The sequence below is a fragment of the Eubalaena glacialis genome, chromosome 10 (genome assembly GCF_028564815.1).
Source record: "Eubalaena glacialis isolate mEubGla1 chromosome 10, mEubGla1.1.hap2.+ XY, whole genome shotgun sequence".
Taxonomy (NCBI): Eukaryota; Metazoa; Chordata; class Mammalia; order Artiodactyla; family Balaenidae; genus Eubalaena; species Eubalaena glacialis.
This window is the reverse complement of record NC_083725.1, coordinates 112,424,717-112,563,859: the sequence shown is the minus strand read 5'-3', so window position 1 is coordinate 112,563,859 and position 139,143 is coordinate 112,424,717. Positions and strand designations below refer to the sequence as shown.

Genomic DNA, 139,143 nt, shown 5'->3' with positions numbered 1-139,143 from the left:
ACAGCCAGAGCCTTGATCTCACCATACCTGAAACCTACTAACCTTCAGTTGTACAAGCCGATAAGAATCTCCTCTTGGGCTTCCCTGGTGGTGCAGTAGTTAAGAATCCGCCTGCCAATGCAAGGGACACGGGTTCGAGCCCTGGTCTGGGAAGATCCCACATGCCGCAGAGCAACTAAGCCCGTGCGCTACAACTACTGAGCCTGCGTTCTAGAGCCTGCGAGCCACAACTACTGAGCCCACGTGCCACAACTACTGAAGCCCGCGCGCCTAGAGCCCGTGCTCCGCAACAAGAGAAGCCACCGCAATGAGAAGCCCGCACACTGCAACGAAGAGTAGGCCCTGCTCACCGCAACTACAGAAAGCCCACGCGCAGCAACGAAGACCCAACACAGCCAAAAATAAAATAAATAATTTTATAAAAATAAAAAAAAAAGGAATCTCCTCTTGCTTAAGTGAGTTCGAGTCTGGTTTGTGTCACTTGCACCTGCAGGCACTGAATAATGAAAGCGCTTCTCATGCAGGGCTAGGGGGAGGACCAAGAGAGACGCTGCGTGTGAGTGCTGCATAGACATTAGCTGCAAGGGGGTGCACAGAGACCGGCTGCCCTGGGAGAGGAAGTCCAAGGGCATGTTGTATTGCAGAACCTAGGCCTGGGGCCCGTGCATGGCAGGTACTTGATAAACATCTGCCCAATGGGATGGACGCTTTATGCTTTCATTTCCCGTTCAGTAATGCCCTGGTCTCTGCCAGATGCAAGGGGAAAGAGTAATCTGATCATCTGATTAAAGTAATATGGCCCCGCGTACCAGCAACTCCACGGCTTAAGCCACGGGGGGCAGATCTGTGTAGGTAAGAGGCTTACCTACACCCAAAGGGTGAAATAATCAGGCCAGCGGCGGAGCAATTAATTAGACATACGCTTACTAAGAGCCTACTGTGTGCCAGGCACTGCGCCAGGCTGAGGCAGCCGAGAAAGCCCCAAGGCCTTTGCTCCCACCAGGAAGCCTGCGAAGGTCTTTGAGGACAGGAGGAACATCCCTGACCCTTACCTGTGCCGTCTTCCACGTGCCTGGGCCAGTACAACAGGGGATGCCCTGATACCCATTGCTCACGCAATCCAACGAGCCCTCTCCCCTTCCTCATGTCCCAGGGGTGGGGTAACAGGGACTGAAAGCCACTATTTTGTGTGTGGTGTTTTTGAAATTATTATTTTTTGACCAGGTAATACAGTTCCATGGTTCAAAAATTAAAACAGTATAAAATGGCAGAGTCTGAGAAGTCAATCTTGTCCCCACCCCTGTCCTGTGCACCCCACTTTCCCGTCTCTAAGGGCAGCTACTTCTTTAGTTTCTTGGGTTCCCCTTCAGCAGTGGTTATAAGGCCAGCTGTAATCTGTTGTGTACTAGCTGTTAAATATTCTCATTATCACCTTGCCTTTCAGCATCATTATGATAAAGTACAAGCGGACACAAAATATATTTTCTCCGTTCCTTTCTTTCACTCAGAAGTTATGAACACACTGTTCTGAATGTTGCCCTTTTCGTTAAAAAATATCCCAGTGCCCTTTCCCTAGAGGTATAGAAAGCGTCCTCGTTCTTTTTTTTTTTTTTACAGCTGTATAGTATTCCTTTCAAAGATTATTTAACCAAACCCCTATACAGTGCATGTTTAATTTGTTTCCAATCTTTTGCTATATAATAAGCAACGGTGTAGGGAGTAGCCTCATATGTCATCCATGAACAGCTCTACCTATAGGATAAAATGTAGATTCAGGATTGCTGAGTCAAAGGGCAAATGCACTTGCAACTTTGAAAAATACTGCAAAGTTGCCTTTCGTAGGGAATGCGCCATATTGAATTCCCACCAGGAATATATGAAAGTCGTTTATTTTTTTAAGTGAATCAAATAAAATACTTTTCTTCCTAAAAACGAAAACATGCTCCTTGTGTGAAACTGGGAAAATGCAAACACAAAGCAGAAAGCAAAAATTATGTTTGCTCCAGCTGTGCAGAGATCTCTCCTTTCCACAGTCTGGTATATTTCCTTCAAGTCTTGCTTCGTACCCTGCATCCTATTCCATAATCTGATTTACTCACTGAACCAATATTTTGTGAACGGTTTCTCTTGTTGGTAAATATTTTTTTCTACCCTCGGAGAGGTGGTAGAGCTGAGATATTAAGCAAATGGACCCTGGTTCAAATCTTAGCCCTACCGCTTTCTAGCTCCACAGCATTGGGCAAGTTACCTAACTGTTCTCTACTTCCATCTCCTCATTTAAAACAGGGATCCTAAGAGCACCTACCTTATGGGGTTGCCCTAAGGATTGAGCGAGTCAGCACGTGTGAAATGCACAAGGAGGGTTTGGCACTGTAATAAAAGTGAGCTGATAACTGCATCATTTTTGACTGCATGGTATCCCCTTGGATAGAAGTAGCACCGCTTACTGAACAAGTTCCCTATTGTTGGACACCCAGGGTATTTCTGTTTTTCACTGTTCAGCTATGTGGCAATGATGCAGCTTTGTGGATACAGCTTTGCCTGGGTCCCTGGTTATCTTTGTGGAAGGAAGTGGGGGACCAGGTATGACCCACCTCTCATGGCTGCTCAGGTTCTGTCCCACTGTGCCCCCTTGGAGCTTCTGAGGGTTGATTTTCACATCTCTGCCCCTCTGGGTTTTCCTTCATGCAGGAATGAGAGGCAGCATCCAGGCTCCCTTTTTCCTCTCTTGGCCCCTCCACCTGGGTAACTCAAGTCACCTCTCTTGCCCAAGAGAACATCAGAGCCTTAAAACCATCTGTTAACCGATGAATGGATTTTTTAAATGTGATCTAGCCATACGATGGAGTCTTATTCAGCAATATAAAGCAACTGGTACACGTTACAACGAGGATGAACCTTGAAGCTATAAAGGTAAATGAAAGAAGCTGAACACATAAAGCCACGTACTATATGATTCCATTTACATAAAATGTCCAGAAGAGGCAAATCTGTAGCGACAGAAGGTAGATTAGTGATTGCCAGGGAGAGCTGATGGGGAGGGATTGCTAAGAGGTACAGGGTTTCTTTTTCGAGTGATGAAAACTTCCTGCAATCTGATATGGAATGCTTGCACAACCTTGTGAACGTACTAAAACCCAGTGAACTGTACACTTTAGAAGGAGGAATTTTCTCTAATAAATAAATAATAAAAGGCAATTGAGTAGAACTGGGCACAGGGAGCTGGAGGGAGACCCACAGGCTTAATACTGAGCAGAATAAAGTTTAATCTCTGTGTCATGGCCAGCAAGGCTTTCCCCAGTCCTCCTTGCACCTTAGAATCACCTGGGAAGCTTTATAATCCCAATGCCCTGGATGCACCCAGACCAAGGAAATCCAGTGAATCCCATGCACAGCCGGGACTCGGAACAGGTGCCCATGTGAGCTTGAAAAACAACAAAACAAACAAAGTGAAACATCTGGCCTGTCCGAGGAGGGCTCTGATACCCAGAGAGGTGAGTCAATTTTCTTGACAAGTCACAGGCTGCCTCACTTGGCAGACATATTACCTCTTGCATAAGAGCATGGGCTCTGGAGCCAGGTAGACCTGGGTTCAAATCCCAACTCTTACTATTTACCTAAACCTCCCTGAGTGCCGGTTTTCTCATCCACAGGCTAGTAGTATCTGTTCCTCAGGGATCAGACAGATGTCATATATGTAAGCACTTGTTTTGTGCAAGTATCTAGCAGTTTCCAGCGTGCTCTGAGAAAAGCAAGGGAGCATAACCCCTAACCCAATGCATTTGCCCTTTTATACGTTTAATAATCATAATAATTTAAAAATCTTGCTCATTCCAGGTGCTTTGTGGGAGAGGGGGTGTCTTGCCCCAGGTCTCTGACTGACCCCCGCGTTCTCTTCTTTGTGGATGGATGTGGGAGTACAAGGGGGAGAGGCAGCCTCTGCAGCTCTCATGGTGGTGGGCTTCTCTGTGGTGGTGGGCTTCTCTCCTCTTTGCTTCCACAGCACCTAGCACAAGGCTTGACACTTAATAGGGACTCAAGAAATATTGCCACAGAGGATAGTTCCTGGACAGAGCTGCCCCACTCCTGGTGGGTTTCACAAGGAGACTGCAGTCCCCCATGAGGCCACTAGGGGTCTCCATGCTCCACACAATGGCTCCTCTAGGGTCCCTCCAAGGGTTCCGCTGGTCTTGGCTAACTTGGGAGAAGGGTCCGCGCCGCTGAGCACAGGCTAGATGGCGACCCGCTTGGGATGCCATGCCCTGGCCTCCAGGATGCCACCCGTACCCCTTGATCCCTCCTGGGGTCAGATCACAGATGACGGTGAGGATCAGCTTCTGAAACTGTCCAGCACAACGTCAGTGTAAGAGGGAGGGGTCTCTGTTGGGAGTGGGGGTTGTTCATGGTGGTTGAACACCTACTATGCGCTAACTCTTTGTGCCAGCTCATTTTCTTTAATCCCCACAGCTGCCAGCCTGTGAAGCAGACGTCATTTTCTCCATTTTATAAATGAGGAAACTGCAGCTCAGAGAAATGAAGTGCCAGAGTCATTGATGGGTCTGGATTCTGGCTCTACCAGGCCTAGCTCCAGAGCCTGTGTGCTTTCCGGGGCCATCTGCCTCCCTCATCTCCCCTGGGGCACCTCATGCCTGGTTTCTGGAGGGACCGACTGTCCCCCACCTCACACAGTCAGTCACTCACACACACACACACACACACACATGGGACGGGCCCCCATCCGGAATCTCAGAGACTGGCCAAGATGTCTTAGCCCCTCACACCAGACAGGGTGAGCGTTGAGGATCTATTACAACAAGATCAGTTGCTCTAATCTAACCATCTCTCTATTTTTTTTTTTAAATTTTCTTCCCTCTGAATATACTTTGCATCAAGGGCTTGTCTTCTTGGTTCCTATGAGAACGCTGTGCTTTTCCTTAACTGCAGGTTCACTTATGTTTTATTTTTTTCCTGGTATTACAAAAGGAGTTTGTGCCATTGCAGAAAACACAGAGAAGCCAAGAGAACAGAAACTCCCCCATCCTGAAACTCCCCCCTCCCCCACGGAAGAATGTCCTTCCCCGGCACACCCTTTTCCCACCACAGCCCTGGAACCCCCCGTTGTGTCTGAGCTGGTTCCCCGAGAAAGAACGCCCAGGCTGACGGTCAGAGGCCGGGTCCTCATCCTGCCACTGGGCCCTGTGTGTCCTTGGGCAGGTGCCTGCCTGTCTTGGGGTGGGCACAGGGATGATCTCAAAGGGCCCTAACACTCAAAGACTCTGTCAGGAAGGGTTCAAAGCCCAGGGCAGCCCCAAGGCCCTCCTCTCATGCAGGACAAGTGAATCTGGGCCTGGGCTAAATGAGAGGGGGCTGTCAGGAGCTCCCGGTCACAAGGGGGGTCTCCTGGAATAATCTGGAGACCGTGGAAGGCAGAGTCAGGGAAGCCCCCATCCAGCTCCAGCATTGAGCAGATGGGCAACCTTCCCGAAGAAAGACCGCTGAGCCACTGTAAGGACCTGGGTGTCCTATCTCCTGATCAGGGCCAGCTTCACGGGGGTCTAACCTGTGCAGTGGCTCAGGGCCCCAAGCTTGGTTTAATGGTCTGCTGTCACCATCTTGAAATTCTTAATCATTTTTTAACAGAGGCCCCACATTTTCATTTGTACTGAGTTCTGCGAATTATGTAGCCTGCCCTGCTCCTAATAATAATACCTATTACTGATAAAAAGCTTGCTGTATGCCAGCTACTACTTGCTTCTCCTATTTATAATTCATCTGTCCCCCACAGCACCCAGGTGTAAATTGCCTCTCTTCGACTTGGTCAACCTGGATGATGATGTTTACTGGTTGCTAGGCATTTTATATATGCTGATACTCCTAAGGCTCTTAGCGGTGCCAGAGGTACTATTACCGTCCACGTTTGATACATGAGGCACTGAGACCCAGAGAGGTTAAGGAACTTGCCTGCGGTTGTAGAGCTAGTTGTGAGGGGTCACCTGCTGTTTGAATCCATGCTTGTAGCCCCTAGTCCTCCTGCCATGTTTATGGGGAGCCTGCTGAAAGCCCCTGCCCCTTCCTGCCTGGGTAACCAGGGGCCATCCCAGGAGCTCTGCAGCCCCGGCCCTGCCAGCTTCCATCCCAGCTGCGGTGAGTGCCCAGCGGTGCCCGGGTGGGTGAGCTGTCAGTTTCCATTCCCTCCGCCTCCTGATCCTCTGACAGCTGCTGCGCTCTGCCACCTCCTGTGCCCAGGTGCGCGATCTGCTCCCCCGCCCAGGCACAGAGCCGTGAGGCCAGGAAGTGTCACTTTCCATTTCTCTTCGCAGTGCTGAGTTCCCGTGCATTCTGGGCTGCAGCTGTGACTCCAGGGACCCTGGTCCGCCGGTGCCAGTTATCATTGACATGACAACCCAAGGGGAAGAGTCTGATGCGGCTGGAAATGGGGTGGACGGACCAGCACTCGGAGATGCTACTGGGATAAAGAAAGCAGGCCCATCAGTGAAGAATTCAGGGTGTGGGCGTATACGGTCCTGAGTTCAAGTCCCAGATCCGGCACTTACCAGCCATATGACCTTGGGCAAGTTACAGAAGTGAATTTCAGAGTCCCCTTCTGTAAAAAGACAGAAAGAACAGAGGCATCCCTGTTAAGAACTCAGACGTGACACACTGACGGGAATTCAAACCCCAACTCTAGCAGTTCTGAGTGATGGGAATTTGCACAAGTCACTTCACCTTTCTGAGCCTCGGTTTCCTTGTCTGCCAAGCAGAGATAATCCCTGTGGCAACCTCATGGAGTCCTGGGAGGCCAGAACCCTTTTCCCAGTGTCTGGGGCTTAATAAGTGTTCAGTAAGCCATTATTACGACCATGACCTCTCAGGGGCATTGTGAAGACCAGATGGGATTGCTGGGACGTCACAAGAGCTGGTGGCCTGCTGGAAGAGTCAGTGTCAGGCCAGGCCGGGGAAGGAAGAGGCCCAGGGCATCATTCCACAGCTGGGCTGCGAAGGAGACAGACTATGTCCCACACAGAGGCCAAACCCCAGGAATTTGTAGCCGAGGCCCTGGAGAGCTGACCGTGAGGCAGGTGACTGAGGGGCTAAGCCTGGTGTGGGGAACTTATTCAAGTTCAAGACTGTGGCCGTGGGGTGGGAGAGACAAACCAAGCCCACTTCAGCCTGGGCCACCTCCCCAGCCTCTCGACTACCCCTCCTTCCCCCAGCCCCCAGCCGACCCACTCTGTAAACCCTAAAGCTGGGCCTGAGACCCTGTATTTCTCACCGGCCCCCAAGCATGCCGTCACTGCTGGTTTGGGACCAGACTCGAGGAGCCAGGATCCAAAACATTATATAAACATAGGTCATGAAAATTAATAATAATGTGGGTGACTGAGTTATTATCTGGTCTGACTTTAGTAGACTACAGGGCCCTGTCTGAGAGACAATTCTCCCCAGAGGTCAAGGGGAACACCCCCTGAAGGTCAGAGGTCACGAGGATCTGAATTTGCTCCTAAGAGCAAAGAGACAGGGAGAGGGCCCCTTTCAGCTTGGTTAACGTGGACAATGGTTTCCAAACTCTGGGCTGCACACCACCTGGATCAGAGTTACCTGAGGATTCGAAAAAATACAGAGTCTGAGTCACGAAAAGACAAATACTGCATGATTCTACTTATATGAGGCATCTAAAGTAGTCAGATTCAAAGAAACAGAAAGAGGAATGGTGGTCACCAGGGGTTGGTTGGGGGTGTGTGTGTGTGAGCTGTTTAATGCCTGTTGAGTTTCAGATCTGTAAGATAAAAAAAGTTCTGGAGAGCTGTTTCACAACAATGTGAATTTACTTAACACTACTGAATGGTACCCTGAGAAATGGTCAAGACGGTAAATTTTATGTAGCGTGTTTTTTACCACAATTAAAAAAAAAAATTACTGATTTTGTCCCTGACTCCTGAGATCCTATTTAGATATAGCTGTGGTAGAGCTTAGCAATCTATTTTTTAAACTCTCCCCCAGGGATGGGGTGCACAGCCAGGCTTGGGGACCGCTGGAGGCGGGGAATCTATGTCCCCCGAATCTGCTCACCTCCCCCGCCTCGGCTACCCACCCTGATGATGAAAAGTCCCATATGCCCTCTCTCCCTGCCTCCTTCTGCCAAGCAGCTGCCCTGTGACCTTTCCAAATCACAAATCTGATCCTACACAGCTCCATTAAAACCGTTGCACGGCCTCCTGTTGCCCTTAGTACAAAATAGAAAAAAGCACAGCCTTCTCAGCAGAGTCAAGGAGTTAGGTGTGTTCATGGAGCATTACACCAAGAAGCCTTTGGAGCTATGGCAGAGGTTTGTGCAAGGGCCCTGGGGCACCAGGAGGCAGGGATTAATCCTGCTTCAGGGAGGGGGTGGCAGGAAAGTTTCTCAGAGAAGGAGGCACTGCGCTGGGCCTTGGAGGGTAAGCTGGTGTCTGTCAAGGACTGGGGTAAAGGGCCAGCTAGGCAAAAGCCAGGAGGGGAAGGCCCTGAGGGGATGGGATTGGGGGCGGGGGGAGCTGGGAGAACAGCGAAAGATGAGGGGGGAAGAGGTCTGTGAGGGGCTGAACAGGGAGAAGGTAAAAGTCCGTTCAGCTGGGACCCGGTGGGGGAGAGCTTCCAGGGCTGGCTCCACCCTGGCCTCCTGGAGCTGTCAGATGCCCAGCGTGGATCAGTTTACCAGCTTCAGGCCTAAGTGAGGCCTCACTGCTCCACACGCCCGTGGGGGCCTCCCTCTGAAAGGTGCTCTGCCTGGGAGGGGGCACAGCTCTGTTTGCTTGGAACTGCCACAGCGCCCCAACATTCCACTCACACCCCTAGCTCAGCTCACTTCCCAAGGGCCTGACCCTATCCTTTGGACCCTGTGTGTGTGTGTGTGTGTGTGTGTGTGTGTGTGTGTGTGTGTGAGTCTTTTCAGGGTCATGTGATCATGCAGTCTCTGTCTTTGCCTGTCTGTGCATCTGTGTACCTGTGGGTGTTTCTTTTTTTTTTTTTTAATAAATTTATTTATTTTATTTATTTATTTTTGGCTGCGTTGGGTCTTCGTTGCTTCACGCGGGCTTCTTCTAGTTGTGGTGCCCAGGCTTCTCATTGTGGTGGCTTCTCTCGTTGTGGAGCACGGGCTCTAGGCGCGTGGGCTTCAGTAGTTGCGGCACGTGGGCTCAGTAGCTGTGGCGCACGGGCTTAGTTGCTCCGCGGCATGTGGGATCTTCCCGGACCAGGGCTCGAACCCGTGTCCCCTGCATTGGCAGGAGGATTCTCAACCACTGCGCCACCAGGGAAGCCCCACCTGTGGGTGTTTCTTAAAACCTGGGTGTGCCACAGCGCGTACAGGTGTATGAATGTAACCCCTTCAGATTCTCAGTGAGGCCCCAGGGCCTTCCCACGATGAAAGAGGGGATTCTGGGGGCCCAGAATTATGGAGCCGGCATGAGGGAGCCGGGGGTGGGGTGTGGGGCGGTCTCCAGCCACCCCCAGATAAGCACACAACCCAAGTAAAAAGATAGAGACCGCTGTGCAAACACAGCATCAGGCTGGGCCCAGTTCCCCTCCGGTCCCCTCCATGTCCCCAGGGTCACCCCGAGCCCCACCATAGAGGAATTCAGGAGCGTGTGTTTCAGGAAGGGCCCTTTTCATGAGAGACCAAATAAACTGGTACTCCGGGGCTGGGACTGGGTCTCCCCTTCCATATCCCCCTTCTCCCCTGGGGAGGCCTCTCTCCTCTGACCCCACAACAGACACACGCAGTTTCTCTCTTGCAGCAGAAGCAAGGTCCCACCTGGGGCCTGGATGAGCAGGTCAGCCTTGCTTGGGGTCTCATGACACCAGCTGGAGGGACATGACAGCCGCCTCCGGGCTCACGTGAGGCTTCCGTCTTTTGGGAAGGAGATGGGAACAGAGATATCCCTCCCAGCGCTGGAAAAGATATCACATCCCATAATGGTCGGCAGGAAGGTTAATTGGACACGGTCGTAAGCTTGTTCCTGGGACAGGCATGCTAATAGCACTAAAACATCTGAAAACGCCCAGAGCCACACGGAGGAATGAATAGGCCTGGAGAGTCCAAGGTCACATTGAACAGCACCCAGGAGTGGAAAGAGCACTGGACCAGGAGTCTGAGCCCCCAGCTCCTCACCCTGGCTTGGCCACCAGCTCGCTGTGGCCCTCGGCAAGCTCCTGCCTCTCTGGACCTTGAGAAACATTGCTGTGTGCAAGGAGGGGTGGCCGGGCCACCTGACTGAAGCCTCGCTGTGGTCCCAGGAGTGGTATTGTTATCGTCAGCTCCGTTTGAGGGATGAAGAAGTTGAGGTTCCCTGAGGAGAGGTGACTTTTGCCAGAGCTGGCAGTGATGGGTCAGTACTGGACCCCGACTCCAAGCTGAGAGCCGTTCGTTACCCGGCTGGACTGGAAGCCCCATGAGTGTTCTCTGCCCAGGTAGACATTCCCTTGGTGTCCACTAGGAGGCGCCCCAGACTGCTCCTCCTGGTTGGCACCAGCACCTTCTTCCTCAGCCTGTGTGGTCTCCCCCCTCACCCACCCCGCCCAATGGGTGCTCTCTGAGCTGGGGGGGCGCTGGGCTGCCAGCTCCTGGGGCAAGGTCAGAAGGCACACTGGTCCTCCCTCTCCCTCCCAACCCACCCCCTATGGAGGAGCCTCCTTCCAAGGCTGAGGGAGAAAAGAGAGGAGTCTCAAACCCACAGGGCCCATTGGTTCCTTCCTTGGGTCCCTTGGGAGCCCCATGTGCCAGATTGGGGTCAGCTACAAGTGTCAGAGGCTCAGAGAGGGTTAGTAACTTGCTTGAGGCCACACAGCCAGGTTCGTCTGGTTCTAAATGCCGGAGCCCAGTCCTGGTTCAGGGGAGGCTCTGGGCAGGTGCACTGGACTCAGCCCTTCAGGTGGCCCACAGCAGGCAGGAAGGTCCTTGTCAGCTGGGCCTGTGAGCCCTGGTGGTGACAAAAGGGCTGAGCCTTCCCCAAAATGTCCCTCGGTCCGGGCAGACAGAGGCGGGCATGGAGGCTTGTGAAAGGGCAGGGGAGGCACTCAGCTGGCAGCTGGCGGGTATCCTTGACACTGGTGTCGGCATCTTTAACGGAAAGTGGGTGTGTAAGTGGGAGGTGGGAGCGGAGGGGGCGTGCATCGGGCTCAGGAGCCCCAGGTCACTCTGGCTTAGAATTCAGATTTGTCAGCGTATGGGAGTAATGAGGATGGTGCTGCCTGGGGAACTGGGGTGGGGAGAGGCCTTCGGAGATGGAGGTGAGAAGGCTGTCATTTGGGGAAGGGTGTTGAGCAACGGATCCAGTGTGAGTTGGTGCAGAGCTGACAGGAGGGGCTAGGCTGGGTGAGGGGAAGTGACAGTGACAGAGTGTGGGGCTGCAGGGCTCTACTCTCCCTGTTTGGCTTTCTGAAGCATGGATGCTTCTCTACCACCCAGGGCGGGTGGCCTGGATCAGCCAGGAAAAGCAGGAAGGAAGCCGAGTGTCTGGGGAGAGAGCCTCCTAGCCTCCCCAAAGTTACAGCCAGCTCCTGCCCTCTCACCCAGTCAGGGCATCCCAGCCAGGACCCTCCCCCAGAGCAGGCCTGAGTCAGTCCCCTCGCCAGCATGGAGACATCTAACCCCAGCCCGTTACTCAGGGCAGCAATGGTGGAGTCAGTGTCAGGCCCAGGGCTGGGCTCTGGCCTCGGGGGATGAAGATGAGCACAGTCCAGACCCCAGGACACGCGGCAAAGCTGGGGAGACACACGACCACCACATGCATCATGATGGGGCTGCTCCAGGTGTGGGAGCTCCGTCTCCCCCATAGACAGATGAATGAGAGGGGATGTCAGGCCAGAAGAGCCATCCTGGAAACTCCCAGCCCTTCCCCAGGCAGGTCACAGAACCTTTTCTCCCAGCCTGGGGCCCCTCCCTCCATCCGGGCAACATGTCCAGGGGCACCTGACTTGAACAGGCTATAAATAGAGGGATGACGGAAGGCTCCGGAAGCCCAAGGGAGGGCAGGAGAGAGGGATTCTGATTCTCTCCAGAGGGGCTCAGTGAGGCTGCAATGACAAGGCAACATTTCCGTGGTGAGTCTTCGGGGTTGAATAGGAGTCGCCCTGGCAGAGGAGGCCTGGGAGGAGGAATTCAGGCAGAGGCAACAATCTGGTTAAGCAAGAAATGGAGCAGGTGGGGGCTCAGAGTCCCTGGGCGAAGGCTGTAGGGGGTTGTGGCAGGTGAGGAAACCCAATGCCCAAGGGCCTTGAATGCCAGGGTAAGGGCTATGTTCTGGGAGCCGCATCTTGCTCTCAGAGTAGTTCTGGTTTTGTGATGGGGAGTCAAGAATAACACATGAGAACAAGCTGAGGGCAAGCCCAGGCTGCCTGGAACACAGTGCCAGAAAGTACATGGCCATCCTTCCCCAGTGGAATGGAAGAATGTTATGGTGTGCTAGAGACTGCTAACTACTCCCCCAGATCTGTGCTCCCTGTCTTCTTTGCCATAGTGCTCCTGATTTTTAGCTAGGCATATAACCATTTGAAATAAAGACATTTCCCAGCCTCCCTTATAGCTAGCTATGGTCGCGTGAATAAGCTCTACCACTGGGGTGTAAGAAATGTTATTTAAAGACAGAGGTTTGCACCCTTTCTGTCTCTTCTTCTTTCCACTGGCTGGAATATTCATATGATTGCTGGAGCTGGAGCAGCCACCTTGGATCACGAGGTAGACACCATGTGTTAAGGATGACCCAAGAGCAACCAGAAGGAAGTGATCTGGGTTCTGATGTTCGTGAAGCTGCCACATCAGTCCTAGACTAGATATGTCCAAATGTTGTTTACTTGGGAGAAAAGAGACTTCTATATTGTTTGACACTCTGTTTCTTTGAGCTTTTCTGTCTCATTCAGCAGAACGTAATTCTAAACAACACACAGGTCAGAAGTGAACCTTGAGATCCCTTATACCCAATTGTTCTACCACTGCAATAAATCCGTAAACAAAACAAAACAGAAAAGGAAAACCCCAGGGGTATTTATACCTGTTAAGCAGTAACAACAGGCACGGTACAATTCCGTTCCAGGTGTCAACCCTCATCCACTGGACCCTTTCCAGAGTCTCCCTTCCCTGTAGTTTCAATAAGATGCTTGGAAGCGCACTGCTTTTATTGCAGATAATATACAACATCCTGAGAAAGCCAGACTACCTGTTCTTCTGGATGCCATGACTCAGGGACCCCATCCACTGGCCTGAGAGTCACATGCTCAGAGAGGCACCAGAGGCTTGAGCCACTCACGGTTGGAGGAGTAAATACATGAGAGAAACTTTAGTTATAGCCCCCGTGGCATGCTTGGGTGGGTCCTTTTAACCCCTTTCCCAATAGACAGGGTTGTGTGGTCTTATCTCTGCCATGATGAAATGATAATGGTAAATAATGATGATAGTAAGTTGCCACTTAATGAAGCCCCTCTAGAGTTCAGCTCTGTCTGAGAGGACTGGTCAAGTGGCCTGTCCCCCTCAGCTGAGATGGAAAATACAGCCCTTGGCTAAGGATTTAATGGAGCCCTTTACGGAATAACCTCCTTACGTGACTGAGGCAGCAGTTGTTAAAGGCCTGGGCGCTGCTCTTATGGTCATGCCACTTACTGGATCCAGGCAGGAGCCCTGTTGAGAAGGGGAAGCAGCTTGGAAAATGTTTTCCTCCTCGCTACGCGGCTCAGGTTGTTCTGTCTCTGAGACTTCTGTTTGCGTTCAGTAGCGGCTTGTGAGGCTCCCAGAGCTTTCAGCCAGGCCACGCCTGCAGCGGGAGGCCGGGGTGGGCCATCAGGGGCTCTGCCAGGACAACCCGGGGCTGTCACTAGGGCCAAGCCTACCCCGCCTCCCTGCGAGGGGGTGTGGGTGGGGACTGCCTGGGCCATTCCTCATTATCCTGGCTGCTGGGGGAAGGTCCCTCCTGGTGGCCGGGATGCAGCTTCCCAACATGGGGGTGGACAGGGGGAAAGGGAGAGGTTCTTTGCACCAGCTATGGCAGGAGAAGGCAGGAGGCTGAGATTAAGAGGGGCTGGGATGAATGAATGCCTGGGTTTGATCCCGGCTCCACCAGCAGCTCTGGGATTCGCCCAGTGATTCATCCTCTCTGAGCCTCAGTTTCCTCATCTGGACAATGAGGAAATTCACAATACCTTCCTCTTTGGGCTGTCATGAGGATTAAATGAGTTAACACATGTCAAGTTTTAGGATGGGCGCACAGTGTATAAAACGGGCTGGAAGAATATCAGCTGCTAGTTTATTATTATGATTATTACTATTATATATTGCAAGAGAGAAGCTCAAACTCAATGAGCCCCCTCAGTGAAGGGACCTTCCGGTGAAGAATTTAACTCCTGAGGTGCTACCTTAGCACACACCTTGAAACATTACCTCTCACTTTGTAAAGCTGTCTAATTACTCCAGCCCAGCAGGGGAGAAGGTCTCATCCATCCAGCGAGGCGGAGGAGTGTAGTAGTAGTTTCCAGCACAGACTCTGAGGCCAGACCGCCTGGGTCTGAACCCAAGTTCTGTCCTTCCGGAACATTCCTTAACCCCTCTGTGCCCCCGTTTCCTCACCGGTGACACAGGATAATGAATCAGTGAGACAATAAGTGCCACATGAGCTGGGATAACAGCCGGCGCTGGTGGTATGGGGAGACCAGGAGCCAGTGCAGTAGGGGGGGTGGCTGCCCCAGCACCTCCCTCTGTGCCCCTGAGGGATGGTGCTCAGGAGCTCCAGCGTGGCCAAGAAGCAGTGTTTGTGTGTGTGTGTGTGTGCGTGCGTGTGTGTGTGAGAGAGAGAGCTGTACTCAGGGAAGTTGCCCAGAGGGGCCACACCTGCCTCAGGTGAAACAGGACATTCAGGCTACATCCAGATTTCCCACCCCGCTGGGGGGCCCACCCATGAGGGGCACAGGGTGGGTGCCTGCCCCTCTCTCCACCTCTAGGAGGCTGGCGTGTACTGCCCCATTCTGCAGATGAGGAACTGAGGCCCAGAGACCCAGAAACGCGGTGTCGATCCCAGCCTTGACCGACCCTGGAGGCCCCCACCCCGACCAGGACATCCCGGCCTCCCGGCTCCGGGGTGAAGCCACTGTCACCTCCCTGGGATACAGAGTGGGCCGGGCACACCTTCCTCGGCTGACTCTCTTCCTCCAGCTCCAACCTTCTACCCCAACTCACTTTTCTAGTCCCACCTGCTGGCTCCCCCTTTGTCTATTTCTTCCAAAGAGCAGTGACTTGTAGTTCACAGCAACTCTGTCCTGCAACTTTAAAGGCTCACAGAAGCAACAAGCAAGCCCTCCCCTTGTGGAACTTGTCTTGGAGCCTGGGAGGGGATCGTGGTCTGCAGCAGACACACTCTGCCCCTGGGGAACATGGGGGGACCTGTGCTGGAGCCAACCAGGAAGGCTTCCTGGAGGGGGTGGGCTTTGAAACAGTCTGTTGGGCACCCACTTGGTGCTACATGCTTTATTTGCATCATCTCATTTCAATTTCACAACTACATTACTTGGGAGATCCTATGATTGTCCCCATTTCTCAGATGAGGAAACACGCCCAGAGAGGTTTGCTGACTTGCCCAATGTCACACAGTTGTCAGGTGGAGAGTAGAAGCTGAGAACCCAGGGCTGTCTGATCTCCAAACCTGTGTCCCTAACACTCCAGCCGCTGTGTCCGACCCTCCCTCCCAGGCATCCCCATCATTAAGAAGGGCAGGGGGTGGGCAAGTAGCACTCTGCTCTGTCATGACTTGGGGGCCCAGCTGGCAGCTGCGGCAGGAAGGATCCCTCTAGGAGCCCAGTGCCCCCAGCCAGCCTCTTAGCAACGTCCCTGACCCACCCCCAGGGCGGTGAGGAGCAGGTGCTGGGTAAGAAACCCTGTCCTGGGGCTCATTTTCCTGCCTCTGCCGAGGGTGGGGGGCTTGGTGGGGAGGAGCCGGGTCCCCAGTGCCCAGGCTCTGCTGGCTAAATTTAGGTGCTGGGATACAGAAGGAACAAGGGTAAATAGGGACGTTGTGTTGATTTCCAGCTGCCTCTCCCGTCCCCTGAGCAGTCACACGCCACTCGGGAAGGAGGGAGGAGGCATGGGTGACACAGAGGGGAGGAGTGGATGGACGGTTGGGGCCAGAAGAGGTGGGGGGACCCACAGCCTTCGCTCCAGACTCGAAGGTTCAGGAAGCTGGGGCTGCTGCCCCAGGACCCTGCAGGGGGGGATCACGGGCAGGAGGTTTTCAGTCACATACCCCAACGGCTTCCTCCAATTCATATCATCCGTAAACGGCAAGTCCTGCCCTGAAAGTAGTGACCCTCTTGTCATTGGCAGTGCTCTGCCCGGGAGACGTCCGCTAAGTACTGATCACGCACAACATGCAGGAGGATTTCCGTGTATGTTCTCGGCAAGTCCTTCCAACAGGGCCATAAGGAAGGCATTGCAATCTCATCTCGCAGAGGAGGACACTGAGAAGTTAGCTGCCCAGGTTTGCACAGCTGAGACTTAGGGGTCCAGGTACGAACCAGGCAGGCTGGCTCCAGAGCCTGAGTTCTTAGCCACGGGCTACAAGCGATGCTGGTCCGCTACAGTGTGGTCAGTTATCACTCTGTGAAGCAGAGAAGGATTACCAAGAAGGCTATGCTGAGAAGGTAAGAAGGGAAGGCATTCTAGGCAGTAGGAACTGACTCTGCAAAGACTAAAAGGCAGTCTGGGGAGTTCCCTGGTGGTCCAGTGGTTAGGACTCCACGCTTTCATTGCTGAGGGCCCGGGTTCGATCCCTGGTCGGGGAACTAAGATCCTGCAAGCTACGTGGGCAGCCACAAAAAAGAAAAAAGAAAAAAAGAAAAGGCGGTCTGTGCATCCCGACGAGCACAGGCTGGTGAGGAAGGAAGCACGAGGCTTCTGTGTTGGATCGGTAATAACTGTTGCTGTATCTTTACAACTATTAAAACCAGACCTGAGTCACCCAGTTCAAAAGCAGGCAAAGGAATTGAATAAGCATTTCTCCAAAGAAGATCGGCAAATGGCTAACAAGCACACGAAAGATTTTCGACACCATTCGTCGTCAGGGAAATGCAAAGTGAAACCACAGTGAGATCCACTTCACACCCACTAGGATGGCTAGAGTCAAAAAGTCAGACAATAACAAATGCTGCTGAGGATGCGAAGAAATCGGAACCCCTGTGCATTGCTGGTGCCAGTGCAAAAAAATGACGCAGCCTCTTCGGAAAACCGTTTGGCAATTCCTCAAAAAGTTAGATATGGATTACCATAGGACCCTGCAATTCCACGCATAGGTATATACCCAAGAGAACTGAAAACATATGTCCACAAAAAATTGTACACGAATGTTCACAGCTGCATTATTCATAAGAGCCAAAAAAGTGCAAACAATCCAAATGCCTATCAGCTGATAAATGGATATCAACATGGTGTATCCATGTGATGGAATGTTATTCAACCTTTAAAAAGGGTGAAATTCTGGCACATGGTACAACATAAATGATCCTTGAAGACATTATGCTAAGTGAAAGATCCAGACACAAAGCCCACACACATGATTACATTTATATGAAATATCCAGAATAGGCAAATTTATAGAAACAGAAAGTAGATTAGTGATTTCCAGGGGCTCGGGGTCGGGGAGGATAGGAAGTGACTGCTAAGGGGGCAGGGTTTCTTTGGAGGGTGATGTTCTAGAATAAGATGGTGGTTGTAGATGAACAACTTTATGAATATACTAAAAACTACTGAATTGTACACTTGAAAAGGATGGACTTTATGGTATGTGAATTATATCTCAATAAAACAACCCAGATCTGTCTCTAATATTTGCAAGAGCATAAATGGAGACACACATACCATATGCCTAAATATTTAAAAATCAAGCAAACAAGCTATCAAATAAAACATGTTCCCTTCTCTTACCTTGACAAATATACCTCCATAGTGGCAAAATTGAAGAGTATGTATAAAGCTAAGTTTCATATATGCTTGAAAGCTGGCGTGTTTGGGTATTCTGTTGATAGAACAGCTCTGTTTGAACAAGTGATAAAATAAAGACATACATAATTCATAAATTATAATAGGTTTATTCCACAAAAATGTTCATGCCTTCATTTCAACAAAAATACTAATTTGCTTTCTACTGAAAGGAGTCATCTGAAAAGACTAAAGAAATAAAATATGTTTTCACCAAAATGATAAATTATAGTAAATGTAAAAATTTAACAATATTTTTCAAAAAAGATATTTATTGAAATCAAAAGGCAGAATACAAATTCTAATTAAGAAAACATTGAAAATCAAATCTGAATTTTTATTAATCTCTTGAAATCTTAATTAAATGTTACAAAACATTTTTGAAAAAATAATGTTCTTAGCAATTCTAGTGTTCAATGCCCATCTAGCTGGTAATGTAAAGAAATGGTATCACACTCCATGCACATTACATCTAAATTTATATGTACAGATTTAGGAGTAATAGAAATTGTTTAAACATTGCAAGATAAATGTTCCTCAGCCACCACGGGCATCGTTGTGGATATTGCATTAATTCACAAGAACTGCTGGAACCAAGAGTTAGTACATGAAGAAGAACCAGAAAATGACTCTCGACCCCTAGTCTGAGGGTGGGACTGAGGGAAATTGCAGACCTTCCCTGGGTCTCCCATTCCTGCAGGTTCATTCTCAAGAATGTTTCCATGCGGCTGGTACCCATTCTGCATGGTTTTTTAAACTATGGCCTCAGAGGCACAGAACATCTAAGCCAGGAGAGACCTGAGGGATGCTTCAAAAGCTAGCCCAACGCTTGTCCCTTCTGGCTTTTCCCTCACCCTTCCACACCCCACACCTCCTTGTGGCACAGTGTGGCTTTTCAAGCCCCAGGGCTGGCCCTCGCTTATCCCCCAGCCTCCTCTCTCTCCTCTGCCCCTCACGCTGTTGTTCTGAAACCCCCTCGCTGCCCAGCCAGCAGGCCTCTGCCATGCGGGTCCCACGCCCGGGAACACTCCTTCTCCTCTCTCTTCTCTGGCAGTGGCTCTCACGTTCCCCTGGCCCCGCTCCTCTTACCTAGAGGATAAGCCCTTAGAGGGCAGGAACCTGCTGCCTGGCTCAGGGTTCCCTCCCCGAACAGGGCCTTGGCCAAGTTGGCTGAGCAAGGAAGCGCCACCCTAAAGCGCTAGGAGAGGGGCAGGGCCCGGTTTCCTGCATAGCCTTTTCCTCTGTGCTGATATCTCTGAGAACAAGTGGTTTCCTCCCAGAGGGCTCTGGGGCCAGGTGGGTGGCACCTCGTGGTCCTCTCATGATCTGGGTCGCTGAGGCCAGAGGCCCTGGGGGCAGACTCCTCATTGCCTGGTCCACCGTGAGCTCTCTGAGTCCCTCCCTCCCAGGTCCCCTCTTTCAGCCTCCCCTGACTTCCAGCCCTCACCCCAGCCCTCAGCTCCCCAAGCTCAGCACAGTTGCACATGACAGCTGAGATTCAGGGAAACTCCAGGCCACCCTGTCTAGCAAGACCACCCTCTCTCCCCATACTGTTCTTTGGCCAAAAGACAAAATGATCAAGCTGGTTTCCTCAGCCTGAAGGTGTGAGGTGAGGAGAACAGAAAGTGTGCACTGGAGCTCACAGACCCAGGGCAAACTCCAGCCTCATCACCTGCCAGCTGTGTGACCCATTCTGACCTCAGTTTTCCTCATCTATAAAATGGGAACAGTTACAGTTCTACTTCATAGTGTTGCTGTAAGGATTAAATGAGATAATGCTTCATATAGAGGGTATAGCAAGTCCTCAGTATGTGGGGTTGTGATGATGATGATGATGATATGACAATTATTATTATTATCATAAATTTATATAAACTTGATCCTTACTAGTCACTCACTCAGTCAGTCAACAGGCATGTAGTAGTGCCACCAGGCACAGGGTCCAAATATCCTACAGTGGCCTAGAGCAATGGAGACATCCACAGACAGATTTAAGTCTGCATCTGTGAGAAACACATTTGGGCACAAGTCAAAGAAAACCTAAAAACTGTGGCTGAAACATTTCAGGGCTTCCTCTTGTCACATAACAAGGAATCTAGAGGTAAGCTGCCCAGGGCTGGCCTCATGATGTCTTCTACCATCCTTAGATGTTGGTTTTCAAACTCATGGTGCCACAGTGGCTGCCATACCTCCAGGCATCATGTCTGGGTTCCTCGCAAGAAAAAGGGAGGTTGGGACTTCCCTCGTGGCACAGTAGTTAAGAATCCACACGCCAATGCAGGGGACACGGGTTTGAGCCCTGGTCCGGGAAGATCCCACGCGCTGCAGAGCAAGTAAGCCTGTGTGCCACAACTACTAAGCCTGTGCTTTAGAGCCCGCGAGCCACAACTACTGAAGCCCGCATGCCTAGAGCACGTGCTCCACAAGAGAAGCCACCAGGATGAGAATCCTGCACACTGCAACTAAGAGTAGCCCCTGCTCGCCACAACTAGAGAAAGCCCGCACGCGGCAACGAAGACCCAATGCAGCCATAAATAAATAAATAAATAAATTTATATTAGAAAAAGAAAAAGGGAGGTTGGACTAAAAAGGAACCCTACCAGCCCAGTCTGCCCCTTATTGAAAAAAAGCAAACACTCTCCTGAAATTCCCACAATCAACTTCTGTTTATGCCTCATTGGTCAGCCATAGACTCAGGGGAAGCTGGGAAATTGGGGAACATGATTAGCTCAGATAATCCCTGATCCATCAATGAGTATAGGGGACAAGGCAACCCCGAAAAAAACTGGAGTGTGGTTAGCAAGGCGGGGGGGGATGGGTATTAGGTGGGCAGTCAGCAGCGTTTGCCACAAGTCACATGATGGAGGGGGCTTGAAGCTCATCCTCCCACATGTGTATATTAGGGCACCAGGATTTAGAGGGGGAAGTGACTTGCCAAAGGTCACACAACAAAGCAAGGGAGTACTGAAACCCAGGCCTTCGAAGCGCACAGGCAGAACTCTTTCCACTGTCCCCCCTGGCCAACATGATATGACTTCATTGACAAGCCCCCATTAGAGGACTCAGGAGCTGGTGACCCCAAGGCTCTGGCACCCAGAATCGTTCTGGAGGAGGAGAGACATGGGCCATAGTGGGAGATGAAGGAGGCCTTCCCTACTGTCCCCATCCCCCAGGGGCAGGGCAGGCTGCTCGGGGTGGCTAGCTAACAGGCAGTTAATTACCCTTGTCACCCACTGTTTTCTGGGTGAGACAGCCATATAATCTGACTGTCAGCTGGAGAGAGGGCGGCCCCCTCCTCCACCCCCTGCTGAGGCTGACACTTGGCAGGCAGGGGGTGGCAGGGCAGCCAGTGAGGGAGGCGGTGATGGGGGGCCAGCTGGTAGGCAGATAGACAAGTGAGAGAAGACAGTGGGGCTAGGGGCAGAGCAAGGATGCCAGGCTCCACAGCACCATCAGGATGGGTAAACTGAGGCAAGACCGAGGCTACACTCCTGCCCCAGGGTTAGGGTGAGCTAATGTGTAGGACTTCTCTTGTGGCTGGGTCTCCAGGCTCCTTGGGAGACGTCCCTGGGAGGCCCTGATGGGGGCCACCCAACTCCAAATGGGGGCGGAGGGCAGGGCAGAGGATGCTTCAAGTTGGAGGAAGCAAAGGAGGGCACGAAAGGCATCCCAGGCAGAGGGGACAGCATGAACAAAGGCATGGGGGACTGCCAGACTGTCAGGGTCCGTTTTGCTGCAACTCCCAGTGAGGGGCAGCTAGAGGCACATGGTGGGGGTGGGGACAACTTATGCAGTAACTGCTGCGAGGGGGTGAAACCCGCCAACAACCATGGGGTCCTCTTTGCACTCCCATTTCATAGGTGAAGGGGCTGAGGCTCAGAAGTCACACAGCTAGTCAGCGGCAGAACAGAGATTCAAGCTCAGATCTGCCTCCCTCCTGAGTCTGCGCTCTTAGCCTCCACATGGCTCGGCTGCCTGCAGTTGGAAGGGAGGATGAGGGGCCAATAGCAGAGCCTGGACTTTGAGAACAGGGAGCCATTGAAGGTCTGAGCAAGAGGAAGGTGATATGGTCCCATTTGTATTTAAGAGGATCCTTGTTTGTCTTTCTAGACACCGCCCCCAAAGTCCATATTCTTGATTTTCCTCCTGTTTCCTACATGGAGATGGAGAGTGGTGGTTAAGTGCGCGGGATCCAGAGCCAAACTGCCTGGGTTCAAATCCTCTCTCTGCGATACGCCAACTGTGTGACCTCAGGCAAGCTATCCAAACTTTCTGTCCCTCAGTTTCTTCATCCATAAAATGGGTATCCTAAGAGTACCTACTTCATAGTTTTGGTGTGGAGATTGAAATTGTTATCTAAAAAGTCTTTTAACAATGCCAGGCAGGTAGCTAACACTCCATAAAAGTCAGCTACTGTTAGTTGAGTGCGCTGTCTGATTCTACATCTGTTTGTTAACGAGTCCCATCTCCCCTTGCTACGCTGTAAGCTCCAGTAGCTTAGTACCCTGTCACTCTTTGTATTCATTTCCCAGAGCTGCTGTAACAAAGTACCACAAACTGGGTGCCTTACAAACACAATAATGTATTGTCTCACAGTTCTGAAAGCCAGAAGTCTGAAGTCAAGATGTCAGCAGGGCCCTGGTGCCCCTGAAATCTGTGGGGGAGAATCCCCTCTTGCCTTTTCCTAGCTTCCAGTGTTGCCAGCAATACTGGTGTCCCTATGCATGCAGATGCATCTCTCCAATCCCTGCCTCTGTTGTCACATGGTGTTCTCTTCTTGTGTCTGTGTCTTCACACTGCCATCTTCCCTCTTCTTATAAAGACACCAACAGTCATATTGAATTAAGGGCCACCCTACTTCAGTGTGACCTCCTCTTAACTTGATTACATCTGCAATGACCCTATTTCCAAATAAGGTCATATTCTGAAGTCCTGGGGGTTAAGAACTTCAAAGTATCCTCTGCGGGGACACAGTTCAACCCATAACACTCATCAAAGCATCCCCAGCACCTGGTCCTAGAGAGGTAAGTGGGATGGACAATAAAAATGAATAAATGTGGTCTTCTGATTGTGAGCCCCCAGGGGTAGGACTCAGCATCCCCATCTCCATGTTCCTAGGACCCGGGGCAGAGGAACCTTTCCTGGAGGGCCTTAGATGGATTTTAATTTAGATGCTTCTTGGGGAATTTTCCCAGCCAGCTGGGTGACCAAGCCACCTGTGACAACAGTCCTCTGGGGCCAGGAGGGGTAGGGGTGGGCCAGGAAGGGTTTCTGCCCCTCAGAAGGGCAGGCCTGACTGCTGAGCCCAGAAAAGCTGACAGTGTGCTCAGCACTGCTGTCACTCAGCACAGACGGGGCAATCCCCGGGGAGGTGCCAGCTGGGGGTGAATGATGTCTCAGTGACGTTGCTAATCTGGGGGCCCAAGCTGCCCATGAGTCAGGCAGTGACTGGGCTGAGTAACTGGGTAACTGATGCTGAGTCAGGGGACAGTGGGCTCCCCCTGCTTGGATGAAGAGGCAGGGCCCACCTCTCAGGCCCCCTGCCCAGCAGCCCCTGGCCCCCTTGCCCCCTGCCCGTCCTGCTGTTCTACAAGACTCCAGCATCCAAGGGACAGCCAGCCAGGCTGAGCCCAGAGGCCTGGAAGGGGAAGGAGGACCGAGGCAGCAGCTGTAAAGGTCAGCCCTTGGGGCCAGGAATATCCACGATGCAAATGTGGAATTTACACTCCTGAGTGCCCGCTGGCCAGCCTGCCGGCCTGTCTGTATGCCAGCCAGCAGCCTGGGCAGCACGGGCACAACAGATGTCCTGGGCAGTGCCCAGAACCGGGTAGCTCTGGGATTCCCCACTGCTGCGGGCACCTCCCCAAGGAGGGCCCTGGGGTATGGTGAGGGGAGGGGCCTCAGCAGGGCCCGGGCAGGGCTGCTCTGGTTGCTGGGGTGGGGTGCATCCTGCTGGACCCTGGCTGTCTGCCTGGGATTTCCACCACCAGTTCTACTGGCTCCACAGGTGAGAGGTCCTGGGGGCCAGACAAGAACAACTGGACCCCAACCAGCCCTCCTTTCTGCTTCTCTGGCTTCCCTCAGATTCTGTCCAGGGCCAATTCCGTTCCATGAGACTTTACTGACCTTCCTGGGCAGAATCGTGGAGCCCTGCTATAGGCCAGGGCCTTTCCTTTAAACCTGCTAATATCCTGTTATTATCATCCTGCTGTCCCAGGAGAGGAAACGGAGGTTCAGAGAAGAAAGTCCCCTTGGCAAGATCAGACACGCATGGAATTGCGGGGCTGGGACTCAGACCCGGGTCTTCATCATCTCCGACATGCAGGGAGCAGGTTTCTACGCTTTACTCGGCCCCCACCACTCCTGGCCACTTAGCCCAGAAGACCTGAAAAGATGTCCTCCTCACCCTGCACCAGGCACCGAGAGTCTGTGCCTGTGTCACACTCAGCTGTGCGGTACGCAGTGCTCTGCAGTGAGCACTGGGCCAGGAGTCCTGGGTTCAGGACCCGATCTGCGTTGGCTTGCTGAGTGACCTCGAGACCTTCACCTAGCCTCTCTGAGCCTCGGACTCAGCAGTGACCCAAGGGCAATGGTCAGAGATCTTTCTAAGTCGGCCCCCTGCCCGCTCCTCTGTGTGTCTGGAACCCCCCAGGGCTGAAGCGACCTTTTTCTCTCTTTGCTCTTCCAGCTCCCACCCGCCCCAGCCGCAACCAGTGCAGAGCTTGACACCCCGTGGGTGCTTGATAATAGCTCATCCTTGCCTGAGTGACACACCTGTCACTCTGAGTCCCCTGGGAGGCTGTCCACAGCCTCCTCGGAAGGCTTCCAGGCAGAACACTTCTCAGGGTTCAATCTTCGTTTGCAAACTTACTCATTCTCCCTCCCTTTCTCTTTCTCTCTCTCTCTCTTTCTCTTTCTCTCTCTCTCCCCAGCCCTCACGCACATACGCACATGCGCACACACATGCACACCCCTGCCCCGGGGAGCCCTTCTCCACCGTCCGTCATGTCACGTCACATCGCACTTAGCCACTGGACCATCAGAGCCTCTAATCCTATTGACACTGCCCCACCGTGCTGGACAGGCCAGCCCAGAGTTCAGAGCTGTTCTTGGGCCTTTGGGGCTTGAGAGGGGGGAGCAGGAGAAAAAGGCCTTAGTAGTGAAGGCCTCACAGTCTCCCCAGAGCCGCCTGGTGCGTGGTATAAGGGGAACCGCCCCTCCTGGGCAGCTGGAGTCTCCTCAGCCTTCTTGGGACGGAGGCCAGCCTGGAAGAGGGGGCAGATCAAGGAGGCACTTGACGCTTGCTTGCAGGAGGTGTGGGTGAGGTGAGACCGGGAGGCAGAGGGCCCAGGGCCACACAGTGAGGTGGACTCCTGACCCCTGGCTCAGTGCCTTCCCTCCCCCACCTCTGGGCCTGCCGGGGAGAATCCAGAAACATTCACCAGCTGGTTGTGGGTTGTGCCAGAGAGAGGGCGTGGACTCAGGGAGCAGAGGGGCCAGGCCTGAGGGACCCAGCGCTCAATGTGGACAGGCCGCTGAGGCTGTGGGTTGCCTGGGGAGGGTAGGAGGGGAGGGCTCTGGAAAGACAGAGGCCTGGGGGAGCCGCCCGCAGAAGATGCTGCTGCGAAACGTACCCCCGTGGGTGCCACGGGAGCTAGTATTGGCTCTGCCCTCCGGGGATGCCAACCTGCCTGGAGCTGAGGACCAGCAGAGCCCACCTCCTGCTGGGCCTCTGCCCCCGAAGGGCAGCGCTGGGGCTCTGGGAGCCCTTCTCAGGGAGGCCCCGTCCCCAGCCAGCGCTGTGGGGAACCAGGTCTTGTCCATCACCTACTCCTGGGGAGGAACATCCACGGGTGGGCCCAGAGCCCAGGTGGGGCTGGGGAGGGCAAGGAGCGGGTGGTCCTCACCCTGGGGAATCTTCAGCAGCCCAGCACTGGATGGCAGCCAGAAATGAGGAAGGAGCATGAGCTCCAGGCAGACAATCTGAGTTCAAATCTCTCCTCTGCCTCTTCAAGGCTGTGGGATCTTAGGGAAATACCTAACCTCTCTGGGCTTCAGTTTTCTCCCGTATAAAATGGGATAACTGCTATCAGCTTCCAATGGTTCTTTGTGAGAATGAACATAACATCACATGCAACACATGCTTGGCACGGTGCCTTCCTGCTCAGTAAACAGCCACCGGTATATTTGCTGTTCTATTTATTTATTTATTTATATAAATTAATTTATTTATTTATATAAATTAATTTATTTTTGGCTGCGTTGGGTCTTCGTTGCTGCGCGCGGGCTTCCTCTAGTTGCGGCGAGCGGGGGCTGCTCTTCGATGCAGTGCAGGTGCTTCTCATTGCAGTGGCTTCTCTTGTTGTGGAGCACGGGCTCTAGGCACGTGGGCTTCAGTAGTTGTAGCACACGGGCTCAGTAGTTGTGGTGCATGGGCTCTAGAGCACAGGCTCAGTAGTTGTGGCGCATGGGCTTAGTTGCTCCACGGCATGTGGGATCTTCCCGGACCAGGGATCGAACCCGTGTCCCCTGCATTGGCAGGCGGATTCTTAACCACTGCGCCACCAGGGAAGTCCCATAATTGCTGTTTTAAAATTTCTAACCACAGTGACGTATCGTTATTCAAATATCTGATTGGCAAAGCTCACAGAGTTTGATAAAACACTGTGCTGGCAAAACTATGGGAGAACAGGCAAATGCAGACACGGCTGGCGGGAGGGTAGCATGACGCAGCCCTGGTGAGGGCAATTTCACTCCCTCCTTTCCTTTATGGCTGCTCGTAGCCACGTCCCACTCAGCTATTCCACTCGTTGGAATTTCTCTATAGGTTCACTAGTACACATTTGAAGTGGCATACGTACATGGTTATTTATTACAATATTTAATATAATTACCCAACACTGCAAACAAGCTAAACATGCCAGTAGGAGATCAGTTAAATAACTTGTGGCCCCTCCATACAATGAAGTAATATGCAGCCATAAAGCAAGAATGGGGAACGGTTTTTCAACTGACATACAACAATAACCAAGAGATAGTTTTAAGGGAAGAAAGCCAGGTACAGAGCAGGATGTGTATGCATTTTAAAAGCAGAGCAAATGAGAACAGGTATGAAGGTGATGGTTGATACATAGAATAGAATATCTCTGGAAGAACACACGGGAGCTGGCAACAGTGCTCCTCTCTGGAAAGGGGACCTGGGTGGCCGGGTGGGAGTAGAGGAATGACCTTCCGCTGTATGTCTCTTTTGAATTTTTTTTTAATTGGGGGGGTAGTTGCTTTACAACGTTGTGTTAGTTTCTGCTGTACAACGAAGTAAATCAGCTATATGTCCTTTTGAATTTTGAATCATGTGAATGCATTACCCATTCAAAATACAAAGGTAAATTATTAAAAAAATTTTTTTGTAATTTCTTTTTAAATATCCGTTTTAAAAATTAGACTTTCCTGGCTGAGACTGAGCTTTAGATGTGCTTTTGGCTCCATGTTTCCAGGGGTGGGAACCTCAGAAGCTGGGCCCAGGGGTCTGGGCAGTGAGGTGGGACCCCCAGGAGTTGGGTGGGCCAGGCCTGTGACCTCAAGTCCACCCCAAAGGCAGGAAAATGTTGGGACCAAGGAGCTACATTGGCACCTGCTCAGCCATGGCCCCAAAGTTGGTGTAAAGCCCAAGGGGACAGGTCGGCCCTCATTATATTCTGCCCACATCTGGCTGAGGCTGGCACAGAGCGGGCATGCTGAGGGGGCAGTGGGTGGATGTGATAGGTACGAGAGGGTTCTGGGGTTGAGGTCACCACTACTGCCCCTCATGTGCAGAAACAATGAACATGCCACATCTTCCCAACAGCCATTGTCAAATGCCCATCCCTTCCCCTGGGGATTCTGGCCCTGCTGGCACCCGAAGTGTTCAGAATCCCATCAGGGGAAGGCTCCTCCCACTCACCAAGCACCTGCCGTGTCCCTGTGCCAGGTGCTTTCGCTCGTCGTGGGACAGGCCTGGGGCAGCCAGGACCGCTGCTTCACCTGCCCACACTCCCTGCGGGGTGTGCCATGCTGTCACCTGCCCCCTGGCAAGTGCACACCTGGGGCTGGCCCTGTCTCCAGCCTCCCTGGCCAGACCCCCGGCCCACTCCCAGTGTCTAGTCAGCCCTGATGCCCGAGCGCCTGTGGCCCCCGGGCGTGACAGCATCACAGACACCCAGGCAGGGCGGGCAGCAGAAGCTGTGCTGCCAGGAGACCGTCTCCCTGGATTCTGACTCTTTGAGGCGGCAGCGATGTGGAGGAGGGAGGGTGCCGCCCACCCCCTCCCAGAGCGGGGGATGGTTGGTGCTGGGCTCTCAGAGATGGGGGGTGGGCCCTCCACCAGGACTGGTCACTGGGGGCTGCCTTGTGTACGGAGAAACCCCTTCCCAGTCTGTTAGTGGTGGGACCAGAGCAGAGAGGGACTGAGGGTAGGTGGCTCCCTAGGGACAAGGGCCTCAGGTGATGGCTTTTCCAGCATTGCCAACACCAGAGGGTCTTCGCTGGACTCCACAAATGGAGGAGGGATTGCCGTACACTTATCTCTACAGGTGGTTATAGACCTACTGTGTCAGGGCTTTCACCTACATCATGATTAAACCTCATGAAAAGCTGGGATGAATATTCCCATTTTGCAGAAACTGAGGCTCAGAGGGATGGTGACTTACCTGCCCCCAAAGCCCCTGATCTCTTTTCTGCCTCCCCACCACTGTCTCTTCCCACCGTGCCTCTGGAGGGGCTTGTACGTCCTGGGTCAGCTCAGATACACAGGCCAGGGGCATTGGAGCCGGGTAGAACCTACAGGAATGAGCACTCCGGGAAGAGGGCACAGCCCACTCAAAAGTATCTAGAGGTGGGACCGTTCAGAAAGCGGACAAGAAGTGCGAGATGTGAGCTTGGTCTCGACAGTGTGGAGGATGAGCGTGGGGAATGGAGGGAGGCTGGGAGGCTAGTCAAGAAGGATGGAGTTCGAAAGCCAGGAGAGAAGCGTTGGGGCACCATGGGAGGTTTCTGATTGGGGGACAGGCACGATGAGAAGTGTCTTTCTAGAAGATGATTCCTAGAGGAGGTGATCAGGGCACCAGTGGGGCACCAACTCAGGAAGAGAGGCCCTGGGGCGGGTGCAGTGACAAGCAGAACATGGGAGTTGAAGGAGAGGCTTCTGGAGTAAGGATCCTTGGACTGAAGCCCAGTTGTACTGCTCACCAGCTGTGTGACCTTGGGTCAGTTACTTAACCCCTCTGGGCCTAAGCCATCTCATCTATAAAATGGGGCTGGTGGTAACACACCTCTTAGAGCTGTTGTGAAGACAAAGTCAATTAAAACATGTCCAGCACTCAGAGCAGAGCCTGCTAGAGCATAGTAAGCACCAAGTCTCAGCTGTTATTTGTTATTACTGTCACCCTGGTACTCAGCCCTAACTAAGCTACGTGACATGTCGGCTCTCTGTTCCTGCTCTGGGGGGAAGCAGATGGGAAGACATGAAGCCCAGTGCGAAAGGAGGAACTGCCCTCACTGCAGACCGTGGTGTCCCTGACCCAGATCTATGTGGCCCCCACTGTTTTCAGATGCCTGGTGAAGGTGACCAGACAGGCAAGGACTGGCCCTGCCACACTCTGTCCCTGCCCCAGTTCCAAGTGGATGGGGGGACTTTATACCAGCTTCCCTGGACAGGGGTCCTGTGCCCACCTACCAGTGCTCCAAGGCAGGCTCCAGTGTCCCCCCCTGCAAGGCTAGAGAAATGGGGGGAGGGTGATGTCTGCGCAGAGGGCCGGCAGGCACGCCCAGGAGGCTCGAATGAGGCGTGTGACGGCCACAGAGGCTGCCTCGGGGTCAAGGATATGGGAGGCCAGGGACGAGGTGGGCCTGGCGTGACGGCTGCAGCAGTCGCGGTCATCAGCCCTTCGCTGGCGGTTGCTGGGGTGAGCAAGCGTGCTCCGAGTCCTCCGGCTGTGATAACTCTAAGCCGCTCATTACCTCTCCCGGGCTGCCAAGGGTCCCTGCCTTCCTAACCCCCATTCCACCCTTCTTCCACCCCTCACATCTGTGCAACAGCTGGGCTCCGAGACAGCCCGTTCTCAGCAGGCCCAGCACCATCTGTTCCCCCTGGGGAGTAGGCTCCGCAGAGGCTGTGCCAGGGTGCTTGTGCCCCTGGAAAGGCAGGGCGGAGCTGAGGTTCGCCTGGCCTGGTGTTGGGGCCTCTGAGCCTCGCTCTCTTCCCCACAAATGGGCCAGGGGTCCAGGCTGGGGGCTCAGGAGGCTGGGGTCTGTCTCTGGCCCCTGATGGACATTCAATGGCTCGTTTCCCTGACACTTGAACCTCAGGGTCTCCATCTGCACATGGAATGGCTGTTCAGCTCCCTCCCGGCTTCTCCAGCCAACTGGACCTACTGTGTGAAGGTGTTTTCCCGACATGTTTTTCTTGGGGCTCCTGTGTGTGTTGGGGTCCAGTAGAGGACACTGAACTGCTGACTCCTTTGGGGTGTGGATGGGGTACAGTGGAGAGGGAGGAGGGCAGAGGCACCTGTTAGCTCCACCCAACCCCAGGCTGCTCTCCAACTTTGGGGTCCTCAATCCCCTCAGTACCCTCCTGCCTGGATCACATGACTTGTTCTCCACGGCTGCCCCTTCCCAGAACTGGGAGGAGCCATCAGCACCCTCAGGGATAACAATAGCAACTGAGGCTTATGGAGAACCCACCCTGCACCCTTTGAGGGCTTTACACCAGGTGGTCTCACAGGTGGGGTGTTCTCATCCTGAGGCACAAAGGGCCCCAGAAGTTCACACAGCTAGCACGTGGCAGCTCTGGGGTGTGAACCACGACTTGTGTGACTCTGGAGCCCCCTCACTGAGCCATAGAGCCACACGTGACCCAGCGCAGGCTCTGGAAGCAGGGGCTCCCCTTCTCAAGTGGGAACTCAGTGAGGCTGTCCCATTAGACTTCATACCCACCTGGCACTGAGGGGACACTCAGCAACTGTTCGGTATAGGAAGGAATCCTCAGCAAACTGCTTAAAGCAGAACGGCTCTGGCCGAAGCAAAGATAGGGTCCCGTCGGAAAATTGAATATGGGCTTCTCTCCCTGCCTCTCCTTTTCAGAGAGTAAAACTGAAGTTGAGAGAAGGGAGGGACTGACCGGGGTCACCCATCATATTGGAGGCAGAGTCAATACTAGACCCAGGTGGTGGGACTGCCCCAGCGGAGCGAGGAAGAGACTCAGGGCTCTCTCGCCTCCCAGAGGGGGATGGCCTCGCTCCCCGCTCCCCGGGCCCTTTCTCGGGCTGAGCCAGAGAAGAGGGCTGGAGACCCAGCCTGGGCCCCGTTCTCTGAGCACCTCCACTAATGGGCGTAAAGGGCTCCGTGGGTGTATCAGGCTTCCCGGGCTCCCACCAGCCAACGCCCTGTGTGGTACCCTCCATGACTCACTCCAGGGACAGCCCATGTGTGTGTGTAGTTCAGGGCCACTTCATTCCCCACTGTTGACACACCCGTCTCCCTTATTCCATCAGCAAACACTGGGCCTAGAGAGACAGTCTAATTGGCTGGCAGTGTCCTACTCCCAGCTCCCCTCCTTGTCTAAACACACAGCCCTGTTTGTCCTGTCTGCCCAGCCACCAGGACCTCACTGTCGCCCAGATCCCTGCTCCGTCAGCGACTCACCCCCCTCTTGCTCCCACAGAATCCCTGCCAGAGCAGGAGAGGCCCATGGAAAACTCTTAGGACAACCCCTAACCGCCTACCCAAGCAACACCGCCTCCACTTTGACAGATGAAACAACCCAAGAGGGAAGGGAGTGGCTCGAGGTCACAGCGCAGGAGGACAGGGCCAGCTTCTAACCGCTCACTATCGTTTGAGCTCCGTCTCTGTGTCTTTGCAAGTGCTGGTCCTTTTGCCAGGAAAGTCCTTCCTCGGTGTGGCCTCAGCCCACCAAATGAATGACAACCTCATTGGCATCTCCACATCACCCCCCCATGCTACCTCCATTACAGCCAGTAATGCCTACTACCTTCTAGATCACCCTGCAAGTTCCCGAAGGCCAAGACCTGGGTGATTCATCTCCAGGCCCCCAGTCCCAGCCCAGGGCACCCAGAGTGAGGCCCTGATAAAGGATTGGCATTGGAGAATCAGCGGGCTTGAGTCAGAACAGGTTCTCAGTCCTGGTCCAGCCTGGCCCGTCCTTGGCCCGTCTAGCCCCCGTGCCGGCTCCCCTGGCCACGGCTATTCCAGGAGACCTTTTGTGCACTGCTCCCTGGTTCCAGGATCCCAGCGGGCTTTTCAGACCACGTCTGCCTCGCTTCCCCAAGCCTGGGCCCAACCTGGGCAGAGCCTTCTATGGGCTGTTGTGGGTGAGTCATGGGCAGACTGTAAACAACTCTACAGAGCACTGGCTGTACCACCAAGGCCCTGGCACTCGTCCTAGCCTTGCCGGGGGGATCTAAAAGAAGCCATGGCTGGCTCCCACGCACCCACTATGGAAAGGAGAGGGTGGAATAGAAACAGGGGAAGCTTCCAGATTTGCATATCAACCTGTGCACAGTGGTCTGCAAAGCAGCCCCACCCAGGAGGGGATTAAACAGAACCTGGGGGATGGGAGGGGGCAGTTAATCAGGAAGGGACATGCCTGCTGGGAGGTTAAGTTTTTTGAGCACCTACTATGTGACAGGTATAGCTGCAGCGCTGGGAATATTGTAGTGAACGAAACAAGACCCCATGCTTTGGGGAACAGGAAAAGCAGAGCAGGGTGAGGGAGGGTGTGGGGTGGTCGCCTTATTCATCATTTGAAAGATATTGTAGAAAAATGAAATCTTGGAGTGTTTTCCAGTCCCTTGACAGATGTGGAAACTGAGGCCCAGGAGGGCTAGGGATTTGCCTGAGATTGCCCAGGAAGACAGGGCAGAGGCAGACCCCAAGACACTGTGTGTGGGCTCAGAGGTGAGGTTGACCCCAATGTGGTCCATGCAGGGCCTCATTTCTATGTCCTGGGGGGTGGGGGCTGGATGAGCCCAGGACCCCTCTCCTCCGCCCCTTGCGGGAGGGGCTCCAGGGCACTCAGCAGCAGCAGAGGCTCCTGGGTGAAACCAGGCTCTGAAGTCACTCCGCGGTGTGTTCCCACCAGCCTCCTCCATCTCCCCATCTGTAAATGGCCAGCTCTGACTCCGTGCTCCTGAATGGCCTCCCCAGGACCGAAAAAGATGCTTCTTCACTCCCCGGGCAGCAGCCAGCTAAGGCTGCCAGGACGGTCTAGCGTCTGAAAACTCTCCTACCTCCACTGCAGCCCGGGCCCGGAGCTCTAGGAACGCTGAGTGACTCCATTTCCCCAGCTTCAACAGTCTTGGCTGCTGCAGGGTCAGACCGCAAGCATTGACATTTCAGAGGCTCGCGCTCTGCTAAGTGAACATTAGACACAGCTTACTTAGCTGCTGAAATCTGTGGCTGCCTCCTACATGCTGTTTGATAAGCTTTTATTGTCACCTCCCTCTGGTGCTGCATCCCTGGGACCTGGGGCAGTTTGTTTGCCCGGAGCCAGGAGGTCGGGGGGCAGGGCAGTGGATGGTGCAGAGCCCTGGCTGGGAGCCACTGCCCAGCTGTGTTACCTTGAGCACAAGGCTTGCCCCTTCTGGTCTGGAAATGGCTCTCCATAATGTGACCCAACTTCTCTGTCCAGCAGCCCTTTCACCGGTCCACTCCTGGGTGTGGTCCCAAGCTTGGGACAAAGCCACCTACTCTTGGGTCACTAAGCCAGCTCCCCACTCTCAGCCATAACCCCTGACCCAAACTATTTGTCATTCCAGGACCCTTGCATCTCTTCCAGGCAGAGCCTCCTAAGATCCCTTCTCCAATGCTGCCCTTCCCTTTTCTGAGCCCCCAGCATGCCCTGTCCAGGCTTACTCTGGACAGTGTCCTGGACCACTGTGCATGTGGGTGCTCCGTGGGGCTGGGGCTGGGTCTTATCAACACCTGGACACCCTGCACAGGCCTGGGACATGGTTGATCTCTACAGATGTTCATTCAGTCCTTCAGTTATTCAACAGACAGCTCTTGGGGCAAACTGTGGACCCTGCTCCATGCTGGGTAATGGGATATGGATATTAGAGGTTAATAAGGCACAGCCTTACCCTCAGTCTGCTGAGGAGAAACACAACTACATAGCAGGTGATTAGAGCCCTAGTGGAGAAGAGCCCAGAGAGAAGCGGGAACACATATCAGGGCTACTTGATCCTGGGAAAACCAGGGAAGGCTCCCTGGAGGAGGCAACATCTAAACTATGACTCAAAGGATCAGTAGGAGTTAGCCAGGTGGAGGGAAGGGTTCCAGGAAGAGGGAACAGCCCAGACAGAGTCTGGAGTGTAAAGGAAGCATGGTTTATTCTGGAAACTCTCAGTAGTCGGGCTAGCCCCCTGATTCTCTGGCTCTTTCCCACTCCTCTAATAAAGAAAGGGAGATCATTCTCTCCCACTGGATGAGTTTCCCAAACTCCTATCCCTGCCTGAACAGACCGAGGACTCCCAAGAGGCTGGCCATTTGCCACATGCCCCCTGATCTGCCAGTCACTTCTCCAGTCTGAGCCTCAGTTGCCTCATCTGTTAAATGGCGGGGGGGGGGGGAGGGGGCGGGCCCTCAGGCCCACATAGTTAATATTTTGAGACACCCAAAGGAGAAGAGAGCAGGCTCAGTCCTTTCCCTGCCTGGCCAGGGGGTGCAGCCTGGGTTGGGGCCTGGGTCCACAGCGGTGGGATGTGGGGAGATCGTGCCCACCAGTCTGAGGCCAGGCTGTGGACCCCTGTCTCAGGAGTCTCTCTTTCTGGGCCCCCCTCCCTCCCAGCCACTTTGGATGGGGATTAAAAAAAAGAAACGAAAGAAATTGTCCTCCTACCACCTGGCATGCGTGCCCACGATGAGAAATGCCTCTCTGCTGAGCCCTCGCTACCACTCAGCCCTACCTGTCGTGATCTTCTGGCTGCCCGCCCCCTGCCTGACTGGGCAAGGGGTGGAAAAGGCATCCCTCACGGTGGGCTGGGGACTCGGAGCCTAGGTGTCGGGGTGAGGAGGACAGAGGGGGGAGAGGGGAGCCCTAGGACCAGCTTGACACCGGTCATTCTTCCCTTCCTGGTTTATAGGGAGAGTGTGGGGAGGGAGTGGAGTCCACGACCAGCAGACACACCGAGCCTGGCTCAATTCCCGGAAAGCCTGGGCCCCCATGAAGGGCTTAAAAAGCTTACGGAATCAGACTGGCAGAGTCGGGGGGGGACATCAGAAATGGTCTCATCCAATAAATGGGAAACCTGAGGCCCAGAGAGAGGCCAGGGCTTCTCCAAGGCAGCACAGCAAGTTAAAGGAGGCAGAGTCAGGACTAGAACTTGGGGCTTCTGAGTCCTGTCCCAGGGCTGGGACCAGCGGTGGGGATGGAAAGCAGGGTCACCTTGAGGGCTGTGACAAAGCCAGGCCAGGCTGCTGCAGGGTCAGGATCCAAGCCTGACCATGGCTTCTATACCTCCCCTATGCTGAAAAGGTTTGTCCATAGGTGGGCTGGGTTCCTGTCCCACCAACTGGGGTGCAATAGGAGGGAGATAAGGAATTGGTGCCTGGATCTTCCGAGAAGCCAAACTTCCAGACCTTTTGACATTCCAGAATTACAGAAATGCTGGAAGGAACCTTCTGGATCACCTATGGATGAGGGAACTGAGGCCCAGGGAGGGGAAGACTGTCCCAAAGCCCAGACCCCAGTGAGTGGCCAATGCCCGTCTTCTGACTTCTAGGCCAGCCTCTCCTGGTATATCAGTGGTTAAGAGGCCAGGCTGTGGATGGCGTGTGACAGACCTGGGCTCGAATGCCTGCTCTGCCGCTCACTGGCTATACGACCTCCCTTCACTCCCTAGTCTCTCTGAGCCTCAGTTTCTCCATCTGTAAACTGGGGATAGCAGTACTGACCACATAGGGTGCTCTAAGGATTTAATGCAATGACACGAGCCCCACAAGGGTAGCCTTGGCCTCACTCACCACTGTGTTCCCAGCACCCAGAACGATACCTGACCCACAGCAGGCCCTCGGTAAAAGGGAACAGGTATCATCACTGTGTGCCATGCTACTTCTGGCTGACACCTTCAACTCCCAAGTCCCCTGAAGGAAAGTGGAGGAATCTGGCTGTTGCAGAGGGAAGCAGCCAGCATCCTAGAAAGAATGGCAGTGCATCCTTAGGCAAGTCCCATGCTCTTTCTGTTTGGTTTCTCCCCACAGTACAGGGTGGGCATTGCCAAGTGATGACTGAAGTCCTCCGGGTCCAGGAACTGTTCCCGGACCTTGTGCCACGGCCTTGCCTAAGGGCACTGACCCTTACCCTCTGGGGTACCTGGAGGGGGCGCCGAGGGGCAGGGCTGGACACGAGGGATGGGAATGAGGCAGTGGCCAGTCTGCGAGGCTCCTGGGAGCCTGGGCTCTATTAGGCTGCCTGCTTGCAGGACACATGAGTGATCAGGGAAGCCAGGCATCAGCCCGGCCTGAGAGCCAAGCTGATGGTGGATGCTGCCTGGTTCGTTAAGGGGGTGAGGGGCAGGGCTAGGGCCTTGCTGAGCACTTCATCGGCTCCCACTCCCACGTCAGCCTTACCACCACCTGGCACTTAGCAGCTCCCTTCCCACCAGGCATTTGGGAACGTAAGGAACATTGGGGATCTCATAACAGACTACAGAGCCCATTCTGGTGATTAGCACTCGCTCCGTGCAGGGTGAGGGTGTCTACCTCCAGATTACAGGGGGTTGGGAGGATGAGTGAAATTCCAGGAGCAGGAGGCCCCAGCTGGGAATGGCAGAGCAGGTCCCCGTGCCAGGGCTGTGAGCCCCCGCCTAGGGATGCCAGCTCCCATCCCAAGGTCTTTCCCTGGTGCGTTACCCCCATGAATCCTTCTATCCCCTCCCTCCATACATACATACACACACACACAGACACACACACACACACACACGCACACACAACACGCCCTCAGCAGAACCCCCCGCATCACAGCCTCAGAGGAGGGGCTAGCCAGTGGGCTATTTTCTAGGGGTCCCGAAGGCCCACATCTGGAAGTCTGCAAGTCTAGAAAGCTCTGGGCTCTGGAGACAGAAAGCAACGTTCTGTCCTGACCCTTTGGAGGAAATGGCCTCCAGGGGCCAGGGAGGAAAAACAGGAAGGGCCAGTCTGGGCAGGAAGTTCTGGGGGTGGTGCCAGGCCAGAGGAAGAGGCGCCAGGGAGTGGCCAGTGTGGCCCTGGCTGAGGGCTGAGTTAGGGACTGTCATGGGCTGCGCTGGCGGGGGGGTCTGTCCCCAGTTGGCCGCTGCCCACCTGAGAGCCACGTCAGGGCCCCCAGCTCACGTGGTGGGAGCTGGCCACAGGATGGGGGGTGGAGTCCTCTGTCAGCAGGGGGACACAGACCTGACAGCTGCCCTCTTCTCCCCACTCCTTGGCATGCAGGGGGCCAGAGCAAACTCCCCTCCCCTCAGTCACACCTTCACTCTTCATCCACTGAGCCCTCCTGTGTGCCAGTCAACAACTCTTACCATTGCCCCTAATTCACAGATGAGAAAACTGAGGCATGGGGACAAGAAAACACTTGTCCAGGTTTACACAGCAAGTGAGTCATGGAAGAGAATTCAAACGCTGGCTGCCTGATTGCACAGCCCTTGCTGGAAACGGGAATGCTTAGGAAGAGACCCTCTCCTGGGGGAAACAGGGCAGTAAACACCTAAAATTCAGTGGAGTTGGGGAGCCCTAGGAGCCGGGAGGTTGGCAGCTGACCTGGGCCCGGGGCGGGAAGGCTCTCTGCCGCAGATCCCTTCGCCAACTACCACCCGCTGCTCGAGGGGGACTATTTCTCACGATCTCCTCTCCTCACACCCACCCCTGCCTCCCCCACCCTCACTCTCAGCTGTGACCTTGTTTCCCACTCCCCGAAGACAATCCAGCCTCTCAGAAGTGCTTCCAGATCCACAGGGGCACATCCACCCCCACCAGCATCTGTACCCACTCGCCCGGCCTCCCAAGTCCTGGGAGACACGACTACCCACGCTCCCACCGCCACTGCCACTGGGAGCCCAGCCTCTGCTCTGCTCAAGGACATCACTCCAGCAAGTCTCCCCACCCTGCAAGCTCGCTCTCCCTTGCTCCCGCATCATCAGTTTTGCCCTCTCCACCAGATCTTTCCCATTGGTGAACAAACTCGCTGTTCTTCCTCCCATCTTTTATTTTTTTGTCATTTATTTTTATTTTTTTTTAACATCTTTATTGGAGTATAATTGCTTTACAATGGTCTGTTAGTTTCTGCTTTATAACAAAGTGAATCAGTAATACATATACATACGTTCCCATATCTCTTCCCTCTTGCGTCTCCCTCCCTCCCACCTTCCCTATCCCACCCCTCTAGGTGGTCACAAAGCACCGAGCTGATCTCCCTGTGCTATGCGGCTGCTTCCCACTAGCTATCTATTTTTACGTTTGGTAGTGTATATATGTCCATGCCACTCTCTCACTTTGTCACAGCTTACCCCATCTTAAACAAACCTGTCTTGATCCCACTCCTGCCCCCCCCCGGCCAGCTACCACCATTCCCCTGCTCCCCTCTGCAGGGGAACCCTTCAGAGTTGTCCGTATCCACTATCATCCGTGTCTCTCTTCCTGTTTCTCTCAAAGCCACCCCAATCTGGCCTTCCCGCACTCCACTGCATCGGAAGTGCTCCGGTCCAGATCGCCAGTGACCTCCCCATGGCAAAATCCAGGGGTCAGTTCAGTGTGGCGGCACTGGCGCTCCCCGCAGCACTGGACGGTTGGGCACCACTCCCCCCGCTGTTGTGCTCCCCTGGTTTTTTCCAACTTCTCCGGACCGTTCTTCCTTGGTCTCCTCTGCTGGTTCTTTCTCTTCTCCCAGACCTTGGTACCCCAAGCCCAGCCTCCAGTCCTGGTCTCTCTCAGTACTCACTCCCCTGGGCCATCCTACCCATCTCACTGCTTTACACCAACCATCTCTATGCCGATGACTCCCAAACCCATCCCTCCAGCCTGGACCTCAAATGCCCAACTGTCTCTTGGACAACCCCCCGCTCCCCCACCGGCAGAGACAGCTTGAATCTGTCAGGTGCCAGTCCTATTCTCACTCATGCAACTTGCTTTAACACACACATTCTGCATGGGGGCACCATCTCCCCTAAGAGGGCGAAAATTGCTTTTTTGTGGGGCGGGGGACAAAAACTCTTAGCAATTGCAATGGGGGACTATTTCTCACGATCTCCTCTCCTCACACTTAGCTATTGCAATGGTTTGTGACTCTCCAAAGGGCCAAAGTACATAAACGTATATACCGCACAGCTGTGGAATTAAAATTTCATAGGGAGGGGGTGATTAGACGAAAAAAGTCTAAAAAGGCTCCTTGGGGGTGGGTGATAATTTTTAAAAAGGCTGAGAAGCAGTGTTGCTCTAACACAGATTTCTCATTCCAGTGGATGGCAAGCCCCTCCTTCCATCGCTCAGGCCAAAACCTTGGAAGGGATGTTGGCTGTTCCCTTTTTGTCACAACCCACATCCAATCCATCAGGAAATCCGGTTGCTTCTGCCTTCAAAATAGATCCAGAATCCAACCACTTCCCTCCCTGCTACCCCCACAGAATCTACCCTGGTCTGAGCTGCCTCATTTCTCGCCTGGATTATTTCTCGTCTCCCTGCCCCTGCTCCCTTGACACACAGCCAGAGCGATCCTTTTACAATGTAAGTCAGCGCATGTCCCTCTTCACCAGACACTGCAGAAGCTTCCCATCTCCCAAAGTTCTCACAGTGGTCCTCCCTCCCCACTCCCCGTTCCTCTCCTGAGCCCTCTGCTATTCCTCTCTCCCTCACTCACTTTGCTCCAGCCCCACAAGCCTCCTAGCAAAGCCTCCAGGCACAGTCCCACCTCAGGGCCTTTACACTAGCTGTACCCGATCCCTGGTACACTGTTACCCAGACAGCCACAACCCTCACCTCTCTCAGGCCTTTGCTCAGATGCAACCTTGTCAACTAGGCCTGCCCTGACCACCCTGTCTTAAGGTTGCAATCCGTCCCCAGCGTTCCAGATCACCCTTACTTCTCCAGACCCTTCATTTTTCCACAGCACACATCACCTTATAGCATACTATGACATTTACTTGCTCTGCTTATTGCTGATTGCCCATCTCCCCCTGCTGGATGCCAGCTCCCCAGGGGGCTCTCTGTTTGGTCACTGCTGTCCACTAGCATGAGACGAGGGCTGGCACACAGTAGGAGTGTCTGATACCCCCTGGACACCCACCCCAGGAGGGTTTCGGACTTCTCCCCCACCGGGCTCCATCACATCTCCCACCTTTGCACTTGTTCGCTTTCTCTGAAATGTACCCTCCCCTACACCCATACACACACACACACACACACACACACACACACCCAGACACTTCATCTCTTGTTAGGTCAGGAAGGGCCCTGCCTGCCAGGCAGGGAGTGAGCTTTTCCCCAAGAGCAATGGGAATTCATGGAAGGGATTTGAGCTTCATGGTCACATATGTGCTTTGATGCCCATAGATGGTAGGTGGGAGGGGAACCAGCTGGAGGCGGAGGAGGGGACCCAGGGAGGAAGCTGGTGAGAGGCGAGAGGACCCGCTGGCAGTGGATGAGGGACAGCGGGGAGGCCAAGGAGGACTGGAGAGGAAGCCAGGGGCAGGGAAAGGCCAGGCTTTGCCACCAATTCGGGGTGGGAGGAACACAGCTGAGGTGTCTGATTTACAGGGTTGGATGGGGTGACGAGCTGGCCAGGCACAGGGAATGGGCAGGGATCACACTTCGCAGGGGAAAGGAGGTTTATAGAACAAGCTTCTCTCTCCCCCAGCTCCAGCCTCCATGCCGTTTCACTGGGGCATCTTGTACCCCAACACTTCTGGCCATCAAGGGGGCAGCCCATGGGGATTTGGAGAAGGATGGGGTTTCCCCAGAGGAATCCAGACCTTGGACCTGGGATGGCAGGGAGGGCCCCACAAAGGGGGCTTTTTCAGAACACAGGCCTGAAGCCCGTGCCCCTAAATTTACAGGAGAACGTCCGGCCGAAAAGTCCACACTTGCCTCACTTTCTGCCTGGCCTTGTTTGAACAGAAAGACAAATAGGACAGGCAGTGGCCTTTGTGACATCACAGGGACTCCTGAGCTCTCAGCCCAGGGTGTGGAGGATAGCAGAGGACAGAGGGCATCTCCTGGTCAGACACAGCTGTCCGACAGAGCATCTCCTTGGAGGAGCCAGATATTCAAAACCATCTCATCTCACATCCTCACGTTGCAGATGGGGAAACTGAGGCCCAGAGGGAGAAGCGAGCTGTTGTAGGGTACATCTGGTTTTCCCAGGGGGAAACTGAGGCTTCCTGGAGAGAAGGACTTACTGCTCTGATGCAGATAGACTAATAATATCGACATATATATATATATATATATATAACTCATTTCTTCCTGAGAGTTCAGAGTGGGGCATATCTGTGATCTCATTTGTCCACAAGACATCCCACTGGGATGGGTTGCAGGGCCACTTCGTGCAGATGTTGCGAAAATGCTCCGTCACTGCCCTCCCCTCCATAACCTTCCTTTTCTTCTTCAGCCTCTATTATTTCCTTTCTTCTCCCATCCAATTTAATTCAGCAAAGATTTAAGAGGCCCCCCACTTGGTGCAAGGACTGGGCATTTGAGAAGCTTCTGGATTTCCCCAGGGCCAAAGTCATTACTCTGTTTTCTGTGGTCTCAGAGCACTTTGTTCAAACCTGCATCTGTACACATGTCATCCTCTTTCTATAGATCAACAGTCCTGGAGGGCGGGCTTGGTCTTATTCAAGCTTGCTTTCTCCCATAATGTCTAGGCCAGGGCCTGGCATTCGGGAGCCTGGAGACATTCTTGCCCAGGGCATGCTTGCCCGAAGCATCTCTCCATTAGTGTACTTGTCCCACTGAATGCCAGTTACCCAGGGGATGAGCCCAGATAGGGGTTGTGAATATGCAGTACCTAGCATACAGTAGCATAATGTCGGCTGAACGGATCAATTAAAAAATGAAAGAAGGAAGATGAAGATGGATAGGAATGGGCTATCCTTGCCTTTAAAGAGCTCCCCATCTGTTCCATGGGTGGGGAAGGTGGGTAGAGAGCAGGACTGGAGAGGTGTACAAACACTATTAAAGTAGACAATTCCATCAGAGTAGAGATGAAGAAGTACCGTGGGCCTACAGAGGAGGAGAATCACCTGGAAGAATCAGGGACGGCTCCCTGGAGGAAGTGGAATTTGAGATGGGACTTGAAGGGTGGAAACACAGGGCAGAAACTCAGGAACAGTTTTTAGCTGAAGGCAGGGCACTGGGCAAGACAAGGAGGGCAATGTCCTCAGACGGGGGGTACTCTGTCAGGCAAAGTTGCTCGTACCTGACTCCACAGGCAGTGGGGAGCCATCGAAGTCCTCGGGGCCAGAGGTCAGCATGATCAGATGACCAGAAAATCAGTGAGGAGGACCCTGGACTGGAATGGAGGAGGCAGGCAACGGGTCAGGAGCCACTGCTGAGGCGGGGGGTGAGAGGGTGAGTGTCTGACTTAGGCAGGCAGCCACCAAGTTTGCAATGAGGGTGTGAGAGGCTCCACAGAGAAAGGGTCTGAAGGATCTGGAAGCCCATTAGATGTGAGGGCAGAGCAGGTGAGGCTCTGGGGAACTGATCTGGAGTTTGGGAGAGTGATGGGGCCTTAACAGGCATGGTGTGATCCCAGGGAGGGGCTGCTTCCCAAGGAGGTAATGAGTTCACTCCACCTGGGTGGAGATGCTTCATTAGGAAGGCAGATGCCAGCTTGGGAGGGAGGTCAGGGCCCCAGAGACAGAGCTGGGAGTTGGGCTGAAGCAAAAGCCCAGGCCCTGGGAGTGGATGAGCTCATGCAGGAGAGAGTGTGGCGTAAGAAAGAAAATGGGGCTGAGAACAGAGCCTTGGAGGACTCTCACAGTTGTGGGAGGACGGCAGCAGGAAGAGAAGGGAGCCAGAAGGAAACGGAGCCGCCAGAGAGATGGGGGTGGCTCCCCCATCTTCTCCCTCTTTTCCAGGGCTGCCCCACCTCTGCTCCCCCCCTTACCTCTCAAGAGTGGGGGCCGGAGGGACCCTGGTGCCTGCCCAGCCTCCGGAAGGCTCCAAGGTGAAAGGCAGTCAAGCCAGCGATTGGAGTGCTTGGGCTCTAGAACTGGTCGGAGCCAGGGAGGTGGGGGAGGGGGGAATGCCCCCTCCCTCACCCTTCCTGGCTCTGTGACCTCAGACGTGCGCCACACCCCCTCTGTTCCTCAGCCTCTTCGCCTTCCCGAGGGGATCACAACAGGACTTCTTCATCGGGCTGCTGTGACTATTAAGTGGGATAATGCGTGTTATGCACTTGGCACTTGGGCCTGGCAGGCCCTCAGAGCTCAATAAATGGTGGCTGCTGCTATTATGATTATTACAGGGCCGGGATTGGATTCTGGCGCTCGGTCTGGCCGGGCCAAGGAGCCCAGCAGCCCCCGGAGCCTTTAGCGAGGAAGGGAGCCTTTAGCGAGGAAGGGAGCCTGGCAACGTTAACTTTCCCAGCTCCCGGAGTGCTGAGGCCCCTCCTGTTACCCTCCCAAGCGCAGAGCCAGGCATCGTGGAACTGGGGCAGTCACAGCTCTCTGGGCGCGGATAACCCTTTCACCTGCTGAGAAAGGGGACCCCACACCCACTGCAGTCTTCAACTCCAGATGGGGCGCGGGGTTGGGGGCTTCAGACCCCGGGCGGGCGTATCGTGTCCCCAGCTCGGTGCACCCGCGCCTCCGGCGCCTCCTCCTTCGGGGCGGACGCGGACGCCGGACGCCTCCTCTCCCGTACGCGGTAATCCACCAGCTCACGCGGGCTCCGCGGCGCCCCCTCCGCGCACGCGCATCCCCGCCTCGGCCCCCGCCCGGCCCGAGACTCAGCTCCGGGCGCTCTGGGTGGGTCCGTCCAAGTTGAGGAGAAGGACAGCCGCGCTGGGGGCGCCCGTCGCGGGGGCTGATGGCCCCGATCCTGATGCCTCGTCCCCCGCCCCCCACGGATTCCGCAGCGGGGGCCCACCCCAAGCGCGCCTTCTGCGCAGCCCTGCAGGAACCGGAGCGCGGAGGGGCGGGTGGCGCCGGCTGTGCTGGGGCTTGCAGAGCGGGCGAAGGTCTTGAGTCGGTGGGTGCCGGCTCCTGTCCCCTCACACACCGAGACCTGTACCTGAGACTTTCCAAAGCCTCATTTTCCCCTTCTCAGCTTCAGGCTAAGGGATCTTTTACTGGACCCTGGAAACAGGTTAATCGATCCCTTGGGCCGCGTGCCCGTCTATGCAGCCTCAGTAGGGAAGGAAGAAGAGGCGTGTTCCGCCGCCGGAGTCTGGGGGATACTTACTCCGACCCCATCCTTATCTGGACCGGGTGGGGGCTCCCTGGGAGGAGCGGGGCTTGACTGAACTGGCCCCTCTACCATTGGGGCTCGGGTCTGGGGTCCCGCCACTGCAGGCAGAGCCGTCTAACGCTGGGTAGCCCCCATTAACTAGGCCACTGCTGGGGGTGGGCGGTGGCGGCTGGAGCTGACCGGCTTGGGTCTCTGGGGGAGGTGGCCCCAAGGGCCAGGGCTTTGAACAAACCACAGAAGGTTTCTGCAATATCAAAAGAGCTCTTAGTCACTAATCTATGGGGGGGAGGGGGCCGTTGGTGAAAGAGCCTCTGCTTGGTTCCCATCAGCGGAGGATCAAAAAGCATTTGGTCAAAAAACCTTTAAATACCTTGAAAGGCAGGTGAAGCGTGTTCAGTAGGCTCCAGGAGGTATTGAAATGTTAGTCTGAGCTGCCGGCAAGCTGGCTCCAGCCACAGCGAGTGCTGGGGGAGGGGGCTGCTGAGGCAGGAGGGAGACATGGTGGAGATAGACCACCAGCCCTCTCCCACCATGACCCAGGAATCACTGTGGGGAGGGTGAGTAGGGCAGAGAACTGGGCTCAGACTGTCAGAGCTGGAAGAGACCTTGTAAATCTCTGGGTCAGGGTTTTTGTTTGTTTTGGGGGGTTTTTTTTTGCCAAGCTGCGCTGCACGTGGGATCTGAGTTCCCCCGACCAGGGACACAATCCGTGCCCCCTGCAGTGGGAACACAGAGTCTTAACCACGGGACTGCCAGGGAAATTATGGGTCTGGGATTTTTATCTGGAACCTGTAGGACTCTCACCCAATTATGGACAGAATGTTGTGTGTGTATTTGAATATGTGTTTTTCTAGGGAAGAGAGGTTCATGGAGTTCATTAGATTCCCAGAGGAGTCCAAGGCCAAATTAAGACTAAAAATCAACATCCTTGTTGTACAGACTGGTAAACTGAGGCTTGGAAGGATGGAATCACTTACCTCAGGTCACTCAGCTTGTAATCGGCAAGCCAAGGTGCTTCCACAATGCACCCTGATAAGGGCATCTCACTAGCCCCCATGGCTCTGTGTGTCTCAGGGGCCCAGAGTTGCCTGAAACTGAGGTAGGGGTGTCTCAAAACAGAGGCCTAAGGCCAAGATTCTGACTGAGGGTGGGGCTGTGACCAGCAGGGACTGGCAAGGAGAAAGGGCACTAGCTTTCCTCTTTTGGGATGACGGGGGTTTAAGCTGCTGAGCCAAGCCCTCAAGGGTGTCAGGGTGACCATGGAGAGAGAGAGAGAGACTCAGAGCCAGAATCTGGAAGGGGAGGAGGTTACAGGGAGAAAGGATGTGGGTGGGGTTGGGAGTGGGGAAGGGGTTTCTGGCAAGAGAATGTTTCTGGCCCTACGACATGACCCGAGGATGTGGAATGGGGACCCAGGGCTATGAGAGGTCAGTTTGGAGCAGGGTCTTTGGTCCCTGGGGTCACCTCCCAGGGAACTAAGAAAAACACCTAGCCCTTGCCTTGCCGTCTCCCCAGTGTATTCTCACAGACCCATGTGGTGCAACTGTTAGCCCTAGTTTATGGATGAGAAAAGTGAGGCCCAGAGGTGTCAAGTAACTGGCCGAGGCCAAACAGCTAGGTAGTGGCAGAGGCAGGACCAGAATTTAAGTCTAGGATTCTTCCCTGGATGCTGTGGGCCAGACCCTGCCTCTCTAGTATCAGGCGTCCAAAGCAGGACCCAGCAGAAGTGTGGGCCCTGGGTAGACCTCTGAGACTCAGGGGTTACTGGGTCTCCACTGTGAGGAGGTGGGCAGAGAGAGGGCTGCAGCTGCCTTCTAGGGGTTTGCCGTTGCGTCCTTTCTGGGGAGATAATGTCTGTTAATGTTGTGCTTTTACCTTGTCCAGACTCTTGTCCTCTGTAGATGAGGAAGGGGAAGCCTGGGGCGGGGGTAGCTGCGGGGCTGGAGACAGGGTGGCGGAACAGGTTGCTCCTGGTCTGGCCCATCGGCAGGCTCTGCTGTTGCCCTGCACAGCTGCCTTCTTGCCCATCTCTGAGCCTGCCCCTCCTACGTCAGGAGGATGCTGAGCCTCAGTGTCTTGCTACATGGATGGTGGCGAGGAGAGAGGTGTGTTTGTTCCGTCACGTGAGCTGCACAAACAGCTTCCTCAGCATTTTATTAATAATTCAGCCCATGGCCAAGAAAGCGGGGTAGGGGGCACAGGAGCTGTGGGGAGATAGCAGCACTGGAGACCATGGCAGGTGGAGGCCAGAGGGGAACCCAGGAGCCCTGCCTCCTGCCGTGACCTAGCAACAGAGCCAGGTGGCCTCAGGGGCCCTGTTTAGGAGAGTGCAGGCCTGGCATCTGCTTCTGTGGGACAGAACGTCCCTCCCTGCTTCGCATCCCTCCCAAAGCCGACCCAGGACACCTGGACCCTGAAGACAGCACCAGATCAGAAGCAGGCCTGAGGGGTCCACGGCAAGCACTGTGATAGTCCTTGGAGAAACAGGTGCTGCCAGCATTTCCTGCCACGACATGGAACCCAGGACACAGGGGCCAGCAGTGGCAGAGAATGAGAGTGGGATGGGAAGGGGAGAGGCCAAATCCCCAGGCCCTCATCTGCGAGGGACCGGGCAGAACAGGGGTGATTCACACACTCTGATCTCCTTTCTCAGAGGACCTGCTCACTCCCCCAGGCTTCATTTCCTGCTTGTGCCCAGCCCTCCGTGAGTGCTCAGAGGACAGGAGCTCACAGTTGGCTTGGCTCTCTATGATGCTTCAGCAGGAGAGAATGGCCTTCAAATTCAGGAGAATGGTTCAAGGTTAGACATCTAGAAGAACTTCCCTGACAGGCAAAACATGGGAATGGGGAGTATGTGGTGTCCCTGTTAAGGATAAACAAATGACAGTAATGGCATTCAAAATCGATCAAGAGTAAGTTCTGTGCTCCAAGTACAGAACTTGGGGTGGGGGGAGGGATGAACTATTTGCTCTTCACTAGGGCAGTGAGAGAGGCAGCTGGGGGTGGGAGCAGGAACAAGGCAAACCTGGAGACCCTGGAGTCCCAGCCTGTTGGCTTGGCTTTCTGGGGTTTGCCAAAAAGGGGTGTGTGGATAGTGCCTGAATTCTTGGCTGCACGTGGATGAGACTGGCTGCGGGGTGTGTGAAACATAATGGCCCTTGACCAGGGGATGAGGAGCTGAGATTTCTGGCCACTGAGGAATTATGGGCTAGAACCTACAGTTGACTTTTTTCCTTCCCTTTTTAATTAGAACATTCAATCCAAGGAAATCTGTCCTCCACCGGAACAGTCTTCATGGAGGTTTGCTTGGGGGAATTTCCTTGACTGTTTCTCAACCAGAAAAGCTGTGGGTGGAGGTGAATGTGTGTGTGTGTGTGTGTAAGAGGCTCCATGTGAGTTCAAGGAGATGGTTTGTGTGTGTCAGTGTGTTGGGGGAGACTTGAGATGGAGGCTTGCCCCTGTGGATGCTGTGGGAAGGTGGAGGTGTGGCTGGGTGTGAGCTGAGCAGTATAGAGTCTGTTTCTCGAGGTGACAGTAGGAATCCTTGACTCTGGAAAGCCTGGTTCACCTGTGAACTGCATTCTCAGTGGAGGGGAGGGGAGGATGCTGTGGCAGGCCCAGGGATTTTGCCCTCCTGCTTATTCCCTTCAGTTCAGGGTAGGGGCATGCCCCGTATTGTGTGATGCTTCAGCGTCCGTATCTCGTTGTGTAGGAGGTGTATTTGTGTGCCTGTGTGTGTGTGTGTGTGGGGGGTATACCTGAAACCAGTTCCAGGCTTTTAAAAGCCCTGGGATATGGGCCCCTTCTCCTCCCTGCCCCAGAATCAAACAGTTCCAATTCTGTAGAGAAAGGAGAATTAGGGTTCACCTGATTTGGACTGTGCTGAGCTGACAGAGGGGCAGAGAGGGCCAAGTGAGCCCCAGGGTTGGAAGGGGAAGGAGGCCTTTCCTTCTTACCCCTTGAAGTTCTGGGGTCAAGGAAAAGGAGAGGGGCACTGGAGGAGTGGATCGAGAGAAGCAGGGGCAGAGGCTGAAAGGTCTGTTTTCTTCTATTGTGCGGCTGGGTTAAGTGGAGAGGGTCACTAGGCCTAGTCCCTCATATAGAGGGTGGAGCTCCTAGACTCCAGCTGTGCGCAAGCTCTGGGGATGGCCAGAGTGGTGGACCCAGGTTCAGCGCTGGCAAAAATCCACTCCTTGTTTTTACACACGCCAGCTCCCCTGCCCGGGACGCCGCGCTGTCGAGTCCCGAGCTGACGCCCTGCAGCCGCTACCGAGCGGAAAACCCGGAGTGGATCTCCACGCTTTTTGGAACGGAGTCAAAGGGCACCTCGGAGGAGGTGGCCGGCTCCGCCGCCCTGCGGGGTTCGAAGCCGCTGCCATCAGGGGCGCACCGGCGGGGTGGGTCGATCGGTGCGGCGGGACCCGCAGGCCCAAAGAGCCCAGCCGGCGGGCTCCGTGCCCTCCCTGCGGGGGCTGAGGGCGGGGCGCGGGGCGGCGGTGGTGCCCTCGGGGCGGCGGCGGGCGCGGGCTGCAGTGCGGCGCGCGGCCGGCAGCGGGCAGCAGGCGGTGGCAGAGGCGCTCGACAGCGGGCGGGCGGCGCCGGCGGTGCCCCGGGCGCGCTCACACACGAGCTCACACACACATACACACAGCCTCGTACACACTCACACACGCTCCGGCGCGCACACGCGGCGCACAGGCCGGAGGGAGGAGGCTCGGCGCGGCTCGGCGGCGGCTGCAGCGTGCTCGGCGGGCGGGCGGGAGGGCTGGCGGGCGGCCCCCGCTCCCCGGCTCGGCGGCTCGGTGCAGCCCGCGCGGCCCCCGCCCTCGGACCCGCCCCCGGGGGTCGCCCGGCCCCATGCCCTGCAGCGGCGGCGGAGCAACGCGCGGCCGCGGGCGGCTCTGAAGAGCCCGGAGGGAGCCGGCGACGAGGGGACCATGTACCGGGACCCGGAGGCGGCCAGCCCAGGTAAGCGCGGCCCCGCGCGGGCTGGGGCGCCCCGAACCGGCGGACAGGACGGCGGCAGCTCCGGGAGCCGTCTCGGAGCCCCAGCCCGGGGCTGCTGTCCGCCGGAGCCGCACGGACTCCCCCCACCCAGGGTCACCCCACACCGGGGGCGCGGGCTTGAGCGGCAGCAGCTCGGACCCCGGCCCCCCGCAGTCCGGGCACTGCCAAGCTAGATGCCGGGCGCCGGCTTTGCAGTGTCCCCACAAGGACCTCCCCCCCACCCCCAGCAGCCCAAGGACAACGTGTGTGGCGGAGCGAGGAGCCGCTGCCCCCGCAGTGCCCTCAGAGGCACCCCCGGGTCCCCAGCACCAGTGCCTCCCGGGTGCCAGTGCTAGGGGACCCCAGAACAAGGATCCCGGGCAGCTTTCGGCCAAGGTTGTGGGCACCGGGAAGCAGAGTGACATCGGTGGTGCCAACTGTGAATTGAGAGGGTGCCAGGGGGCAAGTGGGAATCTGGTGCAGCAGCAGCGGAGAGGGGCTTCTAGGGGGTGGTGAGTCGCAGGAGCGTTGAGGAGGGAGGCAGGGGTACCTGAAGGGAAAGAGAGCACAGATTGGTGAGAATAGGGGTACCAGGGGAATGTTCTCCTGGGCTTGGGGAGGGGGGAAGCAAAGAACCCCAAACTCACTCCAGTCCTGTCAGGGGTGGCAGGGGGAGGGGCCGTGCTGCTTTGCATTTCTCCTGAGCCCAAGCCGGGGAGTGGCCTGGGAGCCCACGTCTGCCTGGCATCCTGGAAGCCAAGCCAAGGAATCTTTCCACCTTCCTCAGGAAATTGCTCTGCCATTTCCTCCTTGGCTCCGGACGCCTCCTCACACAGCTCCCACCTGTAGGCAGGTCGCCTGCAGCTCCTGCCCAGTCTCAGTCTCAGCTCCCACCTGGGGTGCCCCAGCCCGGACCCAGCACCCGCAGTCTGCCAGTTCTGGCAGCAGGGTCTCCGCTTCTGGGTTTCTGTCTAATGCTGAAAGCATGACACCTCAGCCTGAGGACTTGCTCCCGGACGAAGAGCCTCTAGGCTTACTCCTGCTAACCTCTGGGGGCTGGGGGTCCTGGGGGAAAGGATAGCTCTAAGGCCCTCCACAAAAGGGGCCTAGAGCCCCAAGGCTTTTGAGGGCAGTCCAGTGGGCGCCGGCTTTGCCCACTCTTGCCCCGGCCCCACATCTGCTCTTTCCCTCTAGGGGCAGCCTCAGCCTGTCCCTGCCTCCATTCTTACCCTCATCAAGTCATGGCAGCCCGAGCCCACTGAGGAGGACCTCCTGGGTGCCAGGCATTGCACTCATTCAGTGCTTGCGTATATGGGTGAAAGAGACTCAGTCTCCCTCTCTGGAACCTCATGCCCATCTATGAATGTCCTCTAGGTAATGGCGGAAGGGACATTGCCTTTGGAGACCCCTCCCTTCATCTCTCTGGACCCAGGTCACCTACCCTGGCATCTTTCCCCAAGAGACTGCCAGCTTCCAGCACTTGGACCAAAGACAGAGGTGTTCTCTTGCTTGGATCACCCTCTCAGAAGCCAATAGCTTAGTTCAGAGACCAGCTCCAGGGTATGAAGATGGAAGGGGGGATGCAGTGAGGACACTCCCCTCCCCCTGCCCTGCCAGGCTGGCAGCCTCCCCTTTCCTGTTAGGCCAGTGACCTGGGGCCCTGCCCTCGTCCCCTCTCCCTCCCTCCTTTTTCCTCCCACGCCTGGGCACCATGACATCACCACTCCTCCAAGGACCTCTGCCCTCTCTATGGAGGCCAACTTGATGTGCTTGGCATCTTCTGGGCAAAGGGCCTGGAACCCAGTGCTGCCCCTGGTGTGTTGGCGGCCCCCAGACTTTTCCCTCTCCCCCTTGAATGGGCCTTGCTGTCTGGGCTGGAGACCTGTCTTGCCCACTCTGGTTGCAGGACCCACTAGTCCTGTGGCAGGGGCAATTCTGACCGGGAAACAGACCAGCCTTACGTTTACTTCTCTCTGATGTGGACACTGGGCTGGATGGGGTCAGACATAGGCTGCAGAGGGCAGAATTTGCTTTTGATCCTAGTCCCCTGGGGATCTCTGAGGGACCAGGGGGTTGGGGGCCTCAATCTGGCCTCTGTGCCCCCTGGCATCCCTGCCCACCTCCTATAATCCCTACAGCTCCAAGCCAGACTTCCCACCACCACCCCTCTGCCCCAGCTCACCCCAGGCTCCCCAGACCCTGCTCCCCCGGGCAGGGTATGTGTCCCCCAAGGCAGGCACCAGGTGGGAGTAAAATATGCAAATTAATTCCCGTGTGATTCAGGCCCATCCCTCTGGTCCCCCAAAGGCCAGTACCATTTACATACTCATCCCCTCATCCCACTGCCTGGAACACCTGTGGCCCAATCCTTTAAAAAAAATCTTAATCTCCTGTCCTCTTGTTCCAGGATGGTTCCAGAAGGTCCCTGTGTACCCCCTCCTTCAGCCCATGCACTCTGCAAGTCCCCACAGGGCTCAGCCTGCTGCTAAGACCCTTATCCTGACAGGGGACAGGAGCAGTTCCCTCCCCTTGTGGGCCCCTAGCCTCCAGGCAATTCTCTTCCTGATCTTTTGTGGCTGAAGCAAGGGACTGTGGGGAAAAGCCACAGCCCAGTGAAGAACGAAGACAGCCCCCCGCCCTCGCTTCTGCTCCAAACTCTGCCTCGCCTCCCCCCAGCCATGCCTGCAATCTCCCCTCTGTCCCCTCCAATAGACATGCGGCCCTCTCCCGGCCCTCAGCCTCCATCCTCTGTCCATCCCAAAGCTGGCCTGGCCAGGCCTCCCTGTGTCCCTGTCCCCCGGCAGGGCAGGGCCTCGGCAGGCCCGCAGGGGTCAGTGTTGCAGTGGGCAGGCAGGACGGCAGCAGGGAGAGAGGGAGGGAGAGGTGACCTTGCGGGTGAGCAAGGCCAGAGAGGCAAAGTCTGGGCTGGTGCAGCAGCTCTGGGAGAGGGTTCAGGTCCTGAGGGCTGCCAGCCCGGCCCCCAGCCCTCTATGAACTTGTCCTTGGGGATAGCAGTACTTGAAGGCTTCTCTGTCTGTCCCACCTGTTAGTGGGCTCTGCCCCCTACAGCAACTCTTCCAGGCAGGTCATTCCTAGGGAGTGTGGGGGACCCTCTGCATGGGCCAGGGGGCCTTGGCACAGAGGGTCTTCTCTCTCAAGGCAGGAGGATCCACACGATTGTCCAGGCCAACCCTCCACCCACTGGGCACAAGTGAGGGACAGAGGCTGTTGGGTGGCGTGTGGCGCAGGAATCGGGGCTGAAAGGGCAGATCAGCGGTGTACGCTGTGAGGGCCATCAAGTTTAGGGACAGGGGCTGGGGTGTGGGGCTGTCCAAGGAGACCTGACTGACCATTTCACTGACAAACCCTCCCCCCACCCCCAGCTACCCGATCTGCACGGGCCCAGACCTCCCTGGCCTGCCTCCTGGGCTTGGCTCACAGTCTGGGACTGAAGATCAAGTGACCTCCCAGCGGGCCATGGCTGTGAGGGGGACTTGGGGCAGAACAGGTCCAAAATGCAGGGCTGGACGTATGACTTCTGCGGGGTTTGGGTCAGGGTAGCCAGTGCCCCCAAGCTGTAGCATTTCCAGGGAGACAGGACTGCCCCCTACCCCTTGGCCTTGGATCATGCTGTTCAGTGGCCTTGTGGGGACAGCTTGACCGATAGGCTGGGTGCTCAGGACTGGGGGATGGTGGAGAGGGAGAGAGCCTCAAAGCGCCTCCTGGTTGGGGAAGAGGGGCTAGAGCAGGCTGGACTGCGGTGGGAGCCCACAGGCCAGCAGGTGACAGGTGAGGGACAGCTGGAAGGCAGAGGAACAGGTGGGTGTCAGGCGAACAAAGACAGGCCCCGCACAGCTGGGCCCTGCCCCTGGCTGACCCCAAGCTCAGGCCCAAGGGGCACTGCAGGCAACATAGAGTGACAGTGGAGGACTGTCCCCTTCTTACCCCCTCCAGCCCTGCCTGAGGGACCAGCAGAGGAAGAGTGTGTGGTCCCCCCCTTCCCACTCCTCCTTTCCCCACCCGCGCTCCCCGCCCACCCACCCCCATTCTCTCAGGGGCTTTGAATCTTTATTGAATCTGATGGACCATTCTCAATAACTGCTTCCCGCAGGGGAGTGAGGCTGGGAACAGCAGGGAGAGGAGTGGTAAGGGGGGCCTCGTGGTGTGGGGGGGGGGGCCTCGGGGTCGGGGGACGTGCGGGAGGCCCAGTCCTGAGCAGAGGACTCTTGGCTGGAAGAGGAGCTGGCTGCCCAGGCTCCTCGGAGGCACGGAGGCATCTCAGGTGGGTGCGGGCAGCCCTGCGTGGAGCCGGCGCCCTGTCCCCTGGGCAGTGCCGGGCAGGTGGCACATGCCGCCAGTAAGGTCAGCGCTCTCTGTTGGGGCGGTCACTGGTCTGGCCAGGTGCCAGAGCCAGCCTGTGCCAGGCCAGCCCGGGTGCCCACCTGCCTTGCCAGGAGACCCCAGCCAGTGGTACCAGGTGGACCTTGCCAGTTCTGTGGACGTGGATGTCCCTGACCTTCCGGGCAGCAGGGGCAGCCTTGCTGGGCCCTGTCCAACTTGTGTCTGGAGGGCAGGACTTCGGTCTCACCCAGCAGAATTCCCCAGGGGTTGGAATGGAGTTGGCAGGCAGCATGGGACCTGTGGAAGGGGCTGGACGGCGCCCAGAGCCTGTGCCTGGAACTCTGGACCCAGCTGGTCAGAAAGTGGGCTGGCACGTTGGGCCTGCCCTGGGGGGCTCTGCAGCTTCTGCCTGGAGGAGCCCCTTGGAAGAGTTGTGTCGCCTGTGAGGCTGGGCTGGGAGCCTACCGGTATGGTGAGCTGGGACATTTGGGGAGTTGACATATCCGAGGGATTGAGTGTGTCGGGCTGCAGCACCCAGGGAGCGGGAGGGCGGGGCCGGTGCACAGAAGCGCTGCGCTGCGTGTGTACCTGTGTGTGCACGGGTGGCAGCTGGACGGCCGTAATAGCTGTGCTCGTCTGAGCTCCATGCCCGCTGTCAACAGCAGCTAATGAGTGGATTTGTAGCGAGGTGCATCGAGGTGCCCAGGGAGCTGTGACGGAAAGCGTTTGGGGAGGGCAGCTCCCCTGGCCCTGTACCCAGCCAGGCGGGGCCTGTGCCCTCGAGGGGCCCTGCCTGCCCCCTGCCACACCCTCCCACCTGCCAGCTTGGCCGCCTCCGAGGACTCCATCTGCTGGGAGCAGGGCCTCACCTGGCTGTGTGGCGTGCACGGGCGTGGATGGTGGGTGGGGGTGGGGTGGAGCTTTGGCCTGTACAGATACAGGCATGACCACAATAGCGTGTGGGTCTGTCCATGTGTGTGTGTGTGTGTGTAACTGGGCATGCATATGTGTTTGTCTGATTCAGTGTGTGTGTGTGTGTGTGTGTGTGTGTGTGTGTGTGTATGCACCCCTTCCCAGAGCCCTAAGAGAACTGCCCACCCAACCTCAATCTTGGTACTGGCCCTCTGTCTTCGATGCCCTTCCTGGAGTGCAGGAAGTTGGAGTTCTCCAGCTGGCTCGGGGAGAAAAGGAGGTGACCCTTTCTGTCCATCGGAGGAGACAGGCGGGAGAGGTCTGAGCCCCAGCTGGGAGTTGCTGGTTGCATCAGAGAAAGGGGAGAACTTTGGGCCTAGAGAACCCCAAAACCCCAGCCCTGTGGTTCTAGAGCCCTCAGGAGCCCCCCAAATGAGAGAGGTGTGGTGCCAAGGGGTCTGTCCTAGCAGGTCCGTCTCACAGTGCTGGCTGGCGAAGCGAGCACCCTGCTTCCAGCCAGGCGGGGTGGCGGGTGTGGGAGGCCCCGAGGGGTGCCTGCTTGAGGCCCTCCACGAGGGGAGCAGAGGAGAGAGCTGTGTGGCTAATGTGTCCAATTAAATTACTTCAAACCCTGCCGTGGCAGATGCTCCCGGCGGGGCCCTGGGTACAAATTGGATCCGTCTCATTACCACGGGGTGGTGTCAGTGGGGCCGGAGAGTGGTGGCCAGCTCAACCAGTGCCCGGCAGGCCCTCTCCTGCTCTGCCCAACCTGGGCCTGCCATGAAACCCTCGAGCACTCGCTCACTCCAGCCTCCCTCAGGTTCCTCAGGTCCACCGGGTCCAGATATTGGGGCTCCCTTGCCATCCCAACCCCAGTCCCTGGCAGCCCAAGGGCCCCTCTGAGCCCTCACTTTCTTTCTACAGGAAAATGGGAGTCCCCTGCTTTATAGGGGGCTCAGCCTAAGGAAGCCCCTCTTAGGTCACCCAACATACCCTGTTTCCTCCCCTCATAATAACAATAGGACAATAATAGCAAGTTCTTATTTGTGGAGCACGCAGTATGTGCTGCGCACTTTACATCCGCAAAGCAGGGGATGACTTGCTTAAGCTAGGCCTCTGGGGTCAAACAGCTTCTGGCAGAGACATTTGCGGCTGTGTCCCTGAAGCAAGTTACTCACCACCCTGGCCTCAGTTTCCTCCTCTGTTAAATGGGTATGATGATGGTTCTTACCTCCCATGGGGTTGGAGGATGAGATAAGGCAGAAAACATCTTTAGCAGAAAGCCCTGCACCTAGTAAACACTCAGTCAACGACAGCTGTTATCAACATCACGCTGCAGCGAGTGATTGATGTGTGGGACGAGGGTTCTGGAAGCTCCGAGGAGGACAGGCCTGCCTCAGCCCTGGTGGAGGAGGCCTGGGGAGGGCTTCACCGAGGCAGTGTCTGTCAGTTACCATCAAAACAGCAAAGAGGTGTGGAGCGTTCCATAGGTGCCACGACGTACGTTAGCTCGTCCATCCTCAGACCACCCTGGGATGGGGGCACTTGCAGTTAGAAGTTGATTTGGGATTCCAGCCACACCACCAGACCCAGGAGCATGAGCGTTGAGTCCGGGGCTTTGGGTCTTGAAGGAAGAATAAGAGCTTGCCATGTGAGCAGGCAGGGAGGAGGCATTCTGCGTGGTGGGGACAGCACATGCAATGGCCTGGAGGTGTGACAGGTCTTGGCCAGTCGAGGCAGCAGTGAGTGTCTGAGCGTGGGGGGCTGGAAGGAAGGCCTTTGGGGGGCAATAGCAGGAGTTGAGGGTTGGGAAAGGTGGGCTGGGCCAGATTATGAAGGTCCTGGCATTCTGAAATAGGAAAGCTGGAATTTTTTTTTTTTTTTTTTTTTTTTTTAAATTAGGGCAATGGTGGGCCATGGATGGCTTTCAAGCATATCTCTATAAAGAACTTTAACTCGGTGGCAGTGTGGAGGGTGGGAAGCCTGGAGACAGGCCCATATCTGGAGCTGGAGGCCCAGCCATTAACATATCTGTTCCCACCTCTGCCCAGACCCTCCTCAGTCCCTCACCTGCACAGGGCTGTGTCCAAAGCACCCATACCAAGTGGTCTGGGGCCCTGGCCTTTGAAAGCTTGTGGTGGGTAATGGGCAGTCAAGGGGACAGCCTGGCGCAGGTGGGCACAGATTTCCCCTCCCCACCGGGGGCTTACCTAGGGGGCTGGGGTATCAGAGAAAGCCTCCCAGGGAGAAATGTAGAGCCAAGGTGGACAGGCCCAGGGCTCAGCGAACGCGGTTAAGGTTCCTGAGAATCGCTTCCGCGCCCCCTGCCCCCACCGTGGGCATCAGGGCCCAGCCCTGGAGGAGCCGCACAGCTCAAGTTCCAGCTGCCAGGCCTAAGCTCCAGAGCCCCGCCAGAGCCAACCTGTCTCCACAGCAACTAGGCAGGCCGCCCCCCTCCCTGTGCCCACGGCCCCTGGCACAGGGGCCCATTCACAGCAGGGCCTGGGTACATCTTCCCACTTCCCTAGGGGGCCATCCCAGAGCAAACGCTCTCACACCCAGGCACTGGCAGCATGCGAGCATGTTTGCATTTTGGTTCGTGTGCACACATGATGTGTATGTGTGCCCTGCAGCAGGAAGCAGGGGGGTGGGGATGGTCTATGTTTTCTAACCACCTTAGCTGGGGATTTATTCCCCTGCGGGAGAGGGTCCAGCAGGCACCAAAGAGCTAGGCTGAACTATGGGCTCCTGACTCAGGGATCACGGTAAGGAAGGCAGCCCAGAGAAGACATAGTTAGGAGGATTTGCCGGTAAGGGAAAGCAGCAAAGGAGAATCTCTTAGCCGTGCCTGGTGGGTCCATAGACCGTCTGGTTCTTCATATACATCTTTCATTTAATCTTCACAGCAGTCCCTCAGGGAAATATCATTACCACTGTTGTACAGATAAGGAAACTGAGGCCCAGAGAGGTGGAGTGTCTCACCAGGTCACTCAGTAGAGCAGGGATGAGATTGCAAGTCAGCCTCACTCCCAAAGCTAGGTCTTAACCACTGGGTGACACTGTCCAGTGCCTCCCTTATCCCACTAGGATCTGAGCCAGGCTGTCTCTCGGCCCATCACTCGGAAGGGAGGGCTGGGAATCAGTATTGGCCCCAGCGCCTGCTTTAGCGCTCGGTGTCCCCTAAAGCTTTGTTCTCAGGTCCCTGGAGCGGGGCGGAGCCTCCTTCCCACCCTGTCTCCTCTCCCTCTCTCCAGGCCCCGTGGAAGGATCCTCTCACTCAAGGGGAGGCACCCCTTACTCCCTGCTTGGCACCTGCCAGCCCTGGAGGAGCCTGATGAATCGGCTGTGTGTGTACCCCCCCCGCCACAGAACCCCATTCCTCCCTCTCCAGCCCCCGCCTGGTTAGGGAGGTGCGAAGGGAGCGATTTCACAGCCTGTCAGCTGAGGCCTAAAAATACCCAGAACTCTGAGATGCTTGGGCAGAGGGAGGAGAGAGCAGGGACCAGGGATGGGGTTGTAGGGGGTGCAATGGTAACTTGGGCAGAGAAGCCCTCTCGGCACCACAGTCCTGCTCGGGAGTGATGGGCAGACCCACTGTCCCCTGGTCCCCCGTCTGGCTCCATATCTGGCAATGCAAAGGGGAGCTGGCATCTCTAGGGTCTTGAGAGCTCAGCTCTGGCACTCAGACCTAAGGGAGGGCTTAGTCTCAGACGGGAACCATGGACCTCGGGCCCCCAGAGCCTCCGATCGATGCCTTTTTCTCCCTCTCCACCCCCGGATTGGCTGGCATCTCTGGGCTGTGGGAGCCAGGCTGGGCGTGTGCCTGCTTCCTTCCTGGAGAAGGTGCCCGCTTCTGTTAGAGGAGAGGTGTGAGGAAGGCAGCGTGGATGGGGGTGCCGGCAGGTGCGGGATGTGACGTGTGAGCCACCCAGGCACTGGGGGGGGCAGATGAGAAGGGGCGTGGCGGCCCACATCACTACCACGTGGCCATGTGCTGCAGCCTGGCACACGGCTTCCACGAGCCAGCCCAGAAAAGGGGGCCGTCCGTGTGTATGCGTGCATGTGGGCCTGCCGGAGCTGGCCTGTTCTTGCGGACATGGATGGCCGTGTGTGGCTATTCCAGACAGAATCTGGGTGGAAGCACAGGAGCGGGCGTGGAAGCATGAGCAGACGCATGTCGTGTCATGCAGACACATGATGGTGTGTGTGCTTCCCATGTGGAAATATGACGGCATGTGTGCCTGTGCAGAGGGACATAGGCAGATCTCTCTGGGGCACCAAGCAGGGGCTGAGAGAGTCATTAGGGAAATAATGCAGAGTAGCAGCCAGAGCAGGGGCTCTGCATCAAAAGCAATGGGGTGCGAATCCCAGATCGGCCACGTATTGATTAGCTTTGTGGCCTTGGGCAAGTTACTTAACCTTTCATTGCCTCATTTCCCCATCTGTAAAATGGAGACAATAATAGCTCCTACTTCAGAGGGCTGCTGGGAGGGTTCGCTGAGTTAACGCCCATACACTGCCTGGAACCATGCCTGTCACAGAGTTAGCACCGTGCATACTAGCTCTTGTTATCTGGTCCTACCCTTTGATGATATAGGTGGGAGCACCAGGCCAGAGAGGGCAAGTGACATGCCCAAGGTCACACAGTATGTTAGGGGCAGAGCCAGGACTAGAATCCAGACTTCAGCACCTTAAGACAGGGCTTGTTCAAGTCTAAGACCTCCTTTGGGCCACAAGAAGCCTCCATACCACAGAACTGTAACCCCCTTGGCATTTGGGGCCTAGATTCTGCCAGGGCTGGGCTGGGATCTTGGGAACTCTGGGATCTGAGCATCTTCAGATAATGCTGGCGTAGAGGGGTCCTCAAAGCAGTGGCCAGCCGCCTGAGTTAGAACCAGGCCACTGGTTAGTCTGCGGACTTTGCCAATTACTCAACCCTCCTGAGTCTCAGTTTCTTCCTTATAAGAGAATAACAGTAATACATACTTTATAGGGTTATCGTGGGGATTAAATGAGATCTGCATGTAACGTCTTAAGTGGTGGGAACCCTGTACCTAGTAAGTGCTCAATAATGTTAGCTGCAATTATAACCCTTGCAGAACCCTTCCACCCAGTGCTCCATAAATGGTGACTTCCTTTGCTTCCCTTCCAGCCCCTGGCAACCCTCACTGCCTTCTGCCTGCCACCCCACACTCCACAGAGCTTAGACTGATCAGGGACTGACTTGCTGGCGACCAAGACCTGTCTTGTCTCCTGTTATTGGCTTTGCCCAGGAGGGAACAGGACCCACCACTGCAACTTAGCCCCGATCCCTTTTCACCTGGCCTTATCACTCACTTGCTCTATGACCTTGGACAAGCACTCTTTCCTCTCTAGGCCTTGATCCTCCCTCTGGAAAGTGGAGGGGCTAGACCACACAGCCCCAGAGCCCCTTGGTCATGTTGTTTTGTGACCCAGGATGGTCCTGGCTTAGCCTGCTGGAGGGGGTGGCAGGTTGGCAGGAAGGAAAGTCGGCTGGCTGCCTTGGGTGAGTGGAGCATCTGGGGCCTGAGCCGGCTGGTGGCCTGCCATCATGCCCGCCCACACCTGTGGCTGCGTAGGAGGGCGTGCAGGCCCGACTGGCTGGGCACTGACATTGGGGGAGGCTCAAGGACAATGATGTAGAGAGAGCCCTTCTTGGGGGCCTGGGAGCTGCCACTCCAGCTGTCCTCCCCGGCTCTCCTCCCCTTCTCCCCAGGGATTTCCTTTAGCAATTCCTCCTTCCCCTTTCTGGAGTCTCCCAGTATCTCCCCGTCTCTACCTCTTCCACTTCTGTAATCTTGACCGTTTTCCAGGGTGCCTTCTTTCCTCCTTCTGCAGAAGGGAGATCTCTCCCTCCTCTTCTGTCTTCCTGCTTCCTGAGATGCCTCCTTTTTCCTCCCTATGACGTGTCCCCATTTCTCTGGATCCTCCCGCCCCCCCCTGCTGCTGCTGAGCCTAGGTCTCTCTCTTACTCTGCACGGCACGTCTAGGCTCCTTTCAGCTTCTTGTCCCCTGGCTCTCTTCCACTTCAGAGTCCCTCCCCCGTCAGCATCCCCACCTCCCTTCTTCCCATTCCTTGGAGCCTCTTACTCCACCAGCAGTCCCCCTGCCCTCAAAAGTTTCCTGGTCTCCTTCAAATGATGGGGCCGATCCAGGCAGTTTCTGTGGCTGGTGCTGCTACCGAGTACCTCAACAACCCCCCACCCCTGTGAGTTGAGTAAAGGGGTCAGCCCAGGGCCCAGGGACTGGCAATCTTGCCTCCTAATTAGCAGGAGGTAATTGCCTGGAAAAAAATTTCATTTAGAATGAGACTTCGAGACTCCAAGTTAGAGCTGAGCCAACTGATGGCCCCTAGGGAGCAGGAGAAGGGAAGCAGCTCAGGTCAGGGCCTCAGGAAGCCTGACCTGAGATGAAAGCCCTTAAGACCCCCTTTCTGGCTTGCCTGCAGGACCCCAGCCTTGAAGAATGAGGGAGAGAGAGCACTGGGCTGGGAGTCCAACCATCTTCATCTGACTTCTGGCTCCACTACTCATTGTGTGACTTGGGACAAAACTTATTCCTTTGAGCCTTAGTTCTTTCTCTCCTGTAAAATCAAAGGAGGGCCTCAGTGCCATGAGGGCTGATTCGGACAGTGGCTATGAAAGCAATTTGCAGGCTGCAAAGTGCTGTGGGAGTGTGAGGTGCTACTCTCTTCCTCCATGTGGCTCTCAGCTGAGACATGAGGATCGTGGAGTGGTGGGGTAGTCTTGGAAACACCTAAGTGGCACTGAGGCTTCCCGAAGAACATGGAAGGATGGTGAGGTAGACCCAGCTGAGCTGCAAGATTAAGGGCAGACAGATGTGGTTTCCCATGGCAGTCTCAGTACTTGCACCACCCTGAGTGGTCACCTCACCTCCCTGAACTCCACTTTCCTGATCTGTAGGATGCTGATCATGATGCTTTCCTGGGGGAGGGAGGTTTGGTAAGGCTAAATGAGTTAATGTTCACAGAGCTCTTAGTACAGTGCTTGGCCTACAGTACGTGCTCAATATTTGCTATTAGCTATATCTACTGTAATTAAAGGCTATTATCTTTACTCCATGCCTGGATCCAGAGAAGCTGATTTGGGGTGTTGTCTTCAGGTGGTTTTGTTTTGCTGTTTGTTTTTGGAAGAGGAGAATTTCTACACCCAGTGAGGCTAACCAAGCAGATCTGCTTCTCAAAGTGCCCCTACCTGTGGGGTGGGAGGAGAGGAGTGGGCTGCAACTGTGGGCTTCTCCCCCAACCCACGCTTCTTCCTAGGCAAGAGCTGTGGGCAAGTGTCTTATGTGGGTGGGTGTGAGGTAGAGAGCCTCTACCCTGGTGGAGGGGTATTACAGGTTTTTGTGTTCATCTCGTTAGGACTGGCCCAGCAGCGGGAGAAAAGGTTGTGTTTGTTTAAACAGGTCTACCCCACCCACCTTGGAGGAGGGAACAGGAAGTTTCACCTGGTAGGGTCCAGCAATGTGGGTTGAGTCTTTGCTGTGAATGGGGCAGCATGGCACCCCAGGGTGGCTGGAAAACAGTCAGACAGCCTGGAGCTTTTGGGTGTTGGGCAGCACTGCAAGCTCAGAGCTCCAGATTGCCCCGGGAGGGGTGAGGGGGCGGCGAGGGCCCGACCGTCTGCCTCTCCTTCCCCACACGCCCAGCGCCACCGCTGGGGACCTTCTGTGTTCCTGCTCTGAGCGCAGTACCCGCGCCAGCCGCCAGGAGGCAGTGCGGCGGGGTCCCCTGAGGGAATGGGATGCGGCATTTACATTAGCGGGGAAACTCTTTTTGTCTGGAGTAGGGCTGCTGACTGGGGTTCTTGGTATCTGCGGACCTCATCCAAGAAAGGGGGCTCTTGAGGTCGGGCTGCTCACTGCTGTGGCTTCAGCTTCGGACTTAACAGGGAGTGATTAGCAGAGTAAGGTAGGACCGCTACGCTACAGTCCTGAAAAAGGTTCTGGTTTCCTGAATTCCGCTCGACCGGGGCAATGCACGGGGTGGCCTGGAGGAGGGGGCAGTCTCGGGACTGAGTTCTGTTTCAGCACCAAGGACAGAGGCCGTGGGCCTATCGTTGTTTCAGCACCGCGGACAGAGTTCAGAGCAGCGGGCTCTGTGGATCCATCCAAATATTTGTGGTGCAAAAATTACCCCCAGAATATGGAAGAATGGCACCTCCAAGAGGGAGTCTCAGACACCTTATATTCTAACGAGGAGACTTGGGGCCAGGCAATTGAGTTAGTTGACTAAGGTCACACAGCCACAGTGACAGTGGGTGGCAGAACTGGGTTCAGATCCACAGTGGTCTCTCTCCATCCACCTCTCCCACACCTGGATTCGCACTGGTTATATCCCTCCTTCCTGACCATCTCTGAGAGCAGCTTCACATTATGTTGCATCCCCAAGAGCCCTTGAGCTGGTGAAGATTAAGTGGACCCCCTCCGCCACCAAAAGCTCAAGTCAAGAATCTGAATCCCAGGATAGACGATTCCTAGCCCCTGTGGCTTTCATGGCTCCAAGCTTCAGGTGGGAGGGCATCAGGGCAGGACAGGTGCCCTGTCCTGTAAGGAAGCCTATGACTTGGGGAGGTAGTGTTGAGTCATCAGCATGAAGAACTCTTAAGTGCTCTGAGATCCTCAGATAAAATACAGCACACCGTTCCAACCCCAGCTTCTTTGCAGCCGTGTATTATTAATAACAATAAGATGCTGATTTAGGCCAAGGCACAACAATGCATTATTCATAAGAGTAACTAGTGGTCAAGGCCTGCACTTAATCATCACACGTCCCTGATCCTGCCCCCGCTCCACACTCCTGGTGGAGAGACCCTCCAACTGAGCTCCTCCTTTTCCTGGGCTCCTGCTGCCCTGATGGACATGATCGTTTTCATGGCTGCCAAGGCAGCTCATCAGCTTTGGGATCAGGGTGGGTGGCATGTTCCGGGCTATCTTCTGGCTGGACACCCTTCAGTCTGGACTCCCTGCTCAGAGCTGGCACCTGGCCCTGTCTGTCCTGAATGGCTTTGACCCTGATGACTTCCATACTCAGCAGCTCTCTGGTGTCTACAGATGAGACCTATTACCCCGCACCCCCTCTTTTGAGGCTGAAGACTGAAGCCAGATGCACCAGGCTTCCCTAAGCCAGGAATTGTGGGAGTTTTTGGGGGGGGTGGCTGTGGTGAGAGAAGGGGCTCACCGGGCAGAAGATACCCCCATCACCTCCATTAAATATGACGATGGATTTAAAACCCTCGGTAGACTCTGGAGCACTTTGTAAACTGTTCTGCACTGAACAAACTTGAGCCATTATTACCAAGGCCACGCTCTCTGCTGGAAGAGAGAGCAGAGGTAGAGAAGGTGTGGATGAGGCCCTCGTAGCTCACCAGGCCCAGCTCCCTGATGAGGAGTCGGAGTTGCTTGTGGATCCTGACATGTCCCCGTCCAATTTCTTGCTGGAACGGCTCCTGGCCCATCCGGATAATCCTTCATTTGCTGTTTACTCACTTGGCATCTCCTCTGAATTCTAAACCGTCTGCATCCAGGCGGCCTCTGCAGCCCCTGCCAGCACACTCTCCCTAGCTCACTCACACATTATCTGTTTTTATTACAGTCAAAGTTGAGGAGGCTTGCTCTCACTAAGCCCCTATTTTCAGTTACTTGTAACTTTCCGAAACAATTCCCCTCAGGCCTCCTCTTTTGCCAGCCTTGTTCCCGCCCCAGGTGAGGCCGCCACTGCTTTCTGAAGGAAACTCGGAGAGACTGTCCGGAGGGCATGGGGGCAGGGCCAAAGCTCAGTTCTCCTGGGAAATGAGTGCCAGGCTCTCTTTCCTCTCCTTTGTCTTCTTTCTTTCTACCCGCCCATCTCATTTTGTTTTTCCTATTGCAAGGAAGGAGCTGCCCCCGTTCCCAAGGTGGGTGGCCTGGAGTGGGGAGTTTTAGGGTGAAGAGAGGGCAGAAAATTCGGCATGACACGAGGCCTGGAGCTTTGCCTGGCTGTCTGGGGTTCAGAGTTTAGTTCATTGGTTTTCTGTTGCTTTCTCCCACACTCTGCCTTTTTCTGGCTTTCTTGTGTGTGTTGGATCGAGAAGAGGAAGGGAGGTGGGATAGGCACCAAAAATGTTCCCTTCCCATGCCCAAATAGCCCTGGGGCTGATAGGCTCTGCCCTTGCCCTCCCACCTTCCCCCATTTCCATCTGCTCTCCGTGCACGCCGCGGAGGGGTGCTTCCTGTGGAAACCTGTGACTCCAGCTTTCTCTGTTTTCCACCTCGAACGTCATCCTGCAGCCACCGAAGGATGGTGGGGGGAGGCGCTGGGGCATGATGCACTGTCGTGCAGAATCAGGTGGGAGGAGGCAGGACCAGGATGGGAATGTGATCCGCAGCATCACTGCTTTATCTCTGGAATAGTGGTTGCACCCTAGTCCACACCAGAGGCACGGCCCTGGGAAAGTCCTCAGGTACCCCACCCGCCTCTTCTTCCTGCTCCTGCCCGGCCCCAGGCACCCAACCCCCAACCCGTTCTGAGACTTTGAGAACATCTGAGCATCTGTTTAATGAGGCTGCTTTACTGAGGCCAAGGGCTGGGGCAGTGGAGGTGGGAAGGAGCCGTGGCAAAGGTGTGTGGGTAAGAGGGGTCGCTGAAGTTGCTTGGGGAAGTTCGTGGGGAAGTGGAAGCCCTTTCCCTGGCTGCTCTTTGTTTTGTTTTCACTCCATTTCTTTCTTCCCTTCCGTCTATCCTCGGAGCAACTTATTTTAAGGCTTAGCTCCCGTGGGGCACAGAGTTGAGGTCTTCCAGACTCCAGGCTCAATCCTGGCTTTGTCTCTCTTCTGCTGTGTGGGCAAGTGTTGACCCCTTCTGAGCCTCAGTTTCCTTCTTTGTAAAATGAGGATAAGAGGATTTACCTTCAGAGGGTGCTAAAAACTGTGAACATGATTCAGTGCTGAGCGTACGTTAGTTACTATGACTAAAGGCACTTGGTGAGGAAAGCAAGGGCCTGGGATCTGAGGATGACTCCAGGACGTTAGGAGGGTCTGGGGGTGATGGGACAACTTTGGACGGGCTAGATGTGGGGAGTGTGTGTGTCACCATCTGAGAGTGTCAGAGCAAGTGAATTCTGGGGAAAAGAGCCTATGTGCCCAGATCTCCAGCATGTCCGATGGCTCCTCTATATCGTGTCCTGGGCTATGGGCTGTGGGAGACACCGAGCAATGAGGAGAACCTCTTGGCCCTGCTTGGAGGACAGGCCTACTCCCAAGAAAAGGAGGCTGGACAGAAGGCAGTTCATTCAAGTTTGGAGACTGCTGTGAGCACGTGTCATCAGGGAGGGCTTCCTGGAGGAGGAAGGCTCACATGGACCTTGAATAATTTCATGCATTTGTTTAGCACATATTTATCCAGCCTCTCCTATGTACCAGACCTTGGGCTACAGAGATGAGTGATCTGGGGGTCTCAGCCCTCCAAGTGTTCCCAGTGGGGAAAGACATACAAAATGCTAATTATTAATCCACAGTGATGAATTGTCATAGTTACGGGGGCAACAGAAAGGAATGTGGGAGGGAATGAAGACCATCTTTGTCTAGGGATCTTGAGAATAGAAAGAAGAGAATAGAAGGTAGAGAATAGAAAGAAGGGCATTCCAGGCAGAGGGAAGAGCTTATGTGAAGTCTCAAGTGTGAAAGAGGTTGGCCTTCTTGAAAGAAGGAGGGAAGTGGGGTGTGGCTGGGTCACGCAGTGTAGCATGTTACAGAGTGCTGTCACGTGCTTCAGCTCAGAGGGGGACAGCCATAGCAGGGTCAAGGACGAGTTCAAGTTGCCTTAATTCTCCACACCTGTTTTTTCCTCTGCGAAATGGGGATAGTAATGGTAAAGTTTGCAGAGATCACATGAGATGGTGCCTATAGACTTCCTGGCACAGTGTCTGCCACAAAAGGCACGTGCTCAATGAATGTTAGCTATTATTTGATCCTGACAACACCCCAGCAGGGGAGGTCAGGGGTTCTTATCATCATTTGAAGGTAAAACACTGAGGCCCAGAATGGGACTCGCCCTGGGTCACTGGCCAGGAGCAGAGGTGGGACTTGAACCCAAGTCATTTGCAAGTCTACTGCCTGTCCCACTGCTCTGCTCCAGAGGACAGATGTGCATGGGGAGAGAATTCAGGCCAGAGGAAGTGCATGAACATTTAGACCTTGTGGACAGCAGAGTGGTCTAGGCATCTGTTCGTGACCCTGACCGTGACCGTGGGTGTGTGTGCATGTTTGTGTGTGAGTGTGAGCATGGGTGTCCATTCAAGGGGTGAGTCAGCATGGCTTGTGTGTGTGTGTGTGTGTGTGTGCGCGTGCGTGTGTGTTTATATGCGGGAGGCGGGCATAGGCGTCTGTGCCAAGGGTGAGTCTCCGTGGCTCGTGTATGTGTATGTGAGCCATGGGTGTCCACGTCTCTGGCCTGTAGGTGTGTGCCTGCTCCCCCCTCCCCTCCTGTTCCACCCTGGGCAGCTGGTGAGCTTGCCCTCAGAAGTCCATTCCCTCTCCAGCAACTCCTCAGGGCATCTCAGCAGCCAGCGGCCCTGTTTGATTCTGTTCATCTATAAATCATGGCTTGCTGAGGAGATGAGAAGGAGTTGGGAGTGGGGACAGAGCCCTGGCAAGGGACGGGGTCAGGTCTGCAGTTCACACCTGAAGCCTAGCCTGGCTTCCAACTGTTGCACACCCTCACCCCCCAGCCCCATGCCTCAGCCCTCCCCATTCCTTGCCATAGGTGTTCACTGATGCTTGCTGTTGGTTAAGCCCTGGGCCAGGTCCTGGGGCAGGGATCAGGGGTGCACAAGATCGAATAAGACGTGACCCCTGGCTTCCGCTATCCTGTGGGGAAAACTAAATGTGTATTCAGTATTTCATTCAACACTCATTGAGGGCCAACTCCATGCCTCAGATGTCTCTAATGCAGGGTTTGACGTGGTAATGCTACGGTAATAGCTAGCATTTATTGCCTACTTATTCCGTGTCAGGCACTGTGCTAAGTGCATTCTTTGTGCTAATTCCTTTAAACCTCACAGTAGTCCTATGGGGCCTGTACTATCCCTGTTTACAGATGGGGAGACCAAGGCAAACAGAGATGAGGTCTTCCAAGATGAGCTTGGAAGAATAAGAATCCGAATTGCCTGACAGTCTGGCTCCAGAGCCCTGGCACTTAGTCACTGTACCTTAAAACAAAGGTGTAGGCACAGTGTGATGGGAGCTCTGTGAAATTAATTCCCACTGGGGAGATTATGGAAGGCTTCCTGGAGGAGGTGCTTTTCATCTGGGTCTAGAAAAATCAGGACTTGTCAGGCAAAGATGGGCATGGGGGAAGACCAGAAGGGATCCTGGTGTGTGTGTGTGTGTGTGTGTTTAAAAGAGAGAGGCTCTCAAACTCTGTCACTGCAGCCCGTCCCATCTCTTCTCTCCCATCTCCCATCTTGTTTGGGTGACAAGTGAGATAACGTATGCAAGCACTGGGCATTCAACAAATATTTACTGAGCACCTCCTGTGGGTTTGCCTGTCACAGAGGTTATCGGAATGAACAAAGCAGATACAGCCCCTACCTTCATAGTCTGGTACACAGTAGGCACTTAATAAATGGTAGCCTCTATTACTAGAGGCTTGGGATTCCTCCTCATTCGTTCAACAAGCATTTATTGAGCACCTGCTGTATGCCTGGCTCTGTCCTTGGTGCTGGGAAGACAGCAGTGAACACGAGATTGAGCCCTGCCCTCATGGAGCTGACGTTCTAGAAGCGAAGGCTGTGTGTGGGCGTCTTGTCCACCTTCAAAGGGGGGCCACCTCCTCAAGCACACAGGTTTGATTCACCTTGAGAGCTCCCGGTGGGGTGGCATGGTCAGGACCATGGGCTCTGCCCACAGCACCTGGCAAAGCCCACAGGACTCTACTGGATTGTCATTAATCCTGGGCTCTAATCGGTTGACATGGCCACCAAAGGCCTGGGCAGAGGGGCAGAGACATGCCTGAGTTTACATCTCACGTCCTGGCACCCCTGGGACTGGACCCCAGAGGCCTAGCTCTCCTTGTTCCTGGTTCACCCAGCCTCCCAGGTCTCCCGATGTCATCTGTCTGCCCTTGTCTGTGTCTCATCCCTGGGACCCAGATGTCTCCTCTGCCCAAGGATAGGTTGTGGAACTCAGCTCTGTCAAAAGGCTGACTAGGGCTGCAATATTTTCTTTCTCCAAATGTTAATATGCTGACGCTAAGGGGACTTGAAACCATGTATGTCATCGGAGGAAGGGTTAGAAGGGCTGGGGCAGCTTTGCCTGGAGAAGACTGGAAGGGGACATGAGAGCTGTCAGCAAGGATTTGGAGGCCTGTCATGTGGCAGCGGGAGCCGGCTTGTTCCCAGCAGCTCCAGAGGACAAGCTTAGGACCTCGGGGGGAAGTTCCAGGGAGACAGATTGAGTTCAGCTCAAGACACAGCAGCCGTAGCTACCAATGCCCATGTGTGGAGGGTCCGCATCCTGCAGAAGCAGCTCTCTGCCCCTGCCAGGGCTGCCCAGGGCGTTCGTTCATTGGTGAGGCCTGTCTTCCAAGGTCCCTTGCAGCCCGAGACACAGTGACTCCGTGCGCTGGGAATGGTTTCACCCTGGCTGGCAGGCAAGAACAGGCTTGCCTCCCTTGACGGCAATATCGCGTGCAGGCCGAGGACATCGTGTCACTTTTGTTCACAGCATCAATGCAATTTTCACTGGCAAGCATTTGTTTTACCCTGGATTCAAGGGCTGTCCAAGGGTGGCTTGGTGTGGGGGGCAGGGAATCTTTGGGGGAGGGGTCAGCTGCCTGGAAGATGACAGCATCCATTCATGCTGCAGGGGTTCCTAGGGTCACTGATCCAGGAGGGTTCAACTTTCCTTAGTAACACATCCCTTTCCTCAAATGGAACTTTCTGTGGGAGCCCAAGATGTGAAACAGGGAAACCATGCTGCTTTGGTTGAACAGGGCTTGAGGGGACACAGCCTCATCTAATCAGCATCCATCTCTGTGGCCCCTGAGAAATTCCTGGGAACCCTAGGTGTTCCAAAGAACACACCTGGAAAACCACTGACCACTCGCCTCTGTAGTGGATGTGATGTCAAGACAAAGAGTGTAGACTGTGAGTCAGACTGCCTGGGTTCGAACCCTGGCTCCACCGCCTACTAGCTGAATGACCTTGGACAGAGTACTTGACCCCTCCGTACCTCAGTTTCCCCATCTGTAAGATGGGGACGATCTTAATGCTCACCTCAGTTATTGTTGTGAAGACGAATTTGCTGCTGCATGTGGAACACCTAGAACACCTGCTCCTCATCCGAGTGAGGAAGGATCAGCTCTCCACACATGAAGGCACCGATTCCAAGAGGTCGAGTGCCTTGCTCGTGGCCACACAGCTGGTTAGTGGCCAGAATAAGGCCTCAGCCTCATTCTCCTAGACTCCAAGCCCAGGGCTCATTCTCCATGCCCGCAGAATACTAATTGCTTAAGATGGGCATTCCCTGGGTCTCTGGGGACCATTCAGAGGGACCACTGGCTTTGGGGATTGACAGCCTCTGTCCTCAGGGGCTCTCCAGCCTAGAGCAGGGGTTGAGGAGCAGGTTTTGATAAGGACCTTGTTTGGCAAAGAGAGGAAGAGGCTCCAGGGAGGTAATTCCTTGGAGAATTGCCCCATGGCCGGAGATACTTGGGGGAGGGTGCATGCAGAAAGGGCACGAGGGCAGAGGAATCATCTGGACTCTGACCTCCTGCCACAGCTCCCAGCTCGTGAGCTCGCTGACTCCACCTCTGATCCTGCCCCTCCCCTGCTCGAAAACCTTCCATGGCTCCTACGGCCTACAAACGCGGGAAGCCCCTTGGTCTGGAAGACAAAGCCCCTCGCCATCAGGCCCTGCGCTCATTCCCAGCCTGGTCTTCGCCACTTCACTCCCCATAACCTAGTCCAACTCCTCAAGCAACATGCCTGACCCTTCTTCCCCTCTCATGCCTTTGCTCTTGCCGTTCCCTCTGCCCAGATTGTCCTATCCTCACCTCACATCCCTCTCCCAGACCACACTGAATACCACCTCCTCAGGAAAGCCTTCCCAGATAGCTCCCTAGTCCAGCAACCACTTCTTCATCTGTGTTTCCAGAGCCCTCTGTACACCTGAGAGGGAACTAACCCAACAACCTTAATAATAATCCGTATCTACTGAGTACTACCACGGGGTGGGTGCCATTATTATCTTCACTTTATTTTTTTTTTTAATGTAGGGTTTTTTATTTATTTATTTTTATAAATTTATTTATATTTTATTTATTTATTTTTGGCTGCGTTGGGTCTCCGTTGCTGCGTGTGGGCTTCCTCTAGCTGCGGCGAGCGGGGGGTCGGGGATGGGGAGCTACTCTTCGTTGTGGTGCGGGGGCTTCTCACTGCGGTGGCTTCTCTTGTTGCGGAGCACGGGCTCTAGGCGTGCGAGCTTCAGTAGTTGTGGCTTTCGGGCTCTAGAGCGCAGGCTCAGTAGTTGTGGCGCACGGGCTTAGCTGCTCCGCGGCATGTGGGATCTTCCCGGACCAGGGCTCGAACCTGTGTCCTCTGCACTGGCAGGCGGAGTTTTAACCACTGCGCCACCAGGGAAGTCCCTATTTTTTTATTTTTTCATTTTTGGCCGTGCCGCGCGGCATGCAGGATCTTAGTTCCCCACCCAGGGATCAAACCCGTGCCCCCTGCAGTGGAAGCTTCTTAACCACTGGACCGCCAGGGAAATCCCCTATCTTCACTTTATAAAGGAGAAAGTGGAGACACTGAGAGGTTAAGACACTTATTCAAGGCCACACAGCTATTGAGAAGCAGAGGCTGTAGTCACACAATTACAGGTCTTCTCTCAGGTATTTTGGGTGTTTTCTTGAGCCTCAGCCTGGGTGCTCTGCCACTCCCTGGTTCTAGGACACCTGGCGTGCTAAGAAATAATTAGCTGAATTCTCACCTGTTCCCTGTGCCTCATGGTAGGTTCTTAATAGACAGTGGCTGAAGAAAGCTCAGCCCAAGAATGGAATTTACTTTATTTAAAAGTGAGTTCAACAAAGGAAGGTCTGCTCCCCCAGCCCACATAGCGCCCCACCCCCCAGACCCTCCCCGTGGGGCAGGGGCAGCTTCCATGAAGAGAGCTGGAAAAAGCGCCGGCCCCATTCTCGGAAGGTATGTTCGCACACCTCTTCACCACAGGCCTGGGTCTGGGGGCCCTGGTGGTGTGCCCTGTGGTATTATGCACCGCCCCACCCCCAGAAGCCTGGAGGTTAAAGATGGAGGCCTCCCATGTGGCCTGAGAACTGTGACAGATGTGGCCCCTCCAGCCTTGCAAAGCTGTGCTCCTCCACCCAAGGGAAGGAAAGGCAGGACAAGTTCCTCGGTGTCTGTGGACTGTCCAGATCAGAGCTCCCTGGTGCTGCGGGCCCTGAGGTTGACAGTGAACTGGTGCAGTGGCTTCGTGGGGACCGAGGCTGTGGACCTGGGATGGGAGGAAGCTTAGTTGGCCTGGCAGGTGCCCAGCAAGGGTGGCTTTTTCCCACAGCTCGGAGGCTCCGGAGGTTGGGGAGGGAGGGGTGGGGCCCAAGCAGGATTCTGGGGAGAGCGGGCAGCAGACCGGCTGCCCAGGGCACTGGAGTAGTGGTGGGAGGCGGCCCGAGGGCCCTGAGAACAGGGGATGACCGCCTGGCCCTCCTTCATGAGGCCCCGCAGCAAAGCATGAGACACCGGACGCCCAGAAGCTAAAACCGCAGGAACCAGGACCGGACAGATCTTGTCAACTCTTAATTACCACCATCGCCGAAACCGAAAAGCCTAAGCAGGCTCCTCTGTAAATAAACAGCGTCTCCTTGACTTTAAGACGCATCCCCGCGTACACATATTTACAGAGCACGTGTGATCTATGCCGGTCTCTGTCGACTCACTCCCCCACATGACAACTTCTGGTCAAGTTTTGCCTTCCTTACATTTGCTTTGGGCTCGTGTTTACAGCCACCTGTGAGGAGGGAGGGAGGAGGTTTAATCCGCATTTACAGGGGGAGAAAACTGAGCTGTTAGGTGACTAAAGCCACACAGCTAGCAAGTGGTGGGATTTGCACAGAAACGCAGGGTTTTGCTCCCAGGGCAAGTCCATAAAGGTTTCCACTCCTAAAGCATAGGACCCCTGAGCTGTTAGAATGGAAGCTGTGGGGCAGCCCCTGGGAACATTTAGGACATTGCCAGCCAACAAAGGCGGGGCTGAGCCGATGGGGTGGGAGGACTGGAGGCGAGCTCAGGGGCTAGGGCATGGGAGGACGGGGTGTGCAGAGGCCAGTTGGGTGGACTTGCAGCCCAAGAAAAGCTGAGCTAAAGGGGATGAGGATGGGTCAGAAGGTTCCAGAGATTCCCTCTTTGACTATACATGTAGCTGTTGAGTCTTGGGCAACACTTAAGAGGGTCTGTCGGTGCCTGTGGGGCAGATGTCCTCAGAGGGACTATGGGAACTAACGCTTTGGGCAAATTCGGCTGGAGTTGTGGCTCCGGGTATGTGGGGGGGGTGGTGGTGGAAGCATGCCACGCAGAAGCGGTGGCTCTTTTAGAGGCATTTGAAAGCCCAGTGGGTGAGGCCTGGCTAGTCCAAGGGCACACTTGGCCTCTCCCTTCGAGGGTGTGAAGTTTGGGGGATGGTGAGGATCCCATGCAGGGCTCGTGCAGTGAGGGACTGGGAGAGACCTGCCGGAGACTCCCATTTTACAGATGAGGAAAGTGAGATGCAGAGAGAGGAAGAGACTTCCCAAGGTCAGCCAGCAAGGCAGAGCTGGGAGTAGAACTTGGGGCGCAGAGCTCCCAGTGTGGGTAGGGTGGTTGTTCTGGGGGGCTCTGGGCTGAGGGAGGGTAGCTGGCTCTGGCCAGTGAGGGTCTGACTTGTGTGTGTCCTCTCCAGGGGCGCCCACCCGCGATGTCCTGCTGGTCTCTGCCATCATCACCGTCAGCCTTAGCGTCACTGTCGTCCTCTGCGGCCTCTGCCACTGGTGTCAGCGCAAACTGGTGAGGCTCCCAAGGGCCCTGGGGACGGGGCCTGGCCCTGCGCCCCACCCCACCCTCAATTACAGGCTCGTGAACGCTCTCAAGGGCGCGCGCAGATGACCCACTTCCCCACATCGGCACACTTCCGTGGAAACTCACACCACACGCACGCACGCGCAGACTGAGAATCGAGGCCCCCTCCCACATAGCGCCGAGCGCCCCCTCCCCTCCGCCCGCGGCCCCCAGCACAGGGCTGGGCGTGGCCGAGCCGGGTCCCTGTCCAATGAGGAGGCTCCGTCTGACCCGCGCCCCACCCCCCCACCCCCGCCCCGCTCCCGCACATCCATCCTGGTTCTGGGGGTTTGTACAAGCACAAACGGCTTCTTTTCATTTTTAACAAGGGCTGGGAAATTAACGAGCAGGATTAGGCCATCAGTAAGTAACGAGACCATCAGGAGGGACATTCATCACCGGAGGGCGCCGGGAGGAGGAGCCGGGCTGAGCCGCCCTCCCTGCGCCCCGGCAGCTCCCGGAGTAGGGCTGAGCCTCGAGAACCCTACTCATCCCCCATCCTGCTGCCCCAGCTTAGAAGTGCGATGGGGACTTTGGGGACTGCAGGGGGGACCCCCGAAGGTGGGCCCAGAGGTGTCCCAGGTGTGGGGCCTTTCCGGGCTTAGGTGAAGAAGGGTCCCTGGCAGGCACCTTCCATGCCCCAGATTGAGAATGGTGGGAGTGAGGGCAGGGTGCCACATCTGGGAGCCCCATTCTCTCCCTGCCCGGCCACAGAGGGGTGGGGGGCGCGGTGGGGGGAAGGGCTGTGGCCATGGGTGCTGTGTAGGCGGGGGCTCAGTGCCTTAGTCCTAAAGAAGAGAAGGGGCAGATGCTCCTGGGGAGGGCCCAAGAGGCCCATAACCCAACGTGCTTCCTTCAGGAAAGGCAAACCCCGGGAAATGGGAGTGTGATTCTTCATCCCGGGATGTTCAGCTTCAGGCAGCTCCTTTCCCTGGAGAGGAGCCGGGGAGAAGGCCAGCCCTGCCCCAAGTGTGAGTGTGTGCGAGTGTGTGTGTGACTCGGGCCCACTCCTTGCATGCAGGTGCCAGACTGGCTGCCCTGCATTGTTCCTGGATTTCCTGTCTCTATGTCTGTCTCAGAATTTCAGGGGAGGTGGAGGAGGGGGCTTGGCCACGTGCTTGTGTGTGTGAATGTCCTCAGAGGCTTGGGAGTGGCTGAGCATGCACTGCAGCCCTGTGCGTCTCGTTGCAGGCCCGTTCGGCTGTCTGTCTGCCTGTATTTGAAGGCAGGGGAGGGTTGTATGAACAGGCGCTGCTGGTGACCTTGAGTGGGGGTCTTTTGTGCTAAGGGTGTCGACTTTGAGGGCATTGGTACAGTGTGTGTGTGTGTGTGTGTGTGTGTGTGTGTGTCTGTTCAGCCCTGTATGGTGGGATGTGGATCATCTCATCAGATCCCCACGTAAGTGCTGCAGTGTGTGTGTGTGTGTGTGTGTGTGTTTCTCTGTGTTTGTTGAGAGCCCTGCCCCCACTCACCTGGAGACAGGAGTTCAGAGCTGACAGCTTTTGTAGCAGGTGGGGGGCTGTCAGTGCAGTAAGTGCCTTGGGAAGCTGAGAACTGCAGAACCTTCCCTGGCCCAGCCCCTCCTCCCAGCCTCCAGCCAGAACTTCCTCAGGGGTCCAGACCACAGTATGTCCCTCTTGACTTGCTCCTCTGAGCTGCTGATAGAACGTTACTTTGCCTAGGACCCCCCCCCCCAATCCTGCCACCCACTTCCAACCCCTGGTCTCAGAAGCCAGGGGGCTTTTTGTCCAGGCTGTCTCCATGCTCCATGGAAGGGGCTTTAAAATGCTCCCCCTGCACGGTTGCTGGGCTCTCCTTGCCTGCCTGTCCCCTCAACAGCAGTGACGTGACACCTGACAGCTCAGATCCCATTTCCAAACATTAATAACTTCCTTAATCTCCAACTGGCTTTTTCCGGATCAGCCTGGCCAACCCCCTCCCTGATAAGCAGGCTTGGGGGATTGGGCTCCTTTGGAGCTGTTTTATGTCTCCTGGACCCCACCTGGGGTTCCTATCGTTGCCCCATTAACTTCCCCCTGAACCCCCAAGGCAAGTCCTGCCCTGGTTTCTGTCCCCCATGTGCCCCAGCTCCTCTGCAAAGGGGTCCTTGCAGCTGGAGGGGAAGCCTCTCTGAGCTTTGGAAGGAAGAGGGACAGGCAGAAGCTCCCAGAACACCCTGGGTGAACCAGGTGCCGGGCCTTGGGGAAGGGGCAACGGACCAGCCTTCGAAGAGGGTGCTGACCAGAGCAAGTTTCCTGAAGACTAGGAAGAAAGAGGAGAAGGGGTGAGGGGTGGGATGGGGGGTGCGGGGGGGCTCGCAGCAGGGGCTCCCTGCCCCACGCTGCCGCTGCCGCAACTACTGGAGAACGGGGGGCGGGGCTCCTCCCTGAGGGTCCTGCCCAAGAAGGGCCCTTGGCCACCAGGGAGGGGCTCCAGGCTCCTGATCTTCCCAGTTGGAACTAGGAATTGTTTGGGATTTGAACTTCTGGGTAATGATGGGAGGGACCGGAGTTGAGCTGAGAGAGGGCAGCTTTTGTGGACCCAGGGGATCCAGCAGCTCTGTTTTTTAACTCTTAAAGTTCTGGCTCAGAGGCAACGGCCTGAGGCTTGGACCCCTGGGTGGGTGGGGCTTCCAGTTAATGGATTTGGGGAACTGCCGGGTACCAGGTTCCACACCAAGTACCAGAGCCCATTCAGTCCCTGCCATTGGGGACTACGTTCCCAGGGGTGGGGGCTGAAGTAGGTAAGCAGAGTAATAATAATAATAATATCTGTGATGAGAAGCTTGAAGGGTGAGGGACCCAGGGCTGATCCAGTGACATCACACCACTTCAGACAGGAGGGGAAAGGGAGGCTGGAGAGGGCAAGGGACATGAGCAAGGTGACATGGAGAATGTGGGGCACTGCTGGGACAGGACCCTGGCACCCCTGAGACATAGGGGTACTGGAGGTGGCATGAGGGCCCTCCCCCCACCTCCGCCCCCTTCCTGGGAGCTCCGCTGTTGTTCTCCCTAAACAGGCGGCTCCAGTCCCCGGAAGGGGCTGCAGCTGGCAGGAGCATCGGGGAATGCGGCTGTGCGGCTTTTATTTTGTTTTAGGGAGGATGCAATAATTGACTGTTGTGGCTGTGGTCTTGGCTCACATGACGGGATGTTGGAGAAATGTGTGCCTGCGTGTGCGTGTGCGTGTGCGTGTGCGTGTGTGTGTGTGTGTGTGTGTGTCCCCGACCCCACTCGGCTGGGCAGGGGCAGGCCAGTGCCCAGTGGGTGACAGCTTCGGCCCCTGCACAGCCCCGCTCCCCCGCCCAGGCCCGTGGCCCCTGAGTGTGCGTGAGGACACTTGGTGGCAGCCAGGAATGTTAATGGTGCCGGGCTCTGCGTGAGCTAAATTTAGAAACCCAAACCGAAAAGGTGAATGGTGCTCACCTTCCTGGCAGCAGGCCCTGTCACCGCTACAGCCCTTCCTCTAGCCAGGGGACCTGGCACGCCCACCCCGTCATCCTGCCCTGCCCCTCCCTCCCCTCGAGCTGGTTGAGGAAGAGCCAGGCTGCCCCGGCCCCAGCGTCAGTGGGCAGCCTCGCTTCCCAAGGCTGCCTTCCTGTGAAGGAGCGTGCTCAGGCCCTGCCCTGCCTCACGGGCCCAAGGCAGAAGGGACCCCAGGGAGCCCCCAGACAGTGACGGATATGGCCCCTGCAGGACTGGGCACGGGCCCTCTCCCCGCCCCTGCCACTCACGTCACTGGCCACTGCCAACCTTGCCCTGCAGGATGCCACCCCACCATCTGGGGGCAGTGACGTGGCCAGTGGGACTTGGCCAGGCGCCTGAGAGCCGTCTGTCCACGGCAGAGGGAGATATGCTTCTGGGAGCCGAGCCAGAGCCCCAGGAGACAGGCAGATGGGAGGGACCTCATCCCTAGGGGTCAGGGATGGGGTGCAGGTCAAGAGGGCGGGCCAAGTCCTAGAGCCTGATGGGGCCCAGGAGTTGCCCACCAGGGATCAGGGGTTGATAGGGCTGCCACCCCAAGGTGGTGACACCCTCACACATTGGCCCCAGGCCTTGTTGCCGAGGCTGGGCTCCAGTGTACTCCCCTCCCCCCAGGGCCCCGTTCTGGGGGGGCAGGGAGAGTCCAGCCCTGTCTCCCAGGAGTGACCCTGGTGCTGTCTCCACAGGGCAAACGCTACAAGAACTCCTTGGAGACGGTGGGCACGCCAGACTCAGGGCGTGGGCGCAGTGAGAAGAAGGCCATCAAGTAGGTGCTAGGCTTCGAGTTTGGGGTGGGGCACGCAGGCAGCCCAAGTGGGAGGACCACCCCCCCAGATCTGGCCACACACACATTCAGTTTCCCTCTCACAACCTAGTGCCTTGCTCTCTCCCCAGCCCAGTCCCGTACACGCACTCCCAGCACCCCAGGGGGGCCCAGGGCTCCGCCTTTTCTGCCTGTGCCTCCCAGACCCTCACAGTGTTCCAGGGCGCCCAGCCCCGTGTTCTGGCTGCTCTCGCTCCCAGCACCGTCTGCCTCTTCCCTCAACCCCGGGTGCTGCTTCCTCCTTCCAACCCTCACATCACACACACGCGCTGTCCCCAAGCCCCGCCTAACTCCCCTGCACCTCCAAGCTCCTCCCCCAGCCCTGGGGCTGGGGTGGTGGCGGTTCAGACTCTTTCCTCAGACCCCACCAATGTTCTGAGGGTAACCTGGAAGAAGGACGGACAAAAACCCTGGGGACCCCAGCAGGACCCAGTGTTGGTCTGCTCAGGGAAAGCAAAACGATGGGGAGAGACTCTCCCCTCCCCTGTCACGCCCGGTCCCCCCTGCACATCTTGCTGCCTCTGGCTCGCCCCGGTTTCCTCATTTGGCTCTGAGATCCGTCTTCAAGTCGGCAGATCTGCCTTGCACTGCAGACCACCTGCAGACCCCTGCTGAGGGTCACTGGGAGACAGTGGGAGAAGGTTCTCACCTGGTTGGGGGCTCTGGGAACAGGGCTGTAGGGGTGGGGCTCTCCCTAGAGGGCTCTGTACCCTTTGGCCAGTGGCCTGGCCCTTTCCTCTCTGCTTCTTGGCCTAGGCCTTCACGGGGAGGCTGCTGGATGCCCCTCCATCTTAGCCTGCCAGCCAAGGGCTCCGCCTGGAAGCAGGGCCTCCCCCAGCCCTCCCTGCCCCACCCTTCCTCCTTCAACTCAAGGCCCCAGCAGCGCCTGCCCACGCCTTCCCTCCTGCCCTTCCCCTGGTCCATCTTCCTCTCTTCCTACTTCCCTCCTTCCTCTCCCCTTCTCCTGAGGGCTCCCTCCCTGCCCCTCCTCGGCCCCCCTCCTCTTTTTTCATCTCTTGCTCTGACCCTTTGGGGCCTTCGCAGAAGCTGTGGGTGTGTGTCTGTTGGGGGGCGGGTAAGTGAAGGGGTGGGCCAGGCCGAGGTTGGGCTTGGGAGGAGGCTGCGGGGAGCCTTTGAAGCTGGGTTTGGTTGCACGCTCTCCAGTCTTCAAAGCCTGAAGAGAGCTGGCAGGTCTCAGGGGCTGTTGCAGAGCCCAGGCCCCAGGCTTTCTGAAGAGGGGAGGGACCACATGGCGGGAGCACGGGGCCAGCCCGGCACCTGCCACCTCCAGGCCAGGCCTCTAACCGAGTTTGCAGCCACGGTCTGGGCCAGAGAGCCTGTCTCTGCCAGCTGACCATCAGCTTCCTGCATAAGGCTGTGTGTGTACTAGATAGACCTAAAAAGGGCCCACAAGAGAAGTGGAGAGGGGGCAGTGGGGCGGGGAGCAGGCTCTGCAGGCTCTCTAAGGCAAAGTGAGGGCAACAGTGGGTCGTCCCCTGCCTCTCTGTGGCCCTGCAGTCCCTGCCCCCTCCCACCCTGCTGAGCTCTCAGACCCTCTGCCCCGAGGGAAGGAAGCCACCTTTCTTGTCTACATGCCCCCAGGTTCCTAGGCCTTTGCCTCTTGCCTGGGCCCAAAGCCAGTCGAGTGGCAGGAAGCAGGGTTTACCTGCTGCACAATCTCCCTCTGGGCTTAGGACCTCCTCCAAAAGGATCGTGTTATCAAGGATTCTGGGAAGCTGCATTCTTTAATAGTGTTTCTCAAACTGTGTTCCTCAGAGCACTTGTGCCCCATAAAAGATTAATAGTGATCCCATGAATCAAGGGTTCCATGGCCAACTAAGTTTGGGAAACACTGATATTCATTGGCACATTAAAGGCTCTGAGAAGTCCTGCAGTACAGGAATCAGTGTTTCATAAACTTCTTTAATTAAAGATCCTCTTTTCTGGTACTGCAGCACACAACCCAAGGGACCCTGGAGCTCCTTGGAGCACAGGGTGGGAGACCAGCCTGGCAGTGATGACCCTGGGTGGATCTTTCTCTCCAGGACCTAGGGTTGGATGGCCCTCGATTTTGGAGATCTGGAGGGAGCAGGGGGAGAGAGGCCTTCCAACTGCTCCATCTCTCTGTTACACTAGGGGAGGGGGCCAAAGGATGTCTCTGGTGGGAATAGGGAATAGGCTCTTCTGTGGAGGGAGCATCCCCAGGGAGACCCCCCCCCAGTAGGGTTCCATCCCAGTGGACTGTTCTGCCTCTCCCACCTCCAGCGCCCACTGCCCCTGTGAGCTGGCTCAGGGCTTTGGCCTTGGACCCTGTGCACAGAGTCTCCTGTGAGATGTTTCCAAGGTGCTCGCTGGACTGGCAGAGACTGACCACACCAGGGAGGCCCAAGGGGGCCCTGCGCACCCTCAGGCCAGGGCCACTCTCTCCTCCTGGCCTGGGGGGACGGCTCAGCTTCTCTCCCTCTTTCTCTCCTTTGTTCCCGAGTCTAAGGCTGAGAACCAAGGTTGAGGTCAAACTCTGGGGGTGGCGTGGGGGAGAAGCAGGTCCCCCAAGAACACGTTTCCTCCATCCTCAGGGGGTGTGCCTCCCGACACCGCCCTCCCCCCAGCAGGGCTCTCACCTCGGCCTTGAGCAGTGGCATGGCCTCAGCACACGCCAGGCCCACCCCTGACGCTCCTCCCCGAGCCCCTTCCCGTAGACGCATTCCTGAGGGCTCAGGCGTGGCTCCTTTCTGGAATGTTCCTTTGGCCTGGGAGTTGCCCTCCTCTCCCTGTGCTCCCAGTTCTGCTCTTCGGGGTCCCAGGAGCCTGACGAGCTGGTGAAGCCCCTGGTCCTCAACTCCTGGGGTGTCCAGGCCATGCCTTCTGCTGAGGCTTCTGTTGCCCTCCTCCAGTGGAGGTCCCTGCCTTCTCTGTGCTTCTAGCATACCTGCTTCTTCGGTAGGACGTGTCTCAGAACAGGAGGGGGTGGGGAGGCTGGGGTACACGTTCCCTTCCAGACCCAGCAGCTCCAGTTTGGAAAGGGACAGGGGCAGGCCAGGTACATGCCAAGGGCTGGAGGCTGAGTCTGCCCATCAGTCCCCCCAGAGAAGGGCAGGCTTCCTCTGCACAGGCCCAGGCCTCCACGTGAAGGGCCCTTCCGTGACCTGCCGACAGCCACCAGGTCAGAGGCCTGGAGACGCTTCCCTTTGCTGGTGTGACCCAGCCACCACTTTTGCAATGAGCAGAGAGTGCCTTCAGTTCAGCTGAGATCTGGCCAATCTCCTGTGAAGGCTGCATCCCAGGCTTTCCCGAGGCCGGGAGAGAACAGAGGAGGCCGGGGGACCTCAGGCCAGTGGGAGGAGGAGAGACTGGCAGGGAGCTGGGCCTGTCCCAAGAGTGGCTCCGTTAGGTAGCTGGAAGGGGAGAGAACTTCCGGTCTTCCAGAACTGGGGCCTCAACCCCGGCATGGGAGAGTGGATGGCTCAGCGGCTACAGCCAGCCTTCGGGTTCGACAGGCAGGGAGACTGAGGCCCAGCACGTGGGCAGCAGGGTCTGATCTACCTTTCAGCAATCTCCAGCCGGATGCCAGCACCCTGTCCTCCTCCCACTACCCACGCCATCGCCATCCCACCCCAGGCCGTGTCCCCGGCCCCCCCTCCCCCTCCCCTCCTCTCTCACCATCTTTCTCTCTCCCACCAGCTTCCCGGTGCGAGGCTCCAGTCTGCTCGCCTGCAGCTCGCCTCCTTGCACGCGGCTTCTCCCGCCCTGGAGCGTGTGCGGGTGTGTGTGTGCGCGTGCGCCCGTGCGTGTGCCACCCGCCTCTCTTCCCCTCACAGGAGCCGACCCCGGCCCGCCCCACCCTCCGTGCCCCGGGCCCGGCCCCTCTGCCCACACAGGACTTGCGGTTCTTGTTTCTTCTTGTATCTCCCTGTTTTCTCCCCTCTCTCTCTGCCCCTCCAGTGATCTAGACAGAGACTTTTGGAATAACAATGAGAGCACAGTGCAGCAGAAATGGAGCTCCTACCCTCCCAAGGAGTTTATTCTAAACATTTCACCCTACGCCCCTTATGGCGACCCACGACTGTCCCTCAAGTGAGTGACTTTACCTGGTTTGATCATATGTACCGAGTATCCGAGTATCCGCGCACGCCCTCCGTCCCCCCATCCCACCCGGCCCCTCACTTCTCCTGCTCCTCCCCCCCTCCCCACCCGCGCACCCCATGGGCAGGCTGACCATGGAGACGAGCAACCCCTCCTGACCCCCCTCGCCTGCCTGCCCCTCCCCTGTCCCCTCCCCCAGGGCTAGCCACCAGGAGCACCCCGTCCGCGGCCACACCCGGGCCCCCAGCTGGTCCCCGTGGCCCCCGGCCCCCTCTGTGCAGTCAGGATGGGGTTGCCCGTTTTTGGTCCCTCCCTCTCGGTGTGGCTCGCTTCCTCCTCCCTGCTGTGTGCTGCTGCCCTGGCTGCTCTGGCGGTGGTCGGTGGTCGGTGGTCGTGGCGGTGGTGGCGGTGATGGTGGTGATGAACTCTGACTAACTCGGCTTTCTCTCTCTCCCTGCCTTGGGGCCTCCTGGCCTGGACAGCCCGCTCTTCCTCCGTCGTTAACCCTTCGTTGTCCTGTGGGATAGACTTGGAGGTGGCTGTCCTCCCCCCACCCCCGCCGCCCCAGCCCCAGGCGGTGGGGAGGGGCCCCCCTCCACTGTCGTGGTGCGTTGTTCTCCGACCCCAGCCCGCCCGGTCCCCTCTCTCCTCTCTGCAGGCTCCGCTGGTGACGCATCTGCAGTGCTGATGTCTCTCTCTCTCTCTCTCTCTCTGTCGTCTCTTGTCCGTCTGTCTCTCTCCTCCTCCTCTCTCACTGTCTCTTTCTTCCTTTTATCTGTCGTTGTTTTTCCCCCTCTTACCGCCCCATCCCCACCCCCACGTGTGGCCTGCCCTCTGTCCCCCCACCGCCACCCCCGGTGCCCCTCTGGACCGGCTGCCTCGTGGTGCCTCCAGTGGCACCCTCCTGGCTGGCGCCAAAGTGGCCGCCGCTGCGGGGCTGGCAGTGGAGCGGGAAGGCCGGCTGGGGGAGAAGCCGGCGCCGGTGCTGCCACCCGGAGAGGACGCCTTGAGAAGCGGCGGCGCTGCCCCCAGCGAGCCGGGCAGCGGTGGCAAGGCGGGGAGAGGCCGCTGGCGGATGGTGCAGAGCCACCTGGCCGCCGGGAAGCTCAACTTGTCCAAGTGAGTGATGGCCCCACGGCCGCCAGAGCCGTGAGCTCAGGCCTGCCCCCGCCAGTGTGGACATCAGGACCCCTGGCATGCCCGCTGCTGCCCCCAGAGGTGCCGTCCTCGGCCCCTGGCTCATCCCATCCCTTCACTAGACTCCCATCATCCTTGCCATCGGGCACGACTAACTCAGCCATGCACTGTGCATCTCAGCCTCCGGCTGCTGCCCCATCAGTTTCTTTCTTTGCCAGTGACCAGGTCATTCCATTTTCTGCCCCCAGGGCAGCTTCATTTCAGTCCTTGGGTCATCCCATCCTCTTTGATTGGCCGCCCCATCTCAGCCTCCATGGGCATCAGGCTGCAGTTGTTAGCCATTGGACCATCCATCCCTGGGGAGCTGGCCCACTCTCAGCCTGTTTTCTGCCACTCATCTGCCACCGGGCTTTCCCTCTTGCAGCCAGCAGATGGCTCTAGACCCAGGGGTTAAGCCATTTCATTTTGACTATCAGGCGACTCCATTGGCTTGTCCCAGTCTTGCTTGCACCATGACACCATCTGTTCCACAAGCCAACCCTGAGCAGCCGGGATGTCCCCATTGGCTCATCCTCATCTCGGCCATCCCCATTGGCTGTCCCAGTCTTGGTCAGTGAGCGGTCCCACTCTCAGCTGTTGGGATTGTGTGTTCTTGGAGGTTGGGTTGTTGAGCCCTAGCTAACTTCTCTTTTCTGATGAAGGTGGTCTGGACATCAGACAGAAGAGCCGTTTCCTTTTTAATAACTATCTGAGCTGGCCAAACAGTCAGTCCCTCCCTGGGAGCAGCAGACATAGGGTTGGCTCCTGTTCTCAGCAGACAGTATGTTCTCCCCTCCCACCATGGGGCAGCCTTATTCTCATCTTGGCTCTTAGAACCTTCCATTTCCCCACAGCTGAGCCTTCCGGGCTCTAAATCCTTTGAACTATGACCGTTCTCACCCATTGGGATATAGGTTCCATTTTCAGCTTTTAGAACTGCCTCGTTCCCAGCTAATGGAGCAGCCTCTCAATTAGAAGGCCAATAGCCCTGACCCCTTCTTAGCGGTCGGGCTGGTTCTCTTTAGAAAGCCTGTGGTTCCTGCCATTGGGACCACCTAGGGCCACCATGCTGAGACCTCATTTGCTTTGGCCTGAGGGAGCATGAGCGGATTTCTCCCCGATACTGAGCCTCCGGAGAACCCCAGAAGGAAGCCCCACACCCACTCAGAGAGCCAGGCCCGGTGCCCCACCCACGCCAAGTTGCTTTGGTCATAGACTCCAGGCTGGCTGAGGCCTTCGCGCCATCCACTGGCTCCAGGCCTGGAGCCACCGATTTTACTTTCCTGTGACAGAGAGGTTGTAAGTTGGACTAATTTGGGATGTGACAGAAAACCAAAATGAGGTCAAGCACGGAGGAGGAGGCGGCCGCCCAAGTGCCGTCCACCCCCTTCCTCGGCCTGGCCCCCGGGAGCTGTGGGCCTCCCTGGCCAGCCGGGCCTGCGCCTGCCCCTGGTGGTCGCCCTGATTCCAGGCCTGAGGCAGGCAAGGCTGCTGCTCCTTCCGAGACCCCAGCTAAAGCCCTGTTTTGCTCTTCTCTCTTTCTTCCTTCCTTCCTTCTTTCCTTCTTTTCTTTTCTTTCCTTCTTTCTTACTTTCCCTTTCTTTCTTTTCTTTCTTTCTTTCTTTCTTTCTTTCTTTCTTTCTTTCTTTCTTTCTTTCTTTCTTTCTTTCTTTCTTTCTTTCTTTCTTTCTTTCTTTCTTTCTTTCTTTCTTTCTTTCTTTCTTTCTTTCTTTCTTTCTTTCTTTCTTTCTTTCTTTCTTTCTTTCTTTCTTTCTCTCGTTACTATTCTCTGACTTTCTCTCCCTCTTTTGCTCTCACTCTTCTTCTCTCTTTCTCTCTCTCAGCCCACAGGGGCAGCCTAACTGTTGTCCTTTTGATTCCCAGGATAGGCTCAGGGGGTGAGCCAGGCTGAGGTCTGGTTGCAGTGGTGAAAGTGGCTCCAAGGGCCCTGGGGCCTCCCTCGGGCAGCTCGGGGGTACCACAGCTACCCTGTGGCTCTAGACCAGGAGGTGGCAAGCTATCGCTATAAAAGGCCTGATAGGGAAGAGGCTTTGTAAGTCACATAGTCTCTTTTATGACTACTCAAGCCCACCCTTGTAGCCCCAAAGCAGCCACAGACAGGATGTAAATTAATGACAATGGCTGTATTCCAGTAAAACTTTATTTACAAAAACAAGTGGCGGGCCAGATTCGGCCCACAGGCCATAGCTTGCCAACCCCTGCCCTAGACAACTGGAATGGAAGATGGAGGGAAGGAACAGAAGAAGTGGAGGTTGGGCCCTCTGAGGCTGTGGCCCTGCATGCACTGAAATCTCTGGCCAGGAGACAAAGCAGACAGGTTGCCTGGGGAGGCCAGGGATCTCTGACTCCTTCTGTGTCCACCTCCTGAGACATTTGCAGCTTCCACTGGCAAGGGAGCATGCTTCCCTGGGCCTGACCTCATTGGTCCCCATGGCAACCCTGTGATGGCGGCAACTCAGGAATTTTTACCCCGTTTTACAGAAGAGGAAACTGAGAGGTGGACTCCCTTTTCCAAAGTCCCACAGTTAAGAAGCGGCAGAGATGGGCTTTGAACCCTGGGTCTCTCTGACCCCAGACCACCTCTGATGAGCCATGTCCTGTCTCCTGTCTGTCCTTGCCCTGTTCCCAGTGTGTTTCAGAGATGCTGGTGGCCCATGAGGCAGGTGCCATCTTACAGGTGCACAGAGGACAGGATAATTACCCTGTTCTTTGTCAGAACTGTGGTAAAGTGGCCAGCCAAGTGGTTTCCTGCGTCCCCTCCTCTGACTGGGAGTCATTCCCAAGATCCCGGGAATTGACCCTAAACCTCAGAAACAAGGAACCCCAGAAGGAGGGCAAAGATCTCCGCTAGAGCCTGAACCCTGAGTCAGTGCCAGCCACAGGGCAGAGGTCCGGGAGCCCGAGGACACGCCCCAGCGTCTGAGGACAAAGCATGAGAATCGTTGGCTTCCGCTGACTCACCACGCATTACTAGGCCAGCTCTGCACTGGCCTGGATTTCCTCGCGTCTCCAAAGGCCAGTAGTACTTAGAACGCAGAGGCAGACTTTCCCGGGGTCCCCCAGTGAGACGGCGGGAGGGGGTGGCCCAGCGCCCTCCACCCCCTCCCAGTCCAACATGACAGGCAGCCGCAGGGCCCTGGGACCTGCCTTCACCACGCAGCCTCCGCAGCTCCCGCGGCCCACCCAGACCAGCTCAGAGGCCGGCTCAGACAGGAGGTATCGGGCACTAGCTGAGCCAGGGCCAGGGCGGGGGGCTGCTGGGCGGGACCGGCCTGGGGGCCTCAGGGAGGGCGCGGGGCTCCGCGGCCGCCTGGCTGAGGGGGTGGCGGCGACGACGGCAGTGGCGACAACTCCGATGGAGGCGCGGCGAGGTCCGGCAGAGCGCGCCCCGTACTGGGGCCTCCTCGTCCTGGCCCTAGGCTTCTTTCTCCTCCACTGTGATCCCTTCACCTGCTTCTCCTTTCTCTCCTCTCCTCCACCCGGCCCAAGTTTCGAGGACTCCACTCTGTCCACGACCACTACCCTTGAGTCTATCCCCAGTTCCACGGGAGAGCCGAAATGCCAGCGACCCCGCACTCTGATGCGGCAGCAGAGCCTGCAGCAGCCGCTGAGCCAGCACCAGCGGGGCCGGCAGACCAGCCAGCCCGCCACCAGCCAGAGCCTGGGCCAGCTGCAGGCCCACGTGGCCTCGGTGCCAGGCCCCAGCTCTCGGGCCTACGGCCGGGGCCAGGCTCGGCAGGGCTCCTCGGCCGGCTCCAAGTACCGGCCGGCCGGCGGCCGCAGCCGCTCCAACCCAGGCAGCTGGGACCACGTGGTGGGGCAGATTCGAAACCGAGGCTTGGACATGAAATCCTTCCTGTAAGTCCCCCCCTTGAGTGGCCCGGCCACCCCCCTCCCCGACCCAGCCTCTTTCCTCCCTGTCTCCTTGGGAGTGGCTGGCCCAGAACGACTCTTAGCCCTCCATCTCCGAGGCAGGGTGCCCAGCAGACTCCACTGCCCCCTCCCCAGCCTCCTGTGGCTTGCGGCTCGTGCCTAAAGCCCCCCGTGGAAGGACTTGTATCTGAGCCACCCCTCTGAGGACCCCAGCCCCGCTCGGTGCCCCCAGGGCTTGGAGAAGTTCCTCCCTAAAAGTCAGTGGAGACACTAGGGGATGCTGCTGAGGTCCCCGCATCTGTCTCTCCCCTTCCCAGCCAGTCCCAGGCTCTCCTGGCCTCCCTCCGCTCCCTGTTCTCCTGTGACCTCTCTCCTCCTCTCCTCCCAAACCTGGCCTCCTTCACTCCAGTTTCCGTCTTCCCTGTAACCCAACTCTGCTCACCTTCCTGCTGCCACTTCCTCCCTCCCTCCCACTTCCCCTGTCCCTGCTGTGGGCCCTGTCCTCTGCCTCTCCTACCTTCTGTAGCCACCTGCCCTCCAGCTCCCTCCCTGGCTCCCGCCATGACCCATTCCCTGAGGACAAACCTCCGATGTTCCCCCAAGCTTTAGAAAATGTTTCTGAATCAGAGCCCTCTTTCACGTGTACAGGTCAGAGAAGTAACAAGACACCATCGGTGTCTGGCCTTAGCCATTCCCTTCTGCTGTGTGTGTGTGTCCCCCGACGCCCCCCACCGTGCGCCCCGCTTGCCCCGCCCTCACTGGTAGAGCCCTGCCCAGGGTGCCCTCTCCCTAGTGTCCCTCTGGGCATCTACACTCACTCTCAGAGCCCAGGACAGGCCTGGGCTTCAGTCCCTGACGTCACCTCCTTCCTCTGGCCTAACGTGACCTTCCTTCCAGGCTCTGGGGATTATTCTCATCACCCAGGTCTTTCCTGGGAGCACTTTTCACGGAGCAGGAGACCAGCACACTAAGCCTGGGAGAGGAGAAAGGGAGGAGGAAGGGGAAGGCCAAGGTCAAGGCCCAGCTCATTGGCAAGATGTGGGGATTCTGAAGGCAAACAAGTCCTCAGAGCATCCTGCCTCTCTGGCTGAGACCCCAGCCCGAAAGCGTGGTCGGGAGTGCTGCCCCTTGAAGGAGCACCGCAATGGAAGACACCCCACTGCGCCAGCTTCCCATACCCATGCAAGTGGCCTATGGCCCTGGCCAGGCAGGACATGCTGCCTGTGACTCTACTTGGCAAAACCGGGCAGCGCATCTGTTGGGGCTTTCCCCCACCCAAGGACCCTTGGGAATCCAGCTGGATGCCTGCATGAGACAAGATGCCCAGCAGAGCCTCCTGGCCTCCAGCTGGCGGTTTGTTCTGGGACGGATGCCGTGGCACCAGCGTGGATTAGGAGAGTGGTGGGAATTGGTTCTGCTGTGGCTTGAACAGAGCTGAGAACCAGCCAGAAGCCTGCAACCCTCTGCTCCTCCTGACTGCAGGCTGCTCTCTGCACAGCCATCCCCCTGCCTTGCATTCTAGCAGCCATCACATGGGGGCAAGGGCTATGCTTGGGCTCTGGGAAGAAAAGAACCAGCTGCAGGAAAGCCCCAGGGTACCCACTCTTCCCCGCCTCTCTAGCTGGCGAAGATTTGATGAACATCACTCATGTGCCAGCATCTTTGTCTGCGCTTCTTCTGCCCACCACAGCTTTTGTGCCCCTCACCTGCTGGCCACCTCCAGAGCTCACCTCATCCCCCTACCTCTTCCACCTGTAGTCCCTCACAGCATGGGTCAGCAAACTTTTTCTGTAAAGGACCAGATTATAAACAATTTAGGCTCTGAGGGACACATGTGGTCTCAATCACATTTTTTTTTAAACAATCCTTTAAAAATGTACAAACCATTCTTAGCTTGTGGGCTGTACAAAAACAGGCCACCAGCTGTAGTTTGCCGGCCCCTGACCCCTGCCTTACAGTTTAGCTGGCGTGCTTCTGACGCCCTTCTCTTGCCCCAAATGCTGGTGGCCCAGGTAGAGAGTCGGGGTGAGAAGGCTAACCAGGCCCCCCCCAAGATCCCACCCCCCCCTTGCAGGGAGAGGCATTCCTCCTGCTTCGTGGATGTGACTCCTCCCAACACCACTAGCTTCTCCCCCAAATCTCCACCTCTTGCCCTTCATTCTCGCCCCTGTGCCCCGTGATGCCACGGAGAACGACAAATCGGGAACTTATACAGAGGAGCCGTTTTGTTTTTAAGAAGAGAAAAAGGAGTATCCGAAAAATGCATTAACCCGGGAAAAACATGTTGTTTTCGTCGGGTTTGCCTTCCTCCAGCACAACCAGCTCCCAAGCAGCCAAATGGAATTTTACCAACTCTGAAACAGTACCGGTGGGCAGGGAACAAAGAAAATGAGGATTCGTCCTGAGGGAAGGTGGGGGAGTTGTTTCCCAAAAGTTAGATGCCACTGCAAGTGTCAGCCTGGAGCAACCGTGCCCAGGACAAAGATGCAAAGACAAAGAAGGCAGCATCCACCTAGCTTCGGCCCCTCCTTGGACCCCACGGCCATCTCCCATTTTCCAAGACCCCCGGACCCCCGCCCCTCCCCTCGGTTGTCATTTCTCACTGGTAGAGTTCCCTTTTTGACAACCTCTCTGGAAAACAGCCATAGCTAGCGGTTCCTCTCTGAACCTTGTCCTCTTGGATGGTGGTTGAAGTCATAGACTTCCTAACCCAGGATCTCCCACCCTCCAGACCTTCCATCAGGCTTACCATCTTTTCCTTGGCCCTTCCTGAGACATGCTTTCATGTCTGCACCATCCAAGAATCCCTCTCCCCTTGTTCAGATGAGAGCTCAACACTGGAGGAGCTTAGCAAAGCACCCAGAAGACACCCACGAACTCAGATGGTTTTGAGAGGCAGAGGGTCACTTTTCACCCCCGGAAAGTGCAGGCAACCCCGCAGTTGCCCAGCGATTCTCCGAGAGAGCCTCACACTAAAGATGTCTCACCTTGACCTCTGGCCGCACACTGCTGCCCACATGGCGACCCTTTGTCCACCTGGACTGAGCCTCCCTCAGAGCAGGATCCCTCCAGCCTCCTCCAGACTGTCCTCACCGCAGACACAGGCTACCTCGAGTCCTGCCGGGACGTCTCCAGACCTTGCCAGCTTCCTGCACTTTCTCTCTTTCTGCCTTTGCCTTTCGATGACTTCTGGACTGCTTCTCTAAGGAGAGGCCCCTGAACTGGCCCCAGAAGCCTCGGTGGTTACTCCCCGGATCTCCAGGAAGGGGGACGCAGGAGAAGGCCCGCGACGGCCAGCACGCCATATGCCAGAAGAGACTCGCATTCTCCTCCAATGGGCCGTGTGTCCAGGGACCTGGGGGAGGGAGCTCCTGAGAGCCCTCCTGGCATCAAGCACACCTGGCTGACCAGAGGACCCAGAGATGTCTTTATGAGGGGCTTAACTGGGTGCAGTGCCCACTGGATTTCCATACCTTCTGAGAACCTCCCGCCTGGGAGCCCAAACCCACGCGCGCGGTCCCCAAGCAAGATGGCAGCACAGCCCTCCCTCTTCTCCCAGGGGCCCAGATGGTCTGAGCGAGTAGCCTCTGGCCTTTGTTCAGCCGGAGGTGAATCAACCTTGGAAAGGGACCGTGTCCCAGGGCCTGGGCTCCACTCCCCCCAGCCTTCCCCATGTGTTTCCTTGGGACGTCCCGGTCACACGCCATCTCGCAGGCCTCTGCCCAGCCCCTTCCCCGTGGCTAGCTGGGTCTCAGGCCGTGGACACCTCCCCTCTGTCCCCCGCCTCCTCCTGCTCTGCTCTACAACTGTTGACAGTGCTGAAGTTTGGTTTCTCTTCTGCAGGGCCAGTTTCTTACGCTTTTTTCTTCTCTCTCTTTGTCTCTGTCTCTGTCTCTGTCTCTCTCTCCTTCCCCTCCCCGCCCCCGCCCCTGGGGCCTCCTCCTTTCACCCTGGCTGGTGGGCTGCCCACCCCTGGCAGGGAAGGCCGGATGGTGGTGCTATCCTTGGTCTTAGGGCTTTCGGAACAGGATGACTTTGCCAATATCCCTGACCTGCAAAACCCAGGAACCCAGCAGAACCAGAACGCTCAGGGGGACAAGAGGTACGAGCACAGGCGAGGGCCTGCGGCGGCGGCGGCAGAGAAGGAGGCGTGGAGAGGCCACCAGCCTCGACCGCCGGTCGCTGGACGAGGCGGCGGCGCCTTCAGCGGATGCTGGAGCAGGACAGCCCCCTCCCCAGCCGGTGCCCTCACACATGCCACCCTGGGGGTGTCCCTCAGATCTGAGGCCCGTGTGGCTGTCCTGGGACCATTCTGGATCAAGCCTGCTCCCCGGGCATGCCTGCCCTCGCCCGGAGCAAGCCAGCCTTTCTGCCCCATCTTCCCGCTTGGCTCCCCTCTGCTGCACCCTCATCTTTCATCTCTGCCCCACCCCGACCCGGAAATCCCAGTTTCTCCGGTGGTTGGTGGGCGGCGGGGATGTTAGGGAAGGGGCGCCAGCCTGTTCTCCCTCATCCCCGCCACCTCAACCTCCCTCTTGCCTGGAGGTCCCGCTGGGGTGATGGTCACACACACCCCCCCCCTGCAGAGATGTGATACGGCTGCTCTCGGCTGATGGAAGAGGAGCCCCTGGTGGGGAGGGTCTGGGGCCTGGGAGAGGCCTGGTTGACCAGAAAGGCAGCCCCTGAGCCCGAGGTACCAGGAGGAGGAAATGGGATAGGGGGTGGGGGGTGAGAGCAGCCGGCAGGTGCTGGTCAGGCCCTCTGTCACCGGGAGCCCTGCTGCTGGCCCTCAGGAGTAGCCTGTGTGGCCACAGCACAGGCTGAGCCGAGGCCTGGGCATTCAACCATCCGTGGCCCTGGCCATCCGGAATGCAGGGAGGCATCTTCTGATGCCCCCGTTAGAAGCGCTCTCACGGGGAAGGGGATGGGGAAAGATCAGAGGTCCCAGGGTTCAGGCAGCATCACTAAGGTGGGATGATCCTGCACCTGGTCTGGCCGCTCTTTCCCACTTGGCCTTGGGCTGGGCCAGCCACACACCTGTAGTCGTGGGAGGAGGGCTCATCACCTTGGTCAGGTGTACTTTTCATCAGAAAAGGCCTACAGGAGAGTGTGGCCTGGCAGCCAGGCTGCCTCCTTGTAGCTCTGCTACCAGAGCCTCGTTCTGCAACCTTGGGCAAGTCACAGCCCTTCTCTGGGCCTCTGCTTCCTCACCTGTCGAATGAAGGATTGGACAGGGTGACCCCTTCGAGCTCAGACATGCTAAGCCTCTAATGAGGGAGCAGACCCTCGGACTGGGGCACTTGGCAGAGGCTGTCAGCCAGGCGGAGACCCTGACACTTGCTTATTAAGAGGCCTGAAGGTGCAGGAAGGGACTGTCCCGGGCTGCTGCCAGGGGCCTGTGTGTTAGGGAAGGACAGGCCGAGTTAGCTGACTTGCCTGTCCCTCTGGTGGCTTCTGGAAACCAACTCTCTTATTTTCTTCCCATCCCGAGTTCACAGTTGCATGTCTATGGTGGACAAAACCAGAAGTCCCCAGAGAGTGGGAGGGGAGAGTGGGGCCAGCTCTTTCACTCAGTGGTACAGATGGTGTCACACCCTGAGCCCAAGTCCTGGGGTGCGGGAGGAACGGAGTCTGCCACCTCCAACCCACTGGAGCCACCGGGGTCCTGGCTTCCTGAGCTCAGGGCTCAGAGCTGGGCTGCAGGCGGGCCAGAGGGCCATGGGGAGAGGGCCAGGGGCCGTGGGCCAGAGGCTGCAGGAGCAGAGCTGGAGCCCTCTGAAAACCTGCTAAGGACCCCCTTGTCGAGAAAGGTGTGAAGCGTGAGGGAGCAGATGCAGGCTGGAAACGAGATTTCACATCACCCATGTGTTAATTAACTGGCTCCATTTTCACCCACAGCCTATTTTTACCTCCTTGCCACTTAGGTCTCACTCCATATTTTAACACACTCACCCCTTCTGATCATTACATCAGTCGTCCCCTGCCTTCCTGGGAAAGGTGGGTGTGGAGCTGGAGGCCCTGCGCCCACGCCCCAACCCAGCCTGACTTTCCCAGTGGACACAGGCCATTCCCACCCGGTCACGCCCACCCCATCCTGGAAGCTCATTTCTCGTGGCTCTTGGGGGGGTTCCCAGGCAATCGGCCACTGCAAGGGTGCTTCCTGCCCGGCACTCTCCCCATCCCCAAGCTTGGCATTAGCACCACCCACAAGGTGCTTTAGGGCTCCACCCCTCTAGGTTCCTGGCTGCATGAATCTTGGAATGATGGGCTTGGGTCAGCTGTCCCTTCCTCCTCAGCTTCTGCCTCCAGACCCAGGGTCTGCCCTTCGGCCCCAGTGCCCCTTTCTCCACCCAGCTGACCCCTTGGCCGGATGTCACCGGGGTAACGGGTGGGTGGCCCTTGGCTGTTGTTGGGGAGGACATTCTGCCCCCTGAGGTCTATTAGCAGCAGGCTCCTTGGAGACAGGAGGGCCCTGCGAGGAGGAGTGGCCACTCCAGGTCCCAAGCAAGGTGGGGTGCATCTAGCAAGTCGCTGCCCCCCACTCCCAGGGTCCTTGGTGGCCCTGAAGTCCCGCATCCAGGATCCCTCAAGCCCCTGGGCCTCAGCGCCGGGGCCCCAAGAACTTCAGAATGCTGCTGGGCCCAGGAGGGAGGGAAGGAGGCCAAGGCCGCCCCTGGCTCCCACGCCCTGCTGTGCCCGTTCCACCTCACCCATGCTGCCCTGCACCCATGCGCACCTCATGCTCTCAGCCACCCTCTCACCCTCGCTCCTTGGGATCCGAATGGTTTCCCCCATGGCCCCACCCCCACCGGAGTCGGGGGCGGGGCAGGGCGGGACCTGGCCACCCCCATGCTGCCCTGGCTCCGAAGCCACCATGTTTCTTCTGTCCCGGTGTGTGTCCCCCGCCTCCTCTCTGCCTGTCCTCTCGGCAGCCTTGCTCCTCCTTGTCCCCTCGTCCACCCTGCAGCCTCTTCACTCGCCTCCGACTAACCTTTCTCAGCCTCTCTCTCTCTCCCTCCCCATCTCCTTCCTCCCATCTGCTCCTCACAGGGATGTCCCTGGGCCAGTGACGGGCCCTCTGCCTCTCCCTCTGCCTCTGTGCTCCTGTCTCTCTGTCTCTTTCTGTCCTGTGATCTCCGATAGCTTCAGTGGCGCTGACCATCTCTTCCCAGGCTGCTTCGCAGCTGTGCTGATGCTGTGGTGTGGCCAAAATAACTCCGACTTTCTCATACCTTCAGCAGTCAATCTCGGCTCTCTCCTCCTCTCCCACTCTATTTTTAACCTGACTTTACCTCTCCAGCTATTTCGGTCTCCTCCTCCTCCCCGTGCCTGTCTGTGTGAGCACATGTCCGTGTGTGTATATGTGCGCGTGCTGTGCTCTGGCCGCACCTCTGGGAGGGCGCCCCGCGCGTCCCGGCTGGGGTGGGGCGTTTCTGTGTCGTCCGGGCCAGGCCAGGCCCTCACAGCAGGTGCGCCGTGCCTCTGATTCTCAGAGTGTCTGTCCCTGAAACCGCTCCCTGCTTTTTTGTTTCAGCGTTTCCCAATTCACACGCGCACCTTGGCATGCTGGGGCCTCCCTGAACGTGTGTCCTCTCAGGATCTAAGTGTGCACATCGCTGTATGTCTGTCATCTTGCTGCTCTGGTTGACCTGCCTGCTTGCCCCTGCCATTCTCTCCCTGTTGCCCTGGGTGTCTGTCAGGCTTGTGTGCACGCGCGCGCGTGTGTGTGTGTGTGTGTGTGTGTGTGCGCGCGCGCGCCCGTACACCCTGCTGTTGGGTCCTGGTGTCTCTCCTCCAGGGCCTGGCATATCCTGTGCATGTCTGTCTGCCTGTCGTAGTCAACCGTGTGCTGGCGGCTGGTCCATTCCGAGGGGCCATGGCTTGTGTCCAGCCTGTGTGTGTCTCTGAGTCTGTGGCTCTGGTACTCTCGAAGCTGTTCTATTGTAGCCCATCCCGAGCCCTGTGCTCCCCATCACCCCGTCTTCCTCGCTGCCTGCCCCCATCTCTCCTCCTCATGGGATGTTCCAGCCTGGTCCCTGGGCAGGCTTTTAATGCCCCCTTCCTGAACCCCAGCTAGACGGAGACTGGGCTCACCGCCCAGCCTCTGGGCCAGAGAGCCCAGCTGGCCGGGGGCAGCGTGGAGCCGGGGTGCAGACAGGGCCTGGAGTGGAGCCGTCAGATCTGGGGTTTTTCGGTGGGACCCTGTCTTTCTCTGACCCTGGGCGAGAGCCTTATCAAATGTGTAGTCCTCAGAGTGGGAGAAGGGTCGGGTTTGGGCAAGGGGGTGTAGATTTGCCCTGTCCAATCGGTGGCTATTTAAATCTAAATTAGTTTAAGTCAAACAAACGTGAAAATTCAGTTCTCAGTCATACTGGCCACATTTCAAATGCTCAATAACCATGGGTGGACATAGGAAGTTCTATTGGACAGAGCTGTGCGGACAGTGGTCCTGAGCTCACCTGGTCAGTCTTGTGTCTAAAGGGCACCTGTGTTCCCTCTGAGCCTGAACAAACAGGTGGGGCCTCCAGGAAACAGGTGCTCTGGGCGTGTTTGCCTAGGGTAATGACGCGGAGAGAGGACACGCCGTCTTGGGAGCCTCCCCGCCGGCCTCCCAGGCTGGGGCAAGCAGGGATGGATGGAGCCTCTGGGGAGGGAGGATGCTCAAGGACCACCATGCAAGCAGGGGCTGAAGGGTGGGGGATTTTCTGGGGAACAGGAGGAGTGGGAACACTGGCCGAAAAAGCACCTGCCAGGGGAAGTCAAAGCCGGATCACCCTGGGGCAGAGGCGAGGGGGACGGCCCTGCTCCCATGGACAAAAGCGTAGTTCCTGCTGGCCCGCAGGAGGTGGCAGCTACTTGGGTCTCAGAAGGTTCTGCTGCCACCCAGACCCGTGGCGCCCAGCCCAGCCCACCTCTAGGTCCATGCTCACTCGGATTCCTCCTGCCCCCAGGTTGCCTACCGGAGGGAAGGCAGTGAACACAGCCCCAGTGCCGGGCCAGACGCCCCACGATGAGTCTGACCGCCGGACCGAGCCTCGCTCCTCCGTCTCAGATCTCGTCAACTCCCTCACCAGTGAGATGCTCATGGTGAGAAGGGCAGGAGGCCCGGGGCAGGGGGAGGGGCAGGTGTGGAGATTGGTGACAGCGTGGGGGTCATGCAGGGGAACCAGCATGGTCATCTGTCAAGAGAGACTAAGAATTCCCATCCTCCTCCAGTCTCTGGATTGAGCAGGGGCCCAAGAAACCTGCTATGAGATCCTAGAAGGAAAGGCTAGTGGAGCGAGGACTTGGGGGCGGAAGGTGTCCCCTCTCTTGGAGTGGCATCCCACTGAGTAGCGGTCTCCGGTGGCGCTCCCAGTGGAGCGGGTCTCATCTCCCCATCCCAGGGACCATCCCCAATCCCCATGGCTGGGGGGCCAGCTGAGGCCCAAAGAGAACAGGAGAGCAGAACTCCTCTGGTCCTAGTCCCTGTGAGGGGACAGCTGTGCTGGGGTTCTCCTGTCCACACCCCAGCCTCCCGGGATCCCTGTCTTATGGATCTGAGGTGTTTTCACCACGGGAGAGGTTGTGGCTTCACATGGCGCCCCCTGGTGGCAGCAGTGAGTCACAGCCATTTGCCTCATCTGTACTTTCCAAAGAGCTCCTGGAGGGACCAAGGCCCCAGGGCGAGCGAGCACACTGTGATTTGGCAGCTGGAGATTTCAGGCGGGAGTCAGTCACAGGCTTGGCAGCCCAGAGTTTCCAGGAAGGCTTGGCGAGGACGTGAGGGTGGGAACCCGGTGCCTGCTAGGTTCCTACTGGGACCTGGGGCCCCCTTCCTCTTCCCCCTTCCCTCCTCCCAGTCTCCCCCCTTCCGCCCAAAGAGAGAGGGAAGGGGGCTCGGTGGGCTCTCAGGCCCTCACCAGACCTGACATCATTCAATTCAGAGGCCCCTTGCCCACTCCTCTGACACCACAGCCCCCAGCCTCCCCCGGGGCCCCCGGAGCCCCCAGGCCCCACCCTCCTGCCATTCAGGGCTCGGCCGGCTCTAACCATCCATCCGCATTCCTCTTTTCTAGCCCAGCGCCTCTCAACTTGTGATAGGCACACGAATCACTGGGGGATCTTGTTAAAATGCATATTCCCAGTCAGCAAGCCTGCTACGGGCCCCCAAATCTGCGTTTCTCTCGGATGCACATAAGAGCATCAGATTTTCCATGTTCCAGATCTGGTCTCCCTTGGGCCCCCCCACCTCTCCCCTTCTCCCTGCCCCCTGGGCCCTGAGTGCCTGGTCCTCCACCACCTCCTCTCTGTCTTCCCCCGTCCATGTAGATCAGCCCGGCCATCCTCTCCTCTGGACGGGCCGTCGCCACAGTCCATCCTGCGTCCCTGTGCAGCCTCTTAATTGGCTACAGCTTCCCGGTAGCCAGGTTCCCAGAAGGGACGGCCCTTTCCCAGCCAGCTTGCCTACCCATTGCTGCCCCCGGGGAGGAGCCAAGAGCTGCAGGCAGAAGGAGGAAGTGCAGGCCCCAGCGCCCTCTCATGTGCTCAGCAGATGCTCAGAGGTGGGCAGGCAGGGTCTAATTGCCTAGCCCTAGGCCAAAGCTGGGTCACTGGCATTAATAGTGATGATGAAGATGAACAGGGCAGAAGTAAACCATCGGCTGATCTCCCTGCCCCAGGCGTGGAGAAACGAGTCAGGCACCCGCAGCCTTACAGACAAAGGGACTGAGGGGACGAGGTCAGAGAGGAGGCTGGGCCGCATCCGCATCTGAGTTACTCCTGCCCTGCTTACTTCTGCCAGAGCTGGGGCTCAGGCAGCACCTCCTCCAGCCCTTGGTGGGGGTGGCTAGCCTGGTTGCCATGGAAACAGATCCAGGCCCTGCCCCAGCTGGTTAATTAAGGCTCAGGGCTGTGGTTTGGGAAAGCTGGGGGTGGGCACAGAGCCACTGCCCACTTCTGAGGTGAAGTCCACTGGCCCAGCTTGGGCCTCTCACCCCAGACTACCTTGTTTGGGAACCAAGATCCAAGTGACAAGCCTCAGGTGAGGCTGGGGCCACCTGGGCTCCAGTCACCAGGGTCTCCACCCCAATTTTAGAAGGAATGTGGAGGGGCAAGTGGTCGTGGCAGGGACTGCATGCCCAGGCTCTCAGTCCATGGCCAGCAGTGGCAGGGGCCAGGCCACAGAGCAGGACCATGAAAGTGATGTAGACCCCCCCCCCTTAACATTCCCTGGAACCCCGTAACATAGGTCTGTCTCATGGTCCCATTCTACAGATGTAAAAACTGAGGTTAAAAGGGAGTGGGGCTGGTAAGAGGAGAAGGAAGGAATTCCAGGGGAAAACTGGATCTGGATCGGGAAGCCAGATTCTCAGCGGGCCTGGGTGGAGCTTGCAGGGCTGCCTGGATCCCGCCAAGGGGCAGGTCTTGAGGGACACGCTTCCACTGTGAGAAGAGCAAGGGAGGCAGCTCAGACCCCCTTCCACCTCTAGGCAGGACCAGGGGTGTGGCTAGTGAAGCCCCAGATCTGAGTGTGAGAGTGAGGGCAGCTGGAAGGGCACTCATGGTGGCTGGGCGCTGACTTGGGTTCGAACTCCGGGCTCATCTCTTAGTCACAGGCGACTTGAGGCAGTAATCTCTCTGTGCCCCCAACCAAGTTGGAGCACGGTAGTGCCTGCCTCATCAGGATGTTGTAGGGAGTAGAGGAGGGCAAAGCATACAGTACAAGGAGCATGGTAGTTACTACTGTTAGTGTGATTTGCATGCTCCTCGCCTAGGGCAGTTGAGTCCTCACTTACAGGAGGAAGTCTCAAAATTTCCTGGGATGTGGGCCCGTTTTGGTGGAAAGAGTGGGCTTTCAAGTCAGAGAGAGTCCATACTGCTGTGCCATCTTGGACGTATGACTTAACCTCTCTGAGCCAGTCTCCTCAGCTAGAGACCGGTGATAACTGCCTCTCCCGGCTGTTGTCAGGCTGTTGTCAACTCTTCCGCCGCGGTTGGTGCACACTATACACATTCTTATCATCTGTATTAGTTAGTATTTCAGAGCCTGGGGTCACCTTTCCAGGATGAAGGGGGAGGGCACAGAGAAGTCTCCTGCGGGGGAAGGATGGAAAGCAAACCGGTACCAGCAGTTTTGTCATAAATATGGTACCCTGAGTCCTATCCTGGCTCTTACCCAATCACCTCAGGAGCTTTTTTTTTTTTTTTTTTTAATTTTTATTGGAGTATAGTTGATTTACAATGTTGTGTTAGTTTCAGGTGTACAGCAAAGTGAATCAGTTGTATGTATACATATCTCCACTCTTTTTTAGCTTCTTTTCCCATATAGGTCATTACAGAGTACTGAGTAGAGTTCCCTGTGCTAAACGGTAGGTCCTTATTAGTTATCTATTAACCACCAGGTGGCTGGGGGATGGGCAAGATTCTAAAACCTAACCAGGTGTCCCCAACGAGCAACCACAGCTAGAAACACTTGGCTGGGAGACCCTCCACCCAATTACTTCCTATTTTTTCAACATCCTCCTGGGAATGGGACACCATGCCACCCCCCACATGTCTGTCGGTTGCTGGGTCGGCTCAAGTGCCACCCCCGGGGGATGAGGACTGAATGCAGGTGTAGCCTCCCTTCCAGTGGTCCTCAGCCTTGGTTTGCAGTACTGTCATCTGAGGCTCCTATTACACAATTCTGCCGCCCAGGTCCACCCCAGCCCAATCAAATGAGGCTCCCCAGGGATGGGGCCTGGGAATCTGTACTTTTAGTGTCCCTGCCTTACACAAACAGACGTTGCTTCTGAAAACTCGCCTCTCTCATTTTGTAAATCACATCATCCTCAGAACCCCAGAGAGTCACTTTCCAAAGAAATATCGTGGTAAACTCTTTTGAGATGAGAACAATCTCCCTCATCTGTTTTGTAGCGCAGGTTTTTGTGTTGGTGTATTTCACAGGGGACCCCGCAGGGCTGTTGGAAGAGTGGAAAGATAGAGGAGGGGGCTGGGGGGGTCCCAGGGTGCACCAGGGGAGGCGAAGCAGAGCCGGGGCTCCGAGGAGAGGCTGGGAAGTGGGGTGCACACTGCTCTGGGGTTCAGGGGCTATCCCGGCTCTGCCCCTCCCTCCCTATGTGACCCTGGTCAAGGCACCTGCCCTCCACCTCAGCATCCTCGCCCAGATCTGAATGTGGGATGTGCTACCACCAGCCCCGCGTGGTGACCAGGGGGAGGAGGCGGCTGGACTGGCCTTGGGCACAGCGAGGCCTCCCAACCCTGCTGGGCTGCAGAGGGGGCTTCAGGGAAGCAGAATCCCCCCCAGCGCTGCCTGCCTCTCCCCCTGTCCCCAGCTCTCCCCAGGCTCTGAGGAGGACGAGGTCCACGAGGGCTGCAGCCGAGAGAACCTGGGCCGGATCCAGTTCAGTGTCGGCTACAACTTCCAGGAGTCCACGCTCACCGTGAAGATCATGAAGGCCCAGGAGCTGCCAGCCAAGGACTTCAGCGGCACCAGCGACCCCTTCGTCAAGATCTACCTGCTGCCAGACAAGAAGCACAAGCTGGAGACCAAGGTGAAGCGGAAGAACCTGAACCCCCACTGGAACGAGACCTTCCTCTTTGAAGGTGAGGCTGTGCTGCCCCTGCCCCCAGAGTCCCCCTCTTCCCCTCCTCCACCCCCCCACCCAACCCTCCCCCCTCCATGTGACCACATGCACAAACGCACACGTACAGGTGCGCGCACACGCACGTACCAACAAACACAGGCGAGTAACTCGACCCAGTTAACCTGCTGCGTACCAGCATCACAGCCAGAGGCCGAAGAGGAAAGCTGGGTCACTGCCCGGACACAGGACCCATCCTCAGGCGTGCAGGAAGGAAGGGAGGCAGCCACAGGATCCAGAGGTGGGGCACCTGCAGTGACCATAGTGTAGTGGGTAAGAGCCCATGGCCCCTTACCATGGCCCAGGCTGCCTGAGTCTGAATCTCAGCTCTGCCACTTACTAGCTGTGTGACCAGGGGCAAGTTCCTGAACCTCTCTGTGCCATGGTTTCCCCATCTAAAATAAAGATACTAGTGAGGGTTAAACAACTCAGTGAATTGTAAAAGCACTTACAACACCCAGAAAACACTTTATACCAGTTTGTTAAACACACGCCATCGGCTCCCCTTCTCTGACCCCTCCCCCTACTCGGGACAGGCCCCTCCAGATGCACAGGAACAAGAGCTCTGAACCGTGCCCCAGGGTCCTAGAGGCAAATATCCTTCCGCTCTCCTGCAGGCCCATCTTTATCTCTTGTCTCTGAGGATTCAAGGTAACCAGGAAACTGGGTGTGTGATCAGGGAGTGATTTCTGTCCCAGGCCCTTTGGGTGCCTGGACCCCACTTAGAGAAACCATTACCCTTTCCTGACAGCCATGTTCAACCAGTGAGAATAAATCCCTACAACACCAACTGCCTGGTGCCCTGGCTCTTCAGAACCTACAGTGTGTGCCCCAGGGAATCAGGAATCTTCCCCATCTGGTGTACCAGCCACTTGATACCCCACCGCTTCAGCTGGCACGGTGACAGCCAGCTCACCCACTAAATAAATCGTTGAGGGTGAGCTAGTGAGTGCTTGTTCGTTTCTTCCCTCCTCAGTTCTGCATGGGAACAGGTTTAGAGATGGCACAACCAGTGAGAGGCTTGGCTGGCTGTCTGCAGGTGGATGTAGCCAGCTGGTGAGGTGAAATTTATGGGCAGAGCGCCAATCCACTGATCCCTTCTGCAAACATTTACCCAGCATCAAGTATGGGCTGGGCACTGTCCTGGGTACTTGGGGTACAGAAAAGAATGAGGAACCATTGTGACCCTCAAGGCATTCCTTGGAGGACACAGATGTGTAGATGATTAAGCCATACATTGCATGACAGATGCTGCAAGAACCCAATATAAACTCCCCTTGGTGGCACTGAAAAACATTTCCCAGAAGAGAGGCCATTCACGATGGGCTCTGTTGGATGAATAGGAGTTTGCCAGATGGGAGACTGCCTCCTCTGGTGTTGAAGAGAGCTGACTCAGGCTCAGGGACCTCTTGGAGCCTTCAACCTTTCCAGAACACTTGTCCTCATGCATTTTACCTGAATGGATGCCAAAGGTCACCTGGGGAATTCCCTGGCAGTCCAGTGGTTACGACTCCATGCTTTTACTGCCAAGGACCCAGGTTCAATCCCTGGTCAGGGAACTAAGATCCCACAAGCCATGCAGCGTGGCAAAAAAAAAAAAAAAAAAAGTCACCTGGACAGGTCCCTGGGGTACTCCGAGGTGAGCAAGACACGGCCCATAACCCCCCTCAATATGAGGAAGAGGCCCTGAAGGAATTCAGAGTCTGGGAGCTGAAGGAACATAGGATTTCCTCTTCCAGTGCACCTGCTCTGGTGAGAGGTAACTCTGTGCTTCTAGCGTCTTTTGCAAAAGGTGCGAGAATCCTCCAGAACCCTTCCTCTCCCTTCATCTTCTCCACCAGTTGAGCTAAGGTAGTAAGTATCCTCTCTTCTTCCTGCTCACACCCTGGTTCAGGATATCAGCACCTCAGGCCTCCAGGCTGGCCTGCACCCACTGCCCCCCGAGGCCAGCCCCTCCTCTGACTAAGCCTCCCAAGGCCGTGACTCCAGCTTCAGACCTCCCCCGGCTCCCTAGTATCTACCATCCCATCCAAGCTCCTTCCCCTGGCTCTCCGCTCTGGCCTCATCTCCTGCTCCAGCCCAGCACACTCCATGCCCTTTCGTGGGCATTTATTCATTTGTTCAATTATTGATTCACTTAACAAATATTTAATCGAGTGCCTACTATGTGCCAGGAACAGTGTTAGATGCTGGGATCCGGTGGCTGAGGACAGAGATGCCTTCCTGGAAATTCTGGCCTAGTGGGAGAGTCAGACTCAAGGAAACATAAATCCCTAGTACAGCCTGTGATAAGTGCTGCGAAAGGAAAGTGCTAGTGTATAAAACAGGGGATCTGACCCCATCTGGGACGTCAGGAAAGAAAGCTGAGACCTGACAGAAGAGGATAGGCCAGGACGGGGCATGGTGGGGCCAGGGCAGGAAAAGCCAGGGTGGCTGGAGCTCAGTCATTGAGTGAAGAGCGGTCACAAGATGAGCAGGGAGAGGACAGCGGGCCAAGTTGTGGAAGGACTTGAAGCCAAGGCAAGGCGCACAGCTTTTATTCTAAGTGCACTGGGAGCCACTGAAAGGCTTTCAGCAGGAGAGTATCATAATGTGATTTCTATTTTTAAAAGATCACTCTGGCTGCCGTGTTGAAAGGGGGTTGTAGGAGAAAGTACACAAGCGGGGAGGGCTGTTTGGAAACTCTTGCAACTATCTAGGCAAGAGGTGCCAGCGGCTTGGATGGGGAGGTGGCAGTGGAGACAGGGACAGCTGCTGGTCTGATGAGGAAGGACAGAAGGACTGACTGATGCATCGGCAGGAGGAGGAAGGGGAAGCGCGGAGTCCTAGGACAGGCGCCTACTGCTTTTTCTTTGCCTTTGCCGTTTCCCTCTGCCCTGAGTCCTCCTGGGGCTTGCTTTCTGCCAGCTGTGGCCATCTCAGGCAGGGCCACTTGCCTAGACTTGTCTCAGGATGACTGGCAGTGGCAGGGCTGCCCAGAGAGCAAGGGGGCCACTGCCCAGTCACCGAGACGGACACATGATGAATCAGTGAATGAATGGTCCCAGTCTGCTCTTTATTAGCTGTGGGACTTTGGGCAGGTAAGTTAAGCCATCGGAGCCTCAGTCTCCTCATCCGTAAAATGGACAAGATACCATCCACCTCGCAGAATTGTCAAGGGAGACAGATGAGACCATGACAGTCCTTGCTAACATTTCAGGAAAGCCTGAACGTGGGTGTTGCCGGCTGCACCCAGGTGGGGTGGCAGCAGGAAGACACAGGGCCAGCCCTCCCCTTCCTCCCGGGGCCTTCCTGCCCAGGAGCGTTGCCCTGCCCCGGCCCCGTGTGGCCACTCTGTCTTGCTCTTCCCCTGTGCTGTCTGTCTCCCAGGTTTCCCCTACGAGAAGGTGGTGCAGAGGGTCCTCTACCTCCAGGTCCTGGACTACGACCGCTTCAGCCGCAATGACCCCATTGGGGAGGTGTCCATCCCCCTCAACAAGGTGGACCTGACCCAGATGCAGACCTTCTGGAAGGATCTGAAGCCATGCAGCGATGGGAGTGTAAGGCCCCACCTGCAGGTCCTGGCTGGGAGGCTGGCAGATCCCGGCCCTGTCCTAGTCCCTTCACAAGCTCAGGGAATTGGGAGGGTTATGGGTGGGGCAGGGCAGGTGGGCGGGCCTGACGGAGCAGAGTTCCCACCCGCAATCTCAGGGGAGGCTGGGCTGTGATAAAGAACCTGGGGAGCAGGGCCCAGACCTGCCGGATGAGGGGAGACCAGGTGTGCATCGGTGACAGACAGAGGGGGCGGGTAAGCACCCAGGTCCAAGTGGAGGGGTCCTGGGGGGGGCCTCCCCTTGTCCCCACAGCCCTCTTGTCCTCCCTCCCAGGGGAGCTGAGGGGAGTGGCCCGGCCTCACCCCTCCACTTGTCCCTCCCAGGGGAGCCGAGGGGAGTTGCTCCTGTCTCTCTGCTACAACCCCTCTGCCAACTCCATCATCGTGAACATCATCAAAGCCCGGAACCTCAAAGCCATGGACATCGGGGGCACGTCAGGTGCTGGCGCTTCTCGCAGCAGAGGGCACACGGGCCAGGGAGGTTCTGGCGCACGGGAGCCTCACTGCATGTGGACATCAGGGTCCTGGCTGTGGCCCTCACACTTGTCCCCCGTGCCCCACCTCCAGTCCCAGCTCCTTTACCCTAGAGCCCTGGTGCTGTCTCTGGAGCACCCTCAGGGTCAGCATCATCTTGGACACTGTCCTTCCCAGAATCAGGAAGAAAGCGAACACGATGGTGGGGAGACCTGGGTGCTAGTCCCAGCTCCAACACTACTTGCCCGTGACCTCGGGTGAGACCTGGCCTCTCAGTCTTCTCATTCGTGTTCACAGCAGGGCGCTCGGTGATGGCTAAGGGCCCTCGCGGCTTCTCCATCTGCTGATCCCCCAGATCCCCCTCCTCCTTCCTTAGGGCTTTCCTCACCCTCTGGGGAAAGCGCCCAGCCCCTCCTGCCCCAGCTTCCCCCCGCTGCTCCTCTGACCCTTCCCCCATCTGTCCCCTAGACCCCTACGTGAAGGTGTGGCTAATGTACAAGGACAAGCGGGTGGAGAAGAAGAAGACGGTGACAATGAAGAGGAACCTGAACCCCATCTTCAACGAGTCCTTTGCCTTCGACATCCCTACGGAGAAGCTGAGGGAGACGACCATCATCATCACCGTCATGGACAAGGACAAGCTCAGCCGCAACGACGTCATTGGCAAGGTAGGGGGGCACCCAGCAAGGGTCTGTCCTCAAAAGAAGCAGCCGGGGTAGTGGGTGAGCACAGGGCTGGACAGCAGGAAAGAGAGGGTCAGTCCCTTCCCCTGTCAGGGCCTCGGTTTCATCTCAAAATGAGAGGATTGGACGAGATTCTCCCTAAGTGTCCTACTGTGGGTCCATCAGTTCAGGACAGACCACTGGAAGAGCAGGGAGAGAAGGAGGTGGTAGGAAAAAGTGCCCTGGATCCCCAAAAGAGGGTTTTCTGGACAGGACCCTCTGACAGGGTAAGGACATCGGAGCAATGTCACCCAGCGTCCCCTCTGTAGAGGGTGAGCTGCGTGAGGCAAGTATTGAGAGCTGTAGTCAGGCTCCAAAGACCTGGCTTTGGTTCCCACCTCATCTGCTGTTCAACAGCTGTATGACCTTGGGCAAGTCACTTGCCTCTGTGAGCTTCAGCGTTCTCATTTGTAAATGGAGGCTACTAATACCAACCCTACAGCACCTCACAGGGTGGCGTAAGAATTGCCTGAGATACATGGACATTCTCCTTGTAGAAAGTGACCTCTCCTCATCCTATATTACCCCCAAATCCATGCCTGGCCTTGAGTTTTTGCAGGATACGATTCTGTGACATAACGCATCCACTTTTCTACTTTGAAATGTCTATTCCTGTGTTTGTTTATGGCTTAGTGTTGAGAGTATGTGCTTGATAGTCCTACTACCTGGATCCAGGTGCCAGTTCCACCTCTTAACAGTCATAACCTTTATGAGCCTCATTTCCTCCTCTTGAAATGAGAGTAAGACAATCCTAACCTCACAGTGTGCTGGGAGGATTAAATAACACAGGTGAGATGCTTAGCACAGAACTTGGAACATATATGTTAGCTACTATTATAATGAAATTTATTTTTGAAAAGTTCTTAGTAAGGGCATGTGTGTCCATTTAGGCTTGGAAGTTTGACCAGGAACAGTGCAGGAAGCCGGTGATCAGGGCAGGCGGAGGGGAAGGGTAGATGCCAGGAGCAAGTGAGGGGAGAACATGGATCACCCAGGGCACAGCCCTGTATGAGGGAAATGGGAAGGGGTAACCTGGGCACCCACAGGGAAGGGGGCCGAGGTGGAGACACCTCTCAGACAGATAGGAATGGAGAACCTAGCTGCTGGGGGTGGAAGAGAAGCAGCTGGCCCCAAAGAGGAGAGCTGGCCCTGCCTGCCATCTAGCAAGGCCCAGGGAGTATGACTTGCTGACCTGTGGTCACAAGTGGGACAGGTCCCCAGGACAGCATCACCCACACCCCAGTGGGACTATGTGTTCTTAGCAGGACCTGCTGAGCCCTTCCTTGATGAGCTCAGGCCAAGTAACCATACCTACTTCCAAGCTCTTCTGAAGCTTAGCCTTTTGGAGTTGGGTGTTCTTTGGATACCACTTATAGCTCCCTTTGAAACAGTCCTACCTTCTGTTGGCTGAACCAAGGTGAAGGTGGATTTGTTCTCACTTTGGTCTGGGTAGCTTAGAGAGCCCTATGCTCTTAGCTAATCACCAGTCACAAGGCCAGTGTCAGCCCGGGGATCATGCACACAGCCCTCCGAGTCTGTGAGGCCCCTAACACAGAGGCAGGTAGGCTTGGGCCAATAGTATAGAGCCCAAAAGACCTAGATTTAAATCCCTCTGCACCACTCATAAATCCTGTGACTATGGGCCAGTCTCTTAACTCTCTGTACCTTAGTTTCTCCATCTGTAAAATGGGGATAATAACATACCTGCCTCACAGGTAAGGATTTGATGATCTATGTATATAAAGTCCCTAGCTCAGTGTCTGGTGTGTAGTAAGTGCCCAGGAGGTGGGAGTGATTGTCAGTAAGGAGAGATAGGCCGTGCCCAACAGGTGGGGGAGGGAAAGGTGTGGGAGAGAACTTCCCCCATCCCCATCAATCCCAAACCACAAAAGAGTCTGGGAGTCTAATTCGGAAGGGCCAGACATGCCCAGGCTCCCGAGGGGAGGCACAACAAGGAAAAGAGGGGGGCCTCTGTGGGGTAGGTTGTCACTGCAGGCAGAAGCCCTTTGGTCCCCATGATCACAGGCCATTGTGGAAATGGAGTGTCACCACCATTGACACTCCATTTCCACAATGACACAAGGGGCAGTGCCTCAGAGAGTGCCACTAATGTTGTCCTCTTCCCTTTCTCCCCAGATCTACCTGTCCTGGAAGAGTGGGCCCGGGGAGGTGAAACACTGGAAGGACATGATTGCCCGTCCCCGGCAGCCTGTGGCCCAGTGGCACCAGCTGAAGGCCTGAATGGGGCCAAGGGAGGCCCATGGGGCCAAGGGCCTGGGTCCCCATCATGCCCTCACCACTTTATGCACAATGCCTGGCCTGGCCCCCCTGCCATGGGTGAGGGAAGGATCCTGAGGGCTCGGCCAGGGAGAGGTCCCAGGAATCCAGCCCCATTTCTAGGGAGAACCAGCCCCATTCCCCACCGGTCCAGCTCTGGGGGAGGGGCTCTGGGAGCCATTTTCCTGCTTTGCCCCTTTCCTTCCTGACTTGCCGATACTAAAGAAGTGGGGGGGCGGAGCACAAGAGCTAGACGGGCAGATGAGCAGATCCCTCCAGAGGCCCGCCAGGTGGGCACGGTCCCCCGTTTTCTTTAAGGCAGTGCCTGGAGTGGAGAAAGGCCGCCCCCTCCCCAGCCCCCAACGTGGGCCCAGGAGAGGGGAGGTCGAGGCGTTTGGCCCCGGCCCGACCAAGAGAGGCCTGTTCCAGGGCAGTTTCAGGTGCCGGCTGGGCCCTGAATGCCGAGGATAGTATATAGCCCGCTCCGGGGTCCTGGAGCCGCAGCCCTGTGTACTTGTGTTGTGTCCACCGTGTGTGTGTACGTGTGCGTGCGTGCGTGCGTGTGTGTACGGGTGGGGGAACTCGCTCCCTGTTTCCCTGGGGCCCGCAGTGCTGAAGACGATGCAGAGAGGGCAGGGTTTCGTGAAGTGAGGTAGGGCTGGAGGCTGAGAAGTCAATGCACAGAGCCAGGGGGTGGGAGAGGAGAGGCAGGGATGGAGGAAGGGTGGGGTGGGGAAGAGGGGGCAGACAGGAGCTGGGCTGAGAACTGGGCTGCCTCCTTCTCCCCCACCCCCGCCGCCCCAGAACTCTCCACTAGCTCCTTCCCCAGCGATTTCGTCTCTTGAACATCAGTTCATACCTTTCAGGCACCCACCGTGTGTATCACATTCCACCAGGACTCCCCTGCTCCCTTCTGTCTCAGGGGTCCCAAGCCCCCACTAGCTCTCTTCCCTAACACCCTCATCCAAAGGCACCCTCAGCCTTCCCAGATGTATCCCAGCCACGTTGGCAACATTTGCCACGCCTTCCAGCTTCCTTCCCTTTCCTCGTCTCTGTGCAGACCTCCCCACCCACTCGCCTCCACCCCTCCATCCCCTGTGCTCATAGACCTTCCCTTTCATTCCGTCGTGGTCTCTGATCTTCCATCACTTGACCTTCTCCAGGGCTTTCCTTTCACATTTCCCACAGCTCCTGGTCCCTCAGAGCAGCTGCTTTTGCCCCTCTCCGTTCAGGCAGAGGAAGCAGGGAGCATTCCAGGATTCTGTGAGTTCTGAGGTTGCCCCCACACAAAGAAGCTGTGGTTCCTCTGCCTCAGCTACTGCAGAGACGAGAACTGGCATCCCCTTGGAGGCAGCAGATTTCGGGATGATCCCTGCTTAAGCCCACTCACCCCCACGCCGGTCCCGGTTTTGATGCAAGACAGCTGGTGACAGCCTCAAATCTAGGGGTCCGCGAGCCTGGGTCTGACATTCCTGGCACACACCGCGAGGTGGCGCCCTGACACTACAGTCTGTGGACGAGGTCTGGGAGCACAGTGCAACCCCAGATGGGTCTGACACCCCAGGAAGGAGACTCTGGAAAGGGTCCCCCACTTAGCACGGCAAAAGCATAGGCAGTCGGGAACCATTTTCCTTAAGTAGACTTCCCTTTGAGCTGAGCGTTTGCTCTGTGCAGTAGACGCTCACATTTTTGCCCGTATCAAAAGTTTCTTACCTAGAATCTCACGCCCCCGCCCCTACTCCCTAACCCCAAGGATCTAGAGGAATATCATACAAAGTAGGTGAATCATTTTGTAGAGTGAAGAGTGCTAACGTAAAGCAGTCACCCACATTCCTTGTAAATCCCAATTTTTCCATATTGTAGCTTTGCTTAAAATGGGGGTGTGCCCCAGTGGCACGGTCCTTATCAGGCAGGCTGGGGAACCAGCCCCCAGCGGGGACGGGAGGGCAGCGACCCCGGAGACACTGGAAGCGAAGAAAGGGTGTTGTTGGAAGCTTTGAGAAGCGGAGGGGATCGGCCATCCTCCATCCCTCGCTGGAATCCTGTGCCCCTCCACACCGGAGGCCGGTGGGAGAGCGAGCCCAGTCCCAGGCCCCGGTGTCTGCTACAGAGCACTCGGGGATTGAACCAACTTGCATTGAGTGGGCGGGGCAGCTGCATCCCCGTTTTCCGAGCCCGGTCCCCGAAGCTCTTAGCCAATCACATAAAGAGAGCGTCTCCAGGCCGTGCCCGTTCCAAATCTGACCCCACCCAGGCACGTCGATGAACCGGGCCTGGGGTTCTCCAACCGCGACGGGCACCCTGAGCTCCGGGACGCGGGGGAGGGGTGGCAAGTGGTGGGCCAAAGGCAGGGTGGGCTAGCAAGGGAAGCAGCGGCTGGTATGGGGTGAGGGCGGGGGCGGTCTAAGGCTATAGAAGAACAAGGAAAGGGGGAACTTGAGGGTGGGGGGAGGGCCCTCGTGCCCTGTCACCATCCTAGGACCTTGGACAAATCACCCACACTCCCGGGGCCTCAGTTTCCCCATCTGTAAAATGATGGTAATAATACTTCACCTACCTCATAGGGGAGGTTGTAAGGCCGCTGTCACCTGACCTGGGGGTGGAGGCAGGAGGATTCTGAAGGTGCTACCCGTGAGTAAAGTATTATTACCGTAGCCTGAAGGCAAGGCCCGCCTTCCCCGCCCGCCACAGAGCCTCCAGGGATAGCTGAGGCCTGCCTGGGCCCATCTATCTCTTCTCCACTGTGTCCCCGGTCCCTTCATGAGCGGTCATCTGCCATCTTTGTGGGCGCTCTAGACTTAGTCATTATCTTATTCAGGTATCCTTTCTTGTGACCATCTCCCCACGTAACTGCTGTACAAATTCCACCTGCTCCAGGACCCCGTACCTGCCCACTGGCGCCAGACGCCAGGGAAGGGACAAGGAAAACAGCCACAAAAAAAACCAAGGGAAGCCCCCAGAATCCCCAGCCCCTCTGGGGTCCCAGGGGTGGGGATTGGTGGTCGCTGTTTGTATTGTGTTTGAGTCCTTGAGTGCAAGCGTTTTATAAAAACAACAACAACAACAAAAACCCACTATCACAAAAAAAATTTGCAGCGAAGAGAAATGAAGGAAAACTGAAGAAAAAAAAGGAAAAAAAGAATCATACACAATTTTTCCACCACACGCACCCTCTAAGCCAGCAAGATTTCCTCTTTGCAAAATCATATTTTTGTGGGAATGGGCCCTGCTTTTTGTGGCAAGGCCTGTTCTGATTAATAAAGGATCGTGAAAAAGTAGGGCCTTGGCTGTTTCCTCCGTGGGTCCTAGCTCTCCCTCTCCTCCCAGGGGAAGAAGCAGTGGGGTGAGGGGATGGGGAGCCTGGGGCTGCGTCTCCCCTCGCCTGTCACCTTTGGGATTTGGCTTCACGGGTGATGAGGCCCTTCCAGCCCATCCTCAGGTTGAGCGTATGAGCCCACCAGCTACCCGGAAAGCAGAGGAGCAGCCATACCCCCTGGATCAGGCCTAAAGCAAGGTTTATTGGGAGTGGAGTCTCCTCGGGGCCTGAGGGGTGCCCCTCTAGCTCACCCAGCCCGACATCCCCTTCCTCAGTTCCCAGGGGAACCACCCTCCAAGGCAGGTCAGACAAACCAAAGGGAGACCCTCCACCTTCCCCACCACCACCTGAACTCTGGCTGGGCCACTGTGGTTTCAGGCCAGCACGTCCTCCTCCTTCTGTTCCCTGCGAAGCTCTGGGTCTGTTGGCTGGACCTGCAGCTTCTCTCCATCCTTTTCTGGTTTCATCCTTTAGGATTGTTAAAAGTCTCTCCAACTCAAAAGCACCCAAGGCCAGTCCTAGCCTGAGGACCTGAGAAGCTGGGCCCCAGTGTCTTCCTTCTCCAGACACAGTGGCCCCGAGCAAACTAGTTCCTTCCTCCTGGTGTCAGTTCCCTCCGTCCACAAAGAGCAATAACCATCCCAGCTCTTTCCCCTTCCCTCCCACACACAGCCCAGGAGAAGCCGAGGCCTGGCAGCTCTTGGGGTGCTTCAGAAGGAAGGTGCTACATCTGTTACAGGCACACAAGAAATGAGTGCCCTCTGTTGTCGTGTGTCCGCTGCCCACTCCGAGTGAAGGGGCCACCGTGCCTCCCGCACTAAGTACCCCCACCTGAAGCTGCCCGCCCTCTCCCCTTCTGCCCCATGAATTTCCGACAGCCTGGTTTAAATGTCCCGTTAAAAGGTTCTGATCTCTGGCTCAGAGATTGGAGGGAGCCCTAGGGTCTGGGAGGTAGCCTCACGAGCACTCCTTGCCAGGACTTCTGTTCAGGCTCGCTCTGGAAAAACTAGGCTTGAAAGCAGGACAGCTCGGCCTGGCAGAGGTGGCAGCCCCATGCCATGGGCTCCAGGCCTCCTCCTGGCCTTTTTTGCCTTCTCCTGCCTCCACTTCGGGGGGTCTCTCTTCATCCATGCCTGCAGAGACTCCCCATCCCTCCCTGTGGCTGGGACCAGTGCCCTCTGGTGTTCTTTCTCCTGCAAGTCCCTGCAAGTCCCTCCTGGATTCCGCTGCTTTCTGGAAGGCCCTCTCAGGCCACGTCCTGCTCTCCTCTCCCTCCCCAGCAAAGACAACCAGAAGGACAACGCTTGAACACGCCCCATATGCCCCAGCCCAAGTCTCCCCAACCATCTGTGTCCCTTGAAGATGCCCCGCTCTCTGTGTCTCTGTCCTGTGTGTATATGTGGTGTCACCTTTAGATTGTGAGCCCCCCTGGGCAGGGATCCCTGTCTGAATACATGTTCTGGGCAGCACACTCGGGTGTGCTAATAAGTGTCCATCCTCAGAACGAGAGTGCCCAGGTGTCTTAAGGAAGCTCTGGGGCGATGGCTGAGCAAGCTGATGTGGTGGCATTGGATGCGAGGGAGGTGCTTCTGGGCAGGGCCCGCAGGTCCCGAGCACCGAGCACCTTGCTCTCCTGCTTTCCGAAGCCGCTGAGTGTGGATGGGAAGAGGCGGATGGCGGTAACGAAGCCAGGAAAGGATCCAGTCTCTGCTGCTCCGCCGGCCAGCAGGTCTGGCTGTTGGGAGGCGCCGGGAGGAAGACAGGCTACGATTCCCACGTATTCCACACCCAGACCTGACCACCAGCCATGGACAGAGAGGATCTCCCGTGGCGCGGATTGAGCATTGGGTTCGGAGGCCTAACACCCATTTATGGGCAAGTCACTTACCTCCCCAGGCCTGTCCCTTAGCCCCATCGCTGCCTCTGCTCTGGTCTCACCACAGTCCCCACAGCCTGCCTTCCTTGTCTGATCTGCCAACTCCCTTGGCCTCTGCCCTGCTCCCCCATGGCCCACCCACCCCTGACTGTCCCCCCAACAACGTGCGGAACCGTCGATGTGGCCACTGTTACAAGTGCCCCTACAAAAGTCATCTCCCTTTCTCCCTGCTCCCCCAAGGCCAAGTGAGAAGTCCCCAACAGGCAGATGGGGGTGGGGAGCAGGCGGGCTAAGACTCCTAATACAGTGCTCTCTTCATCACCAAGGAGAGCTGTGACGCCCAGCTTCCCTGGCAACAGCTCCTTTCCTATCCTAGTCTCCCCCATTTCTACATGGAGACAGAGACCCTCAGTAGCGCTCTCGAACCAGGCATCAGCACCCACTTTAACCCAACTCTCTAACTTCCCGAGAAAGCGGCTCCTGATAGTGAAGGGCAAGCAAGCAGCAGAGCTGGTTCCCGGGCCCGTAACAGATTTCTCTCCTCTTTCCCTGCGGAGAAACTCGGCCTCAGCAGCCCTGCTTGGCTGGCGAGCGGCTGTGGATAAGGGTGCCGTCCTTGACAATGCAAAAAGGCACAGCCCTGTGTGCCTCGGGAGGGCCCAGGGGGACTTATCACAGGGCCTTTGCCCGGACCTAGGGTCCTCCGGCGAGTGCAACGGGGGAAGAGGCACAGGGAAACAGACCAGGGAGAGGAAGGGAATCTGGGCTGGCAGTTATTCCAGGATAACTGCGGCTCCCCTGCACCGCCCTCCCCTACCTCTAAGATTTGCATAAAGGGAAGGTGGACAAACACCAGGTTGCACGGAGTGCTGAGCTGCAGCATCAGCTCTAAATAAACCCAGCTCCTTGTGTGCAGATGGACAAACTGAGGCCTGGGGGGCAGGGAGGGGCATGACTTGCTTAAGATCTCTCGGTCAACAGTAGAACTAGGACTGAAATCCATGCTTTCTTTTTTCTTTTTTTTTAATTAATTTTTATTTATTTATTTTTGGCTGTGTTGGGTCTTCGTTTCTGCGCACGGACTTTCTCTAGTTGCGGCAAGCAAGGGCTTCTCATTGCAGTGGCTTCTCTTGTTGCAGAGCACGGGATCTAGGTGCGCGGGCTTCAGTAGTTGTGGCTCTTGTGGCTCACGGGCTTAGTTGCTCCGCGGCATGCGGGATCTTCCCGGACCAGGAATCGAAGCCGTGTCCCCTGCACTGGCAGGAAGATTCCTAACCACTGTGCCACCAGGGAAGTCCCAGGACTGAAATCCATGCCTTCTGACTTTAGGCCCAGGGGAATATGCCATCATAGGAATCACGGGGCAAGAGGACAGTCTGGATGGCTGACACTCCTACCCCACCTGAGTGACTGAGAACTCAAGTTCTTTCCTGCAAGTTCCAAGACCCCAGGAGGGACCACTGGCCCTGATGGAGCCTCAACAGGGGGAGCATGGGCACCTGAGGAGCCCTGGGAGGGACAAGGTCTGCAGCCAACCCCTGCACTCCTCTTCCTCCTTGAGAAGGAGGCAGCCTCCAATCTTTCCCAACCTAAGAGCACTTTCTGTCCATTGGAGGCCTTCATTCTCCCAAGCTGACTCCTTCAGATCCATCCCCAGCCTCCTCATAACCCCCAGGTCCAGCCCAGTGGCCAGCAGAGCTGCTGGGCCAGGCCTGACCTTTGGGCCTTGTATGACATCATCCCTGTTGCCATGGTGATGGTGGCCTGGCAGCATCTTCTCAAGGGAGATGGGCCTCTAGGCTTGAGGTTTTACAATTTTCTCTCTTTCTTTAAATATTTAAACTTTTTTTTTTTCTTCTGAACAATGAGGGGAGAAAGTAATGACTGAGTTAAAAAAAAAAAAAAAGACTAAGAGGGAGAGACAGAGAGAGTAAAATGGAGCCAGGGAGATGGAAGGAGGGAAGAATAGAGTCACAGACAGGGAGGATGGGGGTCAGTGCCAGTGAAAGAATAGAGAAAGGTCAGCCAAGCTTGAGATTCAAAAACATACTAAGAGTCGGGAATTTGAGAATTAAGCTGGAGAAGACCAAGGAAGGGGGACTGGGGGTGAGGGGCGGTGGCCAGGTGGCAGAGAGTAAGATACAGCCAGATGAGAGAGCAGTCTTGAGCAGCCAAAGCCATTTGTGACTGAAGACAAGCTCTTGTTCCCCAGACAGGACACAACAGTTGGCCAGGGCCACTGTGACATAGAGCTGGAGCACATGGACAGAGGGCAGTGCCAGAGGGAGCCCACGGTCCCCACAGCAACGGGACCCAGTGCTCCCAGGGCTTATAAATAAACAGGCATGTGGGAAACGAACATTCTTTCTCCGAGAAATATAATTTATGTTTACAGCCAGTTTTTTTTTGTCTTCCTAAAGAAAACGCTACCATGGGGGGGCCCTGCCCCCGACAGTGTCCCTGAGTGGCCCTGGCCCTGGGCCCTCCTCCCATTATTGCTTGGATGGGAAAGATCTGGCCCTGGGAATTGCAGAGCGAGGCCTCACTCCTCACCCCCAGAGGCTGTCCTGGTGACGGAGTGGAGGCACACAGTGCTCGTCCCATGCCCCACGCCATGCCAGCCACCCCGATGGTGCCCATTTAAGGGAATGGAGAGTACAGGCAGTGGCTACACTGGAGCAGCCGCCCAGAGTAGAGAGCCTCTCTCTCCAGTGCAGGAGGCCCTAGAGGCACAGTGGCTTCTTTTCAAACTTGACAGCTGGAAGGCTCAGGCTGTGGGGAAGGGAGGGAATGTTCTCTTTCCAGCAAGATTCCAGGCACAAGCTGGAAGAAGAGAACAGAATAAAAGGCAAGGGCAGAGACCTTGCCTTCTGAGTCCCCCCTTCCCCACACAAAATTTAGGGGACCTGGGGAGGGAGGTATGTACCATGAGCCCTGGTGGAGGAACGAGGGCAGCTATGGTGTTAGGGCCCCAATCCCGGTTTCCCACACCTGTCTGTCCTGGGCACCAGACCCAACTCCAAGCCCCTGCCCCTGGGCCAGGCCTTCTTCTGGGGGCAGTTCTGCCTCAAGCAGGCATGTGGTCCACTCCAGAGGTAGCGGCTCCTGCACCAGAAAGGGTGGACCTAGAAGATCCAGACTCCAGGAGGAGGGATGTTGGTGGGTGCCCTGAGCTTCCAGACTCAGCCAAGGGGATGATTCCATGGTCAGTGGTGACCCTGGTTCCAGGAAGAAGTTGGTGCCTTTACTACTGTGTTGTCAGTGACTCTATCAGGGACCAGACGGAGCTATAAGAACTGGACGGAACCAGGACTTCTTGGCCTGAAGACCGCCCAGAGACCAGCCAGTAGGCAGTCTTTTCACTACCCTGGAATGTCTGAAGATGGCCCCCAGGCCTGCCTGTCCCCGGCAGCTTGCCCAAAGAGACCCCTTCTCTGCCCCGAGTAGGGACCCACCGTTCCCACAAACCTTCCCAGAGGCCCTCCTCCCAGAGTGGCCGAGGCCCAACACCCAGAGCACAGACTCAGGTGCCCAGTCCTGGAGCTGCTTCCAGGGCGCAGAGGCTGTCCACGGGGGGCCCCAGAGCCCGGGAGCTCCCGCCCCCTATGAGCAGGTCTTCTTCCTCCTCATCGTCGAAGGCCCGCGCTGGGCGCCGCGGCGGCGGCCGGGGCGTGGGTTCGTCGCGCTCGGCCATGCGCTCGACGGCGCCCTCGCCCACAAGGAAGACCGTGTCGGCGACGCGGGGGGGCCCAGTGACCGGGTTGTGGTCGTAGGAGAAGACGCGCAGGGCGCGCAGCGAGTGCAGGTCGGGGAAGCCGCCCAGGCGGTTGCGGTCTAGGTCGAGGATGTGCAGGCGGCCCATGCGCAGCAATGCGGGCGGGAACTCCTCGAAACGGTTGCCGTAGAGCCAGAGGCCGCGCAGGCCCGTCATGCGCGGCAGCTCCGCGGGCAGCGCACGCAACCGGTTGTCGCCCATCTGCAGCGACTGCAGCGCCACCAAGCGCAGCAGCGGCCGCGGGAAACGCCGCAGGAAGTTGCCCTCGATCCAGAGGCAGCGCAGGCTCTGCAGCTGCGCGAAGTCGGCGGGCAGCGCTGGCAGCCGGTTGCTGCCCAGGTAGAGGCGCGTGAGGCGCGGCAGGCGACACAGACCGTCGGGCAGGCGCTCGAGTTTGTTGAAGTCGAGCGCCAGGATGCGCAGCTCGCGCAGCTCCTCGATCTCCTCGGGCAGCTCGCGCAGGCCCGTGCCGCTCACGTACAGCTTCTGCAGGCGGCTCAGCGCGCACACGGCGCTGGGCAGCCGCCGCAGCCGCCTCCCGCTCAGCTCCAACTGCTGCTCTCCATTGCGCAGTTGCTCCTCCGCGTCCGATGGCAGCTCGTCCGGCGTGGACTCGGCTATGCCCATGGTCACGGGCCCCGGCCGGGGCCGCCGCCGCCGCCCGGCATCGCCCCGCCCTCGCGACCCCCCGGCCTCCTCGACGGGGCCAAGGCCGCGCCGGCTCCGGGGCCCCCCGCCCCGGCCTGCCCCTGCGCCGGGAGGGGGGCCGTGCCTGGCCGGGAGGAGGCGCCCTCCTGGGGCCCAGCCGCCGCGCGCCGCGCGCCGCGCGCCACGCGCCGCGCTCCGCCGCCCGCCCTCTGGCCTCCCCTGCTCCCTCCGCCGGAGGCCGACTGGCTCAGGTTAGCACTGACTTGCAACTCGGAGACCCGTTGCCCTGGCAACCCCCGACGCGCGTGCGGCTGCCAATGAGGCGGAGGGAGGGCGGGGCGGGGCCAAGGTGCCACCAGAGCGGGGTCCGGGCGCCGGGGCTCGCGCCCCGCGTTCCCACCCGACCAGCCCCGGAGCCAGCGCTCGCCCAGGGAACCCAAGATCCGCTGTCCGCAAGCCTGGCACCGTGCCAGCACAGACCCGACGACAGACGCTGTCTACACTTCCAGCCACAGCGAGCCGTTTGGTGTGCGGTTGTGTGCGTCCAGAGCTGCAAGTCCAAGAAGAAGGAACCAAGGACCGAGGAAACGCCGGCGCGCGACCCAGGACTCTGGACAAGTGGCTCTCGAGGAGGCACTGAGGGGCGCGGTCATTGCCGGCCGTTCGTGTCCAGCGGCGTGGGCCCAGTCTTCCCGCTGGGGTCACTTTAAGATAGTAACTCAGACCATTGTTCCTTTCTGGGCTTTTTCAGACTGGGTCACAGCTGAGGATCTGCGGGGACCCAAGCTTGGCTCCGCCCCCCTCCCCGCCCAGTGCATCCGCAGTGCACAGCAGGTTCCTGGTTCGTGCACTCACACCCCCGTCTCCTGCCGAGTCCCTCCAGCTATGCTCAAGGTCGGTGTGTGGCTGCGGTGGACGGAGGGAGGACTGGCGCACACGAGCGCCTTTGAGCACCACCAGTGATGACCACGCTCGTTCTGGAACCGTTCCTCTTGCACACGCTCCCACCTACAGCTTTTTGCCCATGACTTCTCCCCTCCTGCTCCAAGCCCTCCTGCCAGAGCTGCCAGCAGAAACACTCCCTCTGGTTTATTGCCAGCCTGCCATGTGCCCAGCACTATGCTAAAAGCATTGCGCTGAGTCCTTGCCACAGTCTATGAGGTAGGTACCCTCATTGCCCCAATTTTAAAGATGGAGAAACTAGTCTGACTCTCCAACTTTTGCTCTTAACCAAGTACCACTCCAATAAATGGAAACAATGACTCCACCTCTGTCCATGAATTTTCTCACAGCAGAGCCTCAGTCTAACTCTGATGACAAAGGCATTATTAATCCCATAGGACAGGTGAGGAAAGTGGCCCCAGAGAGATTAGGCAGGCAACTTGCTGAAGGTCACACAGCGAGTAGAGTGTACAGCCAGGAAGTCAAGTCTGCAGGCTCCAGGCCTCCTCCATCCTGCCTTCCCACCTTGGTGGGTGTGACCATGTAATTGGCTGCAGGGACAGACCTCTAGACAGCATCTTGCCCTCTGACCCACCCCCACTCCCATCTCCACTACAATCAGGGAAGGAGGCCAGCCCAAGGGCAGACAGCAGGGGCCAGTGCAAGGAGAGGATGAAAACTACAACCCCTGAAATGTAAGCTGGCTGGGGCAGGTAAGCTTGTCTCCTTCCCTGCTGGCACAGGGTCTGGCACATAGTAGTCATTCCATGAAAATTATCAACATTTTAAGAGATGGAAGCAAACTTTACATAGAGTGAAATGCATAGATCATAAGTGTACAGTCTGGTGAGTTTTGACGAATGTAAACACCCGTGTAATATTTCCATCACTCAGAGTTCCCTCACACCTGCCTCTTCCAGTCAATCCCAGAGGCAACCATGATCTTGACCTCTATCATCATGATCAGTTTTGTCTGCTCCTGAATTTCATATAAATGGAATTATTCAGTGTGTACCTTTTTTTGCTCCTGGCATCTTTTTCTCAGATACTCGATATCTATGTGTTGGATAAAGAAACGAAAGAGCAGAGCAATAGTAGTTGTAATCAGGCAAGGGGTGTCATGGGGTGAACACAGAGACGGGTACTGCTCTGAGCCAGGAGCTAGCCTGGACCCCTGTCCTGGAACGAAGACTGATAAGATGCAAGCTGAGGTAGAAGACCCGGGCAGAGAATAAGTGGGACCCAGACACCAGATCTGGGATGTAGGAGAATTCTGAGCCCCAGCCAGAGGGACTTCAAGCTCCTTCCAGACCCCACCTAAGCCCCAGTCCAACTTTCTCCCTTCTACTCATTTGGGAGAACTGGGAAAAGGTGACACCTCAGACACCGAAAGGCTGAGGAAAACCCAGCCAGGCAGCAGGGATAAGAATGAGCACCTCCCCCGCAACCCCCCACCTCCTCCTGCCCACCCTCCCCCAGCAGTTTCCCCAAGGGAACATTTGCTGTGGAGGAGGAAGCCCAGCCAGCCCCCCTCACCACATGCTCGGAGCTGGCGCTCCAGCACCAGGCAGCCCTCCTGGGCTCTGTCAGCATGGGCAGGAACTGCATGAACCCCTGCAATGCCAGCACCAGGCTTGGCAGAGCTTCCTGGGTTCAAGGGTGCAGGGGACCAGCCCTCTCCTTTCTCCGAGTCTTTTTCTTGCTCTGGGTAGATGCTGTACCTTCGCCTCCCACCAGGCCCTTCTCAGTGAGTAAAGGTAAAATGTACTGCCGTTCCGGGCCCACGCAGGCTGGCAGTGGGGCAATCGTGTTGATGAATCACACTGTCACTGCGGGCGCCCAGTCCTTGTCAAGGCGTCACTAATGAATTAGCTTCACCCCAGCACGGGGCCTCTCAGCCTTTCCCCACTCCCCGGGAAGGCAGGAAACTGAAACCTGGGCGCAGGGAGGGGCTCTGACAGCTCCAGGAATGGGCCCAGATCCCGGCCAGCCCCTCTGCCCACGTGCACTGGAAAAATGTCCAAGGAACAGGCCCTTTGGCCCCCCAAAACGGCCTCTCCGTTCCTAATCATGAGCTATAACTGTCCTGCCCACCTCCAAATCTGTATTTTTAAGATAAATTTTTGAAATACAGAAAAAGTACAAAGCTGTCTGTGATAAACACCCCTGTGCCCAGAATCCAGCGCTGACAATTGCTCACATTTTGTCATACTTGCTTTAAATCTATTTTCTTTTAAATAAAAGGAAGAAAACAGCACGTGTAATGTAGAAGTCTCCTTTGTCGCCCCTCCCGTGCCCCCACAAGCACCCCAGACCCCTGACCCACTGACCCTGCCAAGGCCCCTCTGGTTCCCCACCCCCACCCATGCCCCCCTGCTGATCTTTTGAGCCACTGTGGCTGCTGAGACTTGAATAAGATCATGGAATGCTGGCCTCGTAGTTTCTTAGAAAGCAAGGATTTGCACGTATTAGAGCCAACAACGAAATGTCAGAGCTGGGAGGGTGCTTAGCTCCTCTGGGAGATCACAGGCTCTGTTAAATGTCTGTAAGAAGCCAGTGACCCTCATCCCAGAAAAGTGCATGGAGGCTGGAACTCGCTCAGTGATGCACACTATTCCCATGGTTCGTGATCTCCTGAGGGTCTAGTCCAACTCCCTCATTTGGCCAAAAAGGAAAGCGACAATATCCTTCGTGCCGTGGCCCACTCCCCTTACCTGCACCAGCCAGAACCTGAGTCCTCAGCATCATTCAGGTATTCATTCAACAAACGTCAAGCCCCTACTTGTATGTCCAGGCACTGGGGATGGCTATGAATGTGAACGTCATAGACAAAAAACCCTGCCTTTGTGGAACTTGCATTCCTGTGAGTGGAGATAATCAAGAAAACGCATTTCGGTGTGCCAGGCAATGATCAGGCTATGGAGGAGATAAAGCAAGGAAGGGACGAGGAGGAATGAGGACCCCATTTAAAACAGAGTGGCCAGGGAGGCCTCACCAACAGGATGGCATCTGAGCAAAGACGGGAAGAAGAGGGAACAAACCAAGCAGACAGACGTCTGGGGAAAATGCATTCCAGGCAGAGGGGATGGCGATACCAAGACCCCAGGGCAGGAGTGTGCCTGGGTGTCCTGGAGCCACAGAAAGCCCGGGGAGCAAGGGGAGCTTGGCAGCAGACAAGGCCGGAGAGGGAAAGGGAGGGGGCAGACCACGGAAGGCCTGTGGCCTCTGTGAAGGCTTTGGCTTTGACTTTGGGTGAGAGATCACTGGGGGACTTTGAGCAGAGGAGTGACATGATTTGACACACATTTTAACAGGATCCCTTTGGCTGCAGCTGCAAGAAAGATGTGTGCGCGCGTGTGTGTGTCTGTGTGTGTCTCGGGGTGGGGGGAGGAGTTTGTGCGGCTCCCACCCCTCCCGTCTTGGTTCTCTTCCACAAGGTGATGATGGTTATCATTTACTGAGCACCTACTGGTTATCTAATTTACCTTTCTCCACAGCTTTGCCAGGCAGGTACTAAATCCCCCTGCCCTACAGATGAGGAAACAGATTCAGAGACGTTAAGTAGCTTGATCGAGGTCACACAGCTGGTCAGGGGCAAAGGCAGGATTCCAACCCAGTCCATCTTATTCAAAAGCCAGGCCTCTTCCTACTATGTCTCATTGCCTCTCAGCTACGGAAAATCAGAGAAACCACCTACGATGCCGAAATGCTTGCTCCCATCCTGCAAACAGCACAAAGATTTCCAGGACTGCCCTATTTGGAGATCTTGATCCCAGGCCCTGGGGTTCAGTGTTTGCCCAACTGGGGGTGTCCTAGAACCCACAAGGCAAGCCTAGGAACCCCAAAGCAGGCTGGGGAGGGCAGAGCAAAGAGGCCCCTAGGGGCTGTGATCTGGGCTCAGGGGTTTCCTGTTAGCAAATCCCAGGCAGTCTCTGGCCCCCCATTGGCCCAGAGTCCTTCATTAGACAGCCAAACTCACAAGGCTAGCCCAGCCTCTGCGCGTCTGCTCCCCAGACTCCCTAGAAACTGGAGCCTAGACATACCTTGGGGATCACTCTCCCCTGAAACCAGAGCTCTGAGAGTGACCTGCTTGGTCTGTTGAAAGCTGAGAGTGTCATTTTCCATTCAGTCCCCCCTGCCAACCCCCTTCATCTCTCCCAAGGACACTGGAGCTGGAGCAACAAGGCCAAGGGAGTGAGGCTGACTCGATGGCCAGGGCCACACCTCCACGCTGTGCATGGGAACCTGACGATCCTAATGGTTCTGGTAGGTTCTACGTTCCAGAATGGTTTCTGAGCATGATGGCTCCTTCCTTCTGGAAGAGGCCATGGTGGTCACGGCTGGCAGCTGCCCATATGTTAATACCTTCCTAGATCTGTGGCCAAGCGCAAGTCCAGTCTTGCTCCAAGACTACAGACACAGGTCCCAATCATGACCATCAAGGACTTGCCTGGCCTCGTCCCCCTCCCTGTGGCAGGGGCTGCTGAGGGTCACCAGCTTCTGTCCCCGCCCCCCACTTCTTCCTGAGCTCTCAGGCTGATGGGGTGGGGCCCTGGAATGAGCACTGGGCCAATGGATGTGAGCAGAAGTGACGCATGCCACATCCCACACAATCCTCCACTCTCTTTTATTTTCTGCAGTGTTGAAGGTGGAAAGGAACTGGATCCCCGAGTCATCACTTGGAGACGAGCTATCTGACCCACATTAGACTGTGAAGAAAATGAGAAATAAATTTTTAATATGTTTAACCATTTAGACTTAAGGGCTGTTTGTTACAGAATTGGCCTGGTCTAACACACTTTCTCTCAGTTTCTCAAATGCACCAGCTTCTTTCTACCCCAGGACCTTTGCACATGCTAGTCCCTCTTTTTCCCATTCTACTTGGCTCACATTGCTTATCCTTAAGATTTCAGCTGAAACCTTCCTCTCTCAGAGAATCCTTCCAGATCCCCCAAGAGCACACGGGAGTCAAGCCCCTGTGTTACAGATTCTTGAATTCCCACATTTCTTCTTCAAAACACTTATTCCAATTATAATTAAATAAATAATTAACCATGAATTAGTTGAAGTCTGTTTCCTCTGTACCAAGATATAATCTCCATGAGAACAAGGAAAATAAAGGGAACAGTGAACAGGCTAGAGAAGAAACATAACCTGTCCTGAAAGAGTGAATCACTCCTAGTTTTATTTGAACTGTTACTAATCTGTAGTGTCTTGTAACTAGATGTGTACTTCACAAAGCTAACCTATCACTCTTTAACACTATGTGAATTACATCCTGCACTCCCTTGTAGCAAATCACCCCTTGTAGTATTTGCATGTCACATAGAAGGTCGCAGGCGATAACCCAGAGACAGACGGACCCAATTACCAGTCTGCCTGACGCCAGATGTGACTGTTTTGAAATAATGAAGGAAGAAGAAGAATGCAAGACCTTCACTACTTTGATCCTTATCATATACCCCAGACTGCAAGCCCCACATATAAAATCTTCTCCGATTCCCCGAGGTGGGGGGCACAGTTCTTGAGGCGCTAGCCTGCTGTGTCTTCCCTTCTGCCTGGCAGGAAAATAAAGTCATCTCTCTCTTCCTCCAAAATCTCTGTCTCCGTATTTCTGTTTGGCATCAGTGCACAGAGAAGCCAAAATTTTGGCAACAGTAGGGACCTTGTTCACTGTTGTTCCGTGGTACTCAGCCCTGTGCTTGCTGCATTGTACCTACTCAAGGAATATGTGTTGAATGAATGAATGGGAAGTCTCTCTCCCACAGGTTCCCTGGGGCCATCTGTCCCACTTGAGCTACTCACCCTCTCAGAACCTCAATTCCCACATCTGGAAAAAGTCCCAAATAATGGTGGAGTGGGGCTGGCGGGGGGAGGGGGGGGAGGAGGGAAGCGGGGATGGGGGCGGAGGGCGGCTAGGGTGAGGTGAGTAAGGCACTTGCCCCGGGCACAAAATTTAAGGGAGCACCAAAAAGCTCAGCAGTAATCAAGAGAAATAATAGTTGAATGCAATATAAGCAGGATTGGTACCAGTGCTGTGATCCATATTGGAGCCTGCAGCAAAAGGAAAAATCAGTAGTACGAATCCTGTCTTTATTCTAAATTTTGATATTTTGTTCATCATGAGTTTTTTGCATTAATTTTGATTTCTTAAATTATTGCATTAAGGACTTCCCTGGTGGTCCAGTGGTTAAGACTCCTCGTTTCCACTGCAGTGGGCACAGGTTCCATCCCTGGTCAGAGAACTAAGATCCCACAGGCTGCGCAGTGCAGCCAAAACAAAAAAAGTAAAAAAGAAAAAAAAAAATGATTGCATTGAACTACTATTTATCTGCATTCCTCAGTTTGGGGGGCACTTCTTTAAATTTTGTGCCCAGGGAAATGCCTCACTCGCCTCATCCTAGTTCCAGCCCTGGAATGGTTTACAATCATACTCTCCTCAAAGGATTATCGTGTCCGTGAGATAACATGGGAGCTGGGTATTATCATTTTGAGATATTAACTGCTGCTCCTCTGGAGGCAGTTTCCTTATATCCCTTCCCCTCCATTCAGATGCTAAATTAGCTTCTCATATTCTGCTCTCCAAAGGAAACTCAGAACAAAGAGTCAATTCCTTGGCTTTGAGTTGCAAAAGAGGCTTTGAAACACAGAGCCCGTTTTAAGAGAGAAATATTTTTTGTAAGTCAAAAAGCTTGGCTTTGAACTTGGAGAGCAGGGAACTGATGCTGTAAGCCCTGGAGTGGGGAAGGATGTGTCATCACAGAAGCCAAGATTCCACCCAAAAGGAGATAAAGGTTCAACAGGCAGGTGGGAAAGAAGGGGCAGAGCAGTACTCCTAAACCTGGATGCTGGCCCTCAGAGGGTTCCCTGGCCACCTGCTCTGGGCTGAGCCTGAGGGTGCCATGAAAAGGTCCCAAGTACATTTGGGGGACACCAGGGCAGAGGGGACCTACACTTCCTTTACCAGGTATGTCCTGAGGATGCAACAGTCCTCCCACAATGCCCCCCCACCACGGTATGGAGAAGCCTCAGTAGAAATGGAGGAGAACTGGCCCCTCCCCAGAATCCTCTATACACCCCTGTACCATGAGGGGGAGCATCCAGAAGTTTATGCACCTCCAGTGCGGACTTGGTGTGTCTGAGAGCAAGCTGACGGACCTGGAGGAGATGCGTGTGTGGTCCAGGTAAGGCAGCTGAAGGACTGATTGCGTGACCCTGGCAACCAGAGATCAGAGTGTCACAGTTGATTCTGGGCAGGTATGAAACCGCTTGGTGGAGTTTTGCGGGGCTCTGAGGAGCTCCGGTTCTTTATGTCTCAGTGCAGAAAGAATTCAGCGAGAGGCAAAGTGATAGATAAGAAGTGATTTATTAGAATAGGACGCTTGTGAGGCTCACAAGTGGGCAGGCGAGAGGATGCCTCGCCCCAAGAACTTAGTGGGCTACAGTTTTATAATCAAAGGAAAAGTGGCGAGGGGGAAAAGACCACCTTCTTCCTCATTCTTTTTTTTTTTTTTAATAAATTTATTTATTTATTTTTGGCTGTGTTGGGTCTTCGTTGCTGCATACGGGCTTCTCATTGTGGTGGCTTCTCTTGCTGCAGTGCACGGGCTCTAGGCATGCGGGCTCAGTAGTTGTGGCGCACAGGCTTAGTTGCTCCGCGGCATGTGGGATCTTCCCGGACCAGGGATTGAACCCGTGTCGCCTGCATTGGCAGGCAGATTCTCAACCACTGCGCCACCAGGGAAGCCCCTCTTCCTCATTCTTGAGTAGACATCACGCTTCCATCATCAGCTCCTCTTCCATGTCAGGTGGGGGAGTTTTCTTATCCCTACATGGTCAAGCCAGGACTGTCATGGCACAATGGAAATGAGCAAAAAGGCGGTAACGTATGCTAAGAATGGCATTTCAGGCTTCAGTATAATGTCACCCGTTCCTTATATATATATATATATATTTTTATTTTTGTTTTTAATGCGCCCAGAGGAGCATGTCCTAGGAATCATTAACTTACTGAGCTCACTGGGCAGGAAGTGGGTCTCGTGCCATAATTGTTTTATTGTTTGGGGGAGTGTCTCATGCTTCTGTTGTTAAGCAAGCCTGCTTGGTTTTGTGGTTAAGCAAACCTGCTTTCTTGAGTGATCATTAACTTACAGGGGTCTCCCATACTTTTTCCTTTATTTACAATCCCCTAGTAGGATTAACTATTTAATTACCTACTTTGTCCCTTTACTCTGTCCCTATCAGGTGCATGGAGGACAGGTGTGGATGAACAAAGCCCACTGAGGTCACACATCTCAGGGGGAGTCAACATGGATGGATGCTTCTCCCCCCGGCAGCAAGCTCCATGTATACACCCTCCTGGAGAAGGAAATGAAAGGGAGCAGGGGCAGATCCTGACCTGATTGGATTTGAGTCCTGAATGGACAGTTTTGCCAGCTACAAATTGGCACTTGCCATCTACCTCTACAAGGATTAAAGTATGAGTCACTGCAGCTGCTGACTTTCAACACCCCCTGAAAGAGTTCGGGGTGGAGATCAGGAATGAGGCACTCTGTGCTCTGGGAAAAACTGGCAGAACAGGTCTTCAGATAGTTAGATATTTTCAGAAGATTTTATGAGCCCACTTCTTGCATCTCCTTGTATATAGAAAAGCACTAAAATCCTTCATGGTGACGTCTGCTCCTCGTGACAAGCAGCAACCTTCACAAGACTAGCAGCAACCTTCTGCAAAAAATATGCATGTACTCGATTGCATGTACTCCCCCTTCACCAAAATCACATATATACTGACTTCCCCCGCACCTCTTCGGAGAAGTTTCTCAGAGCTATCCGAAATGCTGCCTCTTGGGCTATAGTCCTCATTTTGCCCCAAATAAAACTTAACTCACAACACTCACACTGTACATTTTTTTTCAGTCGACAGTTTAAATTCAAAGAGGACTAAGTTGGACTGGAAACAAAGAGACGGATGCCAGTTAGAGACAGACCAAGGTACATTTCCGAGCTCCTGAGTATGTGCTCGTGAAATGCACACCTGCTGTGCACACGGCTGAACAGGTGGTGCCCTGCATGCGGGAACCACGTCCAAGGGGCTCCGTTTGCATCAGGAACCTCATAGATTGGTATACTATTAGGGCAATAGAGGAAGGGTCTGTTTTCCCATGTCTCACAAAAAGTCCTTAAGGGCCAACAGCATCCCTGCCAGGTGTGTAAGGCATCCGGCTCACAGGAGGCACTCCACAAATGCTTATTTCCTTCTTCTTGATGGTAACCCACATGTGAAGGACATCTGAATTCTTTGGGCCTCCCAGCATTCTCCTAGGTTGGAGAACCCCAACTGCTTTACAAGGCAGAACCCACACGTCCTATTATGGAAGCTGAAAACTCTGGGAATTCCCAGCTTCCTTTGCAGGTTGGAAGCAGGCGTGTGACCTGGGAGCCACCCAGCAGAAGCACCCACCCCAGGTTTTGAATTGGAAATGAGAGCAGAGCAGAAGGGACTGTGGAGGATCCCTTCTGAGGACAGGTGGGGACGGCGGCAGCAGGAGAAGCAGCATCCAGTGTCCCTGCAGCAAGATTGTCCTACCACGGGGACTCGAAGGGACCACAGGGACCACACATCACTGGGCCCAGAGCCTCCCAAAGTCTTTCCTGAGCACAGCTTTTTCAGGATCTCGCCCAATCTCTCTCTTAGGATGCCTTTCTTAGATACCTTTCTGGCCTGTCTCTTTAACTGGGGACCTCTGACACACACACACACACACACACACACACACACACACACACACACACACACACACCTCTTCTTCAGCAAATGAAAATAAAGCCCCATGCTTTTCACCAGCTGCAAACTTGAGACCCCCAGTGCAGTGATGTGATGGGAAAGGCCTGGTGTTCCTAGCAGAGACCCAAGCGTGCTCTCACTAAGCTGTGAGCCTTGGAGAGCCGGCTGCATCTCTCTGGCTCAGGCTGACCTGGTTTTTACAAAGGTCCTTCCAGGGGTGAAGTTTGATGACTCAAAGAACTTTCTTGGCAAACCCTGTCTGTAGCAGCGTCTTGAGAAGCAGGGAGTGTCAGGGCGCCTGGAAGACCCCAGCAGGGCCTCCTCTGACCTTGAATAGAGGCCCCAGGTGGGGATTTCCTGGGTCTGATCCCTCTTCTAAAATATTTGCCGTTCAGGGAACATTTCCGTGGGAATGGGTGGCCCTCCAGATGAGGGGAAATTGGGGATGGGATTCTGACTTTCAGGCCCTCCACCTGTCTGTGGGTAACAGACCCACTGTCCTGCAGCCTCCCCAGCCAGGGCCTCCCTCCACCCCCAGGCCTCCCGTTCCCATGAACAGAAGCCTTTTCCCAGTAGGCCAGCTGTCAAGCCCATGAGCTGGTGGATCTTCAGGTCGCCACGTGACTCAGGCCAGATGGTGCCTGTCAATATCAGCTGCCACAGCGCCACGACGGGCCTCAGCCTCACACACGTCCGCGTGCGTCACAAGTGGGCACCCAGCATCTGTCCCCATCCTGCCATCCCATCAGCCCTCTGGGCTCCACACCCCACCCCACCCCAATGCCGTCAGCGCAGCACCCACCTGCGTCCCCAGACTTCCCCCAGAGGGAGGCCCTTCTGCGTTCCTGCTGAAACGATGAAGGCCCACGGAATGTTCCCAGCACCCGGCAGGCTGTGAGGGCTTAATAAAGGGTAATCATCATCACTGTACACCTCAGAACTGTTTCTAAAATATCAGGGGGTGGGGCGGGCAGGAAGCTTTTGGGAACAGAGTCAATAGGCACCCGCTGAAAGGAGAGACTCGCCTGGTTACAGGTGAGCGGAACAGCTTCCAGGAGGGCCTGGGAGAATTGGCCTCAGAGACAGGGCCCCCACGGGACTTCCCTGGTGGTCCAGCGGTTAGGACTCTGCGCTCCCAACGCAGGGGGCCCAGGTTCGATCCCTGGTCAGGGAACTAGATCCCACATGCCCCAACTAAAGATCCCGCATGCCACAACTAAAGAGGCGGTGCAGCCAAATAAATAAATATTAAAAAAAAAAAAGAGAGAGAGACAGGGCCCCCTCAAGGGGCCTCCAGGTTAGGCTGTAAGGCTGTACAGGTGGATCACCCACCCGAACTCTCCCAGACAAATGGAGGCCTGCTCCCAGAGAAGGGTCCTCGGGGGCCTGTCCAGGGCCAAGCAGGAGGGGACAAAGGCCGGACCCTGTGACAACTTCAAGTCCCCACTCCTATCTGGGACTTGGGTTTCCTCTGCTCCAGCATCACTGCAGCAGCTCTTCTAGCCCACAGGGCGGGCACGGCTCCTAGCTGTAGCTCAGATGGTCAGCTGGAGGCAGGAGGCAGCCGCAGGGTGTGGGGAGCCGGGATTTGGACCCAAGCAGTCTGACTCCGGAGCTCAGGCCTGGACAGCTACCCCCTGCAGACAGCCTGGGCCCAGGCGAGGAAAGGAGGCCAGGCTGATGCTGGTCGGGGCCAGACTGGAAGCTCAAGTCTCAGAGGCGTGAGCGGACGGGCCCCTGAAAATGAAGCCACAGCTCCAGCTCTCCACCGGACAGCACAAAGGAGGGTGATGTGGCAAAGGCCAGTCCCTCCCACGGGGTTTCAGTAACACAAGTGGCCACAGGGTAAGACGTGCCCACCCCTCCTGCCCTGGTGACGCACAGAGGATTACTTGGCACTGATCCGGCCATGGTCGTGGGACCTGCCGGGGGTCAAGGTTGGAATGCAGGGCCCTCAGGCCACTGCAGGGAAGCGTGGTTGGGCTTGGTCAGAGTCTGGGCCGGAGGGGAGAGCAACAGGGCACATGCAGAGGGAGTAGAGGCGGCCTGGAGGGCAAAGCACAGGGGTCCCGGGGGCCGCAGCCACGGCATCCAGGCAAGGGGTCTGAGCCACAATAGGGTCTCAGCCGCTGGGCTGCACTGATGCAGGGAGCCTGGGTGACTGACATCCTGGCACAGCGTAGGTGGCACCTAGAGCCCACATCTGGTGCCCCCACTGGCAGGCAGAGTTCATTCGTTCATTTATTTGTTATTCATTCCATTATTTAATATTTACTGAGCACCTGCAAAGGTGCCAGGCACCACCCTGGGCTTTAGAAGTTCAGTGTGAACAAGACAGACGCGTCTGTGCCCTTTTGGAGCCTCATAACGGAGGAGGGGGACAGAGAAGGGCTCCGTAATAAGGTCAGCGAGGCCCCTGAAACCTGCCCAACCCGCCTCCTCCACGGGGATGCCCGCCTCTCAGCCTCACTTGCTCTCACCCCCCTGGCAGAGCCTTGGGCTGGTCCCTCCACGGGGTCCTTGCCCACAGCCTTGCCTCCTTCGGTGCCCACTACTGGCCACTCTGCCCATTTAATTTGAGTTCCCTCCCCGAGGGGTCTTGCCCTGAGTGACTCGGTGGGAAGAGCAAAGGTCAGGAAGCCCGGAATGACTTGGAGTCCACTCACGCCCCCACCAGGAGACTTCCTTACTGGCTGTGTGACCTGGGGCGAGTCGCTCTACCTCTCTGTGTCAGCCTCCTCATCTAGAGATGAGGAAATCTGTGTCCTGCACCAGGCAGGGGCTCTAGAACCACCTAGGTTTGACCTTGGTCCCTCCTGGACCCCCTTCCTGCCACCCCACGCCCTGGGTCACCCCATCCTCAAACGACCCCTTGGGCTGGAGCCCAGGACTCAAACAGCGAGGCCAGGATGGTCTGCCTGGGAGAGAAGCTGCAGGGGGAGAAGGCAGGGTCTAAGGGGAGCTCAGGGGTGGGGTCCACAGCTCCAGCTCAGGAAACATCCCGGGGTGGCCCCAGGTCACGTGGCCTGGAAATTGGGTACAGGACGATGGGGTAGGGCGGGGGAGAGAGGGTGTCATCCGGCGCCAGTGTCCCTGACACCATATCCCTTGTTGAGCCGGTAGAGGTAGGGTGAGCAGGAAACACGAGCTGCAGCAGGACAGTGGTGGCGAAGGACATGGAGAGGTGAAACGGAGTGGGCTGCGGCGTGTCTGTGTGTGTGCGCTCATGTCTGTCCTGGAGGTCTCTATACATCTGTTTTTGTGTGTCTGCATGTCTGGGTCTATGAAGTGTCTGTAGTTCTGCCTGTGTGTGTTTATGGGTCTGCATGTACAAGCATCTTGGGTGTTTATGTGAAGGTGTGTGTTTGTGTATGTGTGTGTTTTGTGTTTCCATATGTTTCTACGTGTGATTGTGTTAGTGAATCTATGCGTAGTTGCCTGTTGGCGTCTATGCGTCTGTATGTGTTTGTATATGCATGTCTTCAGAGGTCTGTGTGCGTCTTGTGTTTGAGTGTGCTTTTGTGTGTGTGAGACTGTGGGCAGGAGGCGCTGGTTGACCCCCTCCCTCTCCCCCAACTTCACTATGGCCAGACCGCTATTGTGGCCCAGCCCTGCTGGCAAGTCTCTGGTTTGGTGACTTACCCTTGATGTTGGGGGCCATGGACCAGCGGGCCGCACCCACAGTCTGTGGGGCTGTCGGTGGGTCTTGAGTCTGGCTGCGTTTGTAGTCGAGACACTCTGTGTCCCCTCCTCCCCTCCTCCAATGCTGGAGCCAGCTGGAGCCACCCACATCCCACATGGAGCCCCAGACAGGCCCTGGACAGCCCCCAGGCCTGCTGCTCAAGACTGCTGGGTACAGCCAGGCCCCAGGGCCAGCAGAGCTGTTCCACAGACTCCCACTAAGGGGCAGGGGTAGAGGTGGAGGGTGGGGACCAGCTGCTGGACCACTGAGTCTGCCCTCCTGCATGCGGGGCTGGGCTGCAAGGTGCAGGGGACATCCCCGGCCGGGGGCGGCTGCTGCCTTTCTGTCCTGTGCGACTTCAAGCAGCTCATGCACCCTCCTCTCTGGGTCCAGGTTCTTCATTTATAAAATAAGGGGCTGGTGCTAGCAGGGCCACGGCGTACAGTTGTACGGTTGTGTACTGCACAAAAGCACCTGGCAGAGGTGACGGAAGGCTCTGAGAGGCAGCTCAGATTCCGCCTTGCAGGCTGAGGGCCCCGCTCTCAGGCTGCAGCACCTGGAGAAAGAGGCTTTTTTCTTCCCGTAAGACTTTTGCTCTTTAGGTCCTGTGCTCACATGGGGGCGTCTGCCTAGAGGGAGCCTTGTTCTAATTCTCACAAAGGCACTGGGGCACCAGCCTTTGGGACCAGCCACCACCCCTCCCAGTGTCGGTGTCCGGGGACTCCATCCACTGCTGACCCTCCTCCATCCATCTCTGGAGAGAGATCTCTGCGACTCTTCCTGCCCGGCTGTCCTCCTCTCTCCTTTATTTATGTGTGTATGAGTGTATGTACGTATGTATGTGTGTGTGTATGTATGTGTGTATGTGTGTATGTATGTGTGTATGCATGTGTGTATGCATGTGTGTGTATGTGTATGTGTGTATGCGTGTATGTATGTGTGTGTATGCATGTGTGTGTGTATGTGTGTATGTATGTGTGTGTGGGGTGTATATGTGTGTGTATGCCTGTGTGTATGTATGTGTATGTGTGTATGCATGTGTGTGTGTGTGTGTGTGTATGTATGTATTTATTTAACTTCTTGGCTGCGCCGTGTAGCATGTGGGATCCTAGTTCCCCAACCAGGGATCAAACCGCGCCTCCTGCGTTGGAAGATTGGCAGCGCAGAGACCTAACCACCAGACGGCCAGGGGAGTCTTCCTCTCCTCCCCTTTAAACCTAGAAGGGCCCCCGGCTTTCCTGCTTTGATCCCCTGCCCCATGCTGTAGACCTACCTCCCGCCCACCTCCACCTCGCCCCACTCTGGCCCGCCTGCCCCTCCCTGGGACTTCCTCCCTTCCACACTTGACGGACCGCTTAGCACAGGTCCTCGGAGACCCCTACACGGGAGAGGAAACTGAGTCTCAAGAGTGAAGTGTCTTGTCCAGAGCGTGACGGTGAGTCCAACCAGGCCTCCCTGACTCCAGACCTGGCCCTGGCCCCTCCAGCCCTGCACCCGCTCCCTACCCTCACCCCTCCTTTCCCAGCCCCCTCTGACCGCTTGGACACTGCTCTGCTTCACTGCTCTTTATTTCATTAGGAAAGTAGCCGGGGAGCCCCCGCGGGAATGTGGGAATAGGGACAGTAGCCAGCTCCTGTCCCCTGGGGTCGGCAAACCTGTGCAGACAGAGATGAGGCCTGAGGGGCTCCGGTGGTCTGTGCACTCTCCCCACCCCGAGACGCCCCTGATCTCCCACCCCCCGCTCTGGGGCTGGGGTCCCCGGGCAGGGTTGGCCTGACCCAGGGCTTAGGATGTGGGGCTGGTCCACGATGGCCACCCCTGCACGGGGAACAGCTGTGGGTGGAGGTCCCCTGGCCCCTTACCCAGGCCTCAGGCTCAGAGGGGCGCCGTGAAGCTGCTGCCGTGGCTGCCGGGAGGCGTGGCTCGGTAGAAGGGGTCGGCCGAGACCAGGGTTCTGCAGGAAGGAGGGGATGCGGGTGAGGGAGGGGTAGGGGCAGCGAGCCCGGACCTTCTCTTTCCCCCCATCTCCGCACGGGGCCAGTGATCAGCTGGGATGGCCAAGCCACAGAGAGTCCTTGCCGGCCAGCTCTGGGCCATTATTGGTACAAACGGGATTTCTGAGGAATTGGATTGAGCAGAAAGGAGTCAGAGAGAGGCAGAGCCACAGTCATTCAGCTTTGTCCCCACACACCCCACCCCACCCCACAGCTGGCAGGGAGCAGGTCGGAGCTGGCCAAATGCCTGGAAACACGAGCGCCCCGGGGACTGGGTCAGCGGGGGGAGCAGCCGGGCAGAGGGAGGGGTCGCTGGGCAGAGGAGGGCAGCAGCCCCGTTGGGCAGGAGAGGCAACGAACAAACCAGAGAGAGGAAATGGGCCTCTCAGATGGACAGACAGACGAAGGAGGGAGGAGAGGCCGGGGAAAGGCCTGGATGCAGCACAGGACAGAGCAGGAGGGGGGTGTGCTACCTGCCCACGTGGGGATGCAGGCGCCGCAGGCTCTCCGTGGGGTTGGGGGTGGCCTCCAGGCGGGTGACCGGCTGGTTGAGGGCATAGCCTCCGGGCTTCTGGGGCTGGACGCCACCTCGAGTCCAGCCTTCACGGTCTAGACCCTTGGGGATGTTCTCGAAGTATCTAGGACACAGCAGAGTAGCTGGCGGTAAGCTGGTCCCTGTCCGCCTTGGCAGCCTCTCTGCTCTTCCAGCAGGAATCTTGGCTCCAGCGGAGCACAGGCTGCCGCAGCTCCTCCAGCCTCCTTGCCTTTGCCCACGCCATTCGCTCTGCCAGGAACTCCCGAAGGCCCTGTCCACTCACTCACCTCTTACCCTGGAAGCCTGCCCTCACTCTGCCCCTGAGCTGGGCGCTCCTCCTCTGTGCCACCCCTGAGGCTGAGACAGCACTCTGGAGTGTAAAAGACTTTTAAGAGATGCCATGCCTCCCTCCCTGGCCTGTGAACGTCTCAGGGAATGGGAGAGGATGGGGGTTGGGGACCCCGTCGCATCCATTTCTCTCTAGGCGTTTGACTTTTTCTTCCATTTTGCCAATTTTCACTGAGCACTGGGCCGGGTTCTGAAGGTGCCAAAATGAGCAAGATGTGGGCCCAGCCCCTGAGTTTACAAAGGGGGTGCAGAGAGAAAAATGAGAAAATCAGTGATTACAACCCCTGGGGCTCTGGGCCCATGAGGAAGGAGCGGTGTGCCTGACACCTGCTGAGCGCTCAGGAAACCAGACAGGCGGGTGGGGGAAGGAGAGATGGCTGGGCCTGAGGGTCTGCGGGAGCCTGGGGAGGGGCAGGAATACAGTTGTCCCCCAACACCCAGAGTGAGGCTCCGCCCCTCCCCCTTGCCCTCTGCGGGAACTGGAGCAGCCACATGCATCACGGATCTGCTGTGAGGCTCAGGCACCACTTCTACCCTCTGAGCCTCAGCGTCCCCATTCAAAAGAGGGAGCATTTAGCTCCAAGGGTGGGGGGGAGCAGGGAGAGCACCCTGGGAGATGGAGGAGCTGGGGGGGAGCAGTGTGGGCGTGGATGACACAGGCTGACACACAGGTGACAGAGGCCAGGAGGGGAGGCTCTTGCCTAAGAATTACACCTCCATTATCCCACTCCTGTGATGCCCTCCCCACCCAGTCCTGGTCTGGGTAGCCTCCCCCATGACTCTAGGGCCACTTCCTCCTGGAAGCCTTCCCTGATGCCCAGGACACTCACTCCTTGCCCAGGCTCACACAGCACAGAGCTTACCTTCTGAGAGTACATGGAGCCCACCTGCCATGGACTGGATGTAGTGTCTTAGCAGATGCCCTGTTGCTCCACATAGACCCCATTGTACTCCCTTATTCCTCCCCTGTCCACCAATGGCCTGCACTGCATCTCTGGGAAAGCTGCCCTTGGGTTACTGGAGCAAGGAGGTACCTGGGATTTAATATCGCCCCTGGGGACAGCCCTTAACCAAGGATCAATGGATGTGGGGTACAAATACCCCAGCTCTCTCGTTCCTTGGCTGGGATCATTCTGAGTTGTGTGTTTTGCACTGTTTTCTAGAGTCTCCCCATGGGATACCTGGTTTAATAACACACTGTTGTTGGCTGCCATCCCTTCCCCACCCCATTACCCCCATCCCTGACACCCTTAATAAAGGGCTCACACCCAACTCCTTGGCTTGGGGTCTGCTTCTGGGGGAACCCACATTAATCAAGTGTTGGCCTTCTTCACTCATTACTGTGAGCTCATTACTTTTCCCAGTCTCAGTCTCCCTGTCTGTAAAATGGGTCAGCTTCACAGCCCCAGATGTGGGTAGGGAAGAGGGGCTTACCCTTGGTTGTAGGTGGTCAGGTAGCGATTATCCAGGTCAGGGTCATAGGGGCTCCGGACATAGCTGGGGTTGTTAAGGCTGAACCCTGTGGGCTCCTGCACCAGAGGGATAGAGAGGGGACTTCTCAGGTCAGGAGGGGGTGGGGATTTGGGGCGGGGGCTGGGTACCCCAGGCCTTACCTTTTTCCCCATGGTCTCCCGGCCAAGCAGGGCAACATTTGTCTGTTGCATCCTCTGCAGGGGCTGGAATTGCCAGTGGTTCATGCTGCTGGGTTCTGGGCCGGAAGGGGGCACCTGCAAGGGACAGAATCACAAGGGTGGCCAGGTGGCCAGGGTGAGGCAGCAGGATGGAGGGAAGGCAGGCAGAGGCCCATGCAGCCTCAACCGCCCCAGCCCCAGGATGCGTCCCCCTCCAGCCCCACTGAAGTCACCGCACGCCCCTCACTTTCCAGCCCCTGGGCCTTCCCCCCTCCACCCAGGGGTCCTTCCCCCCTCCACCCAGGGGTCCTTCCTCTGCATCTCCAAATATCCTGATTCTTCCCATATTGCACTGCCCAGATCGAATGCCACCGGGTCCAAGAAACCTCCTTGTCTCCTCCTCTCTGAGTGCTCCCTTCTCTGAGGGAGCCCCCCGAGGCCACTCACTCTGGGGTTCAGAGTCCTCTCATTCACTCGGCTGAAGCCGGTCTCCCGCTCGGAGCCTCTGGCCAGCACCGGCAGGAACTCATCCCCCTAAGGCAGCAAAGCAGCCCCTGGCACGGCTTCCGGCACCATCCCAACTGCCCCACAGGAGGACCTCAGGCTGTGGCACAGACATTCCCCTCCAACCCTGGCTCAGCTTACGTGAGGATGGGTCATGGGGAGAAAGTCTGACTTGGTGACACTCCGGCCGGGGAGGAGGACCTGGAAAGAGGCCACAGAGGAGCATCAGGCTGCTCAGCTGCTCCTTTGTCCTGAGCACAGAGAAGGGCTCAGCACAAATGGGTATAATTGGACTTACAAAGGAAAGGGGAGAGTTTGGGAAGAAGGGAGGGGAGGGCACGATGCTGAATGGGAACCAGCAGGCCAGCGTTCTTGTCTGAACTCTCAGTGACCTTGGCTATGCTGCTTTTCCTCTTTGGGCCTCAGTCTTCTCATCCAGAAAATGGGGGAGTTGGACCAAAGTGGTGGTTTTCGCCCAAGCTCTTTCATATTGTGTTTGGGCAAAGGCTTCTGCAGCTCATATATATATATTTTTAAAGCTAGAAACCCCTGGACTGGAGAGCTTCAATCACCTTGAAATTCTAGTGGGGCCCAGCCTGACTTACCGGCTCCCCAGGGAGGGCCTGGGAGGGTGGCTGGAAGATCACGGGGTTCTTGTTGGAATCTTCGGTTAAGCCAGTCTCCTCCTTGGCCCCAACTGATTTCTTCTGCAAGAGATCTGCAAAAGACAGCCCCTCTGTGCTGGCCTGGGACCAGCAGGCCCCACCAACGTGGCCACCAGTGGCTCAGTGTCCCAGTAGGTGGCGGGGCGGGGGGGGGGAGCTGGCTCCAAGGATCTGGAGGCCTGAGCCGCCAGGATCATGGGCAACAGGGGGACTCCAGAGTCCAGGGCAGAGAGCAAGAGAGGAGAGCAAAAGGAAGGGCAAGCCTCAAACAGCCCTCCTAAGCAAGAGAGTTGTCTTTTGGAGATCAGCAGACCTAAAGCACAGAGGTCAGCCCAGGGAAGATGGTTTCCCCAAGCTGCCGATATGTCCTTCCGTCTTCCGCTGGTGCCTTCTTAGCCCTGTGCCAGCTCTGGGGTCCCTGGGGGTCTCTCCCAAGGGTCGGGGATAGGGAGGTGTAGTGGGAGGCCTGAGCTTAGACTCACACCTGCCTACCTGGCTGGTTTGAAGGCTCCTTGAGATACTTGGAATTATACTCGGAAGTCATGAAGCGGGAGCCCTGGAACACAAAGAGTGGAGCAACGGGGGACACAAGGTAGACCAGGGCCCGAAGGCAGTGGGGGCAGTGCTGGCTCTCCGGTTCTCTGTGCTTTGAGTAGACCTGCATGCTCCCACACAAATCTCTCTCTGATCAGGCATCACAGTGCCAGAAATTCCACCAGGAGAGCACAGTTCCTCCGTGACAATGAAAACTAAGTCATATCCCACGCTGGACTCCAGTAATGAACAACAGGACCCAGAGCCCCTGCGACCCAGAGCGGGAGGGGCCCAAAGAGAGGAGAGAGGCTGATGGAAGGAAATGGGTGCTCACAGTACACTGGGCCCCTGGATGGGATCAGGAGACAAGGGAGCTCAGGTATTAAATCCTAAGATACATGTAAGGAAGCCTGTGAGGACCACTTTGCTGCTGCCTTGGAAATACCAAATATCAAATCCTCGGCTCGTCCCAGTTTTTTTGAGTGTGTGTGCCCTGAGCCCACATTTAGCCGGCTGCTTGGGTGAGTCAGCACAGAACCTGTCTTGAGGAAGCGGGAGAAGGTGGGTCTGGCCCCTCTGCCCGGCCCAAGGCCCTCATCGGGGCCACCCACTCACGTGTCGGGCATTCTCCCACTCCAGCGAGCCCTTGTTCTGCTGTTGGTGGAGCAAGGGCACTTCTTTGGGCTCCAGCCCCTTGATGGCCTGGGGCCCATAGTCCTGGGTGTCAAAATGGACCTTCCTGACCTGGGAGGAGGGAGCAGCCAATTACCCTCCAGGTGAGGGGATGGCAATCACTTCCTGACTCTGATTCTGCCCTTGACCCCTACAGAGTATCTGCACAGCAGCCTGAGGGGTCCCTTTACGACGAAGCTGGGCCATATCCCTCCTCTGCTCAAAGCCCTGCAGTATTCCCATTGCACTCCGGGTAGGATCCCACGTCCTGACAGCGGCCCACAAGGACCTAAGCTCCTCACTCCGC

At 56.4% G+C, this 139,143-nt stretch overlaps 3 protein-coding genes and 1 non-coding gene across 10 annotated transcripts in view; 2 read left to right on the top strand and 2 right to left on the bottom strand.

Moving 5' to 3' along the window:
• The first annotated feature begins 49,259 nt into the window (after positions 1–49,259).
• SYT7 (synaptotagmin 7) lies at positions 49,260–108,608 on the top strand. 7 transcript variants are annotated; one of them, XM_061201847.1, is made up of 13 exons: positions 49,260–49,387; positions 73,628–73,731; positions 77,951–78,030; positions 82,030–82,161; positions 83,065–83,289; positions 86,857–87,225; positions 91,220–91,342; positions 96,192–96,327; positions 100,557–100,827; positions 104,235–104,404; positions 104,782–104,896; positions 105,400–105,599; positions 107,790–108,608. In XM_061201847.1, exons 1-13 carry the CDS (start codon positions 49,357–49,359, stop codon positions 107,892–107,894), a joined length of 2,061 nt encoding a protein of 686 aa, XP_061057830.1. In that variant the 5' UTR covers positions 49,260–49,356; the 3' UTR covers positions 107,895–108,608. The 7 variants fall into 7 exon arrangements, with proteins under 7 accessions (XP_061057830.1, XP_061057824.1, XP_061057826.1 ...); XM_061201841.1 differs by lacking the exons at positions 83,065–83,289; positions 91,220–91,342; XM_061201843.1 differs by lacking the exons at positions 86,857–87,225; positions 91,220–91,342.
• A 6,471-nt stretch (positions 108,609–115,079) lies between these two features.
• On the bottom strand, positions 115,080–117,557 carry LRRC10B (leucine rich repeat containing 10B). Its single transcript, XM_061203459.1, has one exon. The coding sequence runs from the start codon at positions 117,522–117,524 to the stop codon at positions 116,646–116,648; it is 879 nt and encodes a 292-aa protein (XP_061059442.1). The 5' UTR covers positions 117,525–117,557; the 3' UTR covers positions 115,080–116,645.
• An 11,815-nt stretch (positions 117,558–129,372) lies between these two features.
• Positions 129,373–129,445, top strand: TRNAG-CCC (transfer RNA glycine (anticodon CCC)). The gene has a single exon. It is a non-coding gene; the product is annotated as a tRNA-Gly (tRNA).
• Positions 129,446–133,537: 4,092 nt separating this feature from the next.
• The window catches only part of SAXO4 (stabilizer of axonemal microtubules 4), a 7,197-nt gene continuing 1,591 nt past the window's right edge, over positions 133,538–139,143 (bottom strand). Inside the window, exons 4-13 of the mRNA XM_061203457.1 lie at positions 138,780–138,908; positions 138,123–138,186; positions 137,571–137,683; positions 137,107–137,166; positions 136,909–136,995; positions 136,444–136,557; positions 136,265–136,359; positions 134,421–134,585; positions 133,816–133,907; positions 133,538–133,608 (exon numbers count right to left, since the gene is read on the bottom strand). Coding sequence (XP_061059440.1) covers positions 133,829–133,907; positions 134,421–134,585; positions 136,265–136,359; positions 136,444–136,557; positions 136,909–136,995; positions 137,107–137,166; positions 137,571–137,683; positions 138,123–138,186; positions 138,780–138,908 — 906 coding nt within the window. The 3' untranslated portion in view covers positions 133,538–133,608; positions 133,816–133,828. The remainder of the gene's footprint in view (positions 133,609–133,815; positions 133,908–134,420; positions 134,586–136,264; positions 136,360–136,443; positions 136,558–136,908; positions 136,996–137,106; positions 137,167–137,570; positions 137,684–138,122; positions 138,187–138,779; positions 138,909–139,143) is intronic.

Coding starts and splice junctions, on each gene's coding strand:
- SYT7 (XM_061201847.1), top strand. CDS start 49,357: ATGTACCGGGACCCGGAGGCGGCCAGCCCAG. Junction 82,162..83,064: donor GACCCACGACTGTCCCTCAA/GTGAGTGACTTT, acceptor TGGTGCCTCCAG/TGGCACCCTCCTGGCTGGCG. Junction 91,343..96,191: donor AACGCTCAGGGGGACAAGAG/GTACGAGCACAG, acceptor TCCTGCCCCCAG/GTTGCCTACCGGAGGGAAGG.
- LRRC10B (XM_061203459.1), bottom strand. CDS start 117,524: ATGGGCATAGCCGAGTCCACGCCGGACGAGCTGCCATCGGACGCGGAG.